The sequence below is a fragment of the Crocodylus siamensis genome, chromosome 12 (assembly GCF_052110815.1).
Source record: "Crocodylus siamensis isolate JL-2025a chromosome 12, ASM5211081v1, whole genome shotgun sequence".
Taxonomy (NCBI): Eukaryota; Metazoa; Chordata; order Crocodylia; family Crocodylidae; genus Crocodylus; species Crocodylus siamensis.
Window position 1 is genome coordinate 34427287 of NC_143406.1, and position 143475 is coordinate 34570761.

General features: G+C 44.7%; 2 protein-coding genes across 5 annotated transcripts; one reads left to right on the plus strand and one right to left on the minus strand.

The window, feature by feature from the left end:
* Positions 1–8117: 8117 nt before the first annotated feature.
* On the minus strand, positions 8118–53015 carry ABCC6 (ATP binding cassette subfamily C member 6). 4 transcript variants are annotated; one of them, XM_090023773.1, is made up of 32 exons: positions 52815–53015; positions 50684–52709; positions 47925–48098; positions 47194–47319; positions 45670–45807; positions 44365–44490; positions 43027–43088; positions 40985–41116; positions 40070–40282; positions 39097–39274; positions 38629–38790; positions 36346–36438; positions 35626–35829; positions 35082–35228; positions 33451–33538; positions 32755–32824; positions 31459–31585; positions 30612–30788; positions 29867–30034; positions 28414–28597; positions 27516–27579; positions 25800–25926; positions 24869–25076; positions 22393–22703; positions 20652–20851; positions 20145–20271; positions 18266–18367; positions 16132–16278; positions 14284–14442; positions 13854–14020; positions 11870–12064; positions 8118–11345 (listed from the first exon to the last, which is right to left on the minus strand). In XM_090023773.1, exons 2-32 carry the CDS (start codon positions 50813–50815, stop codon positions 11237–11239), a joined length of 4617 nt encoding a protein of 1538 aa, XP_089879899.1. In that variant the 5' UTR covers positions 50816–52709; positions 52815–53015; the 3' UTR covers positions 8118–11236. The 4 variants fall into 4 exon arrangements, with proteins under 4 accessions (XP_089879899.1, XP_089879898.1, XP_089879900.1 ...); XM_090023772.1 differs by having other exon boundaries at positions 50684–53015; XM_090023774.1 differs by lacking the exon at positions 52815–53015 and having other exon boundaries at positions 48192–50822.
* A 78-nt stretch (positions 53016–53093) lies between these two features.
* LOC149854892 (BOS complex subunit NOMO1) lies at positions 53094–90920 on the plus strand. Its single transcript, XM_090023777.1, has 31 exons — positions 53094–53298; positions 53815–53904; positions 55804–55849; positions 56675–56775; positions 56886–56992; positions 57173–57245; positions 57720–57872; positions 59733–59870; positions 61353–61442; positions 62080–62185; positions 62645–62795; positions 65996–66173; positions 66980–67121; positions 68119–68250; positions 69415–69551; positions 70812–70899; positions 71730–71793; positions 72798–72893; positions 76025–76234; positions 76520–76602; positions 78668–78827; positions 80016–80142; positions 80510–80623; positions 81988–82115; positions 83297–83438; positions 84346–84429; positions 86580–86690; positions 88149–88250; positions 88458–88577; positions 89627–89719; positions 90436–90920. The coding sequence occupies exons 1-31, from the start codon at positions 53116–53118 to the stop codon at positions 90565–90567; spliced, it is 3681 nt and encodes a 1226-aa protein (XP_089879903.1). The 5' UTR covers positions 53094–53115; the 3' UTR covers positions 90568–90920.
* The last annotated feature ends 52555 nt before the right edge of the window (positions 90921–143475 follow it).

Sequence of the window (143475 nt, forward strand, 5' to 3'; positions counted from 1 at the left end):
ATTACACACTAAAAATCAAACATCCACAGTAACACACTTTAATTTTATTTTTAAAAATATTATTTTTGTCCTGATTTGTGTGTTTGCATTGTGGGTATATAGAGGTGATTGCATAATAGCCCAAAATGAAGTCTTACTCCTGTATGTTGCAGGGGTGTGGATGTGTGCACGAAGGTGTGTGGGTGTGTGCATGTAGCAGGGAGTGGGACTCCCCCAACAGGCATGCGAGTGTGTGTGTGTGTGTGTGGGGGGGGGGGTGCATGTGGGAGGGGGTGTGGGGTTTGTGGAAGGTGTGCGTGGGTACGGCGTTTGTGGGGTATGTGATTGTGTAGGGGACGATGTGGTTGTGGGGTTTGCAGGGAAGGGTTTGTGGGAATGGTGAGCGTGTGCATGGGAGCCTCCTGCATGCGCCCCCCTGAGCCAGTTGCCCCTGACTCGCAACAGGCCAGAGCCTGCGCAGTCTGCGGCACCTCCCTGCCACTGGCTACAGCGCGCAGCCCCTGTACCCACTCCAGACTCACCCCGGTGGAAGCAGACCAGCTGGAACCTGCACTACAGCCCCAACCCGGCACATCCCACGCCTGCTCTGGACTTGTCTGTTCGTGCAAAACAGCAGCATTGGCAGCACCTGGTTGGGCAGAAACTGTTGCTGGGCATGGGGGAAAAGCAGCCCCTTACCCTTGCTGCCATCCAGCACTACCTGCTACAGCTGCTCTGTTGCTGCTGCCTGCCCCATGGAGCTCTGCTGCTGCTCTGGACTGCCCCGTGAGGCAGCAGTGACAGCACAGCGGAGCCACAGGGCAGCCCAGGTGCAGGCTCTGGGCAGCTGTAGCAGGAAATGCCGGGCAGTGGCAAGGGGGAGGGGCCACTTTTTCCCCCATGCCCAACAACAGTTTCTGCCTGGCCAGCACTGCTGCTGCCACTGTTTAGCATGAGCAAGCGAGTCCAGAGCAGGCGCACTGGGTCAGGGCTGGGGCATGGGGTTGGGGCCAGCAGCAGCACTAGATGGAAGAAGCTGCCTCCACCTGGGCTCCCTAGAAAGGCAGTCCAGGTGCACAGCCGCTCCAGCCCCGCTGCTTGCCCAGGGGGTGGCAGGACACCACGGCTGGACGGTACCTGGGCCAAGTGGGATCGAGGGACCTGCTGCAGGCTGGACAAAGCCCCTCCATGGGCCAGATCTGGCCTGCTTGCTGTATTTTGCCCACCCCTGAGTTACGCAGACAAATGAATATAAATACAGGCTTAGGCTTGTCCTCACCTAGACAACCTCCACTGCGAGGCCCCTCTGCAAGGAGGTAAGCACAGAAATCTATAGTTTTTGAAACTGCATGGCATTCGGCTCACAAAAGTTGTGGAGGGGCCTCCAGTCCAAAAAAGTTGAGAACCGTTGGTTTATACAATTGTGACTAGAGATGTGCAACACTGTAGGGGGAGTTGGCGCAAAGCTGTCAACTGCCTCATTAGCCAAGTATAGACATTTAGGGTTTCTTTGGCCACCTTACTGTCATCCTTAACCTGTGTTTTATGGGAGGTCTGACTAGCTGGTCATAATGATGATTTTTGGCTTCAGAGCCTGTGAATTTCCCTTTTTGAGTGAATTACAGGTCAGTGTCTTGGAAGGAGATGAAATAGGAGAGAGACTTATTACAGATAAGTAGCTTTTCTCTGCAGGTACTTAAACAACAACAAACAAACAAAAAAAAAAGTCCCAACTTTGGAGGCCATACAGCTCAGGGGATATCTCCATTGAAAAGCAATGGCTGAGGGGAATACTAACCATGAACCAGTGAATGAGCACCAAGTCACCCGATCCAACTCAAACTGTTAGTCCGCTGGGGCTACTGATGATATGGGCAAGCCCAAGCACATGCATTCACTTAACAGCAGAGCCTAGCAGGGCATGCAAGTGCAAATGACACTTGGCCTCTGCTGGTAGAGTAAACCCCGACAACCTGCACCGTCTAATAAAAGCAGAACTTACATGGATCAGGAATGCATCTACAATAGAAATAATTCAAGGGGCAAGGATGAGGGTAATATCCTCAGCCCTGTCACATTTGTTTTGGCACTTGCCTGAAAAATAAGAACATAAGTGCCATGCTAGGTCAGACCAATGGTCCATCTATCCCAGTATCCTGTCTCTGACAGTGGTAGGGGTGCCTGCTTTAGGGAGACTATATATGAGCAAGTATATCTAGAGCAGTCATACTCGCCCTGGCATCTACCCTCATTGGTTTACAGATGCCAGTGCATACACCCCCTGTCTATTCTGTTTGAATAGCTATTAATTGACCTATCATCCATGAATATCTAGTCCATTTTTTACCTGGCTGAACAATCTTGTTCTACAGCTTCCTGTGGTAAAGAGTCCCACAAGTTAACTATGTGCTTTCTAAAAAAAAAAAACAAAAAACCCCAAACCGAGAAGCAGTGGTCTCAAGGGAAACTTTGTGAGATACTAGGAAGCATTGGAACAGGTAAAGCATATTAGTAAAGCATTGGACCAGGTTACCCAGAGAGGTGGTGGAATCTCCATCCTTGGAGGTTTTTAAGACCTGGGTAGGCAAAGCTTTGCTTGGGATGATCTTGTTGGGGTGGACCTGTTTTGAGCAGGGCTGACTAGATGATCTCCTGAGATCCTTCCTGACCCTAATTTTCTTTTAAAAATCTATTAAGTCTGTTAAATACAGCTCTAGGCAACTCCCTTCAGCATAAAAACTACTGTGCATATATGAGGAAATCAATCAACAGTTAATCTGTTCAGTTCCTTTTAAAACTAGCTGATCACTAGGGCTGTGCGAAACGGCACCATGCCGTTTTGACTTGCATTTTGGCAGAACAGCATTTCGTTTTGAATTTTGTTTCAATTCAAAACCGCTGATCCATTTTGTTTCAGTGAAACAGTTCTGCTGTTTTGACATTTTGTGTGCAGGCTATAATGGGGAAAAAACAGCCTATAACTTTGTCATTTATGGCCTGATTTACAGGAAGGGTAGCCCCTTGTGAGGGCATGAACCCTGCCAAATTTCAAGAAGATGGTTGTAGTTTCCACCAAACCCCTACATCTCAAGCTGTGGACAAGCAAAACTTGTGACACAGTGTGCATGTGTGTGTGAAGGTGCACCCTCACTCAACTGACACCAAGGCAGAAACCAGGGCAGTTCAACCAATGCTGCTTTCTATGCAGTTTTTCCATCCCTCCTCCAGAGCACTGGGATTGGAAGAGACCTCAGGAAAGGATCACAGTCACTGGCCAGTAGGCCTATGCAAGTCGGTATCGAGCTGATCCGGCTGCTTTGGATGACAGTGATCTGATCCATAGCTCTGGACTGGGTTTCTGCCTCAATCCGGCCGAAGCAGCTCCGAAGCCTCTGAGCCACCTTGGAGATCCGGCCATGGGGTATAGGGGGGGAATCAATGAAATACCGTATTTTTTCGGACCATAAGGCGCACTTTTCCCCCCCCAAAAGTGGGGGAAAAACGAGGGTGCGTCTTATGGTCCGAAGGTGTGTGTCCCGGGGAGACGGGGCGGAGCTTGCCCGCGGAGGCGGCGGAGCCCGAGCGGGACACCCGCCGCTTGTTTATGCCGTGTCCCGGGGAGACGGGGCGGAGCTTGCCCGCGGAGGCGGCGGAGCCCAAGTGGGACATCCGCCGCTTGTTTAGACCGGAAGCCGGCGCCCGTGCCGGTGGCCGGGAGCTGGCAATAAAAATGGCCGGCCGGAACAGACGGGGCAGGAGTCCGAAGGAGGGACTCACTGCCGCGGAGACTGAGGCTCCAGGAGGGGTGCGTCTTATGGTCCGAAAAATACGGTACCTATAACTTTGTTATATAACTTGGCAGGCTTCATCCCCTCTGCAGAGTCTACCACCCCTAAAAATTTCATCCAAGTCGGACAAAAAATAACAAAGTTATAGATATGTTATTGTTTCCCCATTATACCCTATGGCCAGATCTCCAAGGCGGCTCCAAAGCCCTTCGGGAAGCCTGACAAGGCAGAGCTTTGACCCGGATGTGCTGCTTTGGACCCCAAAGCGTCTAAAGCTTCTCTGGATCCAAAGCTCTGTCCGAAGCCTCTCACAGCCCTATTGGCTAGCTACACACTTGATATGAGAGCACGCCCCCCCCCTCCCCCCCCCCCGATTCCAGGGTCGGAGGGGACCTCAGAGGGCCATCTAGTCTGACCCCCTGCCCCTGGCAGGCAAGAAAAGGGTCACCAAACCTAGGATCGTGTGATCCCAGCCAGGTGCCTGCCCAGTCTCCTCTTGAAGACCCCCAAGGATGGGGCAAGCACCACCTCCTTTGGGAGCCCATTCCAGATCCTGGCAACCCTGACTGTGAAGAACCTTTTTCTAATGTCCGTCTAAACCTTCTCTCCAGTAGTTTATGGCCATTGTTCCCTGTTGTTCCAGGGGGTGCCCTGGTAAACAGATCATCACCTACTTCATGTTGCTCTCCCCTTATGAATTTGTACGCCACCACAAGGTCCCCTCTTAGCCTTGTCTTGGAGAGTCTGAAGAGTTTAAGGTCCCTTAGCCTTTCCTTGTAGGGCCTTCCCTGCAGGCCTCCAATCAGACAAGTGGCTCTTCTTTGGACCCTCTCCAGGTTGTCCGCATCCTGCTTGAACTGCGACGTCCAGAACTGGACACAGTACTCCAGCCGCTGTCTGACCAGTGCCGCATAGAGAGGGAGAATCACTTCCATGGACCTGCTTGTGAAGCACCTACGGATACACAAGGTGCGATTGGCTCTGCCAACTGCTTCATAACAGGGTCCAGGACTCATGGTCATCCTGGAGTCAACAATGACTCCAAGATCTCTTTCTGCCTCAGTGGTGCTGAGGAGGTGGCCTCCACCCCTCCCCCACCTATAGCTATGATGGCAGTTCTTTCTCCCTAGATGCAGCACTTTGCACTTGTCCTTATTGAATTGCATCCTGTTGCTCTCTGCCCACTTCTCCAACCTGTCTAGGTCAGCTTGGATCTGGTTCTGCCTCTCCAGGGTGTTAGCTGCACCCTGTATTTTTGCGTCATCCGCGAATTTGAACAGGACTTCCCACCCCCTCCTCCAGATCACTGATGAAGATGTTGAATAGCACCAGCCCCAGAACTGAGCCCTGAGGGACTCCATTGCCCACATCTTTCCAGGTTGACACCAATCCATCCACTACCACCCTCTGAGTGCGACCCCTGAGCCAGTTTGCTACCCAGTCTACCGTGTAATCATCCGTGGCATACCCCTCAGTTTATTTATAAGGATGGTATGGGATACCGTGTCAAAGGCCTTCTTGAAGTCCAGATAGATAACATCCACTTCGACTCCTGCGTCTAAATGTTTGGTGGCCTTGTTGTAAAAAGAAACTAGGTTAGTCAGGCAGGACCTACCTGCTATAAACCCATGTTGGTTACTTCTCCGCATCACATTAGCCAGCAGGCTCCCACAGGTGTGTTCCTTGATAATTTTTCAAGGATTTTCCCAGGGGTAGTGGTAAGACTGATTGATCTGTAGTTCCCTGGATCCTCCTTCTCCCCTTAAAGATTGGGATGACACTGGCCCTCTTTCAATCCTCTGGGACCTGTCCCAAACACCATGAGTGCTCTTGCTAGTGGTTCAGCTATGACACTTGCTAATTCCTTACTTAAATTTCTGTTTTCCTGCAGGCAAGCCCAGTTTGAGCTTCAAAACTCGAAACATTTTGAAATTTTCAAAACATTTTAACTTGCCTTGTTTCATTTCGAGGCTGTTTCGAAGCTCTGTTTCATCTCGAAACAGCAAAATCAAACTCAAAATGAGTCGAAACAAAACTGCGGGCAAAATTTTGCACAGCCCTGCCTCTTGTTCAGAACCCCGGTCTCTGATCATGCAGACAGTTACTACCGTCTTGCTGCACCTGGATGAAATATGATATAAAGAGTTACTCTGGAAGAAGCTTATTAGTGCAGCGAGCAAAAATAAGCCATGTAAGTCAATCTTCTGGCACTGTCATAGACAATCAGTGCTGTCTCCTACTACACTATATTAAAGAAGTTCTGTTCCCCCCTTGTGCCTTGAGGATGTTTTCTCCTCTCCAGGTGGGAAATGGTAGTTCTCATTAGCATGTATTCCCATTATGTATATTCTGTCCACGTGCATTCATAGCACTGGAATGAAGTAGGTTGTTGCCCAGGAAAAATTATACCTTCTTCAGTGAGTTAGTCCATAAGGTGCTGCCCTGCCCTACCTTCTGCTTGACTTCAGACTAACGTGGCCAATTATTTCTCTCTAATTTACAGAGTAGTGTTAGAAGAGTTGAGTATATTTGTGACTCGGTAACCAAAACAGTGCTATTCCATAGAATAGGGGTGTCTTAAGATCCGGCCCATGCAGCCCTGTCACTGGCCCCTGCTGTCGTTGATCCATTTGACCCAGGCAGCACATGCTGAGCTGGTCCCATGCACTTCTTGTGGCACTTGCTATGGGATCTGTGCCACACGTTGGACTATGCTGCATGGTGCTTCTTCCCCCCTGTCGCAGGGCACTAAAGTGCCGTGCTCCTAGGGAAAGGTATAGGTGCCGGTTGCCAGGGTGACCGCAGTTTGGTCAGCTGACCAGAAAGGGGCAGGGCCTGGCCTGGCCTATATAAACAGCCTAGGTTGAGGCCAAGCAGGCAGTTCCCCACTAACATCCAAGGAAGAAGGAGCTCTGCTAGGGTAGGCAGCCTAGAGAAGCTTGATGGCCTGAACAGCTTCGGTTTGAGGACTGGGTGGAGAAAGCCCTGGTAAGGATTTGATTGATGATTAGCCAGGTGGCTTAGAGGTTTGCATTTAGCCAGGAGGCTTAATTCTGAGTTGAAGCCGATGGGCTCGCGTTAATGCTTTTGGTGGTTTGTTGTTACGCTGGAGAACCGGGTGAGGCTAATAGGGGTTGGAGGAGGCCTCACAGGGGCTCCACAGTGGTGTGGGGACCCTGGTGCCAGAAAGGGCACAGCATTTAGGGGTGCACTGACCCCAGCCCTGAGAAGGGGCACAGTGCATTGGGGCCAGGTAAGGTCAAGGCCACCTGAGCCCCACAGGAGTGATGGACCCGAGGAGGGGATTTAGGGGCCAGGTACGGCTACGGCCACCTGAGTCCCAAGTGCGGAGAAAGGCCCTAGGGCAGGCAAGAAGCCCCAGGGAGGGGATTTGGGGTCAGGCACGGCTATGGCCACCTGAGCCCGATTGTGAGGCAGGGCCCCAGTGCAGGCGGGATCGTGGGAGAGAGCCCTGGTGTGGGGGCGCAGCTGCAAAAGAGGCCAGAGAACATCCACGGGGAACACGGGCATCTGTGAGAAGAGAGACCAGGGAGTGCTTGTGAGGGCGCAAGCTAAACAGCCGCGAGAGAGGCCAGGGGAAGACGAGCCCAGGGAACCTGCGAAGGTGTGCATAACTGAGACGGGCCCAGAGGGCGTCCGTGAGGATGCAGGCTATAGCAAGGCAAGCAAGGGGCTGCCGTGAGGGCGCCTTGACTAGACAATGTCCGGGACATCTGTGAGGCTTGGGACATCAGGGGTGGTAGGAGCCACACATAGCCCTTAAGGCTTTAGTGCATGGAGACAGTTAAGATGGGGCACAGATTGGGATACATCCGGGGTACCATGTCCAAGGGGTTGAAAAGGCAGCCTCCCATAACACTAAAAGCAACAAAGACGTGGCAGGAGAGAACGAGGGTGCATTGACACCAACCTGGCACGGTAGGGGGCGCTAGGAGAGATCACGGCCGCTCCTAGGACCCCGCCCCGTGACACCCCCATTCCCCACTAGTCTGGAACCCGTGCTGTACACAGTGTCTGCTCTAGTCAGTCTGACCCACTGTCCCATACATTAGATCTGGCACAGGGCAGGGGGGACAGGTCTGTGGGCTTGATCTGGCCTGTAGACTGGCTCTGAACTGCTCATCTAGCCTGCAAGACCCCTGCCATAGAGGATCCATCATTCCCTTGCTGTCCTTTTCTCTGTTCCTCGCTTAGAATATTTTTGAATCTGAGTAAAGATACCTAAGGTGAAATAATCAACCCACCTTGTGCTACAGTTCTACCTGCTCTAACTCCACTGATATCAGTTGAAAATTTGCCTCATTATGATAAAGCCTGCTTATTGCATCATTTATTCTGTATCATTTTTATTAAACATTTTTCTTAACATTTCATATTTCTTCAAAGTAACTTAACAAAATCTCGTATCAACACAGAATTCTCCACATAAAACCTTGTTTGAATGGTGTCTTAGGGAAAGGGAATAGATGTTATTTTACCAGAGACTTACTCTTTTAAACTTCCCTTCCTGTTGTTTGTTTGTTTGTTTGTTTGCTAGTTTTAAAATCAAATTTTCAAACGAGTGACAGATCAGTGATTTTAAATCCCTTTGTATGCTCTGCTGGATCCAGGTTTCCAGTGAACCTATTTCAAATTACTCTTACTTTCTACAGGGAATGGGTTTTGGCATTTGATTGATGCTTATGATAGCTTCTTTAGTCCAGTGGTTCTCAGACTTTTGAACTCAAGGCACCCCTCCAGAACTTCTGTTTCAACAGCTAACTTGTGTTACAGTGCTTACTTTCTTGTAGGGAGGTGGGGCAGTCTGGGTTGGGGATCAGGCCTGGACACGACTGTGTGTGTGTTAATCTACTTAGCTAATTATCTTCTTGTACCTCAAGGTACCCATCAAAGGATATGCTGGCACCCTGGGATGTCCCAGCACTCTGGTGGAGAATCACTGCTTTAGTTACATTGGCTAGGTACAGATCATCATGCATTAAGAATGCAAAAACCACTCTAAAGCTGTAAATGAACTGATGTTCATGGCTCTTAGAACACTTGAAAAATGGTGGATTGTGCTCCTAAGGGCACCTATACACACGCTGGACATCTGCTTCGATGCATGTTAATTAGCACACATTGGAGCAGACTCAATCGAGTCTGCTGAATTATGCTAATTAGCACATTCCAGCAGCCTCCCCATCACGTATTCAGTGTCCCCACACTTCAAAATGGTAGCGGGGGGGCCACGAGGAAGGGGCCTGGGGTCTCCCTGTTCCCCAGCTCCTGCCAGGTGGCAAGGGAGGAGGGCTGAGGCTGGGGAGAGAGACTATTCCAGCAGTATCCTGGGAGTACCCGGAGCAGCTAATGTGGGCAGGGTCCCCCCTCCCCTCCCCTGCTGCTGAGCAGTAAACATCTGTTTTGTTTTATCACACTTTAATTTAGTGCTTTGAAGTAAAGGGTTTCTTGAATGTCTGTACTTAGCCATTATCAACTAGATCATAAAGTTGGTGACTTGATGAATGCAGTATTTTAGATTAATACAAGTGATGGACATAATTTTAAGAATTCAGTCTCTTTTGCAGCATGTCTTTACACATCTTGGGACCCAATGGTAGTTTTGTTTTGCTTCACTGTAGGACCTGGAAATCTCTCTGGTCTTTAGAAGCACACTTCTGTCTGACTTACAGGGTTGCAAACAAGTCATCTTTCTGTAACCTAAAGCAGTGGTTCTCAGCCTGGGATGCCTGAGATCCTTGGAAGTGTGCTGCAAGACGTGTGAGGAGATGAGGACGGGCTCAGGCTCTCCATTCCTGCTTGCCCCCTCCCTCTCCCCCCCATATGACAAGGAGATGAGCACTGTAATAAATTAATTAATATTTTAAATTGAGTGCTGCTCAATTTGCAAAAGTTCTGGGGGTGGGGGGGTACCACAAGTTTAATGAGGAGTGCCTGGAGTTTGAAACGGTTGAAAACCACTGCCCTAAAGTGTTTTATTTTGGCACAAACATTTACAATAGCAAGAGAAAGCCCTTGCTTGCACATTTCCTGCTGTTAACACCAAGCATGAGTAGCAGATGATAGATTTTGGGACTGTGACACATCCACTGGAAACTAGACTAACTAAGGTCATTTAAACACATGCTAGGTCAGCCACTGAACAGCCATCAGGTGATGGACAACAAACTACTGGTTGTTATTTTCCCGAGTTGGAAGGAGCCGCTTCCTAATCTGCATTCTCCTATTCCTCACAATATTATTTCCTGAAGAAACAGACATTGATATCTTTGAGCTGGAGAATCTGGGATAAAATTGGAATAATACAGCATCTTAACAACAATCACAGTAAATTTCATCTAAGTATCCCAGTGCTTTGTTTCCTGTCCCATTTTTTTTAAAATAATAATGTCTACAAACTGCATTGAAGACTGGGGTTTTCCTGTGCACAACAGCAGCAAGGCTCAGTCCCTGGTGTGAGGACCCTATGATCTAAAGAGACCAGACAAAGTGTGGAAGGGGAAAGAAGCATAGAAAAATGACTTGCCCACAATTAGATAGAAGCTGTTTAATTTTTAGGAATAAACCAAGGAGAGGAACCCTTTCAGTCTGGGGCTCTGCACAAGCACATACTAACTCTCTCATTGTATAAAATTTACTTTTCCAGCACTATCCAGCTGCCTGAAGTAGGCCAGCACCCACTGACCACGGCAAATTCTGTGCTCTGGGAAGTACCAAAGTCAGAATTTCAAGTAAGGTTTCATTTGTACTATTATTTTACAGAACACGTGTTAGCAGCACCTCACTGCAACGTAAACTGAACAACAGCTTGATTTCTTTGGCACTCAGGAATGTCTAAGACCTTCCCAGAGAAGTTGCCACTATTTGTAATACAATCTGAGTCAAATGCAAAGCACAATTATTTTGCTTCAAAAGCAATGACATGCGAGTGTGCATTTCTTCTTCTAACCCCAGAATTCATAGATTTTTATGGCTGGAAGGGACCTCAGTAGATCATCGAGTCAGACCCCCTGCCTTGGGCAGGAAAGAGTGCTGGGGTCAGCTGACCCCAGCCAGGTGTTTAAATTCCAATTGGCTCATCTGACTAACTGGGCATAAATGAATTATTAGTATTTAATTTTTGAAAACCAAGCCAATAAGGAAGTGGTGTGTGTGGCATAACTGTTCATTCCTTCCCAGAGAGAATGCCAAAACCTTTGGTAATAACATTCAATTGTGACCACAGTTTCATCTAGTGTAACGATGGAAAGTGTTCTGAGAATCAAAAAGCTGGATGTGTGTATATCTCTCATGTACAGTAAAATAGTTTCCCTTTAAGTATTTAGTGCATCGTGGCTCATGCAGATGAGATTTGATTAAGTACCAGATGTTTTACAACCAAACCAAAGTTACGTTATTTAAGAATAGATCAGTTCTTTTCAACAACAGATGCATGTTTTGGGTGATGATCAAACAAGGCCTGATTCTTCAACCAGTCTGTAGAATAGTCCCTTTTGAGCCATTAATTTCTCTGGTGTATCAAATTCAGCAATCTGACCATTTTCCAAGACTAAAATCCTGTGAATAATATTAAAACAGAAATTTGAGTATTGGAATGCAAAAGCAACACTAACTTAAGTAACCATTCTGAGCTACGATTATTAGATCTTGTTAGATCAGCTCCTGCCACTATTCCCCAACCAGGGAACAAGCCACAGGAGAGTAGGAGACATAACGAAATGTTCAACGATGATGCATAAGTTGGGTGGCCCCTTTGTGGCAATGTCCTGAGTACATATTTAAACAGAACTTTTGGCTTCCTATTTTTTAATTGTAGAGCAGCAAGTGATGTCTGAGAGGTTCCAGTGAGGAGACTCTCTGCAGCTTTAATTTACAGCAGTAGACAAAAGGGTGGGATAACGAATTAAATGACTTCAGTGGACCTAGACAGACCTCACTGTTTCTCAGCAGTTGATGCATCCATCACTGACAAAAAGAACCTGCTATTGTTTAAGAGAGCACTCCGGTGGGGTAAATGGAGCAGAGAGAGAGAGGGACAGACTTATGAAAATGACTGGACAAATCTGCAAGGGGAAGACTACCTGTTGCAGTCCAGGATGGTGTTCACACGATGAGCTATTGTCAACACTGTGCACTCTTTGAACTGAGTCCTTATCATTGATTGAATATGGAGGTCCATCTCTACATCCACTGATGCTGTAGCCTCATCTAGAACCAAGATTTTGGTTTTCCGTAACAGTGCCCTGGCCAGACAAAGAAGCTGCTTCTGACCAATGCTGAAAGCAAAAAGGTAGGATGGGGAATTGAGGAGCAGTAAATAGTGTTACTGGGGTTCAGAAAAAATAATCAATTTGAGAAGGTTCTGGCAGGCTCATGGCTCCCTTTCTCTGAGGAAGCAAGAGCCTGGAATTATTCAGAGTTGCGTTCCGTCTGAATTTTAGGAGATGAACAAGGAGCCATGCGTGCATGAAGCCTGTGATGCTGACAGCCTGGCAGATAATAGTTTGAGACCAACCAAAGCTGGGAACATTATTAACTTGTACTATGTCAGCATGTAGGAGCCTCAGTCATGGTCCAGGTGTCAACTGTGCTGGGCACTGCACAAGCTCAGAACAAGGCAGTTCTCCCCGGAGATCTTCTAGTCTAAGGGATGTCATAGCGCTGTTGCAGATTTCCCCTCGGGGCTCATAGTGGGACCAAGTTCCAGGGGTGGCAGTGATGTCCCCTGGTGGCTGTGTGGTTCCTGCTCTGGATTCCTGGGTACTGTCCCTTTCTTTGCTGCCTGCTACACTTAGATGTAACTAGTTGATGGGTAATAAGGGAGGCTGCCCTCAGGTCCTAGACTGAGCCCTTGTCCATCTAAGCCAGCAGGTCTTTCCCAGATCCTACTGGTCCCAATCCAGTCCTTCGCTGTACTGACTTGGTCCTCTTGCCCCATCCATGCCCCAGGGCATTAGTTGCCTTAAGGGTTAGTTTTGTGGCCTCTGACCTCCCTTACAGCCAGGCCTGTGTCTCACAGGTGTTATTGTTCCATCACTTCCCCTTGTTGGGGCCTTGGCCTTCTCAGCTTTTGCCCCTCTGCTCTCACCGGCTCCTTTTTCCTCAACCCACTGCACCAGATCTTAGCTTATTAGGTGCCAGCCCTTGTCTCTAATTTCTCAGTTTTGGGCCTCTGGTCTTGGTCTTGTCCCTCTAGGGTTGTGGGCCCCTGACCCTAGTTTCATCTGTTGCAGGCTCTTGTCTCCACCCTTTTTGGGCTCCCTGGCCCTGGCTCTTGCACTGTCAAGCTATGACCTCAGCTGGCTTAGGCTTCAACCCTAACCAGTTGCTGTCTATCAGCACCTCAAGCCTGGCCCCTTGTTGGGTTCAAAAGTCACATGCCCAACCACTAGGACCTCCATAACACCTCTAATAGGCCAAAACCACTGGTAAAACTCAAACAAAAAGCGTAAGACCTCTGGCTATAACTAAGATATCAAGACCTCTACTCATCATGGGTCCCAATTCTGTGCAAGCCCTCAGTTCCTGATTTGCTGATACCAGGCCTTAACCACAGCTAGCTTGCTACAGAGCTCTTCCTTCTCTGGCTGCCAGGACCAGACTGTCCACCCTGGCTCAAAGCCTGGGCTTATCTGCCTCCTAAGCCCTGCCCCTTCTGGTAGGGTGGTTCCCAGTCACCCACAGAGGTTTCCAGTTGGGGCCTGATGACTGGCTCCCAGGGCAACTCGTTTTTGCTGCTCTGGCTGTTTTAGCAATATCCTTGCTGCCCAGACAGGGCTCTGTCCTATTGTACTATTGCAGAGCTGCGAGTTCTGTAATAGGCACTCATAGCCTATAAGTCTGCCTGTTCTCCTGCAGCTCATAATGAGCAGCCTTCCCTACCTGAGGATCTCCCTGCTGCTGTTACTCCTTAAAGTAACAGGACTGTATCTTTTGGATTTTACTAAACCACATTTGCTTCTGTTTTATAGCATTCTTCCTTATTTGGACAATCTTGCCAACTGCATCACCCCCTCACCCACCGACCAGGGCTGTGCTGTCTTTTTCTGATGGCAGTGAAGGTACCTCAGGTTTTCCCCTTGTTCAGAGCACTCGTAGTTCAGTTGATCGGGCAGATTCAGTACAAAGTTCTTAAGCTGAGTCAGTTCCAAAGCTGTCCAGATGTCTGCATCACAGTATGTGTTTAAGGGATCGAGGTTCATTCTTAGAGAGCCAGAAAACAAAATTGGATCCTAAACATAAAAACAATAAAAAATCCTGAAATTAATACAGACCTCTTAAACTGGTGCCACTGCAGGTTTTTACCTACTGTAGGACCAATGGAGTGAAAATCTCTGGCTAGCGTAGTGTGCAAAGTAAGACTAGCTGGTCATAAGGCTGACTTCTCCCCTTCATATCTGTGGCTAGCCTTCTCACAGAGAACCTTCCTTCCTACCTGTCCCACATACTAGCACCCCATGCGATGGATAAGCACTTTAAGAAATTAATGTCATACCTGGGGAATAATTGTTATTTTGGTTCTAAGGTCATGGAGACCTATGTGAGCAATATTTATTCCATCAATTGAGATTTCTCCTTCAGCAGCTTCCACTAATCTCAATAGTCCCACTGCAAGAGTTGATTTCCCAGCTCCTGTTCTTCCAGCTATGCCAATCTATAAAATATAATGAAAGTAGATTATTCACTTTATACTTGGATTTTGATTCTTGACCAAATGATGGCTGAATTATATGACCATGGAACTGCCATGTAGAAAGAGACCTATTGGTTAATTTTGCTGTGTGCAGGTTGGACAATAACGAATATTAGAAGGTTTGAAGAAATGCACAACTTGGGTCTATGCCGTGAATGGTGCTGTCATCCTGTTTCCCTATTTGATGTGGAGACAGACTACTTGTGACTTTCCTTTGCATTTAAAAAAAAAAATCATTTCTCTGTTACAACTTAGTTTTTCTTCATCTGCTCCTGTCCTTGGGCCTCTTGGAAACCTGTTCTGTGTTCTTCAAATGACAAGGAAGTTGAGGTCAGATGGTAGAGGAAACCTTTTGACTTTTCTATGGGAGTCTATGTCAAGGACAGGACTACAGGCAGTCCTCAGACTTATGATACAACTGGTTCCTGAAAACCAGATCTTAAGTCTAAATGTTGTAACTTGGAACCAATTTCCCCATAGGAACAATGTTATAAATGGGCGATTTGGTTCCTTTGCAATGCACAATACAGCTGTGTCCAGCTGGTAAGTCTGTTGTGGTAGAAGGGAAGGCGGGAGGGAAGAGGTGTCGGGGGTGGGCGGGGGGCAGATCAAAGCCCCTGCAGTGGAGGGGCTGGGTTAGGAACAAGGACTGCCCAGCCGGGGCAGGGGGGCACAGGATGAAGGTGCAACATGTCTTGGGGGAGGAGGGGGAGGGCCACTCCTGCCGCTGCACGCTGCTGGTCATCTGGCAGCTCCTGTCACTCATCCGGGAGGGCGGGGAGGGTTGTCATGTGCCCCCAGATCTGTGCTGCATCGTGCTGAGCTCTGAGCATGGGCTATGGGGGGGCTGTGGTGAATTTTTAGGTGGCTGCAGCCCTCTCATAGCCCCCGCTTTGCCACCTGCCTTGCTGGGGTGGGGCAGGCAAGGGACAGCCGCAGCTTGTCTGAGGGGCATGGGGAGGAGGGGCAACTCCCACCACTGCGTGTTGCTGGTCCGGTCTTGCGCCCACCCCTGCCGGCTGGGTGAGTGGCAGCAAGGCATAGCCCCCACTCTGTCCCGCAGCACCCGTGCAGACCACAGCTTGGTGCAGCCCCAGCCCGACCTACACTGTGCAGATCCGGGGGTACATGCCCCCTGCCTTTGACACCTTCCCAGATGAGTGGCAGGAGCCACCCTGCCCCCCTCCCCTTGTCCCCTAGATGAGCCGTGCCTTTGTCCCATGCCTGCCCACCCCAGCTGGGCAGCGTTTGCCCCAGCCCCTGCCCCAATCCCCCCTTCACTGCAGGGGCCTTAATCTGCCCCCACCCCTCCCCTCCCCCTTCCCCTTCCACCACACAACAGACTTATCAGCTGGACACAGCTGTATCAAGTGTCGGAAACTTAAAACCCGCCTTGGCACCTCCAAACATGGTGTCAGTTTATAAAGGTCGTTAAGTGCCATTTATCATTACTTGAAAAGGTGTAAGTTGAGGACTTCTTGTACATCTGTTATAAGCTTGGGAAGGCCTTAATGGTGTGTGTATGTGTTTAATGTTGCTTTTGTACCTTCAGCCTATTAACTCAGTGAGGCAGGGATCACATTTTCTGTCTACCCATTATAAAGTACTAGTTACACTTTTAGCATTTAAGAAACAAATGACATTTCTCACCTTCTCTTGCCCCCTTATTGTTATCGTGATATTCTTCAGTGCTAACTCTAAGTTTGGCCTGTACTGTAAACTGTAATTCCTAAATTCAATTCTTCCTTCAGTGGGCCAAGCCTGACTTTGAGACTTGGCTTCCTGAGTCCAGGGGGCCTATGTAGAAAGGAAACAAATGACATCTTGTTCAGCAGTCAGTACATCAGCAGGTAACATGGCTGTATGCAATATGGAAGAATACTCAAAGCATGGGTTCACATTTTTTTTCTGGAACTCTGCAATTTCTTTCCTGTCCGAGCCCCCAAGGTCTAGAACAGTCTGCCATCGGAGGTCGTTCAAGCACCTACATTGAACACCTTCAAGAGTAAACTGGATGCTTATCTTGCTGGGATCCTATGACCCCAGCTGACTTCCTGCCCTTTGGGCAGGGGGCTGGACTCGATGATCTCCCGAGGTCCCTTCCAGCCCTGATGTCTATGAAATCTATGAAATCTGTCTTTTTGGAGATGGCATTCTTCATAATAAAATTATTAAACCTAACCTTAGTTACTTTATACAGCAAGTCAGACAAATTCTTATCCTCAGTCTCAGCTAAGAAAATAGTTTGACAGACAGATGTATATTTTTGACTGATCTAATTATATTTGGTTGTATAGGTCTCTGCAAACATGTCTTTTGTGAAAGGCATATTTTCAGGTTATCGAGTTGTAAACAGTAGGGTTAACTAACAGAGAATTTTTAGGCTGATACCGATGGCCAATTTTTAACAAGCCATATCAGCCGATACTTATCTGATTTGTTGATATGCAGTCAGGCAGCTCAGAGAGCAGCTGGTAAGTCTGTTGTGGGGGAAGGGGCAAGGAGGGAGGGAAGGGGCATGGGCAGAGCAGATTGAGGCACTAGTGGTGAGGGAGGGAGTGGGGTTTGAGTGTGGGATTAAACTGCAAGAGGCTCATTGGGGGGTGGGGAGGGGGGATGGCTCCTGCCACTTCTCGCACCCCGGGGGAGGCCTGGTGGGCATGTGTCTCCCGGATCTGCATGTGGGGTGAGGGTGGGCTGCTGCTGTGGGCTGGGGCTGGAGCAGTGCTAGGCCCTTCCCGGAAGGTGCTGGGCTGCACTTGGGGTGAGAGGCAGCAGTGCTGGGAGGGGACTACAGGGGCATGCAGCCACCCCAAAATTCACCATAGCTGCCCCCCCCCGCCGCCCCACATCACTGCTGCACGCCCCAAGTGCAGCCCAGCCCAACTCTCCTGCCGTGAAAACCCTGACTGACCTCAGCCCCAGTCTGCAGTGGCAGCCTGCCCTTGCTCCGTGTGCAGATCTGGGGGCACATGCCTCACATGGCCTCCAGGAGTGTGCGCAGTGACAGGAGCCGTCCCCTCTCCCTGCACCCCCAGATGAGCTGCTCATGGCTCCGTTCCAACCCAGTTGGGCTGGGGTTGAGGCAGGTGCTGCACAACTCCCTCCCTTACCACAGGGGCCTCAATCTGCCCCCCTGTACCCTTTCCCTTACAACAGACTTACCAGCCGGACCTGGCTGCTCTCCACTCTGCTGGCTGTGCTCCTAACTGTCTGTGTGCTGCGCTGTGGCTGCATGCGTGCATGGGGTATTTAGCAGTGGCATTATCAACCACATCAGCCAAAACAGCTGAATGCCAGTCAATTTTCCTTAAATCAGTGCCAATCTGATATGGGACCGGTATGGCACCTCTAGTAAACACTGATATGATTAATGTGAAGAGGTACATAATTACTTACTGATGCAAATACAAAGGATTAAGTTGAGATTCTCAGCCATTAAAAAAGGTCAGCAATTAGCATAGCCCTGCATCCATGATGTCCCAATTAATGCAGTTTCCGAGTATGGAGAAAACTTGCAGGTCTTTCCATAGAACTTAACAAATGATACTTTGAAATGGCAGCTATTATTTACGTTATTTAAGGAAATAGCCTGAACAGAGGTTATAAATCATGCCTGCATAGTTTAATAAACAACAAATGCTGCCAGTTCTTAAAAGTAATGGCACTGGGCCCTTTGGAAGAAAGACACTGGGTGTTTATCCATTTAGAAAAGAAATATATTGCCAGTCTGCTTTGGGAAGAAGTCCAGTTCAAATGATGAGAACAATATCTGGTTAGCTACCTCTTTAGGAGTTGTTGAATACTCTTTCACTCTCTCCACCGAAACAACATTGTTTTCTATTTCTGTCCAGGAGCGCACCATCCAGTTCAAAATGCCAGTTATCTAGCAAGAGAGAAAGGAGCTTGAGAAAACAGAAATTAAATGTAGACTGACCAGGTTCTTGTGAAGTTGCTAACAGGGCTGTGCAAAATTTCACCACCAGTTTTGTTTTGACGCTGTTTTGACTCGTTTTGAGCTCAAAACAGCAAAATCAAAACAAAACAGATCTTCAAAACAGCCTCAAAATGAAGCGAGGCAAGTGGAAACATTTAAAATTTTTTTAATGTTTCGAGTTTCGAAGCTCAAGCTGAGCTTGCCTGCAGGGAAACAGAAACTAAAGTTAAGGGGGGGGGGGGGGGGCGGGGGGAGTGCTCTCATTGACTGTGTAGCTGGCCAGTGACTGTCACACTTCCCTGAGGTCTCTTCCAATCCCAGTGCTCTGGGGGAGGGATGGAAAAACTGCAGAAAAGGCAGCATTGTTTGAACCGCCCTGCTTTCTGCTTTGGTGTCAGTTGAGTGAGGGCGCACCTTAACACACACTCAGTGTCACCCACCCATGTCACGAGTTTTGCCTGTCAGCAGCTAGGGTGCAGGGGCCCAGAACCCAGTACCGATCTCCTTGACAGCTGGCAGGCTTTGTGGCCTCAGCAGGGCCTGGCAAGCCTGCAGTTTTCACCCTGCTGCACCTTAACACACACACACAGTATCACCCATGTCACGAGTTTTGCTTGTCTGCAGCTTGAGGTGCAGTTTCCCCCAAGCCCCTACGCCTATCTCCTTGAAACAAGGTGGGGTTCATGCTCTCAGAAGGGGCTACCATTCCTGCAAGTTTCATCCAAATCAGGCCAGAAATGACAAAATTATAGGTTATTTCGAGCTTCCCCATTATAGCCTATGGGCAAAAAGTCAAAACAGCATCAAAACAGCAAAACTTTTTCAACAAAACGGAACAGCAGTTTTGAATTGAAATGAAATTTGAAATGAAACGCTGTTCTGTTGAAACTCAAGTCGAAACATAATGGTGCCGTTTCGTACAGCCCCAGTAGCTAGCCCTTGCTACTTTGTAGGATGCAGCTTAGTACATGCACATTTTTCTGGCTGGCTGGTTGCCAGGGTGTTCATGATCTTGTTTTGTGATATCTGGCCTTGTTTTTTGTGGATCAACATTTGATTTGTTCACCTGCAGCTCCTCAGTGCTAATACAGTGTGTTAGATTTTCTGTTCTAAGCAACCTACATGTTTCTTGCAGTGATCTGATGGGGACAGTACTTTGCCTGTTAAATGTTCCTTCAGTTTCTACCTATTTTCAAACCCAGTAGTAGCAGGATAGTTACTGCGGGACCCTCCAGGTGTATGCATTAGACTTGTTTTCTGTAACGGTAGTGCACACAAGTGTTGCACTTTATAAGCTGTAATTGCACAGTTTGCAAACATAAGCTTTTTACAAAATAGAATTTGGAACAAATTCTATTGAATTCAGTTTAATTTTAAATAGAAAGAAAGCAGCTGGTATTTTGGGAGAAAAAAAACTTACTCCCCTTCACTACTGCAATTCATGTGTTGCACAACTGTGCTAGTACATGACAACCTGACATTTGTCCAGAAGCTGTTAACATCTGGGAAGCTGGCTTAGTTTCATAACTTCATAACTGTCCAAGCTGAGAGAAATGTCAAAGATTCTTTAAAATACTTCCATCTGGAATGCCCTGTGGGCTGATCCTCAGATGAGCAGATGCTGCAGGATCTGGATCCCTGGGGCATTATCCATGATGAACATAAATGACTGACAACCTGAGACTCCTGTTAGATGGCAAAACCATACACTGCTGTTCTGAGTTACCTGAAGAGCATATGAAATGGAAAAGGCAGCAATCCCCGGAGTAAGTTGTTTTTTGTTGATCACAGCAAAAAGGGCTGCAAACAATACAATGCTGTTGCCTAGAAACTCCAGGTTTGCAGCCAGCCACCTACAAGCAAAGCAGAGATTTAGCTAATTTTTGCTGAGATTCTTATTTCCTCCCCATTTCTCTTATCACTGGCAAGTGCTCTTTAAAATGCTTCTGGGGACAGAGAGCTCTAAAGTCATGGCCACTTGGTTGACTGTTACTTTTCATCAACAGTGAAATGCCATCAGGTACTTGCAGCAAAAGTATTCTGTGTTCTGTCTGGGGACCGCGGCTGTGTGCTCAGAAGCTCTGTACCACTGATCTTTAGGTGGAGGCAGACTCTGGACTTGTTACTCTGATATTGGCAGCAGCAAGGTATAGCAGCTCTTCCCTTAAGCACTGCTTATGTGAAGCTTCATGTGAATGGCAGGATCCTATCCCCTATATTTGCAGCTTCCTACCTGTCAGCGACCACCCCAGGGAAACACATTCTCTGGTTCTCATCCACTCGGAAATCGTTCTGGGAAATAAACCTCTGTTGCGCCTTGTAAGCACGGATCACACCACTTCCTTGGAACGTCTCTGAAATGTGGGAGTAAATGGGCGAGCGGCTAGCAGCCTCCAGACGCCTCAGCTGGCAGGAGGTGGCGACGTAGAAATTCTGGGAAAAATGGAATGGAAGGGGCAAGTGATCTGGTGAGAACGTATCACTCGCCCACTCATCAGGCTCGTATCCAGAAAACCTAGGATGGGCCCAATGTGCAGCAAAACCCAGTGACCCAGCAGTATAAAAACTAATGTGCAGACCAAATGTGTTTAAACCTACGAGGTGAAATATGGCATCAAAGACGTTCCTGAAGGAGCACAGCACGTAGCCTGGGGAACGAGGGAGGAGGAAATGTATGTGAGGTAGCTGTAAGGACCTAAAGTCTTGTCTACCTTACAGTAGCCTCCCCAGGTTGTTCAAAGGTTGATTAATAGGGTAATTGAGTGGTGTAGATGGAAATACAATGCCCTTCTATTGCATCTGTCCCATTCACTGCTACTTATGTTAGATGTCTTGTTTCCCTACCCTATTTACTCATAGTAAACCACACTGATCATAGGTTTGGTCTATACAAGAAAGCCTCTGCCTACTAAACTAGAGTGTGATTTCACTGCATGCAGAGTGCTGCATTAGCTTTCTGTGTGGACACATAAACCAAGTCCACATAGGGTGTTAGTGTGGCATAGTGTAAATTTGCACTGTAGCTTACCAAGCACTGGGCAGCTGGTGTAGACAAGCTCTGTATCACGAGGTATCAAATAAAGACATTTCAAATGTAGCATCTTTTGTAACTTGTCTGTCACTGTTTTCAGAATGGGAGGGGGGAAAGGGAGCAGAGGGAGTTCAGTCTGGGGGTTTTTCAGTCCCCTACCCCCACTGAGGTGGGTGGGTGTATTGGAGCCACCCAGGAAGTGGGGGGAAGCTCCAATTCATCCACCCCACCCTTCAGCACCAGCTGGGGAGTCCCAAAAAGGAGCTCCCTTTGCTACCTTCCCCCCTCCCATTCTGAAACCTGGACATTGTAATGGGAACCTGGCTGCAGGCTCCTAGGGGGCAGGTAGATTTCCCCCCCGAGCCAACAGTGAACTTCGGTTTGGTCTGGGGTAAGGTTCGTAACTAAGAACCTTTGCAGAAAACATTCGGAGTTACAGCTGGGAGCTGCACCTGGGGCTTCTCAGTCTCATTCTGGCAAAATGTCTGACCCACCAAAAAGCCAGACTGGAAGATCTGGGTGCAGTGAAAAGCATATGCCTTTTTGGTATAGGCTGCTAGGAAACCAAGGCGGGGAAATTGCTTCTGATTTTAGCTGCATTTCATTTATGCTGGGGAAATACAGGAGTACTCCTCCATATTGGACTCCTGCCAAAACACCACGAATACATAAGACTTGTCATGAGGCTTGTGGGATGAAGAGTTTGGGTTCTGTGCAAACCATTGATCTTGGTGGGTTTAGTCACTGGTGGTTTTGGTTCAGGTATGAAATCAGATGCAAAAACCCATTTCTCTGGATTTCTCAGAAAGGTCTGGTTCATGTTAATCTAAAGACGGGAGTTGGTTCCTGCAGGAAGGGACAAGAGTGGTTCTTATACCACCCACAATGCTCAAGTCCTCCTAATCTTTCCAACCGAAAACTAAACATCAGGACAAAATCTTACTTGGAACGCAGCATACAGCACTGTCAATGGCACGATTGCCACCACCGCTATTGGCGTGGCCAATACAATCACAATGTAGATCTCCAACAAGTTGAACAAGAACCCCAGCAAGGACTTAAGCTTATCTGGGATAACAGAATCAATAGCATCCATTTCTTTGGAGAAGCGGTTCAGCAAGTTTCCAATGGATGTCTGCTCAAAGAACATCATTGGGGATCTAGCAATGTTTTCCAGTAACTGCCGAAAAAGCTTGCGGGATGCTATTGTCCCTCCTAGCAGGACAGCTGCTGTGGACCCAAACTTGCCAATGGCTGTAACAAAAAAGGGAAGTAAAGTGCAAGAGAAATCAAGAGTTCAGGTTGGGCAAGTCACTGTAATTCAAAGTCAAGGTTATTTAAACCCTCCCCATGAATTTAATACTAGCAAAAGGAACTGGCCTATTTATAAGCATTATTGTAGCATCTTAAAAGCCTTAGTCATAGACTAGGACCCTATTGTGCAAGACACTACACAAACACAGCATAGGAAGATGGCCCTTGTCCTAAGGGGTTTACTATCTAAGAGCGAGTTTCTCTAAGTGTAACGGAGCAGTTCATTCATTGTCACCCACCAGACAGCCTTCCTCCCCAAAGAGAGAAGCCCTGCTTTCTTCAGTGAACACGCACTGAACTGGGATGACTGACTCTTCTGAGTAGAGTAAACCCCACAAGTTCCAACTGAGGCCCCCTCTACACATTATACTTAAGGCATGATTAACCAGGTAATCGCATCTTAAGTTGTGACACAGCTACACGTTCAACCAATTAATGGCGTGATAAAATAAGCTACAAAGTTATTCCACAAAAAATGTGTAATAATTTTAAAGCTTGTTCTAATCATACTATTAATTGAATGTGTGGCCAGACCCTGTGACTGGCAGCCCCATCAACTGAGGGGCTCCCAACCACAGGGGAGCACCACCTGCTGCCAGCCCTGCAGCTGACAAGGCTCACAGTGGTGGCAGCGCTGGCTGTGGGGCTTGCAGAGGAAAAAATGCTGCCGCTCCTGCATGAATGACTGGTGCCTTCTGAGACTGGCTGGGGGAGGGAAAGGGGACAATCTGTAAGCGGCAGTGTTGGCAGCGAGCAGGGACTGCTCGCAGACGCTGGTGGCAGTGTTGGCGGTGACCAATCTCAAGGTGGGCACGTGCCCCCCCCAATGTGTTACCTATGCTCCCTTGTGAGATGCCTTGGCTGTGGGGGCAACACAGGGGAATGCTGCTGCCACTGCCAACCTCCTGTGCTGAGGGGCTCAAGCTGTGGCAGCGTTCCCCTGTGCTGCTCTGTAGCTGACACTGCATTAGCTTGCAGCAGCAGCAGCAAAGACAGCACTGGTGCTCCTGCAAGCTTCTGGAGGTGTGGGGCTTGTGGTGGCAGCAGCGTGCCCCTGTGCTTCCCCCGCTGCGAGCCCCGCAGCCCACATCTGTCACAGGGCTCACAACAGGGACAGTGCAGGAAACACTGCCCCCCCCCCGGTGAGCCTCGTTAACTGTGGAGCTCACAGCTGCGGGAGTTGGTGCAGGGGGAGCCTGGGATCGTGAGGAGGAGGGGCGGGCGACGCCCGCCGCAGCTGGGGCGATCCACAGGAAGGGCCCGGCTCGCGTCCAGAGATAAGGTGCAATGGGATCTAATATGTGATCCCACAATTGCACCTCCTGCCATGCATGTGTGGCACGGCACAAAACACAATTGTGTGGCTTGCACAGTAGATACCACTCTGCCTTTACCTGCACATGTAGAGGGGGCCTGAGAGGTCTAGAGTCACTGTCACGGCAGGAACGACTAACAGTTTCCATTCTAACCTCTATTTTCACTTAGTTTAAAACTGTCAACACTTGGGCTGAAATTTTGGACTTTTTTTCAGCCATTTTTGTTTATGAGAAAGGGATAACCAGTATCTAATTGCATTTAACTGTCACACCTTTTAATTTTTACATGCAAAAGTTGTATGATCATAGATGGTATTTGATTTGTAAGAAGTGGCATATTGATTTAAGGTGTGACTTAATGGAAGGGAAAATGGGAACCAGATAGGGTAACGAGGGGACAAAGGAGGAAATGAGGAGAACAGGGGGCTGAGGAACAGGGAGGCTGAGAAAGTTGCAACAGTCCCAACCTGAGACTTTTTCATGGGCACCAGATCCTATAGTTTTAACCACGGAGGTGAAGAACGGAGCCATTTCCCACTGTTTTTGGTTGCAATCCACACTATGTTAAAGATGTGGTGTGCACACACAAGCAAGCCAAAGTGTTGGGCAGCAATACTGGGAATATTGCTCAGATCCCATACAAATCAGTACTGGGCAAACTGGGTTCTGTGCCAAGACTTCTGGTTTCCAAGAGCCCTTGAGACAAACTTCCCCTAAGAAATATGACTATTTGTAAGCTGGGAAAATGTCCTGAAAGAGAAAGGCGGGAAGGTGACCAGGTCAACAAACCTTGAACGACTCCAAGAACGCCGAACACGCCAACTCGCAGCTCTGTGTGCTTTTGCGTTCCATTGTTAACAGGGTCATCTGCCCACTTGCTGAGCCAGTAACCCCGACAAAACGACGCAGTTTGCTGACATGTAAACAATAGGATGATGTACAAACAGACGGGGGAGCCCACTGCCTTCAGGTAGTCCAAATAAATGGAAGTATTAACCTAGAGTGAAGCAATCAAGAGAGAAGGGGAGGGAGGTGGGGGAAAGCAAGGGCCAGGCTTGTTAAGCTGTTTGCTTTTAAGTGAGGCAGTGATGTATCATGGTGTACATGTTCTGTTATGCATCAGCTGCCTTGGCAGCCCCAATGATATTCACTTTTACTGCAGAATGAATACATTGCAGTACTGTTAAACCAATTCAGGGCATCCAGGCAACTTGCAAGTGCCTGCTGAGTCCACATTGGCATCGTTTTCAGTAATGTTTATTCTCACTGGTGATAACTTACAAGCACCCTATTAACTGCTCACCAGTGGAAGCTAACTTGCCATAAATAACAACTTTAGAGATGTATCTCTTGGGCAAGAGAAGCCTTCTGAAATCCTTGTGCTTCCCTCTGTGACTCAGAACTCCTATTTGCCTCTGTTCTTTGCTACTGGGTTTATAATGTCACCCCTCACTCTTCCTTTCCTTCCCACGTCTCTACTGTCTGCCATTCTGCAATCATAGCCACTTCTATACAGTGTCTGGACTCCACTTGTGAAATCCTCCTTTTTTGCCTGGGTTAACAAATCCCTGACTTCCACAAGACCTGCTTCCCCAGACCAGCTCTTTTGAATGTGCTTCTCTTGAGCAAAACGAGAAGACTAATACTACTCTTATTTTTAAGCTCATCTCCCATGCTCATTGTATGTGTCATTAATCTTAAGAGGACATGCTGCAGTTACCCTGCCATGCTGAGTTTTCTCCCCTTCGATTAGTCTTCCCACATCTTTGGAAGCTGCAGTAGGTGCACGGTCTTGTCTTATGGCTCTGTAGCTGCTTCTCTCTGTAGAAGCCTTGAGTGACCTGTCACTGTAGAGAAACACAACACTGTAGCCAACACTATAAGGTTTTTAAGTCTGAGGTTGTAGGAGTTAGGCTTTGGAGGGGGGTGGTTAACATTTGTTAGTATGCAGTCAGTGCGTAAGTCCAGGAATCAAAATCTATCCTGCCCAGATGAGGCTAGTACTGAATGCACGTCCTGAGCCTCCCATACCTGGCTAATATGAAAGCATTTTGGTCCCAGTCCATTTCCTAGGGTCAGGGTCTTAGTATCGCTCAGACTGGCAGTGGTCACAAAACAGCAGGGAGGCCAAGGATTAAATGGACCGGAGGCTAGAATCCTCTCTCACCCATGGAGGTAGCACCTCTAGATACAATGTGGGGCACACTGTAGATGTAGAAGCTTTCACTGCTGCTGTGGGTCTTGTAATTTCTCTAGGGCTAATCCAGAGGACTTCAGTCTCTAGTGATCTCAGTGTCCCTTTCCATGACCAATGTGGGGGGGGTCTCTCTCAATCATGCCTTGTGCTACTTTGCTAAGGACTCATGACATTGATCAATCAAACAGTTAAGCAGACAGGACTGGCAACTTCTTATGGGAGTATGACAAGTCTCCTGTTTGATCTGCCTGTCATTACTTTGACTGACAGTCTGTTACAGCTTCAGTCAAAAATGCCAACTCTTCCTTTACCCTGCTGTCTGTCATCCTTTCCTCTCTGCCCTGCAGTGATTGCTTACCTCTCTGTAACAGCTATTGAATGAATGGTGATTTAAATGCAAAAAAGGAGGGGTCTTTTAAAATGTTTGTATTATAGACTGATAGATTGTTAGGGGCTGGAAGGGATCTTGTAGATCATCGGGTACAGTCCCCCTGCACTAGGCAGGAAAAGATAACTGGGGTCAAGTGACACCACTGAGGTGACTGTCCAGTCTTTTGAAGATGTCCGGGGTAGGTGACTGCACCACCACTGGAGGGATTCCATTCCAGTTTGGTCACCCTGACTGTGAAGGAGTTTTTCCTGGAATTGAGCCTGAAGCGGCCTTCCAGGAGTTTGTATCCATCGCTCCTGGTTTTCCCTGGGGTGCCCTGGTGAACGGCTGGTCACCAAGTTCTTGATGTACTCTCCTGATATAGCAGTAAGCTGCTACCACGTCCTCTCTCAGCCTTCTCTTCTGTAGGCTGAAGAGGCCCAAGTCCTTCAGCCTCTCCTCGGATGGCTTGTCTTGCAAGTCCCTGATCATACAGGTGGCTCGTCTCTGGACCCTCAAGTTTTCCCATGTCCTTGTGGAAGTGCGGTGCCCAGAACTGGATGCAGTATTCCAAGTATCAGAGTACTTCGTGTCTGATCAAGCAAGATGCTGCTCACAAAAGCTTATGACTCTCTGATTTAGTTAGTCTGTAAGGTTTCTACCTGAAGTCGGAAAAAAAACAATGGCTTCTCATGATGCATGGTGCAAACACCATCACATGTTCAGAGACAAGGAGAACCCTGCATATGTCCTGTCCCTGCCCTTGCCCTATTTGCATCCAGCCTGATTGCAAACCTACTGGATTCAATGGCTTGCCTAGGCTTTGGAGCAGACCCTTGCTTCGGTGTTGAAGACAAGCTTAGTTTTACCTGAAGGGTTCTTCTGGGTGCGTAGCATTTCTGGGAATGACAGCATTGTCAGCATTTCCTGCAGCTGTGGGACAAATGTATTTTAATAACTCGCAGTCTCCTTTTGTCCTGTTTTAGCCTCTGAGAGTTCAGCAGCACAACAAAGATTCACTTCAAGGGACTTTTTATAAAGGGAAGTGTATATTTGTCTGATTTTTCTCCAGAGAGCTGCAGCAATGGCACATGTGGGGGGTAAGGTATATTAATAGTTAGCGATTCCAATATGAAGGCATTAGTCACACATCTTGCATAACTGGCCCTACATTATTGGGTGATGAGTAGGTTAATTTGCTGACAGCATATGATTTTTTCCTTACTAAATAAACAGTGCTCTATCACAATGCAGCTCAGGATTAGATCACATGGGGAAAATGCTTCATATTTCAGTAATGGAACAAAGCTAATGCTTGTTCAAAGGGCACCTATACATGTGCTCTGGGATGTGGGGAGTGTTTTAATTAGAGTGGCTCTCAGGAACTGCAAAAATGCCCACAGCATCTCATGTATTCAGTGTCCCACATTTCAAAATAGTGGTGGGGGTGCTTTAACTAAAGTTTGTTTGATGACCTTTAGTTAAAGTGCCCCTGCTGCCACTTTGAAATGTGGGAACAATAAATATATGAGACTGCAGCACGCTGGAGCATTCTGATTAGACTGCCCCACCAGACTCCAATGTGGTCTAATCAAAATGTGCTTGACAACATGTAGAAGTGCCCAAATGTTCTGTTCCATTTCACTCTTCCCCACTGTGAACAGTAGTGGATCTCCATTGAGGCAATAATACGCTAAACATAAAAGCAGTGTACTATAAGGAGCAAATGATTCAGCAAGGTGCAAATTATTTGCATGTGTGGATTACCTGGTAAATCATAGGCCTCTTCCTCTTGCGCGCTGCTGTATGAATAAAGGAAGTCGGCAAAAACCCCATTTTTCTGTAACAGTTCTTGGTAGCAACCCATTTCTGAGATCTCGCCATCCACCAGCACAACAATATTGTCGACATAAGGCAAGATGCTGATTGTGTGAGTCACCAGAATACGAGTCTGTTTAAAGAGAGTTCAGTTAAATAACCAGCCTTTGGTGCGACTACTTCTCTTAACCTTCTGCTCTCGCTGAAAGGACTGCACAAGTGAATGCATGTGGCCAGTTCAGGGTCAGCAGTGTTATTAAACAAGGTACTTCTGTGATGTTTATTACTGTGGGATCTGAGAGACCTATGGCACTCCTATGAAGTAAAGTATTGTTTGTCAACATTTTATAGGGGGAAAAATGGATGTCACAGAGGCTAAATGACTTGTTTATGATCCCTTGTGAGTTGTAGGTCACTTGAGAAAAGGCTAGAAGAGCTTGGCTTGCTCAACTTACCAAAGCAGGGACAAGAGGGGATGTCAGGTGGAAACAGCAGGGAGGGAGGAGAGCCCTTACGTTAAAGTAAGGGTGTCAAACTCACTCTGGGTCCCAGGCTGGATCTGGACTGACAGGCTTTTCCTGGGCCAGATCCATGGAGCCAGCAGCAGCTGTGGTGAATCTAGGTCCAGGGCCAGGAGCGCAGGTCTAGAGGTATGTGACAGTGCAGGCGAGGGAGTGGGCAGCGGTATGGGGGTGTGTGAATGGGCAGCAGGGTGGGTCCAAGGGTGGATAACGGCACAGATTTGGGTGTGGGTGGTGATGTGGGTGTGGGATTGGGAAGCAGCACAGATCCAGGGGCAGGCATTGCGGGTAGGGGTATGTGGCACTGCAAGCAATGGTGCATGGATCCAGGGGCATGCGGTAGTGCAAGTAGGGGAGCGAGCAGAGCACTGATCTAGGGGTGGGTAGCAGCAATGAAAGCAAGGAAGGCCTGTATCTGCACGGACCTTGCTTACCCCCTGCCACCATTGGCAATGTTTATCGGGGTAAAAAGACCCTGAATTCTGCAGCAGACCATGCTCCAGTGGCCTGCCAGACTATGGACAGTCTAGATGGAATAGATCTGCAGGCCAGATCCAGCCATACAGTAGGTTGTATGTTTGACAACCCTGAGCTAAAGGACAGTGTTGGTCAAAAGCAAAAAGGCTGAAAATTAAAAGGAAGAGTAAGGTCCTAGAACAGCTCCCAGATAGGAGTGTGTGTGTTGTGGGAATAAACCTAGCTTGTTTGAAGATGAAGCTTGATCAGCTTATGAAAGAAATTATAATACATGGCCCCCTGTGAGAATTCCTACCCCATGCAGGCACTGAAGGATTGTGGATGGCTCAAGCCAATTTTTGCATCCTCTGTCAGAAAAACTGATAGTAGGCTGCCACTCTGCAGACAGCAACTTATCTACATACCTTCTCCTTCAGTAAGCCATTAGGTCCAATGACCTGCTCAAAAATATGCTGTCCAACTTGGGCATCCACAGCTGAAAGAGGGTCATCCAGTAGGTAAATAGCTGCCTTCTGGTACACTGCTCGAGCAAGCCCCACCCTCTGTTTCTGACCTCCAGATATATTTATTCCCTGTTGAGATATAAAGATGCTTACTCAGATGCTACTGTACATTTGCTACCCACTTTCACTGCCTTATGCTGAGGTTTAATGACACTATACACATTTGGTTCCTAAAATTTCCCACAGTGCTGTTTTCTCTTGCACCCCTCAAACAGCTCTCAGAACTCTGAAGGCAGAGTCTGAACCACCCTTGTTCAGTCCCTACTCTGCTGCTGTGCAGAGGCTTTAAAAGTAGGGATGTGAATATTGTTTAGTTATATGGGTTAAACGATTAAGCCCATAACACAGCAGCTTCTGGGGGGCTTCTGATTCCTGCTGGGGCATTGTGTACCTTCCCTGCCAGACTGCGCCTGCCCCGAATCAAAAGATAACCAGTAAGCTAACCACTTATCACTGCACTTATCAGTTTAGGTTGCCTCCACTTTCAGATGCCCAACCAGAGACCCCCTTTTAATTAGGGCCTGATGTTCAGAAAGCCCTGAGCATCTGCCCACAGCAAAACAGGTCCCTTTAAGTGCCTCAGTCTAGGGAGCAAAAACTACCAGTCGTGCAGGGAAATCTTTTAGAGCATATAATGTTGAGAAACCTTTTCTCCTATTTCACTTCTGCTTCCTGCAGGGAAGGTTTCCAGGTCTGGGTGCAGCGCACAAGCATGTATCACTCGGTTATACCAACTGTCGTCCATCTCTTTTCCAAACAGGATATTGTCTTCCACTGAAGCATTCTGTATCCAAGCTTGCTGGGGGACATAAGCCACTGTGCCCTGGGATATGGCAATGGGAGAGTCTCACTAATGAGCTTTATCTTTTTCATAAGCTTTTCTCAAAGGAAGGAAGAATGTTTTAGATGGCAGAAATCTTGCTTTTTAAGCCCTGTTCCCCCCCCCAGCTGCCTTGCTGCAGTTTGGTGTAAAAAAACCCCTAAAATGAGGCCCCAAAGGATAATCTGAGCAAGTAACTTCTATAGTCAAACCACAGTGCACTAGGATGAAAAGAGCACTAAGCATGGGTACCAGAAGCAATTAGCTGGTGCAGCACAAAGCTCATGGGACCCAAACCCCTGAAGGCACTTCTCGTGCATGACAGTCTGTAGTGTGTACTCTGAGAGGGCTTTCACCTACTCAGCACTTTCCAAGGTAAAAGAAATGTCGTCATGCTTATTTTGAAGATGAGGAAATTGAGGCATGGGAGTGTGTGAAGTGATCTGCCCAGTGTGTTTCAGCATAGTAATAGCTGATTTAGGAGCCCAATTATAGTCCTCACACGCCCTGTGCAATGGCCCAGGATGCCCCTGTGAGATATATGCAGCCAAGGCACCAAAGTGTGCTTTTTGGTGGGTTTTTATCAAAAGGCAGTGATTACATATGAAACTTGGTCAACACAGCACGTTTGCTTATGTCCTGATCAAGAGCAAACACTCAGGGAAAGCTCTACCTTCACAGATACGTGGCCTTCCAACTTCTGCAACTCCCCAAGTAATGTTGCCAGCAGAGAAGACTTTCCAGCTCCCACCTGGCCCACCACAGCAAGCAGGTTGCCTTCCAGCACAGATAAATTTATCCTGTCAAAACACAGCACTGTAGCTCCCGAGGTCACTGCTATCAGAGCTGCGGAGATGGAATGGTTGCAGAGAAAACTAACAAGACCTTGGCTCATGTCCCTTCTGGAGAAAGAAAATGTTTGCCTCCCCTTGTCCCATAAAACTTCAGCTACACAGGACAGGCAAACCACCTCTGGTTGCACTGCTGACTTTCCAGCACCTCAAAACCTATCCCTTCAAAGTTGTCCGCGACCAAGAAGCTGGCAGGCATCACTCTGCCCTATTGCTTATTATGTAGAGATGGGGCACTGATATACATGCTCTGGAGTGGGGGTGTTTTAATTAGAGAGGCTCTGGGGAGCTGCTGTAATTAAAATGCCCACAGCATCTCATGTATTCAGCGTCCTGTATTCCAAAATGGCAGAGGAGGTGCTTTAACTAAAGTTGATTTGAGCTTTAGTTAAAGTGCTCCTGCCACCATTTTGAAATGTGGGGATGCCGATGACACGAGACACTGTAGCACGCTTGATTAATTAAGTATGCTGTCACGCGTTCTAACTAGGATGTGTCAAAGCCTGTGTAAAAGTGCCCGTGGAGTCTAGCCAGATCCAGATCCCACTTAAAGGTTCTCTGAAACTCAATTTCTGTAAAATAGGTTAAACCAAAGTGCTGGATATGAACACCCTTGATCTTGAGCACAATCAGTATCAGGTTCAGATTTGTGACAAAAACCCTATCAGCTTATGCCTTTCTTTCACTGCTCTAAGCAAAGTTCTTGTTGCATTTGTAATACTCTCCACTTCTGGAACCGGCAGGCCTTGTGAGGTAAGTGTTACAGAATAAAATGGGCTACACTGTAAAGTCAAATGCATATCACAGTTCCAATATTTAAGTGTAGCTGCCTTAAGTTACCCAAGGTATATATCTGGACAAGTAAATACCAGCTTGATGTACCTCACTGCCCACCCAATACCCAAATATAGAAGTGGGCATCCTAGTAGTATTGTACCCACATTCAGACACAGCACATGCATGCTATACGTCCTGCTTTCTGCCTCAGTTTGTAAATTGTTCAGAACAATTTGAGAAAGCAAACTCCTCCAGACTATTTTGTACCGGGTTCACTTGCCGGGCCTGTCTGTCAGCCCTTCTCACAACCTATGGAAAGAAGTATTCAAAAAAAATTATACCTTTTCAGGCAAGGGAAATGTTCTTTGCTCCAGCGGAAGGTTCCATTCCTTATGATGATACATTTCTTGACTAAAATAGAGAAACACAAAAGGCATACATGCTTTTAGCAAGAGCTACATTCATGCACCTGATTAAAGACCTGGTGCAATGATTGATTGCAGTAAACCACTGATGTTCTCCATGTCTTAATAAAAGGGGAATAAATGCCATTTTAACACAGTCTTTCCAGGGTGTGCCCACATTCAAATGCTGATATATTAACAACTGGATTGGAATCACCTACCCATCAGATAGAGTAATTTTTGGTTATACCTAGATCTGACCCAATATCTTTAAGGGGAGCTTTTGTGGGTTATGTTCTCAGCTTGTTCATGGTGCTACTTTTACTTGTTGAGGATATGACCTTTTGATTCCTTTGCCCATACTTGAGTTATTCAGAGATCCTTAGAAGCTGCATTATCATCTTTAAAGACGCTTTTAATGTTACAGTCACTGAATCTTCTCCACCCTCTTCTTAAAGCCCCTCCCACCAGTTAAGATTTTCTTTGTGTATCTTGACATTTGCTGTCAAATCACAGCAAATGATTATAGCTGTAACAAAAAACTAATAAAACTAGTGACCGTAATGGGAATCCAAATTCCACATGGTCTGTTCTCCCCCTGCTATGTGCCCATTCACAATAATGGAAACTTACAGCTATCCAACAGATTTGTGTTCATGTTGTCTGAATCCAGCTCTTCCAAACTAAGAAATGCAGCTAAACGGTTTAAGGAAACCTTGGCCTGAAACATAAACAGATGCTGAACTGTAAAGGAAGATAAAGTGAATACCGAGCTCTGATTGTTTATTTCTATAATTGGGCTTTTGCCATTTATATGGAAAATTAATTTTATGAAAGAGGAAGAACAGAGCGGTGTTGGTTTCCCTCCAACTCAGCAGCCCAACCCAGCTTTCCCTGTCTCTTCTTTCTCCAAAAGAGTGCCCATTCTGGCCAGACATTTGAATGTGACATGTTTCCAGAATCTTTTTTTACTAATGGTGCCTGCTTCATAGGACTATTCAGAAACAAGGGAACCAAGGGCAGATGCTTCCCAGTTTAAGAACAGTGGGGATTTGAACTTGACCCATTGGCTGTCTAGTCCTAGTGCCATTTTATTAGTTGTGACATCCTATTTATCTAGCTAGGATAGGAAGCCCTAGAGCTGTCTCTGATCTTATATGTTTGTGGTGTTTTAGGGGTGTAAATACCATATTTACTTGAGTCTAAGACAAGGGTTTTCCCCCTAGGCAGGATGGGGGAAAAGGTCCCTCAGCTTAGATTTCTGTGCCAAGTAGAAGCGGGGGCGGGGGGCCAGGAAGGGAGGTAGTTATAGCTCTGCCAGGCCCTGAGCCTGGGTCGGGACCAGAGCCAGACCCACAACAGCCTCCTGCCCTCCACCTTGCTTGCCTTCAGCAACTTCTACACTGCTCTCCCCCTCCCCCTCCCTCCCTTTTACTGTCAGGCACAGCTGGGCTTGGGTTGGATTCCCTGCACAGAGTACAGGGAAACTCTGTCTGCTGCCCAGTCAATCAGCAGTACTGCTGCTGCTGCTGGCCTGGCAAGGCCTGAGCTTCCGTCTGCTCCATGACTTTGAGAAGAATTAAAGCCCAAGCAGTGTCTGACAGTAAGAGGAAGGGGACGAGGCAGAGACAGTAGGAAAGAGGGGCAGAAAGAGTGGGGGAGGGGGCAAGGGGCAAAGACTGTGGGAAACTGGGGGAGCTGAGGGGGGGGGTACAGGTAGCAGGGAAGAGCAGGAAGGCTGCAGGGAGAAGTGGGGGCAGAGGGCAAGGGGGTTCCTGACTGGCCTCCAGCCACCTGACCCCCCCAGTACTGCTCCCCCTGCTGTAGTGGGGGAGGAGGGTTAAGACAACCCTCCAATAATTAGAGCCTATACCTGGAAAAGTATAACAATTTTATAAATATTCCATATATAGATTAATTATTGGGGGGTCATCTTAAATTCAGGGTTGTCTTAGATTCAAATAAATATAGTATCAGGAATATTACTTTACACTGAATGGTGACATCCCAAACTTATTGCAAAGCTGCTGTGTAAAACCACTTCATTACTCTAAGGAGTACTGATGATACACGGGTTCATGCATCTGAGTGACTGTAAGACATCCATGCTCCATTGTCACCCAATGACATTTAACTACCTGATCCAATAATATGAAGCTCCATAAAAAAAAATCCCCATTTTTACCATATAGTGATGACATTCACAGAAACAACATGGCCAAGTCAATGAGAACGAGCCAATGAGAATATGGTCTGAAACTAACCTGCACAAGAGCATTGATGGAAAATGGCAGGAAGGAGTGGGCAGTATTGAGAATGTTGATCAGCGTCAAGGACACAAAAGCTTTCTGGGCATCAAGGACGTGGGTCTCATCCACCAAGGTGTAGACTGCAAACATGACCAGTGCAATCTGAAATGGAGCAAAGGGACAGCACACCACTGACTCCAGCATGCACAGGGGAGAGGGCTCAAATAACGTCTCTCTCCCAGGGCTCTGAAGCCTGCACTATGGAACCCAGGAGAAGACACAACCATTCTACATTGTCTATTGGCGAGGGTCTCAGAAACTGTTGATGGCACAGAGAGTTTGATGATGTGCCACTTATAAGGATTGTTCCAGCACTGCCACCATGGTGAGGTGATAGAAATATGCATGTCTGGGCAGTGAGACCGACACGTCATTTATTTAAATCTTGATTCTGCAGGGAACTCCTTGTGGGTGCAAAGTTCACTGCAGTCTCTGTGGAGGATGGAGTCTGCCTGTAGAAATAACAGTGAATGCTTATGAAAGAGGCCTAACTGCTCACCAGGAAAGTAGATGAGTAGAAGGAAGACAAAGACACCGCAAACAGAAGCTGAGACCTTTTTAAGGCTTGTAATTCTTGCTTCCGGATACCAAGCACTTTCTCCATAAAGGCTTTCTCCCAGGCATACAGTTTGATGACTTTGATGTCGCTGAAAATAGCATTGGTGAGTTTTGCTCTGTCATCCTTATGCTGCATCTGCTCCTCCTGAAATGGACCACATGAATGTACTATGAATGAGTTTATGAGCACCATTTTGATCCTGTCTGTGATTCTGAAGGATCCCCTGGCAGTTAAATTCAACTCCCTTTGCTTAGTAGGTCTCCCAGGCTGATATTTGCTTTTCCACTTTTAAATAGTTTAATTTTTAATAGCAGAAGAGAATATTAGCATTTGGTTCTCAGTACCTGGAAAAAACAATCATATTGGAGAGTGCTTGTCTGAAATCTGAAACAATAGTAATTTCATAGCCTTTGGATCCAGGACCCTAACAGTAACGACCGGTATATATAACTAACATTGAGCTGTCATGTGAAGTCCTATATCAGTAGTACAATGCAATACACCCCCGTTGCACAACATACCTATTTGTAATTGCCTGCCTTGGTTTCATGGAGTATCCTTGGGCTCTGTGGGATCCTTTCCTGAGTGAGGATGGCAGAATTTAACCTACAAAGCTACAAAGCAGTGACAGAATTTTGCATTTTTGGAAGCAAAAGATACCTGAAACTGGCTCCTTTTCTTGGTAATTGCAAAATTCAGAGGCAAAAGAAGAAAAAATACAGCAACTGCAGTCAAGGCAGATGGTCCCAGGAGCTGTCAGGAGAGAAGAGGTGAGATTTCCATCATCACATAAGAAGTATTTTTAGAGGTTATGCTTTTCCAGGCTACTCTGTTTACTGCCTGTCTTCTCGCTTGAGACTTGGGTCCAAAACAGTGATGCTTAATAAGGGTACTGGTCCACTATAGGGTGTCGCCAGGTGTGAGGAGATAAGCAGATATGTGCAAGCTTAGCTTGTCCCTCCTGGCCATTACCCAGGTCCTCTGCCTGGCCTCTCAACAAGGAGGTAAGCACTAATAAGTAAGTTCCTTTTTAAGAAATGGGGTGCTGTTCAAGTCACAAAAGTTACGGAGGGGTGCCTTGAGTGTAATGAGGGATCCCCTTAGTTTAAAAATGTTGAAAAACAAGGGCCTAAAACCCTAAACCTCTCCTCCAATTTCATCTTTGACTATTTGATTGAAGAACAGCCAATTTCTCCTTCAGCCCTCTGTGAGAGTTGTGGATTGATCACTAACCATATCCTACTGTGCTGGTGTGCTGTGAAGTGCCTAGGAACTCATTTTGTAAAAGCAGAGCCTCCTCTCAAGTGCACTGGTGCCAGCCCTTGAAGCTAATGAGTTAGCAAGAGGTGATTTTGATTTTCATAGATTGTCTCATGCCTCTGAATGTTTGTTTCCCTTTTAGGAGCAGTCATGTCTATGAGAGATCCCAGGACATGTCTGAGATCCCACCAGTCCTCTTTGTTGCTAAGTATTTCCTCTCAACAGTTTTTTAATTTATTGAATGGGGCCATCTCGTGGCTGGCTTTGGCAAGACACACAAGTCAATGTTAAATAAGACCCTGCATAAATAACCAGGCCTGACTGAATTTAAATCAGCTACTGATTTGGAACAGTCATATTTTAATACAGTAGTTGTGGTGTTTCTGGGAATCTGGGTCAATATTGTCTTAACTGTCAACTTCAATGAGCTTGGTTCTCAGCTAGTTTGCAGTGGCTGTTCACTTTGCTAGAGAGGCCAGTACTTAAATAACAACTGCAGAGCAGAGCTGAGTAGGGATATGTTGGCAGAGTTAATCCAGTGTGTAACCACATCATAGATTTCATAGACAACAGGTCATGCTTGGCTCTAGCTGATTATACCTAGTCTCTTATCTAGTCTTTTATCTCAAGTCAGCCTACCAGTTACTCTGATTAACCACCACAGACCTGCAGGACTCTCAACAGATACCTTCAACCACTCCTGGCAACAGCATCTCTGGCATGATATTGATGCTCATCATAATAGATGCTGGTTGTTAATTTAATTTTTAGTACAGTAGTTTCCTTTCCTCCTGGGGCAACTGAGCTAGCAGATAGGGGTATAGCAAACCCCAGTTTGTAAAGCTACCTGGGTTCTTACAAACATGATTGACCCATTCTACAAGGCAGATTACTTCATCTAGCATGCAGCCAAATAGGCTGAAACACTAGGGCTTTATCCTGCCAATATAAAGTACAAGCCTCATTGAATTAGGACCAGAAATTACCTTCTTAGGTTTTCTAACTCATCTCCCTCAATCACTAATTTGGGATCATCCCTCTCCAATCATTGACACCTATCCCATTGATTTTGTCCAGTAAGATCCTTTTGAACATCTCTCCTAACACTACCTCAAAAACCTGTCTCCTCTTTCATCAAAATTGTTCCCAGGCTCCCTGATTTCAGGGTAATCTACCTGTAGGATGAAATGTAGGCAATTACTCCCTGTTATGCTTTAAGACTGTACAGAGTAACTTCTGGTAAATACCAGAATCCTGAGAATCAGAGCTGCAAATGTTTTTGGTACCAATTTCAAAGGGGGAGATATTTTGCTTTAGAAGGGAACAACTACAGAAAAATAGCTTTACCAGCAAACTAAGAATGGACATAGCTTACTGTCTTCAGTTAGAAGAACACACTGAACAGTGGAGTCAACACATTTAGCCAAGGCAAAATTTTGGGAATGGAAGGATGAAGTCAAGCAAAGCATCCAAGTAAGGACAAAGTACAACAATGAAAAAAAAACCCTAAGTGTGTGGAGAAGTACTTATTTTTCTTATAATAAAAGCATGTGTGTCCTTTCTATCACAGTGCTAAGAGACGGAAGGGAACTTCAGGTACTGCTGTACTATAAGGACCCCAGACTGACTCCTGATGACTTTTCCTTGCCCATGATACCATAAACAGAAGTGGATAGGTTTTACCTGCCACAGGAAGACAAAGCAGATCATAATCCGAATGGGAGCAAGCCAGATCCCATTAAAATAGATGATGAGATCCATTAACTTTTGGACATCGACAGACACCAGATTGACAATTTCTCCTACTGTTGTTGCTTTCCTTGCTGCATTTGACATGACTAAGATCTATGGGGGGAAAAGAGAGAGGCCAAATGGAACTTTTGTTTGAAAAATAAAATGACTGCGTTCCAAGTCAGCTTTAAAGGAAAGAAGGATCAGGCTCACAGTGACTAGGATTTGACATCATTGTAATAATGTGCGAATGAACAGAGATCTATTTGAACGTCATTCTTGCAATGTAAGCAGACACAGCAAACTAAGTATATCTCTTTAATATCAACAGACTAATGGTTATTAATAATGAATACAATCAACATGAACATCACTAGTGGGTGGTCACAAGAAAACCACAAGGAAAGTGGCTGGACTTACCTTTCTGTACACCAGGCCTGTAACTGCAGTCTTCAGCCTTACTCCTATTACAAGACACGTATACATGTACCATTGTTCAAACAGAGTCTGGAGGCAAGCTAAGAAGAACATTAATCCTGCATAGAAATAACCCTTCCAGTTAGGGGATTCTTGGTCTTTCATGAATTCCAGAAAAAGGCTGCAAGAGAACAATAAGTTGGCTGAAAACTTGACTCCCTCTCCAAGTTCTTGGCTGAAGTTATTTGCCAGATTTGATTAAAATTCAGAGTTTTGGTATCCCAAAACGGCATTTTTCAGCAAAGCTATTACTTGTATAAAAATATTAACTGAACTGTAGTCTATAGTTTGCATGTAGTATTGCAAACTCTTGCTATTTTGTCCCAAGGGTTATATTCAGTATTTCCTAAAGCTCTTTGCTCATGGAATCATGCAACTAATTAAGAGCCTTAGCTCTGCTTTAAAGAACATAAAAGAAATTTATAGGGGAAAAAACATGATCTATGTGAACCCTGAAGGCCAAGTTCCAGAAATAGCACCTTCCTATTAAAAAATACTCTTATGATTTTTAAGTCAGTTTCCTAAATTCTAGGTCTCTGAATAATGATTTGTCAAGGCTTACATCCTCCAATACTGCAATACATTAGGTCTTGCCCACATTAGTACTGACAAGAAGTCACTGCCATCCAACTGATGTTTGGCAGCCTGTGAAATGCTACGACATTTTGTGATATGTCAGCAACTGCTATCCAGTTTCTAACAATTTTCAGAAGTTGGTGATGCAGTGTGAAATATCCCCACAGGGACTGAATGGTAAAGCTGGCATTGCTTTAGCCAGGACCACATCTTGCTCGATCAAGCTAGTAAAGATTTAGCAATCCAAAGAGATTTCAACCTAGGTCCTTTCTTCAGCTCAAAAAAATCATTAGCATTTGTGTGTGCTCTTCTGGAAGATCATTGCAAAATGTTCACATACCTGAATATTTTTGGGACTGAGAACAAGAAGACATCACAAATGACCAAGCTGAGGGTACCAAAAAGGAAATAGGTTCCGAACATGCTCCATAACGCTTTCAGCAGGGACTTGCTCTGACAGTCTTCTGGCTGTAACAGAACCTGCGTCTCTCTGGCTTCTGTCAAATCAGCCTCCCTTTGCTGATCCTTTTCAAATGTAATTGACCCTGTTTTTCTAAAGAAACATAAGGAGAATGGTTGCAATCTGGAGAGATGCTGACGTGTTGATTTTAAGTGTTCAACATTATAAATATCCCATGTTGGAAATGGGACCTCTCCAAGGGACCTGAATAAGAGACAACTCATTCTTTTGATTTTGTAGTAGTCCTAAAAAGCCTTAGTTGTGGTTCAGGAGACACTTCTACAAGTTATTGTACAAACACCCAGCAAAAAGATGATGCCTCCTCTAAAGAGCTTCAGTTTTGTATACCTTGTCATTCAAGGATATTCCCCAGAAGATTTCAAATGTTGAGCCTAAATGGCAAAGGAGCTGATTCTTCTGCAGCAGGAAAAGCTCCAGGGAAGGGAAGTTCTCCAGAATATTCATTGCACTGTCCAGCCCCTCCCCACAGCTGAATGACAAAAGGACTCCATAGGACCGAATCCTTTGGCCATTCTCTTCTGCAGATAGTAGCCCTGCCAGCGTGTTCCCAAGCTCTCTGCAGCCAGCCTGAGAGACTCTTTCCCTACAGCACACAGTCCTTACGTGGGCTGAGGCCTGAGGTCCAGGATTCAGACTATCCGAGGCAGTCTCACAACTGGTCTCAAATGTTGTTCTGCTGTAGTGTTTTAGTCCCTGTTATTCCAAACACTCTACTACTCCCACATCATCTGGATGAGATGAGAGACATTGCCACCCTCCGAAGGAGGCACTTACTGCCTGGCTCTGCCACAATACATCTTCCATTCTCTTTCAAGCTGGGAGACAATTTCCTCAGATGAGTTTTCTTTCATTAGCGACCATAGGTCTTCCGCTTCTAATGGCTGCTGATAGCCTTTCCAGAGTAGCCTGCAGAGCACACAAAGAGCTGCTAACACACAAGCATACAGGGATTTGCTGTCTATGTAAAACTTTCCAAGCTGATGGGGATTAAACTAGTCCCATATATTGGCCTAGGAGCTTGCCTACCTGAAAGTTTACTCAGAAATAGCTAAATTCACACACATTCCTGAATAATGGTCAGTATTTAGGTCTAATTCTCAGCTCCATTTTTGAGCCTGGAGGTGGGACTGAAAAGTGGAGACAAATGTGGCATTTAAGTCAACATGTAGGCGTTAAAATACATTAACACTGTGTGTGGACTAAAGTTAGTTCCAGGTCAGACATCCACATGTGCATTACTGTGCAGTAACTAATCAGGTGTAAATATGATACCTGCATGGTACAGGTATGAAATTTATGCTCAAGTCAGCATAAGTTGCCATATTTGCTACGCAGTATGGGTATACATGTGTAGATGTGTGCCCGTACTGCGCAGTATTTTCGGTTACTGTGCAGTAAATGTGCACGTGTAGACACCCCACCTCATATCTAACCTAAACTTCCTTTGTTACAATTTGAGACCCTTGCTCCTTGTTCTGTCATCTGCTGTCACTGAGAACAGTCTTGCCCCACCCACTTTGGAGCCACCTTCCAGGTAGTTGAAGGCTGTTTTTAAATCCTCTCTCAGTCTTCTCTTCTCCAGACTAAATAATCCCAGTTCCCTCAGTCTCTCCTCAGAAGTCATGTGCCACTAACCATTTTCATTGCCCTCTGCTAGACTCTCTCCAATTTGTTTATACCTTTTCTGTAGTGGAGGGCCCAAAACTGGACACAATGCTCCAGATGTGGCCTCAGCAATGCCAAATAGAGGGGAATAATCACTTCCCTCGATCTGCTGGCAACACTCATACTAATGCAGCCCAGCATACTGTTAGCCTACTTCACAAGAAGGGCACACTACTGGCTAATTTTCAGCTTACTGTCCACTGTAACCCCCAGGTTCTGTTCTGCAGAGCTGCTGCTTAGCCAGTCAGCCCCCAGCCTGTACCAGTGCATGGACTGTTCTGTCCTAAGTGCAGGGCTTTGCACTTGTCCTTATTGTACCTCGTGAGATTTCTTTTGGCCCAGTCCTTCAATTTGTTTAGGTCCCTCAGAATCTTAGCCTTACGCTTCAGCATATCTACTACTCCCCACAGCTTGGTGCATCTGCAAACTTGCTGAGGGTGCACTGTATCACATCTTCTCGATCACTGATGAAGATATTGAACGAAACTGGCCCCAGGACTGATCCACTTGATACCAGCTGCCAACAAGACATTGAGCCATTGAATCCTACTACCCTTTGAGCCTGATAATTCAGCCAGTTTTCTAACCACCTTACCTAACCTATACTTCCATAGCTTGCTTCCAAGAATGTTGTGAAACCATGTCAAAAGCCTTGCTGAAGTCAAGGTATATCACATCTTCTTGTCTCCCCACATCCACAGAGCCAGTCATCTCATCACAGAAGGCAATCAGGTTGGTCAGAGAGGACTTGCCTTTGGTGAATCCACGCTGACTGCTCCTAATCACATTTTTCTCCTCCAAGTACTTAGAAATGGATTCCTTGAGGACCTGCTCCATAATTTTTCTAGGAACTGAGGTGAGGCTGACTAGTCTGTAGTTCCCTGGATCATCCTTCTTCCCTTTCTTAAGGATGGGCACTATATTTGCCCTTTTCCATGGACATGGGACTCCTCTAGTGTTGATTTAACCTTAATTGAGCTGCATAGCCTTACTCTAGCTGGGAGTAACACATAAAAAATTGACTCATTGTTCGAGTGGAATGAACCTTGGTCCTATCAGCTTTGTCATTTTTCTCTATACCTCCTCCCTTAGGTAGCGTGAGCTTATCTGGTATTTTAGAGTTAGGTTTGTCATCCCATGTGTTTCCTTACCCAGAGAACCACCAGTAAGTGATTCTGGAAACAAACGAGGCACTGGCTTCTGGACATGGATTCTGAGAGAGAAGAAACAGATAGTTTTCACAGATAGAAATGTTTAGGTACTACATATATACAGTCCTCTGCTCTTTGCCTCTTTAAAAGCCAACATGCAACTTGAATATATTAAGGCAGTAAGAACAGGACTAAGGTAAGCAATAGTACTTCACTACTGTATATTCCACTCACATGCATATCAGATAACTGCACAATTTATTAAATTGCATAACATAATACTATCCCCAATCTGTTGCCTATATTGCCAATTATGTGCACATGCTGCTGAAGTGCCTAACATCTTTCAGCTCCACACACTGTAACTACCCTTGCTCTGCTCCAGAAACAGTGAAGGGGAAATACCTGTCAAAGGACTGCTATTAGAAACCTTGAAAACGCTGGAAGGTAGTCAGTTTGAGGGCTCCTAATACCATAGCACCAGGTATGGTTACATTAAGTTCATATAAGCGCATAAGCCAGGTAAATGCACAGCCTTTTTTTTGTTCTGAAGCTATGCATTTGAACAAAGTACATTCATCAAACCTGAGCACTTATACTCTACTTAAAATAGTAGAGTATACTGTTTTCCATATTATGACTTGCAAGCTTTTATTTCCTTCAGAAGTGTGCTTTGACTTGTTCATCAAAGAAAAAGTAGAGCTCCCATGATTATACTGAAGAGGGGTTCAATGATAGAGCTGGGTGAAAGACGTAGTTAGCCAAGTTAGCCTGAAGTCAAGGAAAAGGTAGGGTAGGTGTGCACTTGACAGACTAGCTAAATCAGAGTTGCACAGAGTAAGCTTTCATAAGCAGTGGGACTACTTGATCACAGGTTAGGAGAGCCATAGAAACTGTCATTACCACCATGCATCAATATCTATGAAAATAAAGGTAAGGGGTGTGGGTGGAACTAGGTCACCAGGTTTTGAGGATGTACATGTAAAGCATCACTACCCCACATACACCACTGGCAGACACACATTGCTGTAGCAATGGTTCAGTGCTCAGCCTGGTCATTTGTTGATATCATCTTGCGTAGGATAAAGTGGAAAAATGTCAAATATACACTCAGATCTCAAGACCAACTTTTCTAGGATTGCCCTACTGTATTTAGATCCTGAGGGCTACATTTTCCCTATTGGTGGCTCCACCTACATCTCTCTTTATCTCCTGGTTTTACTGAGCAGGGCAGTGTAAATAATAGAATGTTCCTCAGTGCCCATCCCTCAGGGCTGATACTGGTTTTAGACAAAGGTAAAAGGACTGATGCATTTTTAAAAAGCTGATTGTACTTACGGAATTGCTGACAATTTTGGAGAAGAAGGGAGGCTGATCTGTAAAGAAGGAGATCACCAATTCTACTAGCACCAAGGTAGAATAGGTGTAAGAAGTGATGTGATGGAAGGGGTCCTCCAGGAAGCCCTGAAACCAGAAGATTGTTCAGGAGAAGTAAAACACTTCATGTAAAATCATGTAAAGAGAGATGGGTTCATATGGTGCCTGAGCCCCAAACTCTGAGTGCTGGTGTGAGTGTGTCACATTTTCTGCACTCGTCTCCAATAATGCTTTATACAAATACCTCAATTATTAGAATAATTATAATTATTAGTAATAATAATAACTCTTGCAACTAGAAAAGGACAAAACACTAAGGAACACAAAAGACAGGCTGAGCATAATGGTAATTTGTGGTAAGGGTTTCAGCATGGAGTTTTCAAAGCAGCTCAAGAAAGTTAGATCCCAAATCCTAATGAAATTCCCATGGACTACTTTGAAAATTGAAGCTTGAGACTTTGACTAGACAGATTTCTGTAAATGTTCGTAGCTGTATAATTTAAACTAAAGGAGGGGTCAAGTATAAAAACCTTTAGACTTATACTTTTGACCATGTCCACTCAAATTGTACCTCTTTAATGATACCAGCATGGTTAAATCAACATAATTTGCCCAGTGTGGACACAGATCAGAATAAATATGCATCTATTGGTATTGTTATACTAGTGAAATAAGTATAAGACCCCACTTGTGGGATGCTTGTCAGTTTGGGGACTGTGCAATAGGCAAAGTATGAAAGAATATCTCAACATTTCATGTAACAAAGTGACTGAATGATTAACGTAGGGGTGATAAAAACAATGGGCCTAGAATCTGTGATAGGTGCACAATCAGTCAATTCAACACCTCCACAGGCTGTGTCTACATTAGTGACTACAGTAGTATTACTATGCTGGTAATTACTAACATTCCTACTTGCACATTTATATTGGTACAAAATTGGTGAGTAGGCAATGTCTTGGCAAGAGCACTGCAATTCAAGTAGCCATTTTGCTTATATATGTGTGGTGAATGTAACGGTCAGAAAACCTGGAGACTGAAGAAGTCCTCTGTTAGCCTACAGGTCAGTTGAAACGTTTATTTTCAGCTGCCAGACTAATGGCTCCCCCTACTCCCACTACTTCAGAGTGACTCTCTTGAGTGGATTTTCATCTACTACCTTGTTTGGGTCTGGACTGAGACAGAAAATGAGGGGACTGCGTGGAGCTATATTGTTATCAAGAAGCTTCATCCCTTTGCGTATTAAATCAACAAAGTTGTACTTACCAATTTCATGGCATGTTGAATTTTCAAATTAACAGTCACAATACTAGACAGGAATGACAGTAGCCAATAAATCAACAAGACGCCTGATGACTGGACACCCTTCTGTCTTTCAAGCTGGGTAAGAAACACTGCAAGCATCTGAAGGCAAGAGAGAAAAGATGCATGCGTCTAGAAACTCTACTGGAAACGCAAACTACAGCAAAACTCATCAGTTTGTTGTCAGCTTGTATCAGAACAGTTTAGTAGACTGTTGGCTGACATACTATTGCTGTAATGGTCAAACTAAATGTTACCATATATAGTTGTATGAAATGGAAAATCAAATCCTTTCTTCCCAGTGGTCTAGGGTCACTGTCCATTCACAGCTACAGGCTAAGGGCTGCCTTAGTCTCTACCATATCTGCTTCCATATCATGTTCAATCAGTAAGGTTACAGTCGTAGTGGCCACACTATGTCCCAGTCCTGATGTTGCAACTTCATCTGGTACTGTAGGTGAAGCCTCCTAGAGCAGTGTTTCTCAACCTGTGGGTTGTGACCCAAAAGTGGGTTGCAAGAATATATGAAAGGGGTGTGAATAAACTTTAAAAAATGGGTCAACAAACTTTAAAAATGGATTCTTCTTTAAAGGAGAAAAACATGGGTCTGGGAGAAGTGGGAGGGGGGTGATCAGGCACATGCACATGACAGCCAGGCAGCGTGAAGAGCTGCTCCCACAGCTCCCTGCAGGTACGTCTATGAGGGGTGGGGAGGACACAGATGATGCGTCAGGGGGCCAGGGTAGGGGGGCACATGCGACACTGCCCGCCACCCCCACCTCCTCTCTGGGGTAGAGCTGTGGCCTGAGGGGAGTAACAGCTGCGCCATGGTGGCAGGGTAAAGCTGTGGCCCAGCGTGCAAGTGGCTAGCAGCGGGAGGTGAGGTCAGTGCAGTCCATCCCCATCCATTACTTCTCATGCTGCTGGTAGTGTGGCTGGTATGGGTGTTCCAGCGGCAGCAGCATCAATGGGTCTTGCCACCCGCTCCATCCTCCCATGCTGAGTCCTGCCCACTGGACCACGGAGGCAGCTCCTGTGCATGCTGATCCAGCCAGGCTGCAGCCCTGTGCCCACTGTTGGTGCACAAATCTGGGGCAGCACATGCCCCACATGGCCCTCCCACTCCACGTACCCACGCCTGGTCCCCACACCGGGAGGCTGAAGCCGGAGGGTGGGGACAGTTGGTAGGGAGTGAGGGGCTGTAGGTTGGGAGTGAGGGGAACTGGCAGGTCCAGGGGGTTGTTTTCTACTTAAACTAGTTACTGGGTCAGGACTGGCCACCAGTGTTTACAAATAGGTCCTACTACAAAAAAGGTTGAGAACCACTGTCCTAGAGCACAGCATTTTGCTTGTATCACCCCTTCCCTATAAAACCACACCAGCCTTGCTGTCTACTGGGTCTTTTGCACCCACAGATATTAAAAGGAGAATTGGGCTGAGGTGAGATTTAACCAAAATAATGAAATGTAAGCAACAAGTAGAAATTACCATTGTGATCCCCAGCACTGCTGGACTAATGAAGAAGGCTGGAGCCCTCAGTGTTCCTTGGTTTATTTCCCACAGAGTGAAGAACAGATTAGAAAAACACAGTAACATCAGTATGAATCCAAGCACCTAGGCAGGGGAAGCAAACATATTAGAGTGTAAAAGAATGGAGTGATTGGGCATATTTAATAACAGCATGAGCAGAGAGAGGTAGTTGGCTGTTTTAGTCTGATGTCAGGCAGAAGGCTGGGTGGAGCCACCTTACGGATACATCTCTGATTCAGTTAGTCTGTAAAGTGCATCTCTATCCTGCCTTCTAATAACACCATGTACTGTAAGATATCTGAGGATTACAGACAGATTTAGGATTCAGGGTATAATTGGAAACAGTCTGGGATTGAGGGTTAGGTCCGATGGAGAGTGTCAAAAGGACTGTTATGCCTTTCAGGCCCCGACCTGAAATCCTTACTTGCTCCTGGACTCTGATATGAGTTTTGCTGATAAATTAGTGAGTAAAAGCTACGCATGTTTCTCTGGACCTACCACTTCGGTGGAAGATCTGCCAGAAGAAAAAGAGATGTAACGTGCATAGTCATAAGCTAGTAAACAGCAGGCAAGAGAAGGATGTGGAGAGTCATAGGAGATGATCAAGAAAGTTTTAACTACCTGGAAGAATCAAACTCTTTATTACAGTTGCAATAAAACTAGCATCACTCCTCCACTCCTATCATTACCATTTTAGCTTTGAAGAGGTGTGACATCCTGATGTATCCTTTCTTGTGGTGCTTCAGATATAAGTAATAGAATGGAAAAACGACCCAAAGAAAGGCACAGGGGATCCAGGCAACGACCGTATCCTGAAAGCACTGGGGAAAGTGCAGATCTATAAACCATGTCTGGTTCCAGTCCTACCACAACACAAAGAAGGAATGGATTAGCACAGCAAATGCATACAGGCTTGGCTCTGGTCTACAGACAAATGTAGAGGCAATGGGCCATACCATCAGTTGTTGTAAGTTGGCTCCATTGAGAGCTATACATATTTATACCATGGGAGTAGCTGACCATAAGCATGTAAAATGTAAAGGGGATTCTGGCAATGAAGGTGAAATATGGCATGGCTAAGGAGGTGGAGGAGAGAAAAATTAGAAATGAAAGAGGTGAGAAAAGAGACTATAAAGGAAAAGTGAGGCAAGTTATTTAAAAAGTAGAAGGACAGATTTTGGCAAAGATGTATTAAGAAACTAGATGGAGGGAAAAGAGAGGCTAGGATCAAAAATTATTTAAAGATTGTGGGTAAGGGAGACAGGAGAGATAGTGGGAGGAAATATCAAAAGGGCCAGTAATATTCAGAATATGGGCACCACTTGTTATCTTTTCTCCAACCACCTTTATCATCTCCTGGACTACATTTTATAAAAACCCACAATCAGACCATTGGATGTAATGCATTAGCATATGAGATGACAGTACAATTGTTTTTTCTACATCTGTGATAGAAAACTCAAATAAATATGCAGATTAAATAACAGAATTTTTTTCCTTCCTGGGCAATCTATGGGGGAAACCCACCGCTAAGCATGTGGGGATGTGTCTGAGAACAGTGTGTGATGCATGTATTAACTAAATAACTGCAGTGCTGTTTGCATACTTTACTGGGCAACCCTTTGGTGCTTTCTTATGTGGACCCAGATGCTTGTGCCGATCTGAGGCCAGGAGGTGGGAAAGAGGACATTACGTGGAATAAGATGACCAAAATTTAGATTCTGGCTTTAGCCCCCCAACCCAAAGATGGATTTAGGATCCCAATTACAGTAGCTTTTCCTAAAAGCAGAGCTGATGGGACTGTCTGGATATTTTTGGTTACTGCTTTTTGGAAGGGAATAGAAGGTAGAGGAGCAAGGTGAGGCTGGCTCCAGGCTGGTGCTCCAGTGACTGAAAGGTTGAATTTTGCTGCTTCACATACAGAGGCAGGCATGAGTGGGATCAGGCATCTTGTCTGTTGTTTATGGTCAGTGGATTTGCTTCCTCTGTCAATTCCTAAGTCCTTAGCAGTCTCAGGCTTCAGTCCTGCACTGTGATGTGCCTAGCTGGAGTGCTGCACCTGCACCGAGCCTGCTGTTTAAATGGGATTCTGTGCTGGCACAGATCAGAAACCAGGACCGGGACTTTGTGACGGGCAGCCTCCTGCACTTAGTGGCCTTGGGCTCGGACAAGACCTGTGCTAAGGTCACAGAGATCACTGTGTACACAGGTACAGAATCATGATGACGCATATTAATTCATTGGTTTTAGCTACATGAAAGTAGAGGCTCTCTCTCTGTTAGCAGCCTTGTAAGAGTGGTATTAGCGTTCAAATAAATTTAGGTGGCTATTTGGTCCTGATATGGGCCTTGCTAATCAGCGTGCTGATCAAAGACAAAGCTAAAACAGAAGCAATTGCTGGCTGGCAAAAGGAAGTGGGTGATGGCTCACTAATGACTATGATTTTATCTTTCTTGAGCAAGGAAACCATAATGCTATAGCTTGCATTCACCCATTAATCTCAGCGTTTATAAATGAATTTCTATGAGGAATACACACCAGCTTATGGAAGATATGAGAAACCTGAAAGAACACTTGTATCCTTCCAGCATGGGATTTGGATAAAGTGTTGGTCTTGTTTAATCCCACCAGCAAAAAGCATTTGGCCCATCATGTATTCTGAGTGCGAATTCTGTCTCACTGAAGCAGACTGCACTTGCTCTTTGACCCCAGTAGCCATGATTTCAAGCATGACAGTTTGATCCTGCTTTTCATTACCATGAGGGCATTTTTTCCCTCTTAGCTAGAACGACTCCCTGCACTGGCACGTGGTGCTGTTTGGCAGCATCCCGTTCCCTGCCACCCGGTACTGCTATGCCAGGGACTGGCCTGGGACAGGGCCCCTGACATTTGCAGTGCCCCGGTGCGCTGTTGTGTCTGGGCGGACAGCAATTTTACAGAGTTTGGACCATGGATTATGCAGGCTGGTTTGGATAGGGTTGAACCTGCCTCTGGCAGGGGGCTGAGCTAGGTGACCTCCGGAGTCCCTTCCAGCCCTGCTTCTCTAGGATTGCTACGACTGGAGCCTCTCTGCTAGAATACTCTGTGTGCACCCCATATATATATATATATATATATACACATTTGACCCAGAGAGCATGAAACCCTGTGGGATGTTACGGGCACCAGCCCGGCGGCCTGCGAGAGGCTCTGCTCTGCCTGGACTCCAGCCCCGGAGCCCAGCACGGGACAAGGCCTCTTGGGAAAGGGGCTGCGTGCGTCCGCGAAAGACCAAAGGTCTTCTACGGCCCGGCCTGGCTCGCCCTTGCCGCGGGGCCCTCTGCGGTGCGAGGGCAGGGCGGCCTCCTCAGCAGCGGGACGTGAAGCTGCCGCCAGCTGCAGGGGCAGAGGAGAGACCCCCCCCGCGACCCCGGGGCTGCTGCGGCCGGGGAAGGCGGCGCTCACTCACCCGGGGCCCGGCGGAGCCGCACAGCCAGCCGCCCCCCGCCATGGCGCCGCCCGGGCAATGTGCAGCGCCGGCCCCGCCCCGCCCCCGCCGGCGCCGCGGACCGACCCGGGAGCGGAAAGCCGAGCGGCGCATCGGCTGGCGAGTAGAAGCAGAGCAGCAGATGGGCCAGTAAGCAAGAAACCGAGCAGGAGATCGGGGAGAGAGAGGAAAGCGCAGGGCAGGAGAGAGCGCGGGAACAGAAAGCGGAGCAGCAGACGGGGCAGTAAGCAGAAGTGGAGCTGGAGATCAGGCAAGGAGAGGAGGTGGAGCCGCGGAGTGAGTGGGGGCAGAAGGCAGAGCAGCGGGTAGGGCAGAGAACAGAAATTGGGCAGGGAGCAGAAAGCTGAGCAGGAAAAGGACCAGAAAGCAGAGCAGCAGATCGAGCAGGGAAGGGGATCATCTGAGTGGCAGCGGAGAGGGTGTGGGGCTAATTTGTAGCCTGCCTGCCCCACTTAGGAGGCGCAGTCTTAGGGGTCAGAGCCTGAGAGCGGAGCCCCAGCGAGGGGTCCCCTCAGCTTCCAGTCCCTGCAAGTCAGCGTCTCTTGCCCACGTCTTCAGAGCTCCCGGCCGCGCCTCAGCTGGCAGATTTCTTTAGGCCAAATCCAAAACCTTCTGCCCCCCTCCCTGCAAAGTGTCTGCTTCACTGTGCCCCCCATGGCGGGCAAACGCTGGCTCTGCTACCGAGTATCAGGAAACTGCCTGGCTGGAAAAGGACTCTTGCAGGCTGGCCCTGCTGGTGGGGGGTGGCAGGGTTAGGGAGAGCCCTGGAAACAAGCAGTTTCAAATGCCTGTGACTGCCCCGGCCCAGTGGTGACAGGTGGGCGGTGGGGGCTGGCAGGAGGCCCAAGTCAGGCGGGTCTGGGGAGAGGACAGCACTGCAGCTGCCCAAGCACTGGGGGGAGTGGGAGAGACCCAGTCAAAAGACACCCCTGAGCTGGTGCTAATCTTCAGAAAGCCTGTTTGAGGCAGGGGCAAATCACTGGGGTTACCCTGGTGCACTTGCACCCCCCTTGATTCCTAGGCCCCCCCAAATTTACCTCCCACTGCCTGGCAGTAGCAGCTGCCTTTTTAGTTGGGCAGCACTGAGGAAGTCCATTGGCTTCGAGGCTCGTTGTCATCTACCTGATTCCTCCTGAACTCTTCATGCCAGGGTGGGTGTTAAGGATCCTCTTTTCTTTTTCATGGTCTTGATGTCCCCCACCCATTGCAGCCAGCCCGTCCTGCCATCCTGCAGCCTGTGCCTGCTCCTGGTCAGGTAGCTCCTGTGTCACAGCCCTGCCCGTTGCTTTTCGGTCCATCCAACGAAGCGCTTATTTGTTTTTCCTTCCATCTTTAGGACAACAACCCGCCCAGCCCCTGGCAGCTGAGCAAAGCTTCTAGTTTCTAGTGAAATTGGAGAAAAACGTGAGGTGCATTGCCCAGGAGGAGGCGCCTCCTCTCGCACCCCTCTCCCAGATCCTAAGGCTGCCTGCCGTTCGGTGCTGGGCCTGTAGGCAGTGAAGCCACGTTTTAAATATGGAACGATTGTATCAGAAGCTCAAAATCATCGTATTTACTGCAAGAACTATTGTACACAGAAAAAATATGCAAACAAGTATGGAAATAACTTATTTACTTTACGTGGCTCTCTGTAACTAGCCAGTGAGTGAGAAGTGGGTCACAAAAGATGACTAGAAAATGTAGATACAGAGAACATTCACAAATATATGAAGACATATATTTTTAACAACAACAAAATCTTTGAGGTCGGCAGCCATAAGAAAATTACCAAAAAAAACACCCTTTATTTTTTAGGCCAGCAACCATAAGAAAGTGCTGACAGCAGACTCCAAAATCAGTTCAGACTCCCCGAGAGCGGCACGCGCTGCATCAACTCCCTGCCGCAAAACATGGGGGCATTTTGAACGCGGGCTCCTGGCAGAGCCGATGTCCTCCACTGCAGCAATTGGATTTTTGCAAAATCTACATGCTTAGCGGTGGGTTTCCCCTGTAGATTGCCCAGCAAGGAAAAACAAAATTCTTGTTATTTAATCTGCATACTTATATGAATTTTCAATCCCAGATGTAGAAAAAAACCCCATTGTATTGTCACCTCATATGCTAATTTGGGCAATTAAAGCCTTTTTTGCAAAAAAAAAAAGACAAAAAGAAAATCTAGTTGCTCTAATCGAAGACATCTCCTCTGTTAGGAGTCCTGGTTGCAGTTGCCTTTCCAGCCTGGTGCTTTCTGAGCACTTCTCCTCCTCCGCAGCCCACACAGCGCAGCGGCGGGAAGCCGCCTCCGACTTCTGAACTGCCGGCGCGCGGGCGGGGCTGGATGCGGCGGGGCAGGGGGCGGGGCCTGGCCGGCCGCGGGCGGTGCTGGGTGGTGGCTGACGCTGCGCGGGCCGGGCATGGCGGCGGCGGCGGCGCGGAGCCGGGCCTGGGTGCGGGGCCGGGGCCGGGGTTGGGGCTGGGCGGCGGCGGCGCTGTGGTGCGCGCTGTGCTGGGCGCTGGCGCGCGGCTCCGAGGACATCGTCGTGGGCTGCGGCGGCTTCGTCAAGTCCGACGTGGAGATCAACTACTCGCTCATCGAGGTGCGAGGGGGAGGGAGGGCTTGGATGGGCCCCGCTGGGTGTCGGGGAGGACAGGGCTCCGAGCCTGAGTCCGGCAAAAAGCTCCCGGGTTTGGGCGCAAGAGGCCTGGTGGATGGAGGTCATCGGGTAATTTGCCAGTTTAAAGTGAATGCATCAAACAAGCACTAAGACATTTCAGGCGAGTGCCCGTTGAATTCCGGTTGAAGCGTTAGCCTTCCCGATAGGGGGCGAGTGCTCGGTTGGGACCTCCCCACCATCTGCCCCTGCCCCAAATAGAGGGTTTCTGAAGATTAGCACCGGCTGGGGGGGTCTTCCAGCCACTGCGCGTCCTTGGGATGCTTGCCTCCGGTGCCACCTTGCAAACATTGTCCTTACAAGGCCTGGCTTGGTCCCCCTGCTCTCCACTCCACCCTGCACGGTGGATGTCCAGATCTGCTGAGAGCGCGGCCTGTTTCAGACTCGGTCACCCGGGAGCGGTTAATGAGATGGCTTCTCCTCTTGTTTTCTCTCTCGTAGATTAAGTTATATACGAAGCACGGGACTCTGAAATACCAAACAGACTGTGCCCCCAACAATGGCTACTTCATGATTCCCCTGTACGACAAGGTAAGGAGCTGCGCGCTGTGGGAATGTCCGCAGGACGCTACCGTGATCGACTGCTTACCATTTGGTCCTGTTTGCCGAGTGAAGTCTGATTTGAACGCAGCATATCAAGGAGGACAGAGTAATTGCACACATTCATACAGACTGGGAAACAGCTCTGGCTAGCAGAGAAGGACCTGGGGCTGACAGTAGACCATAAGCTGAATATGAGCCCACAGTGTGCTCTTGTTACAGAAAAAGCCAACATCGTCCTGGGTCGTATTAAGAGGAGTGTCATTTGCAAACCAAGGGAAGTGATTCTTCCACGCAGTTCAGCACTGGTGAGGCCTCCCTTGAAGTACTGTGTTCAGCTTTTGACCCCACACTTCAGAAAGGCCAGGGGCAGTTTGTGGTCAAAAGCAGAACACAGTATGCCAAGGGATGCCTCACCGGTGCTGAATTGCGTGGAAGAATCACTCCCCTTGGTTTGCAACTCTGCACAGGACAACAGAAATGATTAGGGGCTTGGGCAGCAAGATTTAGGATGAAAAGCTGAAAATCATTAGGGTTATTTAGTCTGGAGAAGAAAAGACCAAGACAGGGGGATCTGCAAAGTCTTCATGTATGTGAAGGGTGATTATAGAGAGAATGGAGATGGGTTTTTTGCTATGGCTGTAAGGGACAAGACTAAGAGCAATGGCCTCAAGCCCAAGCAGAGATTTAGGTTGGAGATTAGGAGGAGCTTTCTGACAGTGAGGGTAGTCGAGCATTGAGACAGGCGACCTAGAGAAGCTGTGGAATCTCCATGCCTCGACATTTTCAAGAGTAGGTTGGACAGACGCTTGGCTGGGATGGTTAGGGATGATCCTGCCTTGATCAGGGGGCTGAATTAGATGACCTTGTAAGGTCCCTTCCAGCCCTACTTTCCTATGATCCTATGAGCAGCGTTCCCTCCAAGCTGTGTGGCATGTGCGGGTGCGTCTGGCAGCGCGGTATGAGTGCGGCTGCGCATGCCACACAGCTTGGAGGCAACGCTGCCTATGATCAGTGCATCATGATTTGCTTCCAATCTAAACGGAGTTTAATTCTTCTTAGTCCTGGTGTTTTATTCCTTGCTACCATGTATTATAATTTGATGTGACTTGACTTTTGCCATATGAGTATTTATTTGTATCATAGTAATCACGAGACTGGACTTTGCTTTGGTTGGTAGCGTAGAAATACAGCTCAGGAAAATCCCTCTTGCAAAAAACGTAAAGGCTAAGTATGTGTAAATTGTAGTCATCTACTTACGACATGTAAAAGCATACTTGTTGTATAATAGCATACGTTGCATCATAGCGCAGTGGAGAGGAATGTAAATAAAGGGACTACTTGAACGGATTCCAGACAATATTTTAAAAAGTTGTCTTAAGTATAAAAAATAATGATGGAGCATAAAGCTAATGTCTCAGTGTTATGATGCTGATTTATACTGGGAAGACTGATTCTTAAATTGAAATAAAATGGGTATTAGCTTGAAATATTCTTGTTTTGTTTGCTTTCAATTGGTTAACTACTGAATTGCCAGAATGCCTCCATCAGGCCTCTTCCTCTGAGTCCCCTCTATAACCTGGAAGCTTTTTGCTTACCAATGCTTATGATGAGCTCTGTGTGGGTGGGATCTTAGCCCATGTGGAACCCCACAGATTTCCATGGGGCTGTCTTACAGCTCTTAGGGGTTAGATCACTGACGAAGTAGTCTACATCGAGAGAAGCAGTGGACTTACTATACTCAGGCACTCGGAGAACTTGGGGAAAACCTGCCTTGGCTTTTCAGTGTGTTCTTGTCTAGCCAAGCCATTGTATCTTTGTGCCCATTTTTTTCCTTTAAATTAGCAGATTCCATTTAAACCCAGGAATGTCTTTATTATCTTTTCCTAGGGGGATTTCATTCTTAAGATTGAACCTCCCCTAGGGTGGAGTTTTGGTAAGTACTCATTGTTCTTTGGCAAAACTGGCGTAGTACATGTGCTGCTCTTCCATTGCCTGCTTTGAAGAGGCTGTGATTTGTGGTTGGGGTGGAGAGGAGAAGAGAATGTCAGCTGAGTTTGGTATATTGACCAATATTAGTATGTCCTAGTCATGTTTTTTAATGTCGAAAACATGCTTTTTCCATGGCAAAAGCCATAATGGTAGCCCAGCGTGACCCAGACAAATTTGTGAACTGTAGGTTGAAGAATGACCATAGAAGATGGCATTGATGTTTTATTAGGTAAATTAATACATCCCATCTACCCCAGGATGGGAAAATGTGCCAAGCTATTTTACTTGTAGTTAGTTGAAGGAATAGAACGTGCTTGGTTGGGGAAGAAAAAAGCCCAGCAAGCTTGATTTTAATGTCTGAGAGGTGAACGTTTCCAAGACACAAATAGCTGACAAAATGAGGTGCGTCTTCCAGCCCTTCTTTAATCGGTACAAAGTTTTCTTACATCTTATGACTTTATTATTCGGCCGTCTGTTTCTAAGAACCCTGTATGAACTTAAATGGATGCAACATTTCAGTATGTGTAATGAATGAATAAAACTTAACATACCAAATATGAGATTCAGTTACCCATCCTTAAGAAATCCTCCTTACCTGTTCATCTTGGGGGAATAACCTCTTCTTTCGTGGCCTTGTCTTTTTAACCTGGCAAGTGTTGGAAAGCAGATGTTATACTTAGTAACTGATTCAGTTATAGCTGAAGTATTTTGTTACCAATATAATGATATCATTTAAATATACAGTGTATTAATATAATTTTTTTTCCAGAACCAACTAGCGTGGACATCCATGTGGATGGTATTAATGACATTTGCACAAAAGGAGGTGATATTAACTTTGTGTTTACTGGGTTTTCTGTGAATGGAAAGGTTAGGCTTCTTTTTATACTTTTTCTAGATGTGCAGTATTAACATGAGAGATGTTTCCAAGTGGTATTATACTGCTTCTCTGCGAGTTACCTTTTTATTCATTTTGCCAGGTTCTCAGCAAAGGACAAATTTTGGGTCCTGCTGGTGTCCAGGTTGTACTGAGAAATGCTGGCAGTGATGTAAACATACAAGCTACTGTGACCCAAGCCGGAGGAAAGTGAGCATCTGTTTGTTTTTAGTTTATTCAACATTAGTAGGTTAGAAAGGGAAATACAACGAGTCATTGGGGATTATTGTGAATGATGACTTCATTTTGGGTTACTCTTAAATATTTCATGGTTATGAAAAACATTAAGAATGTCCCTGAAGAAAAATAATTTTGTTTCCTGTTTTACAGGTTTGCTTTCTTTAAAGTGCTGCCTGGAGAATATGAAATTTTTGCCTCACATCCCATCTGGGTATTGAAAGAGGTTAGTGCTCATAAAGCAGAAGCGACTGGGAGGTGGTTTTATTCCCCCTGTGCAATATTCATTCCCGTTAATAGGAAGTGAGTATCACAGGACATGATTTAATGAATCAAGTTTAGGTCAAGTGGAAGTTCCAAAAATCTTTGAAAGATATGGTAACAAGTTGCATGCCTGGAGTGTGTGTGTCCTCTTGCTAGTCTCATGCATTCTGCCTTTTAATTGAGATAACACAGGTACTTCCTAGGGACTGCTGCCTATTCTTAAAGCCACTCTTAAAGCAATTACCTGCTGTTTTTTCAGAGGCATCCCCTGTTTCCTTCTCTTTTGAATAATCCATGCACTCTCTCCTGCTGATGTTCATAAAGGAGTTATAATGTAGTTCATTATATGGGTAATTGCATGGTTGTCTTGGGCCTTGATGATTATGAATGGGGGCCTGTTGTTCGGTTCTGAAACATGCCTACTTTTGTATTTCAGGCAAACACAATGGTGCGAGTGACCAATTCCAATGCCTATGCTGCTGCCCCTCTGATTGTGGCTGGCTACAATGTTTCAGGTTCTGTACGGAGTGATGGTGAACCCATGAAAGGAGTCATGTTCCTCCTCTTCTCCTCCTCAGTCACCAAAGAGGTAGTGATGGATTAGAGAGACTTCCTTAGTATCAGGGGTGTAAATGTAAAGGGTTTAACTGGGAGAGCACAGCAAAATCTTGCACTCAGTTCAGTGCTTATAAGGCAATGACTTGTGACCTCAAGTAGTTGATTTCAAAGTGTCAGAGGGTTCTTTTTGACAGCAAGGAGTAGAATGCTATTGATTTAATGAATATCAGAAACTCAACAGAGTATAGAGGGAGAGGGACACGTGGACTTCTGTTATCTGCTTAGCAGACCCAACAGCTTCTATTGCCTCTAGTGGTCTGTAGATGAAAAAGTTAATGGGAGCTATTGATGCTTTCTAGCCTAAGAGTATCTTCCATCTCAGCTCTGTTCATCATCTCTGAAGAAGCTGACAACATTGAAATGACTTGTTTCTCAAGCAGAAAGAATGGTTGGGAAGGAGAAGGGAGTTTGAGTAGAATAGACTATCTTGGCCTTGGGGGGAGATAGACTGCTCAGAACTTTAGGGAGAAGAGCAGATTGGGACACTGAGGGCCCTTGCCATAGAGAAAATTGGGGTGCATAGAGCACATGATGGATGGGAAAGTGGCCCATGAACCCAAGGATCTCCTGAAGCATCAGACACTGGTTTCTGTTGGGTTCAGGGTATCATGGCTGACAGACCAACTCTTTCTAGATAAATCTTAACTTTTGCTCTAGCATAGATCTAGGACCAGTAACCTTAATCTCAGAATCCTGGTGTCAGGTGTGGTGGACCACACAAAGCCCCGAAAGAAGGAAACTCCTAGACAGGGATCCACAGGGATATACAAAGCCTTTTCCCTGAGGGAAATGGAGGCACTCACAATACTTGGCATGATGAGGGGCTGGGGGTTGGAAAGAGTTCTTAGAATAGTAAGAAGTGGCACATGAGGAGCTTGTGGTAGAAAGGGGGTGCAGTGAGCTGGTCCTACTGAAGCTATCGAAATATGAGCATCCTCTTACTTGTTTCATGTCAAGAGCCTGATTGTACAAACCCTTGTCTCTGTGCTTGACTTTCTAGAGAGCCCGGCAGAGTTCCTTATGTGGGGAAAGGTCTGTCTGGGTATAAACGTTTTCAAAATTGAGGCCTAGATTTACAATATGCATATAACTGAGCAGGGGCATTTGATTGTCAGTCACAAGAAATGAGATGTTTTGTTAGATCTCAGTTTCGATAGGGCTTCAAAGGGTGAAGATTAAATCCCTGTATGATCTCAAAGATCACATTTTTCCAATTACCTTCCCTCTGTGCACAAAGCCCAGGTGTCAGCCCAAGGGATGACAATTCTTTATCAAGGTCCAAAAGACATGGGGGGGTTAGGGAGGAACTTTTGGCCCAATGCCATATAGCTGGGCATGCAAATGAGAACTTTTATCTCTAAGCATCAGACCCTGACTTCGTTTTGGATTAAGTCTCAGTAATTAAGTCTTACTTCTGTTGTAGCATGACTCTAGGAGCACTAACCTTAAGTTCTTCTTTTAAGTGCTTTTTGATCTTTAAAAATTGCCAATATCCAATGGCTGCCACACACTACTGGTTTATGAACATATGACCATTTGGGAGTCTCTGCTCTGGCTTGAAGTAACCCACTTCGGAGTGTAACAAATAATTACTGCGGAGGTGGCTAGTGCAACATTTGGATATCAGGGAAGCAATCAAGTTCAGTTTTCAAAATCTTGCTCCTTTAAACTTGCTTCCATGCAATTATTTTTACTGGGATTTATATATATAACATGAGCCTTGATTCCAAAGTCTCTCTTAACTCCTGGGAATTAGAAGGGGAAAAAAAACTTCGCCTTGGAGGAGAATGTTTAACATGAGAGAGAAGTAACACTGCTTCTCTCTGAATAGGATATTATGGGCTGCAACATTTCTCCCGTCGATGGGTTCCAAGTGAGAGATGAGTCTCTCTCCTACCTGTGCAATGTTATATCAAAGGAGGATGGATCTTTCACATTCCTCTCTTTACCAAGTGGAAAATACACTGTGGTAGGTACTTGCAAGGTTCATTGCTTGCTTGCACATGGACTACTTTTGAGTGTTTTGTTGTTCACATTCACAGTTTTATTGCTAAAGCAGTAATAGTGGTAGGTGTCTGCCCTAGATGGACTGGCTGGAAAAGAACTATGCCCAGTAAAATGTATGAGGCTGAGGTAAGTGGGCGAGGTAGGACTGTGTGGGGAGGTTTCTGAGTTGCTGTTTATTAGCAAATAAGTGTCTAACCAAATAACCAATCCTAGAATCCCACCTGAAGTTTGTTTTAGACTGGAAAGCTGCAGGTAGCTGTTCATGGGTTGTGCCTTCAAGATCTTCCCTCACTGTATCCCTCTTTTGTTCATTTACAGCATTAAGTAAATATTTACATTCAACCTGGGAAGTAAAGACTTTTTTTTTAGCCCATCTAATTAGATCTCTTGCTAGAGCTTTGAATACATTAGAGCAGGGCTGTCCTACTTCCAGGCATCTAGGAGCCACGTGCCACATAGGCCATGTACTCAAGGGCCACAGCCATGTGGGTGAGCTGCCTCCCCAGCTGACTCCTTAAGTGAGCTGCCCAGTGTCCCCTTTTGCCTTCCCCCACTGCTGTGTACAATCTCTCAGCTGCAGGTGCACCAGTGGGCAGTGCCCCCTCGGACCACCCTCCATCACAGGCAGCCTGGCTCCCCCTCAACCTACTGCGTGCGACCAGAAAGGGTGGGGGTGGGATGCAGATCTTCCTGTGCGTGTGGCATGCACAACTAGGAGAGTGAAGGAGCCAGGCTGTAGTGGAAACAGTCTGACTTCTTATGGCTGCTCAGATGGCACCTACTCCCCTCCTGGGCCACATGCACTGCCCACCTGGAGTGCTTGCAGGCTCTCTTCTTTGATATGCACAGAGCTCAGACAGTCCAGCCTGCTCCTTGCTGCTGTGGCAGGAGCAAATGAGGTAGAATGGAGGTCAGGAGGGAGAGTAGCTAACCCTTTGGGGGCCACATGAGGCCTGTGGATTGCCTCGTGGACAGCCCTGCACCAAAGTATTGCAGCTCTGTAATGCCTGGAAGTACTCCATGCATGCTTGCCTATAGCATTTTCCTGTGGTGCTCAGGCACTCATGGTGTTGTTGGGTTACTGTTGAGCAACAGCGTTGGTGTAAGGGAAATGCATATAATCCTCCCAGTGCAATCCAGAGCATTCCTGTGTGTTGATCAGTGAGGGTTTGGGCAATTCGTATCCCAAGTATTAAGCCCATTTCACAGATGGGTAAAACAAGATGAAATAGGTTGAGTGATTCAGTACTGCTATTATTCCTTCCCTCTGAGGTATATTTTCCAGCAAGCTTCTGACCCCTGGGAATCTTTTGCTTTAGAAACAAAACAGGTAGCAGCTCTGGGAATGTTGTGCAGCATATGTTTGTCAAAGGTTCAAGGTGAAACACAACACTTTGGTTATACACCAGCTACTTGGGAGTCAAAGAAATGCCTCTTCTTCCAGGTACCATTCTACAGGGGGGAGAGAATTACCTTTGACGTTGCTCCATCTAGATTGGACTTTGCTGTAGAGCATGACAGTTTACAAATTGAGGTAAGAAGTCATTGCAGGAATTTAAAGACAAACTTGTATGTGAATATATTCCTGTGAAAATGGAATTAATTGTACTGGAAGGCGGGCTTGAGAGGTAAAGATTTTCTTCATAATGAGGTCTAAGCTAATTCATAACCCCTGCTCAAGTAAATTCCACATTATGGGGAGTTTTGGGCATTGTGCTACTATGATGGTGGTGTGATGTTTTGATGTGTTAGGCAACTTTTACTAGAGAAAGGAAAAATAAGGGAAACAGCTTGCAGTTGCTTGGCTTTTCCTGGGCTTGTAAATGGACAGTGACCTCCTTGGTTATGTAGATTGTTTGGGAGCTGTCTTTATGCTTTGTAGAACCTTGAGTAAAATGGTGTCATGGTCCCAGACTGAAGGTGTTTGTGTTGAAATAGTACAAATGAATTGAGAGTTTCCCTGGCTCCTATAGCTACTGAGACAGACTGCCTCAATTTTTACCTGAAATTACCAAGCCAAGTGTGTTGGATGTAAAAAGATTAATGGAAATTTCCCTTATAAATTTTCATCAAAAGTATTTCTTGCTGCACGCCACGCCACACCACTGTTGTGCAGCCCAGTGCTTTCACAAGTTGGATACTAACGATCTGTTTCCTCCCACCAACCACAGCCTGTTTTCCACGTAATGGGCTTCTCTGTCACGGGCAGAGTGTTGAATGGCCCTGAAGGAGAAGGAGTTGCTGATGCTACAGTAACCCTGAACAATCAAATTAAAGGTAAGCAGTAATTTTTTATTTTTTTGTTTTTGGTGTTGTGGGAAAGTCTAAAGCAAGACTGAAATATAGAAATAGGGCTTGAGCCTGAACTAATGGCTCATGGGAATAAGCTGCTTTCACTGGGGTTTATTTGGCAAGTTCAAGAGGCTTTCAAGTCATTGGATTAAATTTCCATTTCCAGTCTGTCTAGATGAGAACAAAAGAGTGGAAGTGTTCCATTGTTTTGCTTTACAAAGCTTTGTCATAATTTCTTTCAGAAACTTACTAAACCAAGGATGGTGCTGTAAGACACAGAACCAAAAGTTACTCTGGAAAGAAACCATTAGTGGTGTCCTGCTACGCCATGTTAGTCAAAAGTAGCCTGGAACTTTGGGTGGTTTCTAAAATTTCATTGACCTTGGCAGTGATATGTGCTTAACACACTCTTGTTTTTTTCACTATCATCTCTGTTTGTTGTAGTAAAAACAAAGGCTGATGGCTCTTTCCGCCTTGAGAACATAACGACAGGCACATACACCATTCACGCCCAGAAGGAGCACCTCTTCTTCGACACCGTTACGGTGAAAATTGCACCAAACACCCCTCAGCTAGCAGACATTATAGCAACAGGGTAAGTGCCCTTTTATGAGGAGAAGGGGAACTGTTTCAAAGTATTAATGGGTAGGTTTAGATTTCCAGAGTTATAAGTGCATGTTATCTGTAGCACAAGAAACAGGGCTCCTCAACAATTCTGCACTTAGACTTACACACTTGGGTGCCAGGAATCAAATGTCACTTGTGGAATTCAAGGAAGATAGGACAATGTGCAGTGATAGGGTTTACTTATCCAACTGAGTTCTCCCAATATTTTGCCTGAGAATAGTGTTTTAACGTAGGCCCTTTTGCAGGTGGAGAATCTCTAGACTCTGGAGCACACAAGTGGTAAATGATGTGGCTCTGGTTACACAAGAGCTCAGAAAAGAGCAGAGGCATCCAGTAGGTAGTCCTGTGCTTCATATGTGACCATTAGGCCTGTGGAAAGTGGCAAGTATTCAATTTGGATTCAGCTGATTTAGAGGGACAGTGATTTGAATCACTGTCCCGATTTGGATCTGAAGATTTGGGGGCAATTTGGAGATCTGGCCATAGACTAAACAGGCAGCAGTCCTTGAGGATGCCAGACACTGCTGCCTTCAGCTGGTAAATCTGCTGTGGTGGCCGGAGGGGGGAGGGAAGGGGTATGGGGGGGGACAGATCAATGCCCCCACAGCGAGGGAAGGTCTGGGGGTGGGGCTGGGACAAGCTGCCCAGCTAGGTCATGGGGTAGGGCGCAGGACTTGGGGAGGGGAGCTCCCACCATTGCCCACCACTGGTCCGGGAATGCATGGGAGCGGGCGTGTGCCCCTGGATCTGCATGGGGCAGGCTGGGCCAGGCTGCGCTCCAGATGGGCAACAAAAAGCTCTGGGAGCGGATGCTGTGCCCTCCCGCCGCTCGCTCAGCCTCCCTGTGTGTCCCAGACAAGCTATGGCTTTGCCCCAGCTGGGCAAGCAGCGGCAGGGCATGGGGGCAGGCGTGCACACCTAGATTGGAGCGAGGCTGGCAGCAGGTGCTATGGGGAATTTTAGGGTGGCTGCAGCCCTCCTATAGTCTCCACTCCATTGCACTCTGCGGAGCGAGCAGAACCAGGGCTGCGCTCCAGACGGCGGGTGGACCTAGCTGCCCAGGGTGCAGCCCTGCGTCCACCCACACCACAGAGCACAGCTCAGCAGTGGGCTGCTGGGGCTAGCCTCCCAGAGTGCAGCCTGGCCCAGCGTACCCCACACAGATCTAGGGGCACATGCCCACTTCCATGCTCTCTTGAACTGATGGCGCACGGCGGCGTGCAGTGGCAGGAGCCCTCTTCCCCAAGTCCTGCACCTCCCCGCCCTGGCTGGGCAGCTTGTCCCAGCCGCAGCCCCAGTCTCTCCCTTGTTATGGGGGCATTGATCTGCACCCCACCCCCAACGCCCCTTCCCTCTGCCCACCACAACAGACTTACCAGCTGGAGGCAGCTGTGTCCAGCGTAGTCAAGGACTGCTGCCTGTTTAGTTTATGGCTGAATATCGGAATTGGTGCTGAACCTTTTTCAAATTGATTCAGAGCTTTTAATGGGTCTCCCGATTTGATTCAGATTCGGAGATTCAGCTGCTGAATCGGGCCGAATCTCCTCCCAGTCGAGTTGGCTAATGAAGCTTTGCACAGCTCTAGTGACCATCCTTTATTTTCATGATGGTTCAATCACATAAAAGTACAGCACGGTGCAGAACTCCTGTGATGTGGCTGGGTTTTTTTGGTTTTTTTTACTTCTGCTCTACTTTCAAGGTCAGACTTGTATACTAAAGCTCTAGACATGTAACAGTTGTATCAATATCAGAGCATAGTGATATGATGCAGCTCTTTTGTCTGCATGATTCTGTAGTGATACAAGGAAACCCTTCCAACTTTAACTTAGCTTCATTCAGCCTCAGAGTTAGGGCAATTGAGCTAATTTGTATCTTTACAGAATTGTGCACATATAACAGGGCTGTGTGAAGCTTTGGTTACTGATTTGATTCAGTGGAGATCTGGCAACTGAATCTCCAAATCAGAATCAAATCAGGAGATCCTTTAATCTCTCCGAATTGAATTGGAACCCTCTGAATCAATTCAGAGAGATTTGATGATTCAGGTATAGACACAGCTTTAAATGTTTTTTTTCCTACCTCTAGGTACCAGGCAGCTTGTGAATGCTGAGATGCTGAGGCGGATGGAGTGTCCCACGGGAGCATGGGGGTGGTCCCCAGTGTACTTGGTGGTGGCGATTGGTGCCTCCTGGGTCTGGGAGGGCACCAGGACCCAGAAGGGTCTGCTGCTGAGCATGTGGGGGGGCCCCCCTGTGCTTTCATGGGATGTTCCATCTGCTCTACCATCTCAGCATTCATGAGCCGTGGCTGGTACCTCAAGGTATCTAGAAAAAATATTTAAAGCTGTGTCTATGGTCAAATTGCTGATTCTCCAAATCAGCATTGAATCTTCAGATTTGGATTTGGCCAAATCAAATTTGGGACAGTGATCTGAATCAACAAATCGAATCAGTCTCCCAAATCGGGCCAAATCCTAATTGAATACGGCCTACTTTGCACACCCCCTAATAAGTTATAGGAGAACTGCTAACGTGCTCCAGAGGAGCTCTACCTTTTCTTTAATGCAGTTAAAATGATACCTTTGTCCGCACCCCAGAAACTTTTATTCAGAATACTTTGTCTGATGTATCGATATCCATTTTGGAAATGTGGGCATAAGAATTCTCACAGTAAGAGGCACAGTATAAGCCTAGCAAGATAAAGACAAGAGATGCTCTCCACAAGAGCTTATCCTTACAAGGTTGTGGTTGTGTTCTGTAGAAGACAAGAATACTTCAACCCTTGCCTGGCAAACCTTCTTTTACTTGTCAAACAAGAAGCAGTACTGTGCAGGAGAACAGGAGCAGGGGACATGCCAGCTGGACCAAAATTAGACTGGATTTGTGTAGCTGTAGATAAGTGCTTTCTCAGAAAACAGCAAAGTCTGGCTGTTAAGTGGCCAGTGAGGAGGGGGGAAGGGAGTTGATTACTCTGCAACGTGTGTTAATGCTACTAGATTTGCTTGTGATTATCTTTGTGGTTTTTTTGAAGAACAGCACTAAGAGAGACTTCACTCAGTATGTTAGGATTTCAACTTTAGTGAGTTTTAACTGGATTTGGATGTAAATATCTTCCAGGCACTTTGTCAAGTTTACATGCCTGGACTCACTGGGAGTGATTGTTTTGCAGATTCAGTGTGTGTGGTCAGATTACTGTAACTCGCTTTCCTGACGCAATCAAACAGATTAATAAATACAAGGTTACCATGGTATCTCAAGAGAAGGACAAAGCGTCATTAGTTACAACAGAGACTGACCCTCACGGAGCCTTTTGTTTTAAGGCAAAATCGGGTACATACAATATCCAGGTGAGAGGACGGTTCAGTTTCTTGTCTTCCAGTAAATTTCCTAAACACACTCTAAAACTATGTCACTTTTAAAGATGCTAAAATATTCTCCTATAATGTGATCTTTTCTCATTTTCCCAATTCCCTTTCACTCCTTTATACAAAACAAACAATGACTTATTTACCTGTCTAATGAAGCTGACATTGCAGCTCTCCTTCCTGTTACACCAGCCAAAAAGGAGGCGGTCAGTGTTTATAGGGTAAATGCTTTAATCTGAGTCTCTGTTGTTTTGGAAACTTCCCTGCCATTGTGTCTTGCCTCATTAAGTTGCCATATGAATAAAACTTGACATATAACTGACTGCAGCCTGGGTTACAAGAGAAAGCAAAGCCTGGTGTTTGCTGCTTTTTCTCATAGCCATGTCCCTGTGGAGGATGGGCCATACTGGGAGAAGACCAGGAAATGTACTGTAATGAAGTCTCCTGCCACATTCCTAGGTACAGACTGCTCAGGCCCCCAGAGTTGATGCTTCCCAAAGTGTTGCCCTTATCAGTTACCAGCTCTGGGGTTGCTGGGTCATTTACACTGGACTGTAAAGAAGATTCTTGGAGCAGAAGCAGGGATTCTGGGTGCACACCATGTGAATGAATGGAGTTATGTTTTTGGCAGGACATAGATAACTGTGAAAATGCAAATGCATTAAGGAGAGAGATGTGTTTTAGTGATGATTGATTTTAAAACCTGGTAAATGAATTGTGTTCAGTAATTACTGTACCCAGACTACTGCAGTTAAATGAAAGCCTTTGGTGATGTGATATACCCACAGGTAATTGTTCCAGAGGCTGAAGCCAGGGCAGGACTGGCTTTGAAACCCAAAACATTTGCAGTTACCGTTGCAGACAGGCCAGTGATGGATGTGACATTTTCTCAGTTTCTGGCATCAGTTTCAGGCAAAGTCTCTTGTTTGGGTAAGAAAAGAGAGAAGTTAAATTGTCTGTGTCTGTTCAGTGTAGACTCTTGGCACCAGATCAAGACATGCATTTTTGAAATCATAGCTTGCTACCTATCTGCACAGGACTCAACCAAGTAAATAAGTTCTTATTGTGTACTTGTACTTCCCCACTGTGAAGGCCTTGCAATTTAATAAGACACTTCTTTGTTGAGGGTTGTGTGCCTTATAGCAAACACTATGTATATTATTGTTTGCTAGATCAGGTTTTTAGGATGCAACCTTTTCAGAACAAAGGCTGTCTTTATCTGTGTGCAAGATGGTACTCAACATGCACTGAACATGTTGCCAACAGATAACTAAAATGCTCCAATCACCTGCTTTAGCTCCATTAACAGGTGGTTTACCTCTTTAATGGGAATATTTGTTGCCGTCTGGTTCTGGGTTATTACCTTGAATATGGAAAACACCAGACTGTTAATTAAGTTGCACGTGCTTAAGTGTTTGTAACGTAAGTGCAGAAGCTGTTAATAGGAAGGTGGGAGTGCACTTGGTATATCCCTTTTCCTTGGGGATATATAAACTTGGTGGGGTCTGAAGTTTCCATGCTTCCTAAATTCCTACTAGTTTCACGAGAGGATGATTGAGGTCAGAAATCCTAGGTAGTCATGCTCTTAAATTATTCCCTGTGAGTCTTCCACAGAGCTGAGCCTTCTGCCTTGCTAGCATTTCCCAAGTCTGGCAGTCTGCAAAGATGATGTGTTCAGGAATCTAATCTGGGCTTCTCCATTTGTCAGCTGCTAGAAGATGCCAGGGTGTCTGTTGGCTAATGAGCTAAAACTGCTAAAAAATATAGCAAAGCTCTTGTAAACAGATACTTAACAAATAACCGCCTTAAATGATTGACATCCTCTTGTCCTAGGGCACAGGGAGTGTGACAGGCAGTTTTGCTGAAGTTCTCCTTGTAGGGCAGGAGCCCACTGTAATTCCATTGTTTTTCCTATGTGTTCTCACAGATGCTTGCGGTGATCTGATGATGACTCTGCAGTCAGTGATGCGCCAGGGAGAGAAGCGCAGCCTTCAGCTCTCTGGAAAGACAGACTCAGTGGTCTTTACTTTTGAAAATGTACTACCTGGCAAATACAAAAGTAGGCATCATAGAAGCTTTGCACTGAACTTGTGACATTCAAGAGTAGCTGAAAAAATTACATATGTCCTTTGTACTCAGCCATGAAATCAGTCTTTGGTCAAAAGCCCTGTAGACTTCAGGGGTTACATATGCAGGTCCAGTTAATCATAATCATATTGTACAGTGAAATTCCCCTGACTTAAATGGAACTGTAGCAAAATGGGTAAAGGGACAGACGCTGATTCAAGTTCTCAACCTTTTTTAGACTCAAGGCACCCTCAGAAAATGCTGGTGCTTAGTTTTCACTTGTTTTCTGACTAAGGAAAAATTATAGAGCAATTTTCTGTTGCAGAGATCTCAAAATGCCCACAACAGGTCAGAATGTTTTTGACCCTGTGGATTCCTGTTTGAAATCCTGAATCATATTTGCACACCTAACAGGGCTAACACTGCATGGCACCCTTGAAAGGATTTTAAGGAATCTGTGGCACCCTGATTGAGAACGTTCATCCTAATTCCCTCACCTGCCATTGCACCAATTCCTGCCTTAATAGATCGGCTCCTTTTATGAGAGTTAAGATGCTTTAGAACTTCTTGTTCTCCAGCAGTGAGGACACAAGTGCTTTGGAGCCCTTTCAAAAGGGAAGCAGCTGGTACAATTGTGTATGAACACGCTGAGAAAGATTCAACTGTAGCAGACCCAATCCAGCTCTACACTCCTTCGTCCAGGGTTACAGTTAGAGTAGTTTTCCTGTATTTGAATTGTACTCTGCTCATTCACACACAGCAATTAGAACATGCTAGCTGCTACCCTTTTGAAATGTTTTCCTTTTGAAGTTGCTGCAAGTGTTCGTACACAAGGAAGTGGGGAAAGGGGGCACACATAGATTGCCTTTTTAAACCAGGTGCCCCACATGGCAGTGATCCTTAAGTCATGATCCTTCTAGGTATCTTTGGCAAAGTTGGTCCTGATGAGGTCAACCTGCAGGAACAGCTAGGAGAAAGTGTATATGGATTTGTGGTGATATTGCACTGCTGCACGACCAAACTTGTCATATCTGTTTCTTCAGGGTTAAATTTGCATAACTGGAGTGGGAAGGGTTTATGGGAACAGCCAGTTTTATGAAACTTCAGTGCAGGAAGGACATTGCTTGTTCATCACTTTGTGGTGCTTGTTTTTTAGTAAGTATTGTACATGAAGACTGGTGCTGGAAGAATAAATCTTTGGAACTGGAAGTTATGGAGGAAGATGTCTCTGGGATCGAATTCAGGCAGACTGGGTATATGCTGCGGTGCTCTCTTTCCCATGCAATTACACTGGTATGTATGTAACACACTCCCTTTTTTCGTACAGGCACATGCATGCAGATGATGTTTGCACAGTTTGGAACTTCTTTTGTTGTTTCTTAGTGGGGGAGAACTTTCAAACACATTTGGGAAGCAAAAGGAAATTATGAGTAGCCCCAAAAATGTTAAGAAAACACATTCTTTCGCATGCACTGTGATGAGTAAAAATAGAATATAGAATATCTTTGGGTGACAGCTTGAAAAGGATGTTTACTGCCCAAAGGGTGTGAGAGCTGTCTTTTGAAGGTTTTTCTGTGGTATTGTAGCATCCAAGCACCTTTCAAGTATTGACTTAATTTCCCTGGTAGCTGTGTAAAACACAGAATTATTGTTTTCCTAGTTTTATATATGAGCTAAGGCACAGAAAGAGTAAGGGAATCTCCTGTGCTCATGCCACAAAAAGCTTTTGGCAGAACCAAGAGAAGTATGTTTCTATGGCCAGTCTTTATCCTTACCCACCAAGCCATCCTTCTGTGTTTGTGAACAGGAAATTTTCAGTTGTCTGCATGCCAGTCAGAAGCATGACTGCAGATCATGTACATGTGCTTTAGCTAACTTTAAGCTAGGTAGTTTGAACACCCCAGAACATACTGTGGTTTGCAAAACCTATTCAGTTATTTATAGACTAGTGGTTAGAGCACCTCCCTGAAAGAGAAAAACCTGGATTCAAAAGCCTGCTCTGAGTCGGGCAGAATGTTGATTTGAACTGGGGTTTCCCACCTCTGTGGATGGTGCCTTAAACACAAAGGGCATTTATACACATATTTTTTTGTCTTATGACGCACCAGAGATCCACTGCTTTGGAGGAGATTCGATTAATCGAGTCTGCTCCTCGCGTGAGCTGGTGTGCCGTGTGCAGTTGTATAGGTGGCAAAATGTGCATCAACGTGCAGAAAATGGCAGTGGTACATGTTTGAACTAAAGCACCTTCTATGTATTTTAGTTCAAAAGTGCATGACTGCCGTTTTCTCAGCACTGATGTGCATTTCGGTTTTTATACAACTGCAAACATTGTAGCACTGGGTGCTTTTATGTGTAAAAATGCCCAAAGGTGTTGAGGTCTAAAGATCTTTGAGACTGGCCTCACAGGGTTTATACAGGGCCTAGAAGTCTTTGGTTGGAACTTGCTGTGAAAGTATAGAAAATTAATTAGAACTTCCTGAATAAATACTTTTGACCTTTGGTTGGGTGGATACTTGCCAATAATATATTGTGTTGGGGTCTCTTGTTCAGGAATTTTATCAGGATGGAAATGGACCAGAGAATGTTGGCGTTTATAACTTATCCAAAGGTGTTAACAGATTCTGTCTTTCAAAGCCAGGTAACTTATTTCAAATGTTTATTTTAAACAAAGTATTGCAGTTTCTGAAATTTGAGGACTGATTACTGTAGGACATTGGTAGACTTCTGAAGCTTAGCATTCTATTTGACAAGTTAACAGAAATATTTTCTTCCTAACCAAAGTGAATGTAGAAAACCCTCTTCCATTTGGAACAAAGATATTGATTCTGATCCACTCTCCACATGCTAAAATATATTTTGATCATACCTAGATACTTCCAAATAATATCTCATTTGCAGATACTGGAAGTTTCATTACCATCTGGGCTTCATTCTGGGTACCTTTGAAACAGAAAGCACCAGCAGCTTGTCAGAGCCAAGAGAAAGGGTTTTCAAAAATGTGTTGTTTTTTAAAAAATGTCTACATGTCCCAGATCTCCTGTGTGTGGGATGTGGAGTATGAATATTCAAGCTTAATTCTGTTTCAGTTTTGATCTCTGCTTACCTTAAGTCACCTGTACTATATCTCTTACAGTGATTCTGTAACTGTTTAGAGATCTAGTCACTTCAACAGGTTGTCACTAATTTTGTTTAGTCGTGTCTACACAACTTATTGTTATCACAATAGTATGAGATTTCCCACTTGCCCATCTTAGTGTTTTGCATTAGTATATTTTTGAGAAAATCCTGGCAAGTACCTGTAGTAGTTTGTTGCAGAACTGAGCTAAAATAATTTTCAAGCGTCTGATTTCAGGGCTATAGTAATAAATAAAGCACTGTGATTCATTTCTATATATAAGTTATACTGTTGTAAGCTGGGTTTTCTGTCTTTAGAATTCAGTACTTCTTTCTTTAACCTAACGTCTTCAGGTGTTTATGAAGTGACCCCACGTTCCTGTCATCGATTTGAGCATGAGTACTACACTTATGATACGTAAGCAAATATAACACCCAAAGCATTTGATCTTGTAACTGCCATAACAGATGCTTTCTTCAGATGAGGCTGGTTTTTTTAACTATTGGATGAAGTGAGCTTTATCTTACAAAAGTTTGTGCTATATATAATATATATATATATATAGCATAATACGTGTGTGTATATACATACACACGCACGTGTGCGTGTGCTCACGTATGGTGCAAACTTGACTTCAGACCAACGTGGCTGACTTTTATTTAAACCCATCAGGAACGACATGTTGGCTGTGATTCATTTTAACCACTAGGGGGAGTCCTTATCACAGCAATGTGGAAAGGAACTGCTTTTGCTTTAGCTGCCTCTGTAAAAGCAAATAAACAATCAAATTATTTTAATCCTAGAGTTTTAAAAACGTTTTACCATTTTAAATTGATCTTTTTGATACTTTTATTTCTCCTTATATTGAATTTTTCTTTGTAACAAATACCGAAATGGTTTCGATATGGAGCACTGATCACTTGATATCATGTTTGAGAAGAGCAGTTGAATTGTGTAACTAGTTGTAGTGTTGTGACTACATTCCAGCTGTGGTAGTTACCTTCTGCTTATACCTGGTACTTTAGCTGAATAAGGTATTTGCCCTAAACAGCTGTTGTGTGGTGCTCAGATTCCTGAGTTGATTGTACTTCTTTGGTGGGTGGAGTAGTTCATTATCGGTTTATTCCTGTAGTACCCAGGGCCAAGCCTCTGTTAAATAGAAACCTAACGGGAGATTGTGCCTGGTTCAGAGAATAACTAGTCAAACTAGACAAGCCAGTTGCTGGGAAGGAGAGTGGAGGCACAGACACAGGAAATGACTTGTCAGTTTGCTCTATGACCTTGGTTATGCCACCTCCATAACTGGTATGTCATAGTTTTAAGGTAAATAGAATAGTCCGGGGAAAACTCACTAAATGAGATTTCTTCTTTTCTTCTTCAGAAGGAAATATGTAGTTCCTTTCTTTTCTTTTGGCTTACAGGTCCTCTCCCAGTATCCTGACCCTGACTGCAATTCGGCACCATGTCCTTGGGACAATAACAACAGATAAACTGATGGATGTGACTGTTACCATTAAGTAAGAACAAAGAAACTTCGGAGTTGTTAAAAATGATATCCTATTCATAAAGTTTTATTTGAGTTTGTAATATTGAAGCCAGCACAGCTGTGGCACAAGTGTTCCTGGTTTTTAGTTCCAGCAATTTTGAGTCACAGGCTGTCCTTAGGATTTTGTGTGGATGGATAAGTGGTTCGTGAGTGTTATTTTATGCATTATCTCTCTCTCTCTCTCTATTCAGCTGTTCCATATATATTTGTGAGAGTGTTACAAAAAACACAGTTAAGATGTTCCAAGAGATGATAACTGTTAGTGAACTGGGTTTTAATTTCTCTAGAATTCATCTGAACTTTTTAGTCTGTTTTGGATACCTTTGTTTTGGGATCTGTTTTTTCTCTTAGCACTTCAAGAAGAGAGACCTGTTTTCTGCTTTAGACCATTGTTATTGGCATGAAGAAGCTATAAAAAGGAAACCATGTAGAATGATTACATGCTAATGCGCCAGGTTATATTAGCTGAAAATGCAGGTTGCAGGGGGATTTGTGAACAGTTTTAATTGTTTGAGGTGTCAAGTGAGGCTGGGAGATGCTGACTTGATGAGATCTTTACTAGAGCTCTGCTGATGCTCATGTATTCTAACCAGCTTTCTCAGACTTTCATAAAATATTATAAACCTCTTAGCAAAGTAAAAATCCCTGAAGGAAATTCAACCTCTAGCCTAGTGAACCTGCAGCAACTGGTAATACGGTAAAGTAACACAGAGATAGTAAAGAACTGATAGCTTTTTCCCCCAGTGCCGTTTAGCAGCTAGAACTGGAGGCCCAATACCAGGCCGTGCTCTGTTGGCAGCTGATGGTCAACAGACTGTGTTCAGCCTACTTCTTGTTTTTTGGCTATTTTGTGAAAAGCAAGAACACATCCTGGACGCCTCAAATGGGATTGAGTTCTTGGGGTAAAAACGTGTGTATATATAACACTAGCCATTTAATGAGAATATGATTAGAAAATATCCATAATATTTCTAGATTCCAAGCAAGTACATAATAGCATGTCATGGGATTCGCCTGTAGACCGCAATTAATCAGTTTACAATTCCTGATAAAATAGATGGCACAGCCCTCCGTGTATGTGGGTCAAAACTAGAGTGTGAGTAGGGTATGTGATCTCTGCTTGCACCCTTTCCCCCTCGAATGGCCTAGTGTAGGAAGATCCATTGCACTCCTTGGTATAGCTATTATGGGGAAAATGTGAAAACTTGTCATATTTCTCAGGATCAACTTTTTGATGTGTAGATCAGGGCTGGCCTGTCCTATCCTGCAAAACCTGTGGCTGCAGGGGGCCCCACAGCCAAGGGGCCCCCAGCATTGGACCACTTGCCATACTTCACTCCACTGCTGCTGCTGCTGCCAGCTTCTTCGTGTCGGGGGCCCCAAAACCTTCTTGCAGGGGACCCTAAAAAATTGTGGGCCTGGTGTAGATGACCTGGCTATTAAAGAGAAACGAGATACAGTACAAAGGATGATCAATGACCATAGATATAAACAAAATAATAGTGCAGAGTGGAAGGAAGTTGTTACGGTATGGCCAGAGTGCGGGAATACCTGTTACGTTCCTCTAGACAATTTTTGCATCCAAGCTATTGAGAAGTAGAGTGTAGATAAATATGCAGGACTATTATAACATCTGTTTTTTATATCGAGGTAAGACCTGTGTACTTCCTAAGGAAGAAAGACAGCTCAGTACCTAGAAAAAAGCCTTGAAGTAAACTTTTGGTTGGTATGGCTGAACTGTTTTTGAACAAGATGTAATAGGGACTTGAGGAAATTATATGGAGGATTAAATACAATGAAATTGCAATGACTTCTGTGAGCAGAGAATATTGCTAGGATGATGGAAAAGAAGACATCAGCTGAGCATCTTTTAGAAAGACCATTCTCATGGGCTTTGACCTTGTGGCTTTGACCAAGGCAAAAATGGGAAAAAAAGACTGAACCCAGTTATAAGCGCTTTAAATATGAATGACCAAGAGTGGCAAAGAGGTGGAGGATGGGGGAATTGTGAAGAATGGCCACAGATCTTGATTTTATAGGATCAAGGAAAAACAGTAGTACTTGTACTTCAAGGTTGGTTCAATTTTGCTTTCCCTGAGGCAGGCCCTGTCATTTTTTGGAAGTCTCTAAAGTTCTGTTATCATCTAATAACATGTATTATTTCAGATTCAAGTACTTTCAGGCAGGGGTGTCAAACTCACCTGGGACCTAACACTAGAGCCGGACTACAGGGTTCCTTCTGGGTTGGATTGAGATTGGGGCATGGGGGCAGCTGCTGTGGCCGCCCAGGGATCTGAGGGAGGGGGTCTGGGTGAACAATAACGAACGTCCAGATAATAATGAACCAAACCTGCTGCCAGCAGCTGTGGCCAGCAGGGCAAAGGGTCCTGAATTCTGTAGGAGGCCTTGCCCCTCAACATTTCATTGTCCATCAGGCCAGCTAGAGAAGCTCTCTGGCCTGCAGGTCATATGCTTTACACCTTGCTCTAAGGACGAGGGGGGTGTACTGTCCCCCCTCATTGTCTAAATAGAAACATTTCCATTGGTGTTAAGTTATGCAGAATTGTTTCAGTCTAGTTTTGAGACAACAGCTTAGTTAATATTGTTTTTCTGTATGTGGTTCTGTTCTGTAGAAGTTACCATCCTTCAGCATTGATACTCTGCCCCCTTTATATTGCTTGTGTACTGTTAGCAATGCACATGCTGCACTTTTCAGGTTTTTAGAGGTTTCCTAGTACAGGAAAAATAAAGATGATCTCTCACATGCTTAGATTCAGTCTGTGTAACTGAACTTACTGTGTTCAGGTAGTCTTAAATTTTGAATAACCAGGCAGTTTTCCTCTGGGAGAATTTGTACAGCTTTCTGTTCTCTTTGAATGTTGCTTTCTAGCAGTAGTTGGCAGATAGGGATGAGTAAAGAGATTTCTGCCTTTGCTTTAGTTTTATTTGCACTTGGAGGAGGTAGTAGCATTAAAGGAGGATGGTTAAAGAAAGTGAGGGGGCTAAAATTTCCTGCAGTCTGAAATAGGAGAGAGGAGATACAATGAGGATGTAGCTTCTGTTCCAAAGAGAGAACATTTTGTCTTCCTCTTATGTTTTCAGATCATCGATTGACAGCGAACCTGCCTTAGTCTTAGGGCCCCTGAAATCTCTGCAAGAGGTGCGTCGGGAGCAGCAGCTGGCAGAGATTGAGGCTCGCAGACAGGAAAGAGAGAGGAAGGGGCAAGAGGAGGAAGGAACAAAGCCACCCGTGCAAGAAATGGTGGATGAACTCCGCGGGCCATTTGCATATGAATTTTCATACTGGGCAAGGTACTATAATATATTCGGCACAGTAGTACAGCGCAGTTCTCATGGGGCTATTGTCTATCATTGTCTTAGGTCCCCGCCACTGTGGGGTACTGCCATTTGGAGGGAATAGGTCAGTTGTTCAAATTCCTTTGGTGAATCTCAGTGACTGCAGCCTAAAAATGCATAACATGAATGTCTCAGCTTACTCCTAGGTCCTGTGCTGCCCTCCACCTCTCTGGATGTTCACACTGGTGAGAATGCAGTGCTGCAAGAGACCTGCTAATTACAATTCTGCTTATTTTGTAGGTCTGGAGAAAAAATCACTGTGACACCTTCATCAAAGGAGCTGCTTTTCTATCCACCCTCTGTGGAAACAGTTGTCAGTGGAGGTAAAAACATAATATATAGCAAAAAAAAAGAAGACACAGTGCAGTTTTATACAGGCAAACATTATCCCCACATATCAAATTATAAGATGCTTTTCAAAGGAAGTTGTGACATTATGTATCCAGTTTCAGCTGCATTCCAGTTTGCATGGGCTAATTTCCCTTTTTGAAAATGGAAAGCACTTGAGCTACAGGAGTGTAAAGAAATATAAATCTATGCTTCACCAGATGTACATCATTCAGTCCAATTGTATTCTGGGTAAAAATGAGGATTCCTACATGCTATAGTAATATTCAGGATGATGATAACCTGAGAAAAGAAACTTCCTGCCTAGTAAGGATATCCAAGCAATATCTTTCCTTTCACTTGGCTCTTGAGGAAGGAAATGAAAGGGACTCTGACTTTGGTCATAATTAGTTCTGTTGGTTGTCCGGTGCAGAGATTTTAAGTTTCTCCATTTGTGGTTTCCTTATCCTCTCAGGCTAGGGACAGGCATTCAAAAAGCTTGAGCCTAAATTGATTCAATCTTTGCAGGTTAGTTTAACTTGGCTAGAGTGAACCAGTTTGTAACTGTAAAGACATCCCCTCTGGACTGAGGAAATGCAGACACATGTCTGCGGTGGCTCAAGCTAGAACCCAGGGGGTTATAGAGCAGCCCTCTCTTCCCTTCCCTTTCATGGTGCTGAGCTGAGGGGCGGCATGGTGTGGCCCCAGCAGGATGCTCTGATTAGGGAAGTGTTCACTCCCCCCTCGCTGCTTCTGACCAGTGAGGGTGCCAGCAGGGAGTTAGTTACACAGCAGGGAGTTACACAGGGAGTAACAGAGCATTTATCAGCCCATCAAGAAAACAAAAGCCTCTTTCATTAGTTCAAGCTCTTCTTAAACAGCTTTTTCCAAGGAAGGAATGGAGGGCTGTTAACAGCTGACCTGTTGATTAGCTCCAAAAAGCCCTAAGCAGACGGTGTCCTGTTTGTCTTACACAGACTCCTCTCAGCATTAGCTAGCAAACCACATGCTGATTACCATCAGTGATATGGGAGAGGGGAGGGGGGAATCCCTGCTTAAGCAGCGGGGCATGGGGAAGCCAGGCAGATGCTGTTGTGCCTGCCTGCTCTGCTGGAGCTCCAGCAAGGGAGCAGAGAGCCTTGCTCAGGGCTGCAAAGCATCTAGGATGCTGGGGGACTCTGGTTTAAGTTAAACCAGGAAGAGGTCTGGCACAGACATTGCATAAACCAGTTTGAGTCAAATCAGTTAAGTCTGATGCTACATTCAACTGGGTTTATCTCAGATTGGTTTCAGCCATTTTCACTGATTTATGTGCACTGAACATCTGTTCTGTTACAGGTTTAAACCAGTTTCTGATCACTTAAACCAGCTTATGTGTAATATCTGTCCCTAGCCTCAAAGTTCAGCTGGTGAATGGAAACTTTTGTCACCAATGATTTTTGTTAAATAATTGTAATAAATAATAATAGATTGCAATAACTGCATTAGACATATTTATCAAACAAAGACATTTATTTTAGAATATCAGTTGTACCTACAGTCAGTATTGATGCAGTTGCACATTCTTAGTGTTTGTCCTATTTGCCTTAGGTTTGTGAAATTTGCAACCTCTTGGAAAGTATTTTGTGTTTTTGTACCCACAGAATGTTCAAATACTGCACAAGATAGTACTTTTGGTTCTTGCACACCAGTAAATTTAACTTTTTACTGGTAACATTATCATTAATGTGGCTTGGTCTTCCCTCAAAAGTTCTTGCTAATGTGTGAACTACTAGTGTCACTATGGGAAGTGTTACCGTGGCTTTTGGATTCAGATTTAAACTTGACCAGTACACAGTGGTTTATGTACAAATGAATGCCCCAAGTAATCTAGCAAACCCAAGACATCAGTGTTGGGTTTGTGCTTCTAGTTTTGAAGTGCAGTTAATTGATTTTAGCATGATCTGTGCTGGTAGGTTTTATGGTCAAATGTGGGACTATTATGATCATCTAGGGTAATGTTACTGAGCTGTTCTTGAGGGTATTTTTAACCTTTGTTTTTTCCCCCTTTGTCACACTAAGAAAGCTGCCCTGGGAAGCTGATAGCGATCCATGGAAAAGCAGGTTTATTTCTGGAAGGACAGATTCATCCTGAATTGGAGGGTGTTGAGATTATCATTGGTGTAAAGGGAGCGACTTCACCACTTATCACAGTTTTTACTGATGACAAAGGCTCCTACAGGTAAATAGGATACTTGTTTTCTTTAGGGGGGGGCACCGATAGAGATTTTGGGGGCTGATACTGATAGCTGCATTTTAAAGAGGCATATCAGCCGATACTGATCTGACTTCTGATACAGCTGCATGCAGCTGGTAAGTCTGTTGTGGTGGAAGGGGAGTGGGGAGGGGAAGGAATGTGGGGGGCAGATCAATGCCCCCATGATGAGGTGGGGCTGGGCCTGGGGTAGGCACTGCCTGGGAAGTACAGGGCATGGGACGGAGCTGTGGCTCATCCAGGGGGGCGTGGGGAGGGGAACAACGCTCTGTGCACCCTGGGAACACATGGGGAGGGGTCATGTGCCCCTGGGATCTACGTGGTGCGGGGCAGGCTGTGGGTTGGGGCGGGCTCTTCCTGGGTGGGGGACAGAGGGGAGCTGTCCTGGGCTGTGTTGCGCTGGGGTTGGTGGCAGCAGCACTGGGAGGAGGGGTTACTGGGGGGGCTATAGAAAAATTTGCAATGGCTGCAGCCCCTCACCCGTAGCCCCTCTCCTAGCGCTGCTGCCACCCACCCTGAGTGCAGTGCAGCCTAGTCCCCACTTCCCCCCCTGCCAGGAAGAGCCCAGTGTGGCCCACAGCTGTAGTTCGCTCTGCCGCACCCTGCACCAATCCGGGGGCACTTCCCCCCCAGTGCCCTCCCAGGGTGCATGCAGCAGCAGGAACCACTACCTCTCCCTGCGATCCCCGGACAAGCCGTGACTCCATCCTGCACCTCGCCCCAGTTTGGCAGCACGTAGTCCAGCCCCTGCCCTGCTCTCTCCCTCACCGTGGGGGGGTGTTGATCTGCCCCCCCACACGCCTTCCCTCCCCCCCTCTCCATCCACCACAACAGACTTAACAGCTGCATACAGCTCTCCAAGCTGCTGGGCTGTTTTCCTTGCTATCTGTGTGCTGCACTGCGGTGGCACGCATGCACAGGCTTTTATCAGATTATTTATGGCCACTTCAGGCCAATTTCTGATGTAGTCAATTTTCTTTATATTGGTGCCGATCCAATGTTGGACTGATGTATCGGTATACCTCTAGTTTTCCTTTTTTGGGTACCCTCATTTAAGTCTTGTTGTGACTATAAATTTGACATGTGTTCATTATTAGTATTGTTTTTGGCAGAGCTTGTCTTTTAAGATTCATTCTTCTTCCCTTTTATTTGAAGTGTTGGACCACTCCATAGTGACTTGGAATATACTGTTACAGCACAGAAAGAAGGGTATGTCTTGACTGCAGTGGAGGGAACAGTTGGGGACTTCAAAGCTTTTGCTCTTGCTGGAGTGACTTTTGAGGTAATGTTCTTCACACTTCATCTTTCTTGAGGGGAAAATGTGCAGCAGAAGCCTCCACATCAAAACCCCTAAACATACCCATATTACCGACGTAGAGAAGATTGTGTGATCTGGGCGGATTTAGCCATTGCATGATTTTGGTGTTTTTTAATGCCAAATGCAGCAGTTTTTTTCCTGTTTTATAATGAAGGTGTTAGACTCTGTCCTGCAAATATTGGTATTGCTTTTTGGTAAGTTAGGCCTTTTCTCCATTGTCTCTTTACCTATAAAAATGTCCTGGTGTCAGTATCTCACAGTAAATAACAAGTATTTCACAGTATCTCACAGCAATGCTACTATTAACTGATTGCTGCTTTTTAAAAAATAGATTAAATCTGAAGAAGACCAGCCTCTTGCAGGGGTTCTCCTGTCCCTTAGTGGAGGTGTGTTCCGTTCCAATCTCCTGACACAGGACAATGGCATGCTGACCTTTTCCAACCTGGTAAGGTGCCTGATTTTGCCCCTACTGTGAATATGCTTATACATGCCCCTTGCCCTCACAGTTGAGATGTTAGCAATGCTCCTGAGCTTGGCAAGCCCACATTCTCATTCCATTTAACCAGCCATGATAGAAGTGTGTGTCTCAGAAGTGGCAAGCCACAGTTCTCTGTCCATATTTCACTAAGTGAAATAGGTGAAAACTAATTAAAAAAAAAAAAGGACTCCTTGATTATGGCTTGAATCTTCCACACCAAGCTGGCAGACTGGTCTGGTCCATGGTTAGGGACCACTGGAATTTGTTCTGGAAGTATGCTGTGCAGCAGCTCCTTTCATCTTGGAGTTTCCCCTGCATGCCCCTCTGCCTCTGATTGGCAGAGGGACTCCATTGGCCTTGCCAGTTGCTCCTAGTGGCTGGGAGGCAGAAACTGCGGTTTTAAATATGCTGCAATTTTTGCTTCCTGGCTGGTCGGCAACAAGAAGCGGGGCCGCTGGGGCCCCTCTGCCAGTTAGTAATGGGAGACAAAAACAACAGCATATTTAAAACTGTGTTTTCCACCTCACCTGATCAGCAGCTGGGGCACACATAGGAGCAACTCCAAGGATAAAGCACCTGCTGTGCAGTGTACTTGTGCGAATTCCAGCGGTCCCTATCCATGGTGTCAGCACACGACATGTAAATATGAAGCTATAAAATTGGTCTCATAACCTTTGAGACTTTGGGGAAGGAATTCAACACATAAGAGGATCATTCACCTGTTAGTGTACACAGCTGGCCCGCGTTTCCTTGCACATGTGGCTCTGCTTTTCTGGTTGCTACTTGTCAGTTACACTTCGTAAATAATGTCTATACACATGTGGGGGGGAGGGGGCATTTTAATTAGAGCAGTTCCTGGAGAGCCACTCTAATTAAAATGCTTCAGTGTCATGTGTTTTAAGCTCCTACGCATTTAAAAATGGCCACGAGACACTTTAACTAAAGCTCATTGGACAAGCTTTAGTTAAAGCCCCCCAGCGGCCATTTCTAAACCCACAGGGGCTTATACATGTGATGCTTCGGCAATGCTAGAGCATTCTAATTAGAACGTGTTGGAGTATGTGTATGGGCGCAATGACTTTGACCAGAGTTCCCCTGTCCATTGTGCCTCATGCTGTTTTCCAGTACATCTGTGTTTTATGGTGCCAATAACCCCGTTTTTCAAAGTGCTAATATTAGGTGGACTAATGCAGCATGTGATTTGGGGTCTGGGGAGAACCTTAGCCTAGAAAGCATGGAGTTTTTTGGGAAATGCAGTCTATAGGAGGCAAGTGGCTTGTTCTGAGTACATTAATGGCAGTAAACTGGAATTGCATGATGCTTTTCTGTAGAGTCCAGGGCAGTATTACTTTAAACCGATGATGAAAGAATTCCGCTTTGAGCCATCTTCACAAATGATTGAAGTGCAGGAGGGACAGAATCTGAAAATCAGGATAACAGGTTACAGGACAGCTTATAGGTAAGTAGAGTTGATATATCATGCTGCATTACTGAATGAAAACTGCCCCACTGTCTGCTTGGACAGGTGCTAAACCAAAGTTTTCCATTGGTGTACCTTTATACAGGTTGTTTGTACGAGCTTTTGAAGGCAGAACTTAACTTTTTTATGCTGAACTTTATAGATGGTTATTTTCCAGTGTATTTGAAGATGATGTTTTATGACAGAATACACATAAGATAAAACATTGCTCCGAAAGATTTTTGGGACACTTTATGCTACTGTCACAAAGTCTGCACCATAGCCAGTGGGAAAGGGAAGGATTGCATGTGGAACACTTTCTTTAAAAAATTGGCATCTTTCTGTTGGCTATAAAAGCAAAGTGTCTCTTTAAATGTTTGCAGTAAAGCACTTGTCTGAAGTAACTGATAGGCCTGTGCGAATAAGGAAGTATTCTATTCGGATTTGGCCCATTCGGGGGACAGTAATTTGATTCGGAGATTCAGGTCACTGTTCCAAATTGATACGGCCAACCCGGCTTCAGAAGATTGGGTGCTGATTCGGTGATTTGGCCGTAGACTATAATGGGGAATCACTGAAATACCTATAAATTTGTCATTTTTTGGCAGATTTGGATGAAAACAGCAGGGAGGGTAGCCTGCCAAGTTTCAAGGAGAAAAGTGCAGGGGTTTCTGGGAAACTGCACCTCAAACTGCTGAAAGCAAAACTCATGTGACTTGTGTGTGTTAAGGCAGATTTGGATGGAAACAGCAGGAATGGTAGCCCTCCTGGTACCAGTTAGATCTCTGCCCACCCACCTGTTTCTGGGCCAGTTGCCCACCCCTCTTTTGCTCAGTCTGAAACAGCTCACAAAAGGGGAAGAAAAGCTGCAGACAGAGGCTTATGTGCTGTTTCTATGTCCCTCCCCCAGAGCACTGTGTTTGGAAGGGGACTTGGGGAAAGATCACAGTCACTGGCCAGCTACAAATGTCAGTCTTTCCCCCCTGCTTTCCCTCCCTTGTCTCAGTTTTGGTTCCTCTGAAAGACTGACTTCCGAATCTTTTTCCAGATTGATTCGGAGGGGTTTTCTGGTGCTTTGGATTTGGTGATTCGGCCTCTGAATCAGGCTGAATCTTCTCTGAATGGTATCGGCGACTGAAGCTTCACGCCCCTAGTAATTGATCCAAATTTTCTGCCTCTAGCTGTTATGGCACAGTTTCTTCTTTAAATGGGGAACCTGAACAAGGAGTTTCAGTGGAAGCTGTGGGACAGAAAGACTGTAGTATGTATGGAGAAGACACAATAACGGATGAAGAGGGTAAATTCAGGCTGCGTGGACTTTTGGTAAGGAGTATCACAGTGGTATATTTGCTTTCATGTTATTGAGTGCCTATACACAAGTGTGGAGCACACTTGATTAATTGAGACTGCTGGAGTGTGGCAATTGCTGCACTCCAACAGCCTCCTGTGTGTTGTGCATCAGCTTCCCCATGCTTAAAAATGGTGGTGGGGGTGCTTGAACTTTAGTTCAGGTGCCTCCGCCGCCATTTTTAAGTGTGGGGATGCTGATACAGGAGACACAGCGGTGCTTTAATTAGAGCAGCTCTCGGCGGTGCTCTAACTAAAACACCTGCTCCCTCACCCCTGAAGCACGTATAGAAGTGCCCATTGTGTTTAGTTTTTCTGCTGATGAGATGCAGCCTGTAGTTAGTTACAGATTCCTGTGCTCTCGTTCTGTTGCTAGATCAGACTCCCTCTGCAGAAGGAGACACTGTAGTGTAGTAGTAGTTAATTCTACTAAAAGACTAAAAGTCTTTAGTAGACTCTTCCATAGGCATCTATGGAATTTCATTGACATGGTATGGAGGTCTCCCATACTTGGATGTAATAACGGCGAATCAATATGTAATATACCTATATGGAGTCAATATATAGTACTAGAGAGGAATGTGGCCTAGGCAAAGAGAAGTTTCGGGAATACTAGTTTTCAGCATGAAACTGTTACTGTAGTAGTATCTATTTTTTTAATAGGCTATCAGGCATATTTTATATATGGAGTAGCATGTTTCTAAAAGAAGTGGAGTGGAAGTAGATATTTTGGACCGGCATGTCTGAGGTCAGCTTACTTAGTCATAAACCAAGCTTTAGTTTTCTGTGTTCATTTGAAAACCTCTTGAGTATCTGAATGCTTTTAATAACAATGTATTATTTCTCACTGACAGGATTTTTTTTCTCTAAATTTTGTTTTTAGCCTGGCTGTGTGTATCATGTCCAACTCAAAGCTGAAGGCAATGATCATATTGAAAGAGCCTTGCCCCAGAATCGTGCAATTGAGGTAAAGTCTCCTTATAGCAACCTTTAAACTTTGCATGGGCAAGTGCTGCCTTCTAATACTGGGGGGGGCACCAGTAGCCGATCACTGACCAGGGGTGGGGGTCCCCCAGCGGGCAATTGCTGCCACCAGCAGAAGTGCTGGTGGCAAAACCAAAAATGCCAGCAGCAAACTCAGAAGTGCCGCTGGCGCTTCTTGTGGGGGCTGGAAGCGGGTGCATGGCCAATCTCAGGGGGTGCCCCCTACATGTTCCGAATGAAATTTTGCCTGTTTATCTTGAGTCTGTCTGGGTGTTTTATATACCCTCCCCATTCTTGGTATTGGGATCAGCCTAAACTAAGTGCCTAAGACAGAGAAGTAATATATAGCACATTATTTTCATTATTACGTGCAACAAAGCATTAGCTAGCAACTCCAGATGATTTAATTTTTCAGCTTGCACAATTATTTAAATTACTTATTGGTGTCTCTGCTGAATCACATGTGGTAGGTATCTTTTCTTCTTGCTCCAAAACCTGAAGTCTTGGTGCAGGTAAAATTACTGTTCAGATCAGTGAATCTTTACTAAAATATAGTAAAAACCTCCTGAATTTAAAACTCAAATGTTGTAAATAACCTTCCATCATTTGAGATTCAGATGCACAGCCTCTCACTTTTCTCTTGACATCCAGCAAAGGTTAATTGGCCCGCCATTAGTCATCTAGAAACAAGTCCTGCCCAGGGTGCCCTCTGCTGCAGTAAAGGGAAGGTGCAGAATTCGTTAAGCAATGCAAGTTTCCTTTCTAATAGTGCCTGCACTTGCAGGGGAGGAAAGAGCCCACACACATTGCAGAAAACAGATCAGTCTGTGTGCTGTACGTGATAGCCTGTTTATGCTAATGTGTACCAGTCTCATCTGAACTAGCCTGCCAGCTGGTGAAATTCATGTCCAGGTTTAAAACACAGAATTTGAAACTCTTCTAGATTAGACTTACGGTAGCCAGTTTGGGGACCTGTTCCCTTTATCCCTCTTTGATACCCCAAACTTTTTCACAGCATCTGTTCTCATCACAGCTCAACTTTTAATGCTGCTTAAAAGAGACTTTTTTCTTTCACTGATCAGAATTTGGGGGTTAAAAAAGCAAATATTGTATTTACTTGATTCTAAGATGAGGCTTCCCCCATTTAACATATGGGGGAAAGCCCTTCATCTCAGCATTGAGTACAAGGGCAGTGGGAGAGGGGCAGGCAGCTGTTGTGGCTTGGGCTCCAGCCCTACCCAGGATCAGATCTGTTATTGCAGTGAATAATAGCTGCTCCCACTCTCCACTGTTTCTACTCTCTGCCTTCTCCCCCCTACAGCCAGTTCCACCCCCATATGCAGCCTCTACTCCCCTACCTGCCCCTCTCCTTGTCCCCCTTACCCTTGCTCCATGCCAGCAGGCTCTGTATATGGCTTGGGACACTGAGCATGGTCCCGACTCAGTGCCATAACAGCGGTGTGCAGCCCACTTGGCTGTTGTGGGGCCAGCCTGGGGGTGTGCTCAGTAGCCCAGGCTACAGTGGGGGATGGAGCCTCTGGTGTGGAGCAGAGGCTGGGGGCATGGAGGAGGAAGCAGGGAGCAGAAGTTGGAGCTGAAAAGGCTTGAAGGAAGAATCATGTCAGACGACTTTCACCCCCCCCCCCCCCCCAGAGCAGTTTCTAGTTTCAAGTTTTGGTGGCAAACTACTCTGCCTTCTAGCATCATAATAAATGCCTGATGCACAAGCACAGGTGAAATCTGTCTTAGTACAGCTCTGGTGCAATTAAGAGCCCTGCTTCAAAATAAATATGTGGTTTTGGTAGTTCTAATATTTATTCATGCCGGCTAATATTTAATCTAATGTTTATATATAGATATTTATCTAATCTAACCTTACATTTATCTAATCTAATATTTATAATTTAAATCTTGGTAGTGAACTATCCAGTATTTACAAATCAGTTTTCTGCTTACACTGGAGAGAAAAAAAACAACTGACTACAAAGGTTTCAACATTTCACATGGCTCTTACTGTAGGAAAACCAGTAGTTTGGGTTTTTTTGTTGTTTTTTTTAAATTCACAGGGATATCTGTGTTCTTGTTGCCTTTTCTTTCTAGCAATATAACCATACTTGTGTTTGTACATTGTAGGTTGGGGATAGAGACATCGATGATGTGAATATTATAGCATTTCGACAGATTAACCAATTTGATTTAAGTGGAAATGTGATCACTTCTGCAGAGTATCTCTCTACCTTATGTGTAAGTTCACCCCTTTCATACTTTTCTCAGTTCCAGGATAATTGTGTCTTGAGCCACTGGAATTTGGACTGTCGCTAGAGCCTACATCTTAGTCATACTACTAGTGACTTTCTAAAAAAAATCAGTTTGAGTTACAGGTGATGTTTCAGTATTCTTCCTGTCCTTGTTCAGAAATAAGGAGAAACTCTCTCTCTCAAGTTGGCTTGCTGGCTCTCTGAGCTAGTGGGGCCTGTTTTCTCCATGGGAGATTCAAGCTTTGTAGAGAAAGCAAAGCAGTAGAATTGAAGCTACATCCTGAAATAACTTGGGCTGATTTTTGGGGGGGAGTTGAGCAGTGATTGTGTTGCAAGTGCCCCCAAAAAATCAGGGCAGGTTGTTTTAGTGCACAAGTATGGAGTTGCTGCCAAAAGTGCTGTGTTTGCAAGTTTGATGATGTTGCTTTGTTTGCAGTGTTAATGGCAGCAAGGCAAATATTTAAGTTAAGGCCTAGAATTAAAAATAGGTTTGTAAAAACCAGTCTCGTCCTCTCCTCCCACCACTTTCTTGCCAAGACCTTTGTGCCAGCTCATTAGGTTTTTTTTAGGAGATGCTGAAAGCACCAAAGCAAAACAAGTATGAAAGGAAAAATGTCATGTTACAGAGTACTGTTCTCAGCTTTTTAGGGGAATTTAGTACTTACTAAAATTTAGTCCAGGTGAATAAGGAAAGAAAATTGATTGTGTTTTAGCATGTAATACATTTACATGGCTTCAAACCCACATGTTTCCATATTACCTGCAGTCTTATAATATTTTTAATTCTTGTGCTCACTCTGTGGATGTGCCCTTTGGTCACTCTGGTCTTTCATGCAAAGATTTTTATCATAGACATAAGTGAGAGGTTTTGCAACCTTCACTTTAGCTCCCTGTGGCTGCATAAACTGACAGATGAACTGGCAGTCTCTGCTCTGAGCTCTGGTTGGAGCTGAATTCTCAGACATACAGAGCAGAATTGATGAGAATTAGCTGCACAGTAACTGCAAGGACTGGACCTGGCTCTGCCAGCTGTTTGAACAGTGGACTGGGTAGTAGTTATTTTTTATAAGCACAACAATTCATTAAATTGGCACAGAGAAATAGAAGCCACTGTAAAGCTTCTAGTATGTTTCTTGAGAGAGAAATCTGAGGTCCTAGTAGAAGAGTTTTTACAAACTGTGAGATCTGACATTGCAAGTTACCAGGGGCTTTGGGACTGTTTAAAGTTCTCTGAAAAGCCATTGTGAGCCTTTAAAATTTCAGAGTGTGACAGTCCAGGTGTTACAAATTGCCTGGCTGGCTATGACATTTTTTTTTGAAAATCTGTGCACTGGGTTTAGAAGTGTGTATTTTTTTTTTCTCTCAAGAAATGGGATCTCTGAAATGTGTGTCATGTTGGATTTGTACATCTTTGTTTTGTGCTTCCCCCTTTTACATCTCACAGGTGAAGCTTTACAAAAGTGAAAACCTTGACAATCCAACTCATACGGTCTCCTTAGGCCAGTCCCTCTTCTTTCATTTCCCACCATTGCTCCGGGATGGAGAGGTATGACAGCAGCTTTGTTCCGTTTAGTTCTCTGTCTCTTGTATTATTTCATGAGCGTTTGTTGTACTGAACTGATCTGTCTGTGTGCAGGACTGACCATTGTCTTAGCAGGTTTTATTAAATTGGTATTGTTTAAGTCCTTCTTTCTGTGTCCAAGACTGGTATGTCCTGCTGTAGCTGGTAACTGATTGTATTTTTTATATACAGAATTATGTGGTGTTCTTGGATTCCACACTGTCCAAGTCCCAGTATGATTATACCCTACCTCAAGTTTCTTTCACTGCCACTGGTTACCACAAGCACATCACTCTGGTCTTCAGTCCAACTGTAAGTATCAGATATACACTTTGTTTTTAAATTTCAGCTTGAGGTGTTAGATTTGTTATTGTAGCTTGCTTGTTTTCCTGCGGACTCCATTTAACTTCCGTTTTTGTACAATGAAAAAGCTTCTTGGGACAAATTGAAGTTAAACGAAAGTCATACCATTGGGCTATAATAGCATCGGTGAGTGATTTAAAAACCTGTCTTACCTGGGTATGTGGGATAAGTGGAGGAAAAGAATAGTAGTCATGGTAACTATAATTGGTAGAGATCTGGTAGTGACCGAAACCCATTATATTTGCAATCGAAGGAAACGGTTGCTTTAGTAATTCCATGATGACTTCCTCAGCTATGTAAGGGCTGTTAGTTACAAGCAACAAAGCTGGGAAGTTCCTTGGTTAGTGTTAGTTCAGTCTTAACCTTTACCAAGGTTATCGGGTAAGCTGGGGAGATTCTTCAGACTACCTCATGGAGAAAACTTCCACCACTCCCTTGAGAGAGGTTTTATCTTTTAAGACTATTCTTCCTCAGCAAAGAGTTGAACGGTGCAACCAGTTTAGCAAAGCTTTCTATACAGCATTTTAATGAAATGTTTTGTTTCTGGCTCAGTGCACATTCGGACCCCAATGAAACATGAGGGAAACATGGAATGGCAGCTATGGATGAAGGATACAGGATATGCCTGGATGCTTTTGTGTTAGTGTAGTTGCTGTAATCGCTGGGCTTGGGAAGTTTTAGGCAGTGTGTGTCAGGTAAATCAAAATGTGTCCTGTTGATGGTAAAGTGGTCAAAAGGTCCCTAGTGCTTGGCTTTAGGTATTAGCTTTAGAAACAAGCTAACAACAAAAAATTAGTGAGTGAGCTAAACAGAACAAAGGCTTCTTGCAGACTTGAGGACATAGGCATAGGAGTTAGTCAGGTAGAAAGGGCTGATGGTGTCCTGGACTGTTTTGTTGGATAATTGTTTTTTTAGTCATTTTAGTCATTTAAGTTGAGAGGCATAATGGTTAAACAGCAGAAAATATTCTTAAAACCCCTGGCTATTGTTGCTTACAGAGAAAGATGCCTGAACAAGATATAGCCCAAGGATCCTATATCGCATTGCCGCTGACATTGCTCCTGCTGTTAGCTGGGTACAACCATGATAAGGTAACAAGCCTACCGTTTTACTGCTCCAGTACAGTGTTAGTGCAGTTGGGGTTTGTTGTTGGGGATATCTAGTTATGTTATGTTCAACAGCATAGGCTACGTTTCTATCAGTAGAAGAAACCATGATTTCAAATGTCTTGAAGCAACCTGTATGTTTAAAATGCCAAGTGCTAAAATGACTTCCTGTACTGCTGCTTTAATTTTGTTCTGCTTGTGGAAAAAGCAATGTGAACTCAGAGAGCGAAATCTAGCAATACAAGTCCTGTCCTTTATGCAAGTTGTTGTATTTCCTTTATGATGACCAAACCACAGTTTGAGGATTGGACTCTTAAGTCATCTCAAGACCCTTCAGTGAGCTGTGGTAGAGATCATCCTCGAATCGAGGGATTGCCAACGATAATGATGGTGACCAAAATGTCACCTCCTTGATATCTTAACTCTACCTCCTGGAAGGTGTTTTTCTTGCTGGAATGCAAAGTAGGCAACAGTTATTTTATTTAAACTTGAGCAGAAGAGCTTCTCTGGAGAGTGGAGTTCTGAGTTCCTCCTGTCTTGAAATTTATCTCTGGCCCAGGCCTTTAAGGCATGCAAGTTATTCAAGAAGTCCAGTTTTTTTGGACAGGTGGACACTGCTTGCCTGAGAATTTCTAAGGAGTGTTAGCATTCCAAGCTCACCTGCCATTGTAACTGTATTCTGCTTCCCCTTTCTTCCCCAGGTTATTCCCTTGCTGTTGCAGCTGACAAGTCGACTGCAAGGAGTACGAGCATTGGGACAGACAGGTTCTGACGCAAGTGGCCCTGAGGATGCAAAGAGACAAACAAAAAAACAGAAGATGAGACGGACGTGAGGTGAAAGGAACAATTGCCCAAAGTGACACTTTTGTCCAGCTGGAGCCCAAGGAGGTTTAGAAACAAGGCCACTAGACTGCAGTTTTGATGTGGACTTTACAATTTTATTGTTGCTTTGTGAGCCCTTTGTCAGAGGATCTCAGTTGTGGTTGTACATTTTCTATGGTCTGCAGATTGCCTTGTTTTAAAATAATTAATTGAATGCCTGTGTTGTCACTCTGAGTGTATCTTCAGCACTGAAGACCTCTTTTGTGTTGGAACAGCCTCCCAACAGGAGAACAAAATGACAAATTCATCTTCATGAATCATTAATGGAGCCAGTTCTAATAAAATGTGTCTGATTTCCCTTTTAGTCTTTATATTTGAGAATTTTTTCTTTATCTTTCCAACCATCCACTTAAGTGAGTCAGCCTTTAGGAGGTTCTGTAAAATCAATATGTGTTTTTTAAATGTGAAGTTAATGTGGAGAATTACATCACTGGTGTGTAAATAGTTCAAAAACTCAATTTAAGTGTACCTGTCATTTGCACATCAGTTAAATCAATGCTGATCCAGTGAGTAAATTATCTTTAGCTAAAGGCCAAATATTTGCCAGACAAAAATGAAGACAGTCCTGACTTGATGAGCTTATGTTAGTGTTTAATGTCAGGTATAAACCCATGTTTCTGCTGGGCGAGTCATGTAAATCTCAAGGTAGTATACATAATCCAAACTCTGTGGATCTCCAGTTATCATGCAGTGGGTGCATCTAGTTGTATCTTTCTTCTTGAAGTTAAATGCATCATCTGCAATACGCACAAAGCTTAGGAACCTGGCTGAGTGACTTTATGGTTCCTTTTTTCAATATAAAAGAATTTAAACTGCTTGGAAATCTCAGACAAATGCAGTTCTGGTAAATGAGACTACAATTAAAAGTCCTCTTTCTTAGTGAATGTCTCCTCTGCTTCTTGTTTGAAGTAGACAGTTGGGCATATACAGTTTAAATGTTAACTGGGTTTTTTATTGACAAATAGTATAAAGGTTAAGAGAGCTTTTGAGAGATGCATGTAAATGTCTATGAATTCTGCACAGACCTTGGTGTGGCCAGTAAGTGGCAATATTATTCTTTGAAGGACCCGGAATAAAGTTTAGTTGCATTGAACACCTAAGCTCAAAAAAAAATTGCCATTGTTAGAGAGAGATTTGGATAGTAAAGACTCTGCAATTTTTGTTAATACTTTTATTGTCCGTTGGGATAAGTTATTGAAGTTCAGTACACCTAGTGAGTGCTCTCCTTCACCTAATGCTATTGCAGCACAAGAAAGATCTTTGAAAGCACCTTCATCAAGACCATAATAACAACAAAGTATGTTGGACCGGCAGTGATTGGACTCTGAATAGAAGATGTGTTTGTAGTAAATTGTTATGCTCCATTTACTGACTTCTTAATGCATATTGCCAAGATGAATTATAAAGGGAGAAGCCGAATAGTTTTTCTTAATCTGTACTAAAATTAAAGGTTCTCTTGTTTACAGTTTTATTTTAGGGCAGCAAATGTTGACAGATAGCAGGGCTGGGGAGGATGCAAGCGACATTTTAAGACTCGGGTAGGGGGGGTGTTCAAATGTTCTAACTCTTGTGTCTTGGAATTTACTGATGGTTTTTTAAATACTGGAACTAGCAGTCATAAACCAACTTTCATTACTTGAAAAGGTGAAGTTCTTCTCTAAATGAGAGAAGCAGTCCTTCATGGTAGTATCCGCCAAAATAAGAAATCTTGTCCTTAAGCCTTTTGTAGGCTACTCCATGAGGATGCTAAGATACTGTGGGCTCTGTGACTATAGAGCACAGGGTCCTACTGGTGAACTTCTTCAGGAGATTTGAGCCATGGTTATTTTATCCGTATGTTCATCTGCTCATTTTTCATTATGTAAAAATGTCCAGATAATCTGGACACTGCTAACTTTCTTTTATTTGAGGGAATGCCTCTGCCTCCACTGATTGGTGAAGAGAATAGCATAGGAGGGAAACCTCTGGATTGAAAATACCAGACTCAATTGAAAGTATAGCAGCAGATCCCAGGAGGTTGTTTTTAACTCTGCATCCTTATATCTTCACCCAGGGGTCTCAAAGCTGAATGCTCTTACTGCTGTGCTGTGACTAGTCTTTGTGGACTGGATTTCAAAACTTCTTGGAGAAAGGAATTTTTCCCAATTGACTAAAATACCCTCTCTCCTTTTTGCCATCCACCAGTGCCATCCACTAGCCCCAGATGAAATATTTATTCTAACAGACCTTGCTGACAGTAGTCAGGTTTGCAGAAAGTCAGGGTGTCTTGAAAATGCAGTAGGTGGGGGGAAAAAAACATGGTAAGTGCAAAGAAGTGAGATGATTTCAGAAACATGCCTGAAGCACTAGAACAAGGAAATCAAGCACCTAAAGTCAGTTGCAGTCAGAAACCTGGCAAACAATTTACAACAGATCCAAAGAGAAACCTTTGAAGTTGCTTGGGAATTGGCTTTTGCCCCTTTACTTATTAACACCATGTGCCCTCTGCCTTTGGTATGCTTTTTGATGCCAACTGAGGATATGGCAATGCTTTATGAAGATTCATTCCTTAAGTGCTGAAATTATTACTTCAGTTTAGGAGCATACATTGCACCTTACGTGCTTGGAAGAAAACCTTTAAAAATAGAGATCTAGCTAGGTCTGTCTCTTTTAAGTGCTCTCTCTAAATGCAATCAATAAGATTCCTGGGTTGGATTGGACTCTTCAATATCTCCCATTAAAAATGCTGCCACTGCTTATAGGTACCTCTAAGCCCCCAAGTGGATGACAGCTGTGTCAACTGACCTGTAACACAGACACATTAATTAAAAAAGATAATTCCTAATGGCAATTGCCTGCTCCAAGCATGGACTCCAGCCTTAATCTGCAGTAGGATGCACAAACACTTTGGAAAAACCCTCCCATGCCTAACTTCAAAGAATTGTATCTGTTTGAATGGGAATATAATATACAGGCTTGAAAATTTTATTTTTCCTCCCTCTTCCTGGAGGTATCTTTAACAAAATGAACTTAAAATTATCACTGCAATGTCTTTAATTCATTTTACATGACATAATGAATACAACATGGAAAAAATGTAGGAGGAACATCTTGCTGGAAGAAAATTCCGATCTTAATCTTTCTAATCTTTTTCTTGGATGCCTGACAATCAAAGAGCAGTTAATTTTTTCCACTGTCGTGGTTCAAATGTGACAAATTCCCGAGTCCAGTTGCAAATGGAAATTGGATAGTCTTGAGCTCGGGGAGGCCTTTCATTTTGTTTCTTCCATGCTTTTTATTTTTAAATGCCACTGAATGTTGTTTGTTTTGCTACTAAAAATGTGGCATATGCATTTATGATTATATTGTTTAAAGATGAAATGGATCATTAATATTGAATGTTTACAATCTATTTCTGTCAGAGGATTCTGCTTAATTCCTAACAGGCCCTCTATATTAGATGGACGACAGATCAAATCATAATCAGAAAACAAATTATTTAGCAATTTTAGAAACAATGTTGCTAAGTAACAACAATGTAATTATCATTCACCAAACAAGCAAGGAAATGAATAGTTAAAGATGTCAAGTCTTACGGTGTTCGGGAAATGAGCTTTCTCTTCAAGCATTTAGAGAGGCAAATTTCTTAATAGTCCAGCAACCCTGCCTCTGGTTCATGGATAGGTGGGTATTTTTAATATGTTGCTTTTGAGTGGGATGTAAATGCCGAAATCTTTTTGAGTTCCCACTACTGGAAGATAAAGACAGTTTATTTTGACAATGCAATTTTTTGGGTATTGTGCTCTGTACCTGCTCTCTGAACATTGTCTCTAGATTGGGAGAAAAAATATGATTGAATTCATGCAGATGGATTTGAACTGAAATATTGGATAAAATGCAAGCTTTACTCGCAATGTATTTCAGGGGAGAGCTCTACTGCCTGCCGTGCACAGCAAAGAGCCAAGAGGAAGTTACCAAACTACATGGAGCTTCCCCAGACAGCTGTCTTGATACAGGATGTGTGGCACAACCTCAGGTCTACCCAGGCAGTAACGAGGGGTTTTTATAATCGTTTTTTGTTGCCAAAGTGAGAGCAAAGTCAGAAATGTGAAGCTGAAGTCCCTGGTTGCTGGGAAAGCAAGGTGTGATGTGCTTGATATGACAGGACAGGCAGCACTGCTTGGTCCTTGAGTATTTTCAGCTCTCTCCATAAAGATGACCTTCTTACGTGAAGAGGAGGTAGGAGGGTTTGCTGACCTAATGCTGTAGACCAGGGGTGTCAAACTCATCCTGCCCTGTAGGCTGGAAAAGTGCCATGGGCTGGTCTATGGGCTGTGCTGGATCTACAGACCAGCCCTGTATTCCAGACCCAGAATCCCGGGGCAGTTGCCGCATGCGGCATGGCTTTGGAGTGGCAAGCAGCTGCTTAGAGTGGTTGCTCGGGGCTGCAAGCTGGAAACGGGCACCCCGCGTGGTGCATGGGTTCATCCGATTTGCACCACATGTTGCCTGTATCTCACTCTGATGAGACTCATGGGCAGCACCGGGGGGGGATGATACGGCCCTGGGGACTGGATCCAGTCTGTAAGCTGTACGCTTGACGCCCCTGCTGTAGATGGATCCCTCACCTAGTCCTCTCCACTCATCTAAGACGAACTTCTGAATCCTGCTGTACTTCTCTCTCATTACAGGGGTCACGTGCTCTGGATGTTCTATGTTCAGCTAAGAAAACTGGGTAAATTAATGCTTCAGTCTGCTGAATGCTAGATTTATTACGACAGAGGTTAGGTGACAAGGCACGTCTGAAAATCTTGCCAGGTGTTTTTAAGAAATCTGCCTGTGACAGCCCAAATCACAGAGCAAACCTGCAGCAGAACAGGCAACTGAACCCAAGTGGTTGACTCCTAGCCCCTCACCTTCCCTCTGAGCTCTCCTTCCTCGGCCAGTTCAGGAGTGTTCCCTGTGGGGTGTTTGTATTCTTTCATCCTCAAAAGTAATTTGAACTGGGCTTAATAGGGGGAGTGGATACAACATGAAATAATCTCAATACAATCGGCAGAACCAGCAAAGTTTGGAGATAGGTATTTCTTTTCCCTTCCCCCCGCCCCCAAAGACGTGTACCAATTCGCACAAAATAGCTGGAATGGTTTCCTGCTACGTTTAAGGCTCCAGCTTTTCTGACCTTGTATTGGCCATTTACTAGTCTAGGGAATATCCTATTTGCAGAGCTTATTTTTGGTGATTGGTCAGTAGCACATGATTTTTCTTTCTAAAAAAATAATGATGATTTAAATGTTCTTACGCCTTTTGCATCTGAGACAGGCCTATGCCTATCTGCCTGCCTTTCCTGTTTAAATCTGCTGTACAGTAGCTGTGTACTACTTAGCTTTCTCTGCTCCTTATTACTGTAAACTGCAACATTCCCCTCCCCACCCCAAAAAAGGGTAAAAAGGGTTTCTGAGCATTCTGCATCATCTACCCAGTCTGCTCCACTTTCTTATCTATTATACCTTTGGCCATTGCTTTCTGCCTGTATCTGATATGGTTGTTGGCTAATTCCACTGACTTCCTTCAGCATTTTTTACTCTGATTTTATTGGAGTCTACATGAGTATAGTACTTTCCTTCTTTTCTTTAAATGTCTCTCATGTCTGCCTTCCAGCCTCCCCCAACTGGTATGTGGCTTTTAAGTTTTGGTACCTTGTTTCAGTAGACATTGTCTCAAGCATTTTTGATGGTTCATATTTTATATTGCCTTTATAGCCCAGGACCTGATTACTTTAAAGCCAGTGATATATTTGGATAAAATGCTAAACACTCACCTGACATTATTGGATTTATCATTTCTAGAAGCTCAGTAAACAGGGCAAGATAAACCTGTTTTTTATTGCCTGCAGAAGCAGATGTGTGGACTCTTTCCTTAATTCTTATTCTTGTCAATACTAGCGTAATTAAATCCCTGTCACAAATACCCTCGGTTCGTTGCAGGTCTCTTATCGCAAGTCAGTCTAGCCACTTTGATTTTTAAAAATGTGGGGTTTTGTTTTTCTTTTATAACTAGAAGTAATGAACCCCCTCCCCACAAATAGTTCTAATATAGGAGTGGGAGAAAATCACAGAAGTTTGATAAAGCAGTCTCTTATCCTAATTTTTTCTTTTGTTTGTTGGTTGTGCACTCACTGTATTGTGCAAAATTTAGCCAATCCTAGGCTTTCATTTTAAAGGACGCTACATGGCACTCTGCAGTGTGATTCCAGGGGTGAATCCTCTTGCCCAGTATGGGAAATATTAACAGGGGTTTGTACAGGGACAAGGGTTTATTTCTGCACATTTCCTTGCAGGGTTCGGTCAGATATTCCTTTATGCATTGATGACATTATGTGACAAAATGTAAACAGACAGCCAATTCCACAGCCAGACTAGAACAGCAACCCTGTTGCTAAGTGAAACGGGACAATTTATATGCACACCGTGGCATTCAGCTCTCTAATCCCATTGGCCAAGCTAAGAGCCTCCACTCCCCACTGTTAGGAATTGGGAATGTAGCACTTAATTCTTTTCATATCTAGATGTCTGAATCTTATCTCCCGAAATTGGCATCTCATTTGCATTTCTTTCTACTTGTACAAACAAGCTGAGATCTCTCATCATTTTGAGTTAACGTGTTTGTTCTTTTTCTGATGTCCTTTGTTATCTTTCCACCAAATAGTCCACAATCCCCCAATTGGCAAAACAGATTCTCTGTACAGAGCAGCAGGTAGTTACTGCTGCCACATGCACCACGTTTCCCTCCTGCTTGCATTTGTACTGTATTATTTCTGTTCTACCTGCAGCCTTTTGCTTTAATTTGCCCCTCGCTGGATCACCCTCTCCCTTATCACATTGTATGTAGCCCTGGCCGCCTTTCACTGTGCCTGAGTTGTTGAACACTTTTTGTTTCTGATAAGAACCGAGTGGTTGAGTGGACAAGAAACCCTCTAAGTAACATGACTATTAATCTATCAAAAGGGGGACATGAGTGTGCTGTCACCAAGGTAGTGAAGTGTACAAAAATAGTCACTAAGAGTGGAAGGCTTCGTTCCCTGAAAGAAATGATTCCTACCGATGTTCAGAGATGGTCACTGATTCTGGGTATAATCATTTTTTATTGAATGTGTATTGCTTGGTAAGGCACTGAGTTAGCAAGGTACAGAATCATTTTCAATTGATAGTGAGTTAATTATTCAGTTCCATTCACAAAGTGGCTGTTATCTTGAAGCCCATTTTACTAATGGGAAAACTGAGGTAAAGATGCATATCCAAGGTGTCAGCCCAAAAAACAGTAGTGGAGTAAAAAATGTGGCTTCCTTCTGATGTGATTTCCAATCTCCTGACTTCTGATTTTTTTTTCCATACAGTTGGCACAGTGACACATCTCAGAACTAGGGACAGGACACCTATAAATCACCTATACATCAAGTGGTGAGTGCCATATGGTAACAGAAGCCTAATACTTAGCACAGCATGAAAAATCTCCCTAACAGTCCTTGAAGCCCAGCTATCCTTCCTGCTCATCCTTTCAGCCTCATCATGAACCAGTAAGACTTATTTTTTTAGTGGTTTCTCCCTCCCATAGGATAGACAAAAGGTAGAAAAGAAGATAATGCTAGAGATGTGACATCTGATCCTCCTCACTGAAAATCCCCTTGATGTCAATGATAGCAGGTCTGGGATTCTAAACTCAGGTTATTTGTGCAGTATCTCCAGATTGTGAAAGTCCTGATCCAGTAAAGTATTTAAACAACAGTTTTTAATGTGTGCAACAGTGTATTGCTAGCTTAGGGCTCCATCTACGTGTAGGTCAACAGGATGTCAGGGCAAGGCAGTCAGCACAATGTCTTCAGCACTTCAAGGGCATGGACAATTCCTCTGCCATAGAGAATGCACACACTTGAGCTTGATCATACAGTGCGTTTATGCTAGTGTAAACAAGGATCAGACACATGGGGCTCCTGTACATGTCCAGGGAGGCTGTTCCAATGCATTGTAATTACACTGGAGCGTGATAATTACTAGGGCTGTGTGATGTGTGAAGCTTCAGGTGCTGATTTGATTCGGTGGCTGAATCTCCTAATTCAAATTGAATTGAGAGAACCAATAAAAAAGTCTGAATCGATTCAAAGCTCTCTGAATCTTTGGAAATTGGGGAGGAGGTTCTTCTCAGCCAGACTGGCTAACCTGCTTGACCGTGCTTTAAACTGAGCCTGCTGGGGGATGGGGAGACTACTGCCACAGCAAGTCCACTGGGCAACTTTTGCAAATCCAGCAGGCTAAGGGACGCAAGGGAACCCAGCCTTACCCCAACCCTGGAATGATACGTAGGGAAGACTAGGGCCTCCACTGGGACACTTAGGTGCCTGTATACCAATGCCAGGAGCTTGGGGAACAAACAGGAGGAACTGGTCCTCCTGCTAAACAAGAATGACTACAATCTCATAGGGATAACGGAGACCTGATGGGACTCCACCTATGATTGGACCACAGGTATAGATAGCTATACCTTGTACAAGAGAGATCATTTGGACAAAAGGGGCGGGGGAAGGGAGGGTAGCACTCTATGTCAAGGAAAGCTACGCATCCCTGCAAGCCGACATTGGCATCCAGGGTGGATGACTGGAGACTCTCTGGGTAAAAATTCATGGTGAACATGGCACAGGGGACACAATGGTAGGAGTCTACTACAGATCTACTAATCAGGATCAAGAGCTCGACCAGGAATTTGCCAAGGAACTGGCTGAGGCTGCATGCTCCTGGTGCATGGTTGTCATGGGAGATGTCAACTACCAAGACATCTCATGGGAAGAGCACTTGGCCAAATCCAAACAGTTGCAAAGCGTCCTCGTGTGCATGGATGAGCTCTATCTCACTCAAGAAGTCTATGGACTGACAGGAGGCAAAGCACTGCTCAACTTGGTACTGGAAATGGGGGATGACTTGATCAATGACCTAACAATCGAAGCGAAGCTGGGAGACAGCTACTGTAAGCTGATCATGTTTGCTATCCACCGTAAAGCTGGCAAGTCAGTTAGCAATGCAGAAGTCCTTGACTTCAGGAAAGCTGACTTTGACAAGATCAGGAGGCTTGTTGGCGAGGCCCTAAGGGACCATGATCCAAAGGGAAGAGGAGTTCAGGACGGGTGGTTGCTCCTCACGGGAGCAATCCTGAAAGCACAAGCAATGTCTATCCCATCTTGGAAAGGCAGCAAAAGGGCACAGTAGCCCCCTTGGCTCTGCAGGGAACTTGTGGACCTCTTGCATGTCAAAAGAAATACCTGTAAAGGATGAAAGACTGGAACCACCTCAAAGGAGGAGTGTTCTGCACTGGTCCAGACCTGTAGGGAGTGAACCAGGAAAGCTAAGGCTGCGACTGAACTCCAACTGGCTACACGTATCAAAGACAATAAAAAGTCCTTTTTTAGGTATATGGGGAGCTGAAGAAAAACCAAGGGTAACATTGGACCCCTGCTAAACCATATGGGACAGCTGACAACTGATGCCCAGGAAAAAGCCAACCTGCTTAATGGGTATTTTGCATTGGTTTTTCACCAGCCCCAAGGGACATCCAGGGTGAGGGAGAATTGTTACCCTTCATCAATGTAGACCATGTGAAGAAACACCACGAGAGGCTGGACACCTTCAAGTCAGCTGGCCCAGACAGTTTACATCCCAGGGTACTTAAGGAGCTGGCAAGCATCATAGCTCAGCCAGTGGCACGGATGTTCGAGAACTCATGGCACTCAGGTGAAGTGCCCAAAGATTGGAAGAAGTCCAATGTGGTGCCTATCTTCGAGAAAGGGAGGAAAGTAGATCCAGGGAACTACAAGCACATCAGCCTGACCTCTATCCCAGGGAAGATCTTGGAAAAAATTATCAAAGAGACCATTCTTGCCTGACCAATCTCATTTCCTTCTATGACCAGGTGACATATCACCAGGATAAGGGAGAAGAGATTGTCGCCATATATTTTGATTTTAAAAAGCCTTTGATATGATGTGCCATGATCATCTCATGGAAAAATTGGCCAGCTGTGGCCTCAGCTGCATCACAGTCCGATGGCTGGGGAATTGGCTCCAAGGTCAGACTCAGAGAGTAGTAGTCAATACAAGTAAATCAGCGTGGTGTGCCATGACCAGTGGGGTCCCCCAAGGCTCCATCCCTGGGCCTATGCTCTTTAACATCTTTATTAATGATGTGGACATTGGTATCAGAAGTGGACTGGCCAAGATCGCCGATGACACCAAACTTTGGGGTAAAGTGTCCACACCTGAGGACAGGATAGGGACCCAGGCTGACCTAGACAGGCTCAGAAAATGGGCAGACGAAAACCTGATGGTGTTCAACACTGAAAAATGCACGGTTCTCCACCTTGCAGAAAAAATAACCCTCAGCATGCTTATAGGCTCGGCAGTGCTATACTTGCTAGCAGCAAGGCCGAAAGGAACTTGGGGATCATGACTGACCACAAGATGAATATGAGCCACCAGTGCAATGTTGCAGCTGATAAAGCAAACCAAACTCTGTCTTGTATCCATAGATGCTTCTCAAGCAAATCCCAGGAAGTCATCCTCCCACTGTACTCAGCCTTGGTGAGGCCACAGCTAGAGTACTGCATCCAATTCTGGGCTCCACAATTTAAAAAGGATATGGAGAAGCTTGAGAGAGTCCAGAAGAGTGCCACGCGCATGATCAGCGGGAAGGAGAACAGGCCTTATAATGAGAGGCTGAGAGCCATGGGACTCTTCAGCCTGGAAAAATGCAGGCTCAGTGGGGACCTGGTGGCTGCCTATAAATATATAAGGGGTGTATATCAGGATCTGGGGGAATACCTGTTCACCAGAGCACCCAAAGGGATGACAAGGTCAAACAGTTACAAACTCCTCCAGGACCATTTCAGGCTGGACATAAGGAAGAACTTCTTTACTGTCCGAGTCCCCGAGGCCTGGAACAGAATGGCACCAGAGGTGGTGCAAGCACCTACTCTGGACTCCTTTAAGAGACATTTGAAGATTTATCTTGCTGGGATTGTTTGACCACAGATGACTTCCTGCCCCTGGGGCAGGGGGCTGCACTCAATGATCTTCTGAGGTGCCTTCCAGCCCTAATGTCTATGAAATGGATGATTTGGGCAGTCCCCACCTGCTGCAGCAGGAAGCTGGAGCCAGACTCCAAGCTGGTAAGTCAGGGCCTGGAAGCGGGGGCTGGAGAAGGGGGAGGGGACCATGGGGGGACCCCTGCCAGACCCCCACCAGGCCCCATCCCCTGCCTGCTCCCCAGCCTCCTCGACTCCCACTCACCAGGTGCTGCTGGGTGGAGGAGGGGGGCAATCCCCACTGCCCCCCCCACCCCATGATACCTTAAAAGGGTTTTGTTCAATGAGCTTTAGTTAAAGCGCCCCCACCACCGTTTTTCAGCATGGGGACGTTCAAACATGTGACACTACAGGCACTTTAATTAAAGTGTGTCCTCCCACCCAACCTCCCAGAGCACATGTATAAATGCCCGTGATGTACAACCCTAAACCAGTCTAATATAGTGGATCTGTTATAGAATTGGGACATGTTAGGTATTAAACTACACCCCTTTCAGTCACACTATTTAGTTGTAAGTGTTGTGTTCTCAGAGCTACCTTAGAGTAGCTGTTTGCTATATGCAAACAGGTCCACTGCTTGTCCCCCTTCCACCTACAGATGAGCTACTATTATTGTACCTGCTGCGAGCAGCTACCCTGGAATAGCTGGTCATCTGCCTGCTTTAGATCCTGTGGTAATTTACCCAACTGACGTAAATTACACTGGAGAAAATATGGTGCATCCAGGCCCTTGATGAAGTCCAATTTTTCTACAAACTCAAGCTGGCCTGTCCAATCAGGAGGTCTTCCCCTTTGTTCTCTGTCTTCATCCATGTAAGCACCAGGCAAATAAATGGAGAGGGGAAGCGGTATAGAAGTTAGAAGGTAGAAAGGACAGAAATATACTTGGTTATTAGCTTTTAATTCCTTATTGTATCATGCAACATTTTTCTTCTCCATCATACTAATTAGCAACAAATTCCATCCATAAAGCAATGCCTGAGCTTATTGCTAGGTCACTGAGTACATGTTTTTTTTCTGGTAGTAAGTGCTGTCTGTGATTATTGTGTTAATTTTTCTAAAGGAAATGATATCCCTGCTTTGGTTTATAGCAGCATGTCAAGTTCTGTCCCAAGTCAAACTTCCTCCAGGTCTTTTGTTAGTCCTGGGAGGGACAGAGGGGTTAATACAATGTCAAAGCAATTTAAAAAATGCAATTCTAGTTTAACTAAACTATAACGGTTTAATCTTACTGCGTAATGCAGGGAATAGGAAGGGTGCATTGCTTATGTCTTAAAAGGTATTGACTGTGGTCTGGTCTTGTATCCTGGGTTTGTGCCTGGGCTTTGTTTAAGATGCAGTTATATATCAGTCATTCTTTACACTTCAGCTACTCGTGAGCCCTCAGCTCCAGACACTGTAGAACCTTTCAGTAATGGTTGCTTCAGTATTAGGAATTACGATTCAGTGTTTAACTGTATTTGTTCATTTGTGCCTGTCACCACGTGCTCCAAAGTGATTTGGCTACCACCAGATGAAGACTATGGGGCTCAGAGAGGGGAGGGACAGTCTCATAGTCATCTGACCTGGGTAGACCAGAAGACTCTTATACTAATTAGGTTTTGATGATAGGTGTTGCTCCCAGGAGACAGCAGCTGAAATGAGGAGGGTCTGCCAAAATTCAAATGAACAGCCACTAGAACATGATGTTGCTGTTGTGCCTATCCTAAACCATCACCTTAAGAGGCTGTGAAAAACATTGGCTGCCTGTAAAGTATCGCTTTCCAAAGGCCTATGGACAGGTATAGAGCAGGGGGAAGAGGGTTAAGGAACTGCAGCAGGACTGGTCACCATGTAGGGAAAGTGTAGCAAGACCAAGAGGAGCAGGAAATCCACGCTTATGTTCATGGGATCCTAGTGACGGTTTTTCCCTCGTGGTAGGTGTGATCCACTATCCTGTGCTGACCAACCCGCCACACCAGTGGACAAATCTGGTGCTAGGCTGTACTTCCTGCCACACTACGTGTTGTACACTCAAGAATGTAGTCACTCCATTTGTAACTACAATTCCTGGCAGACTGCTACTGCTGTCCATTAGCCAGCTCTGGAACCAGGTTCATTTTGTTGTTTAGCCATTGGGGATTCACTCTGAACTGCAAACTTCCTTAGCCTTCCTATAGTCCTGCATACACTTCAACAGAAGCCTCTCTCTCCATCTCTATATCTTGTATTTTTCTTCAGGCTTGGATCTGCTTCTGTCTCTTAACAAGCAAGACGCCTGCTGCTGGTTCTGACCATTAAAATCTAGAACTGCATCTGAAATCATTCTTTGCTTAACAAAGCTCATTAAGTAAATTAGAAATCCTTGTGTCAGATTAATTTTATTAGTTATAATATATTCTCCAATAATTAGATTAAGTGTCAAAATCCAAGTTCTACATCCAGTAAATTAAAATGGTTTCTCATATTATACACACCCTCACAATCATCCACATCATTTACCCTAAAGCTTCATTTTTTATGGAATGGGTTGTGAAAAGGTTATCTGTTAAATATCTTGGACATAATCACAAATCCAGTTGTGCTGGCGGGAGTGGGGGGGATCCCACCTGTGCTTTTCAAGAAAGGAACTAAGATCAACATTTATCATTAGATAAATACCACAGTAATGACAAAGCATTAACTATTATAAATGATGACTTGGAAGAAAACAGCTTATGATTTATTACTATCTGATGAAGAAGTGAAGATGGAACAAAGGAGTAAAACTAACATGGTTTGGAGTTCAGCTCCATAAAAATGGTGACGAGGGAAGTCTCTCAAATAATAAATATTTGGAGATGTGAAGAGCACCTGTGTACTAGGGCTGTATGAGGCTTTGGACTGTGGTTGCTATATGGAGAAGTTTTGGACACTTTGGCATCCTAAGCAGCATGTCCAGATGGAAGCACTGGCTTTGTTAGGCTTTCCGAAGCGGTTTGGAAAAGCTCCAGAGCCGCCTTGGCGATCTGGTCTTAGGGTATAATAGGGAATCAATGAAATATCTATTACTTTGTTGTTTTTTGTCTGATTTTGAGGAATCTTGCAGGGATGGTAACCTCTGCTGAGTGCATGAAGTCTGCCAAGTTTCAAGATCAGTGCAGGAGTTCGGGGGGAACTGCACTCCAAATTCTTGAAAGGCAAACTCATGTTACATGTATGTGTTACACCACAGGGGGTGAAAACTGCAGGGGTGGTAACCCCTGCAGAGGCCATGAAACCTGCCAGGTTTCAAGAAGGTAGTTGCAGGGGTTTGGGGGGAACTGCAAGGATTAGGTGTTAATCCTTGATAATTAACTCATTAACACCTTATTAACACATACAAAGCCACAGACTAAAGAGAGGAAATAATCAATCCAGACAATCAACTGCTCCAAGACAGAGACAGTCAGTTCCACAAGCATCCATGTCATGAGTTTTGCCTGTCAGCAGCAGTGAGAGGTGCAGGGCCCACGGGCCCATCACATTTTCATGGATGGGGGGCCCCAGAACCCCCCTGCACCGATTTCCTTGACAGCTGGCAGACTCCATGGCTGCAGCAGGGGCTAGCAGGCCTGCAGCTTTCACCCTGCTGTGCCTTAACACACAAGTGTTACCCATGTCATGAGTTTTGCTTGCCCACAGCTTGAAGTGCAGTTCCCCCTAACCCCCTGCACCGATCTCCTTGAAACTTGGCAATTTTTGTGGCCTAAGCAGGGGCTACCACCCTTGCAGTTTTTACACCCCTGTGGTATAACACATACACGTGACATGAGTTTTGCTTTCCAGAATTTGGGGTGCAGTTCCTTCTTAAAACTTGGAAGACTTCATGCCCTCAGCAGAGGCTATGATTTCTGCAGGTTTCATCCAAATCAGACAAAAACCAACAAAGTTACAGATATTTAACTGATTCCCCATTATACGCTATGGGAAAGCTTTGGAGTCGCTTCGGCTGGATCGAAGTGGGAACCCCGTCCAGAGCTCCGGATCAGATTGCTGGCATCCAGAGTGGCCAGATCTGTAGCTGGATTGAATAGCTGCCTACTTGCACAGGCCTACTGTGTATCTCACTGGCTTCTCTGGGAGTCATAGGTTTCCAGAAAATCTGTTCCAGTCACATAAGAAAAATCACTTCCCACTTAATCACCTAGAAATTTGCCCCCAGCACCCATTTCATAGGTCCTAGTAAAAAACAATCTACTGTTAAATAAGAAGGTGCTATATATGCAGGTGCTCTGAGACTTCTGTGCCTTAGTGCATTTACTCTTCATGATATCTGGCATCTTAACACACAAAGAGAGCATACTTGGCAGCTCACTTTCCTAAAATAGCAGCTTAAATATTTTCCTTCTCATTAGGCACACACCCCTTCTAGTTGCTTTGGCTTGGTTTCATCCTTTGCATCACCAGGAAAGAATAGCAGCAGATGCATGTTCAGCAGATGTGTTTTCTCTTTTTCCTCAGGGTCTTCTCGTATCTCTAGCTTGGGGGATGTTTGTTAGTTTTTGGTTTCTTCTAATTTCCTTCTGTTTAAAAGAATGAAGCATAATAGGAAAGGCCATCTGTACCTCTCAGATGAAGATTATTTCATTTGCAGAAAACTTAATAGAATTCTGAAGCATAAAATCTATTTTTCATGTTAGGGGATGGTCTGACATTTCTGTTTAAAAATCCAAGTAGAAAATAGCATACTGGTAAGACACTTGCCTACCCAGAGACTACATTTATTCCTTTTCTTGCCATTTGTAAAACTAACCTTGAAAATGACAGCTTTAGTGATTAAAGACTGAAAAGAGAGAGGCCTTTTCAGTGACCAATGGGCTCTCCAGCAGATGTTAATATATTCTGTGTTTGGAAAGGTTACCTCCACTTATACTTAGATGAAAATATTTCCTGGCTTTATAGCATGGAATCACAACTTTTGTTCTACATAAGCTAACTCCTTGGGTCAATACCTGCTTAAAATAAGAGCTGGTTTTTGGATTAGAGTTAGAGCTGATCTAAAATTTTATAACTGAATGTCTTCAGCTGGAAAATGCTATTTTGATAAAAATCAGAACTTTGCACTTTTATTTCTAATAAATATTGAAAATAATATTTAAATAATTCTATTAAAATTTTAAAAGCTTGAAATAAGCACTTTGATATAGTTAAAATGGAGCATTTTAATTTTTGGTTCAAAACAACAATATCAATAAAAAAGTATATCTTGGATTGATCTAAAACAATTTTTTTTGAAAATTCCCTTTCATAGGAAATGTAACGTTTTTATTTTAATAGAAATTCAGAAGAAAAATAATAAAAAATGTCAGCTGTTCATGGGGCAGAAATTCTGAGGTTCAACCACCCCAATTAGATTAGATAAGACAGAACAGTTAGCAAAGGGCAAAAAGGCATTTATCAGACCCTCATCGTTTTGAAAGGCAGTGGCAAATGGACAGAAACTCACCTGGATATAGGATGCATTTGAGACGCCTGGAACTCTTTGGAGGCAATACGTTCCCTTACATATGACATTGTCTACAACAAGTAACAAACCTTGCTTCCTGCTTTAGTGGAGAGTTAGTTATCTAGAGGGAAGTAATTAGGGAGGGGATGAGGGGAACAAGAGGAGCTTGGTAAGAGCCCAGGGAAAGCTTTGTTTCTGAAAGATTTAACAGAAGGTTCAAATTTGACATGTTCTATTTGAAACATTCATTGATTCATAGATATTAGGGTTGGAAGGGACCTCAGTAAATCATTGAGTCCGACCCCCTGCCCTGGGCAGGAAAGAGCGCTGGGGTCGGGCGACCCCAGCCAGGTGCCTGTCTAGCCTCCTCTTAAAGACCCCCAAAGTAGGGGAGAGCACCACCTCTCTTGGAAACCCATTCCAGATTCTGGCAACTCTTACTGTAAAGAAGTTCCTCCTGATGTCCAACCTAAATCTGCCCTCCGTCAGTTTGTGGCCGTTGTTCCTAGTGACGCCAATGGGTGCCCTGGTAAATAGAGTATCCTCTATTCCTTGCTGCCCCCCCTTGATGAGTTTCACCTCGGTTTGATGGTAAACTAGACAGGTGCTGCTCTGAGTTGAATTTATTTGTTTCTTTTCTGACTTCAACACTCGGTCACAGTGGAGGGCTCTTTTATTGCTTAACATACAGCACCATTACAATACCCCATTGAACCTGTGCCCTTGAAATCAATAAACATTTATGCCAAGTGAGGACTGAAGGATTGAGCACATTAGGTACACTTCTTTCCCCTTAACTCATGGTTTTTTTCTCTTGCTGCCACTTCAGTGCTGTGTATAGATAATCAAAGTAGCTTAAACTTGGGTGCTGGTAGCAATCTAGTAGTGCCAGTGCTCAGCTCAAGGTCCAAAACCTAGCTGGGTAAATGTTAAGGTGGTGAGTCTGCAGAGCTCTATGCTGCCATGGCTACTAGAACTGGAGTCCGCTAGTTTAAAACTAGCTTGGGTATCTTCACACAGCACTGTGGTCATAACAGTATATAGAGATTCCCTCTGCTGGTGATACAGTATGTTCTAAAAGGGCTTGCATTTTAAATATCATCTGCATTTTTTGCATTAGGATTCAGTAGAAGTCACTGAAAAGTCCAACCTGTTGAAACAATGAGGATATTTACTCAGAAAAAGAAATGACGAGCCAGATAGATGTATACCAGCTGATAATGTGTGAAGTACCAGACAGGATCTATTTCAGACTGTACCAGCAGTCTTCTGAGCAATCAACACAGCATGTGTGCTACATAATATATTCATGGGATTATTTAACTTGCAGTAAATGTATTGTGATGTGGGGGAGAGCCTCCTGTTGCTCTATGTAATATTTTACTTGCAGCATAACTGGACTTGTGGGAATCCATGAAAGAGAAAAAAAAATCTCACCCCCAACAGTCTTCCCTGATTCCCAAATCAACAGTAAATTTGAGATTCAGTCTACATGTTCTAACTGAATGTCTCACGGGCTAACCAGTAGTCATATAAATGACTAGCAGTAACCAGTAGTCATATATATGAATGGAAGCAGTATTTCTTATGGCCTCTTCAAAATTTCCTCTGCAATATGCCAAATCATCTTGGGCAAATGCAAACGTATTTGCTAGCCCCCTGCTTTTTATTGTCTCACTTGCAGATTCTGATATCTTAAGTTACGCAACTGAAACTCTGCTCCTGTAGTATTTATTGCTTTCCATCATCTGGTTTCAAATGGCTTTACCTTATCACAGGGCAGGATTGGTCAAACATATTTCTACTCTAGATACTGGCCCTTTCAGGGATAAACTGGCCGTGTCTATATGAGACGCTACTGTGCAGTCATTACTGCACATTTATTTAGTACTTGTATAAACAAGTATTAAGTGAACGTGCAGTAACCCAGGCTACTGCTCAGAGCACTGACAAACAGCTTTTTTAAGATGCTGACTGTGCGGTAGCCTAATGCTACTATGCAGTAGTGTCATGTCATGGTTTTTGCCGTGTGACGCTACTGCACACTAGTATTGGGCTACTGTGTAGTCAGTGTCTTGGGTAGATGCGGCCAGTGCGTAGGGATGGTAGGTGGGGCGTGTGCTATGAATGGGAAGGGGCCAGGCTATAACAAGGCTGAACGGGACTCGGAATGAGTGCAGTAGCAAGGGAAACAGCCAAGGGAAGGCCTGGGCAGGGAAACCTGGTGGTGGAGACTGAGGAAGGGTTGGCATGAGGGACAGGGTAGGAGGCAGCATAGGGGAAGCTAAAGCAGTCTTTTGAATGCTGTGGCTATAATTAATTCTCTGGGCAGGGGCCTGAGTTATGGTAGTTGGCCCCAGGAGGGAAAGAAGCTTTCCTCATGTAGAGGCTGAATGACTGTTTAAAGACTAAAGCTAAGGGGAAAGGAATTCAGCCTAGCAGTAATCCTTGTGTTTTCTTTCTAGGCTTCCTTTTCTCCAAAAGAGGAGGACTTGGTTGGTGTGGCTGGAGGCTAAACTCAAGGCAAGTTGGATAAACTGAGGCCTAGATCCGCTGATGCTAGATGAGGTAAGCTGGCTCTTCAGTGCTCTAAGCTTATCAGAAGGGTTGCTAGTATAGGAGTACAGCAATTCTCTGTGCAAACAATGTAAAACACGTGGAGATTTCCCACAGAGACCTGGGAGCAGGGCTGGGATACAAGGAGACTTTATCCTTGTTCCCAGCATTATCATGATGTGATAATCACTTTGCCTTTCACCAATCAGTCTGGATTGCTTTATTTGTTTGAAAAAAAATAGGAAGCACTGGAGAATGTGTAGCACAGTTCCTGGGTTTGATTAGACTAATGAAACTTCATTGCAAGTAGTTCAGAAGAGTGCTCTTTATGTTGGCTTTAGAGAATGATCAGCCATTTTGAAACCTTAAATAACTTCATCTTATTCAAATGCCCCCCCTTTTGTTGAGTAGCTAGCTCATATACTGAGGACTCAGTTATTATGGGCTTGAATTTTATTTAGGAAAGTGAAAGCTTTGCTCTTTAAGTGATTCCAAAATGAAAATGTGCTGGCAAGTGAATTGCATCGTAGATTTTTTTGAGGGAGAGGGGTGAACTTTCTGGTATTTGTTTTCTGTTCCTGTCCTTTCTCAGCCTTGCTCTCTGCCTCTCCCTAGGAGAGGTGATGAGTGGATTATTTATTAAATAATAGGGGTGGAGAGTAACTGAAACTATTGTGGTATTTCATATTTCAAAATGTGCTATGGTGTGGTGAAGTAGTATTACCACAGATGTTGCCAACCTCAACCAGTGGTGATTAGCTCATGATGTCTATGGCTTTGCAAATAACTAATTCACATGCAATCCTATCAGTCAAGAGGGGACTTCTGACATGACCACTCTGGTGCTAGAGCAGAAGAGCTGTTAATAGGAGACAACATCAGCCAGAAAGCAAAGAAATAAATAAAACTACACTGGACTTGAGAGAAAGCATGATAGTTTAGGTTGACACCGAGTAGGATATGGAGCTTAAAACTTGATCTGCAAAAAGCCCCATAGTTGGTTTTAATGACCATGGAGTATAATTGGTGTTCTGCCTCATTTGAAAGCTGGCATTTCCTAAAGAATGGATCTAATAACACACGTGGTCACTTCCTCTTTGTGATCAAGAGGACTCGGCATGATGACTCCATGCATTTTCTCAAATGCTAGCTCAGCAAGACATGGCTCAGCTCATGCGCTCACTTAGCATTGCAACCCAGTGTATTTATAAGTTAGTCAAGTCCTTTGGAGTTGATCATTGTCAGGAAAAGTATGTCAAAATGTGCTGATGTTGGCAGCTGAAGCATCAGAACGCCTGTGCTATGCAGGTGCATTTAGTTGGGAAACACAGGAGGCGACGAGGGATATCTTGAATGCAGAAGATAGCAGCTCTCCTATATTCACTGGATAACAATCTACTCATATTTTTTATCTTTAAGATGGAAAACAGGAACAGGAGATAAGTGTAGGTGGGTTGGGGGAGAGAGAGGCACAGCCTGGAGGAGGCAACAAAGAGGCAGTTTTGCTCATGTAGCTGCAGTAACAGCTCTTTCAAGGAGTCTCAGCTGAGTTTTGCAAGCATAGAGTTCTCTCACATTGCCACCTGCCATGTGGTATATGAAAGAGTCAGCCTGAAGCTCCCCTATTGTGTATGCATGTCCTGGGAACTGGTCAAAGATTCTTCCAGATTTGTGCCTCTGTGAAAACACAAAAGGGACTTGTTCAAATCAAACCTCATAGAAGAGTAATTTCTACTCTCAAGTTGCTCCTGAGATCCAAATGCAGTAAACCTGAAACTACAGCAGTTTCAATATGAAGTCAATTATCTGTCTGTAGCAAATTAAAATTAGGCACATTCTCTAGTCTGGGAATTTATCCTAATAGAGAATGAAATTTGCTTCCTATCAAAGCACAGTTTGGCTCTCCTGGGTATAGGATCAACACTCTTCAGTTTTGGAGAAGAATTTATTTGACAACCACAGAAAAACCTTTCTGTAATTCAGCTTGGGAACTTTTTTTGAAGTGAGATGGCACAGGCCTAGCTAGTTTGAAAAAAAAAATTGTATGAAAGTGTAACCCCAGTGAATTTGATGGGGGAATTTCAACTATAGATGTAGAGGTTCACACAAATGTTGCACTTAATAATGAAGTCAGAGATTCTTATTTCTCTGTTTCTTCTTTGTGGAACCCAACAAGAATAGGAGCAGCTGAAATGGAGAGAGTAAGTGAAATCAGTGGACTTAAAATAGAGGTCCTAATGAACTACATGAACCTGTATGTGGTCAGAGTTTATTCCAATGGCTTTCAAATATAACTGCTTTATTTCTGGTTGGAAGACGGAAGCCGAGGAAACACCATGATGCAATGGCTGCAACAATAGACTGAAAAGTCAGATTTCAGTAGGTTTTTTTTTGTCTCTGTTTTTGCATTAATTGGATCTGGGACTTCTGGAAAAACATCTTGCTTCTTTGTGCTCTTTCCTTTCCCATTTCTTTGTCCATCCAATTTACCTTGTTAGGAACAGGATCTTTAACCAGCTCTGTCAGTGAAGTGGTTAGCACTGATACTTGATTTTCAGTTGGGTCTCTAGATGCTGTGTGTGTGTGTGTGTGTATGTACGTATGTGTATATATATGTGTGTGTAAGTGTGTGTATGTATGTATGTATGTATATATAAATAAAAAAAATAATTGTCACTATGTTGCCCCTTTGATGTACAGAAAGATTCAAATAAAAAGTGTGGAGAGAAGTCACCTAAAACAAGCTGATAAAAAACCTTGTGAACAGAGATTCCCTTCCTCCCTTAACTGCCTCTATTTATATTCCAGAAGGACAAAAATCCCTCATACCCTTCTGGAAATAATGCATGAACCACTGGAGGAGTGAATAGTTTCTACACGTGCTGTGTGGATCAAATTCTTTTGAGACTTATTATTCCTCGGCTCTGAAAAGTATAGCTTGTGTTTCCAACGGCTTTGACAGAATTTTCAGAAGTTGTCAGAATTTCTTTCCGTGCTATGATTGAGTCCAGAGGGAAGAACTTTGAATCCATAATGCAATAGGTAGTGCTTATTGAATTGGAGTGCTTGCTTCCGGATACTGCACCAATTATTTTACAACCCATAGGACCACTGATCTTGAGCCTGTCAATAAAAAGTACATCATAATGAACCCAATGGCACTGGATTCACCCTTTAATTTTTCAGTTTCTCCCCTTTTGGCAATTGGAGAGACAGACGAGGCACTGGAGGAAGACATGAAGGCTAAAGCATTAACGATGTTGGAAGAGGTGTGTTCTCCATTCTGGGAGAATGAGAGGTCTGGGGGCAAAAGCAGTGCAGAAGTAGCTTTGCATTGCTGCATCTACTGTGGACTGACTTCTGCCTTCAGATCAGTGGCTCTCAACTAGAGTGCTGCGAGACGGCCTGGTGGCGGGCAGGTAAAACCGCCCCACGCTCAGTCCTGCTGCATTTTTGCTCTCTGATGACCTTAAAGCAGACGGGACCGATTTGGGCTGTAGCCCTTTCCAGTCCAGCTCTCCCCATGCTCCTCCTGGAAACAAAAATGCTTGGAACAGCTTCACCACATGCTTCTTTTTGGAAGGAGTGTGGTGGGGGATGGGCTGGGAAGGGTGAAAGTGAGTACCAGCTCTGTTTGCCTCAGGCTCATCAGATAACCTGAATGCAGTCCTTCCTGGGCTGGCTGCACAGCAAATGCCTGGGGCAGTTTTAACTGGAGGCAGCGGCATCCATCTGAGAGCACTGAGGGAAGGTGAGGCAGCATCAGCAGTGGTTCTTGATGGGTGATACTGCCACATCCATAGGGGTGGGAGGGTGGCCTGACTTTGAAGAGGTTGAAAACCACTTTTTAGACACACCGTGAACACCACTTTTGCCTCACTCTAGCACTCATTTTGGTACAGATATACCCAGGTGGTTTGAAACTAGCTGGCGTGGGTATTGCTAGCAATTGTAACAAAGGGCTTAAGGTATGCTATAAAACATATCCAAGACACTGGGTAAATAGTCAGCCAGCTATTCGGCTACTTCCTAGGCTGTTACAGCTGTAGTGCAAGCAATACGCGTGCTGGCTTGGATATGCCTGCAGCTGCTGCACTGTTGCCTTTGCTCCAGGGGGAGGTCTCTTGCTGGGCTGAACTGAATCTCCACCTGTTCTTTCTTTTCATGCCCTATGTCTCCTCTGGTGTGGGACGTGAGTAAGCTTACTGTTGTGCAGTTGCCAGTGTGGTCCCCATAACAACTACAGAGCTAGAAAGAGGACCTTCTTATGAATGCGGTGTCCAAGGGACAATCTAGCTGGCTAATGTAGAAAACACTTCCAAGCCAATGACCCCATCTCCTTTGCGCCCACCCTGCAACCCTCGTGCCTCTAGGCTTCTGCTTTAACAGATTCAAAGCCTGCTTGTTTTCGGCTTTTGTTTCATATTTTTTCATCTGAATATGTGCTGTACTCAAGTGCTTTGCTGAATAGGAGTGGGCTTAAGCATTGAAATTCCTTCGAGTTTTATGCCCAAGTGGGGGGCCTTAGACTTCTTTTCCTGTCTTTTGTCTGCTGATTAATCTTTCCCCTGGAGTATAATTTTTAGCCTGTCTTCCTTTAACTAGAATAAATGGATTCATATCTATTTTTCTGTTCTCATCGTATTCTCTGGTGTAGTCTGCAAGTCAGCATTAGCCTTATACAATATGTGTGGATGTGTGTGCTTTTTTTTTTTAAACAAAAAACCCAAAGCTACACAACATAAAGGAAAACCTGAACGGAGTGTGAAATGTTCCTAGCAAGAATAGAAACAGATGTAAAAGTGACAAAAATCCCCTCCTAAATTGTGCGACAAACAAATGAAAATCCACCCACCCATTAAGTGCTACAGCTCTGTGTGATATTTCACACGTTTGCTATGTATGTGAGATGACTGTGTCACAGATGCTCTTGTCTTACAGCAAATCCACTGTAGAGAATCTAAGCTTTACTCGTCCTTCTGTTCCCATCCCGAGAGGGAGACACAACCCAGTGTGGTTCTCTTTAAGTAGAGGACTCTGATTTGGGTGTCACATTCCACCTGAATTTCAGTCTCAAAGCTGAAAAGGAAGGGAGACAAGGGTATGAAGGTACAAATGCTAGCATCAATTCCTTGGGAAACATAATGTCATTAAAGTGAACTTGGGATAAATTACATCTACTTCATCTAGTAGTATAAGGAGCCAATAAACAAATATACCCAAGTGTCCAACCCAGCTACGGGATTGTGGCTCCTTATTTTGAATTGCTGTAGTTATTTGAACGTAGAAAGGAAAGCTGGAAAAAGAAAATGGTATAAAGGCTGGCTAAACAATGGTAATAGGTCACTACCATGGTAGCTTGCATTGCAACCTTCTCTGCCCCTAAACCCCTAGTGGCTTCCTCTTATACAAGGGCTGTATCCCAACACTTGCTGTGTGGCCGGTGGTGGAGTGCTCAGTCACAGAAACCCCCAGGTTAGGTTACAAAAAGTGCTGAGCAACTCCTAGACCTGTTGGCAGGGAACTCCAAGGATGGGTCAAATGGAGGAAACAGCTGTGCACAGGGTGGACTTTGCTTGGGAGTCGCACTGTCACTACATAGTCATTTAGTGCTTGTTTATTAGGGCTGTGCAAAGCTTTGGTCCCTGATTCGATTTGGCGGAGATTCGGCCTGATTTGCTGGCCGAATCTCCAAATCTGAATCAAATCAGAGGACCCTTTAATCTCTCTGAATCAAATCGGCACCCTCCAAATTGATTAGGAGAGATTTGGAAAGATTTGGAGGTTTGGACATAGACACAGCTTTAAATGTTTTTTCTACATACCTCTAGATAGCAGGCAGCTCATGAATGCTGTGACGGTGGGGCACATGGAGTGTTCCACAGAAGCGTGACCCAGAAGTGGACCAGAAGCACTTCCAGGTCCATGAGGGAGTGTGCAGGGGGGCCCCCTGGCTCAGCGACTGGTGCCTCCTGGGTCTGGCACCAGGAGGGTGCCAGAGGGTCCCTCCAGCATGCTCTCTGGTGGATCCAGAAGTGGACCGGAAGTACTTCTGGTCCACTTCCAGGTTCACTGCCGAGCACATGGAGGGCCCCCCTGCACTCCTGTGGGACGTTCCATGTACCCCAGCATCTCAGCATTCATGAGCTGCACTGGTATTTTGAGGTATGTCACAAAAATATTTAAAGCTGTGTCGGTGTCTGAATCGCTGATTCTCTGAATCAGCATCGAATCTTTGGATTCAGCCGAATTGAATCAGGAACAGTGATCTGAATCAACAAATCAAATCACTGTCCCTGATTCGTGCCGAATCCAAATCTGAATTGAATAGGGCCCACTTCGCACACTCCTATTGTTTATACAATACATTTAATACTATATACTAATACAAGTACTAAATAACTGTGCAGTAACCGGAGTTACTGTGCAGTTATGCCGAGGAATGACTTTTTCATGATGCTGACTGTTCATTACAACATGCCACTACATCCTGCCACGTGATGCTACTGCACAGTAGTGCACAGAAAATCCAGGAAGATTTTGGAGAGTGCTGGACACAACTTCCTGATGCAAGTGTGGGAGAGGCCAACTAGGGGCCATGCTTTTCTTGACGTGATGCTTAAAAACAGGGAAGAATTGGTGGGGAATGTAGTAGTGGGTGGCAACTTGGGCAGCAGCGACCATGAAATGATTGAGTTCAGAATCTTGAGGGAAGGAAGGATGGAGAGCAGCAGAGTAAGGACCCTGAACTTCAGAAAAGCAGACTTCAACTTGCTCAGGGAAAGGGTGGGCAGGATCCCCTGGGTGGCTGGTCTGAGGGGGGACGGAGTCCAGGAGAGCTGGTTGTATTTTAAAGAAATCTTACTGAGGGCAGAGGAGCTGACCATCCTGATGTGCAGGAAGACTAGCACATATGGCAGAAGACCAGCTTGGCTCAGCACATTTTTCAGTAAGCTAAAACACAAAAAGGAAGCTTACATGAAGTGGGAATTTGGACAAATAACGAAGGACAAGTATAAGAATATTTCTTGGGCATAGAGGGAAATTAGGAAGGCCAAAGCATATTTGGAGTTGCAGCTAGCAAAGAACATGGGTAACGAGAAAGGTTTCTACAAGTGTTAGCCACAAGAAGATGATCACGGAAACTGTGGGTCCCTTACTGAATGATGGAGGTATCTTAGTAACAGATGATGCAGAAAAGGCTGAAGTACTCAATGCCTTTTTCACCTCAGTCTTCACAGGGAAGGTCAGGTCTCAGACTACTGCATCTGGCAGCATAGTTTGGGGAGGAGGTGAGCAGCCAACTGTGGCAAAAGAACAGATTAGGGACTTTTTAGAAAAAAAATTGGACATGTACAAGTCCATGGGGCTGCTTGTGATGCACCCAAGGCTGCTGAGGCAGTTGGCCGAAGTGATTGCAGAGCTGCTGACCATTATCTTTGAAAGCTCATGGTGATTGGGGGAGGCCCTGGACAATTGGAGAAATATACTGCCCATCTTTAAGAAAGGGAAGAAGGAGGTTCTGTGGAACTACAGACTGGGGGGGGGGGGACACATGACTTCTGAGGAGAGGCTGAGGAAGCTGGGTTTATTTAGTCTGTAGGAGAGAAGATTGGGTGGGGTGGGGGGAAGAAGATTTAATAGCAGCTTTCAACTACATGAAGGGTGCTTCCAAAGAGGATGGAGTTAGACTGTTGTTAGTGGTGGCAGGTGACAGAACAAGGAGCAATGGTCTCAAGTTGCAGCCAGGGAAGTTTAGGTTAGATATTAGGAAAAACATTCTCACCAGGAGGGTAGTAAAGTACTGGAACAGAGAAGTTGTAAAATCTCCATCTCTGAAGGTTTTTAAGACATGGGTAGACAAAGCCTTGGCTGGGATTATATAGTTGGGGATGGTCTTCTTTGAGCAGAGGGTTGACCTAGAATGACATCCTGAGGTCCCTTCCAACCCTAGTTTTCTATGATTTTACATATGAAGAAAAACAGTTTGCATGAATCCCAGAAAATCAGAAATGGAATTTTTCATAGCTCCTTTTGTTAATTGAGTAGCATTTTTCTCCTCCACATCTTTCCTTGGCCAAGGCTGGGTCATGCTGATGGAATGGTGTATGGTGTTCTTGGACTTGAAAGTTTAAGCAGTTACACATCTGCCATAAAAAAGCTTATATTATAATGCAACTGTAGCTCTCCTCTGTTGCCTTTTATCAACTCAATGGGCATGTCCAGATGAGCTTGCATGTGCCTCTTGCCCCATCTCAAACCCCTTTGAGACAGGGCTACAGGCATGTGCAGGAACGAAAAAATGTTATCCCGGTGTCTAAAAATAAGAAGTTAAAAAAAGCGGGGCAGGGCACAGTCCTAGACAGTGCCTGAGGCAACCGGAGGCTTGGTCCTGCACAGAGACTGCCAGAGCATCTCTGTGGTTGGCCCCTCGCCTGCTGAAACAACATGCTTCTGCACCACGGCTCCAGTGCCAGTAAGGGGTCGAGGGGGGGCTAGAGGAGGGGGAATGGGACTATGGGGGAGACCCCCACCGGCCCCACCCATTCCTCCAGCCCTCCCATCCCATCCCTGCCCTGCCCAACCCTACTCCCCGCCTGGCCCCCTCAAGGCCCCTGATCCCAGCGGTGCCTTGTCCCATCCCCCCAGCCTCCCGAGACCCGCCCTGATCCCTGCCCCCCCCAGCTTCTCTAAAGTAAAAAACAAATCACCGCCCCCCTGCAAACCAGCACTTATCAGCAGTCCAACTACCATCAGAGTCACTGGGGCGTCGCCTGCACAGCATGGGGCAGAGGTACAGCCCCTGCTGCCCTGTGCTGTCTGGTGGGACTCTGCCAGGAGCCCCTGGAGCCCCCCCCCAGCCCCTGCTTTAGGGTAAGTAGCGGCTTTTTTTTATGTTTATTCATGTTTTTTAAAGTGATGGTGCCTGGGATTGGGGGTGGCAGCCATGGGGCCCTGTGGGTGCAAGTGGGGAATGGGGCTGGGTGGGGCAGCCATTGTGGGGTCTGGGGGGGGTGGGGCTGGGGGGGCAGTCATGGAGGGGCTGCAGCAGCTGGTGGGGGATGGGGCCAGGTGGGGCAGTAATTGGGGGTTGGGGTGGGGCATGTGGGGCCAAAGCCCCTGTTGGGGGGCCGTAGCCCCTGTGGGAGGGCAGCAAAATATATATTCAGCTATTCATGAATTCATGAAACATGTATTTAAAGTTCACTTTATTATTATGATGGAGACACTGGTAGGCTTCCACATTGCTTTAACATTGTAGATATATCAATAAAACATTGCCCAACTGATCGCTGTCTCTGTCTCACTCTCTTTCTCTCTTTATAGTGGTTTTTTGTCTTACTTGTGGAGGAACATGGATTTTGGGGTGTTTTACTGAGTGACTTTGGGATTTTTTAACAGGGATTTTTCAGTTTTCCAATAGGGAACACCAGAATTCCTGCTAGGGAGGCCAGTGGCAGAACCCCTCCTGCTCAGAGCTGGCACCTTGGACCCAACTGGCTGCGGCTGACCTCCTGGTTAAATGGGGCCAGGAGGACATGATTTGACAGTTCAAAGCAGGCCACCACACCTGGAACATCTTCTGGGTGATAGTTATCCAGATGGCTGGGCAGGGGACACACATGGCAGTACAGCCACACAGAAGCCAACCCTGCAGCCATAGCCCACTGGCAGCTGGTCTAGAGGGCTGTGCAATCCCCATCTGGGTCTGGCAGGTGGCAGCAGATCACAGCCAGGCAGCGGCCCCCACTGCCAGACTGCTGCAGTGGGTAAAGGGTGCAGGGAACTCTCAGGGGTACTTCAGCAGTTCATCTGGCACAAGGGGTAGTGTCCCCAGGTACCAGTTGGCTGGACCACAGAAGCTCCTGAAAGTGAGTAGCCCTGAGCTACTTGCCAGGGCAGCATTTTGTATGGATGGGGCCAGGACAGGGCAGCTTTTTATACTGCTGGGGACAGCACAGGTGCTGGCCCTGGGCTCTAGCTCTCCCTGGCTGCAGATCCAGGAGGAGCCAGGCAGGGTTATTTTGCCCCAAGTGGCACAATTTGCTCCATAACAAAGTACATGTCTGAGTACGTGCGCTGAGGCAAAAAGCTCAAAATTTGCACCACTTCTATTTGAGCTGCTGCAAGTACATGTGCTTGCATGTGTGGACACACCCTGTGGGGTTAAAGTGTTTTTTCTGTTTTTCATCCTTTCGAAGTCTTCTGCTTCTAGGCTTTTATGGTGAAATAAAAGGAATGGTTAGTAGATCTGCTTACTTTGGACTGGAGCGGGTATTAGGTCAGTGATAAATTTGCTTGCCCATAAAGAGTAATTGGAAACCTAATACCTGATTTGTTTAATGGGAAGATGGGAGGACAGTAAATCTTGAAACGGGATCTTAATGACTACAAGAGGGCAGTAATTAATGATCTAATCTAAAGGAAATGGAAGGTTGTGCAATCCAAAAGATATATGCTGTGTAAACTACCCGGGTTCTTAGGACTGCACAATTTCAAGCTTAGAAATGTAGATGCATCTTGAAAACTCCAATACTGTGCAGATGTCTATGGAGCTAAGAGTAAAACTGCCATCTGGTGAAGCAGAAAGGCAGGGCAAGATTGAGAGCTGCATGTTTTTCCACGTCGGAGGAAAACCTCTCTAAGTAGTTAGATCTCTGCAAGGTAGCTGAGAAAGTAAAAGTCTCTTTCTAACAAGGTAGATTCACTGGGTCCTGAAACAGCAGGTAGACCTCGCCTTTTACAGTTTTGCCTGGGATTGGGGCTATTAGATCTATGTAAGTGCAGGTTCTTTACCTGCACTGTTGCCTTCCTTACCACTTTCTGAGGAGTGACAGGTAGACCCTTTTTGCAGTGCATTGGAGATGTGTGATCACTGTATACTTTGCACTGCTCCAGGTTTTAGAAAACCATCTTCCTCTTTCTCCACTGCTATGGTGGAAATGATGAACAGAAAGACCATCAGCTTTATCATCTCAGCATGGGACCTCATTGAATAAGTAGTTCTGACTTGGGCTGTTACTAGCATGGGACATGCAGGTACTAGAGTAGTTCCTTTTGAGTCACAACTGGAGATGCCCATTATGTGCAGAGAGATGTGTTAGTCTGAAGTCAAGTAGAAGGCAGGGTAGATTTGCACCTGACAGACCTGACATAAGTGCTCATTATGTGCCTATAGTTACCAAATACCTTATGGAGTATCTTGGCATAAGTATAAAAATGATCCCCTGATCTCCTGCTTAAATGACATTCAGTTTAGGTAAAGAATTCCTGCAATTTCTGTTGGGTGTGCTGTTTTTCTTTGTTTTGTGCCTTTGTGTACAAAGGTTATTTTCTATCCTTGGGGGACAAGATATAAATTTAAGAAATAAAGATGCCAGCCTGCATACAGATAGCAGGCAATGAGATCTTCTCAAACTTCATAGTTTCATAGTTAGTAGGGTCAGAAGGGACCTCAGCAGATCATCAAGTCCAACCCCCTGCCATGGCAGGAAAAAAAGCTGGGGTCAAATGACACCAGCAAGGTGATTGTCAAGCCTTGTCTTAAAGACCCCCAGGGTAGGAGCCAGCACCACTTTGCTTGGAAGTTGGTTCCAGATCCTAGCTGCCCTGACAGTGAAGTCGCGCCTCCTGATGTCTAATTTGAATTTACCCTCTGCCAGCTTTTGACCACTATTTCTAGTCACTTCTGGTAGTGCTCGAGGGAACAGGGACTCCCTCAATGCCTGCTGGTCCCCTCTGACTAGTTTGTAACAGGCCACTAGATCCCCCCTCAGCCTTGTCTTATGGAGGCTGAACAGGTTCAGGTCCTGTAGCCTGCCCTCGTAGGGCCTGCCCTGCTGCCCCCTGATCATGCGAGTGGCCTCCTCTGGACCCTCTCCATGCTGTCCACATCCCTCTTGAAGTGCGGTGCCCAGAACTGGACGCAGTGCTCCAGCTGCGGCCTGACCGGTGCCGCATAGAGGGGGAGGATCACCTCCCTGGACCTGCTCGAGATGCATCTGTGGATGCATGGCAAGGTGCAGTTGGTCTTCCTGACTGCGACCCCGCACTGCCGGCCCATGTTCATCTTGGAGTCAATGAGGACTCCAAGATCCTTTTCTGCCTCTGCACTGACGAGAAGGGAGTTCCCCAGCCCATAGGTATGGTGCCGGTTCTTCCTCCCCAGCATCACCTTGCACTTGTCAGTGCTGAATCCCATCCTGTTCTCATCCGCCCACCCCTGTAAACTGTCTAGGTCCGATTGTAGCCTATTCTTTCTTTCTAGCATGCCCACATCCCCCCACATCTTAGTATCATCAGCAAATTTGAACAGGGTGCTTTTTACTCCCTTGTCCAAGTCACTGATGAAGATGTTGAACAGTGTGGGCCTGAGAACCGAGCCCTGTTTTTATTCTACTGGTGTATGTTATTTCACCATATCTATTTTTTATGAGTAAATATTGTATTCTGTTTTAGTTTTGTTTAAATTGGCACAATGTATGACTTTGAATTGGCACAATGTATTGCTTTCTTTTACCAATAACCATGAATTATAGTGTTGTTGTTATATATACATTATTGCCAATTTTGTTGTATTGTTTTAGTTAAAGCTGTAAATAAAGTGCTATTGGGTTGGGTATTAGGTGGTAGAAGTCATCCCTCTTTACAGCTTGTATCAATTGATTAAGCATCTGGGAACTACTCAAAGGGAGGTGTTACAGGCTGTCCTCAACTTACAACATTTTGAGTTACAATGTTTTGCACTTACAACATTGATAAATTGACACCCTGTTTCAACTTTCTAATGTCAGTTTTGACTTTACAACGCTTGATCCCATGTGATGTCACGCCAGCGAACAAGTTTGCTGCATCGCCCATCTCCCTGGAGAACATCTGTCCAAACTTCCTTGGACACTTGCTTTAAGAAAGCACACAAGACTACAGAAAAACCTTTAGCCAAGACTCCTGAGAAGACTCCAGCCAAGAACCCTTCAAAAAGTCCAGCAAAGTCACCTCAAAGAAGTCCTTTGATTGCTATTTACAATATGGATACATTAATGTAGCTATATTACTCATCTATAATTGATCAAATACAAAATTCTGGAGTATTTTTGGTGAAAATAGGGTATCGGGCCTTGGTCCAGGAACCAATCCCCCATTTATAACATTGTTTCTTATGAGAAAATTGGTTCTGAGTTACAATGTTTTGACTTAAGTGGTTTTCAGGAACCTAAGTCTGAGGACTGCCTGTATATGGATGTGATTATGCTGAAGTACTAAAATAAAGGACAGTAAAATGCTGGCTAGGGAAAGGGAGTTTTCAGAACCTTTCTTATGCCCTTTACTCTGTGATGAAGAAAACTGACAGACATTTGCAGGCTTTTTAAATGCATGCTAACAGAAGAATGAGGCAGGATTCGTGGAGCCATATAGCAGTGGGAAAAGTTTTGCCAAGTTGTACTGATAGTCATGGGGTGGAGGGCACATTGAAAGCATGTCCTGCAAAGGCCGAGCTTAGCCCCTGATAGCTAAGCACAAGGCTGTTTTGGATGTTCTCTCTTTGTTTCCCAGACTGCAGCTTGTCTCTTATCATATAGTTGTGATGACAGTTTATTCCTTGCACTGGAGATGTCTGAGGGGCTTGCCACTTCCTATGGGCAAATTTGGACTTGTTACTGTTTGCAAAGTGGTTTTTTTGGAGATAAAATGCCATTACATACCAGCTTGTCTTATCCTTACACACCAGCAAGGCAAGCAATCACAAAATCAAGCAATGACCATGTTGGTTTGGTGCATACAGTCTCCATTCTACCCACTGATCCATTACATTAGTCTTCAGTTCCAGTATTAATGCAAACATCATCTTTTTTCATGTAAAGTATTTCACTGAACACAGAAATACATGAACACAGAGGGGTGTTACTGAATTGCTATGCCCAGGCTTAAGGTTCTGAAATGAACACAGCTAACTCTTCTTGCATAGTATCAAAAGCACGCCCAACCTTAGCAGGGCATAGAGCTGACATTGTTGGGACATGTCTGTTTCTGTAACCAAGAGGATAAAGGCTAATGTTAGATCCATCTACCTTTGGCTCCCCAGCCAAAATGACCAAGTACCCATTTATGGCTGGACTGATTGAGGGCAGCCTTTGACCTTAATCTGGGCAGGGAAGAAATGGGAATGGAAGGAGCTTGGGCATTGGACATTACTTTCACTTGCCAGACTCAATACCTAGACTTATAGAGGGGAATGACCTGTCTAGCATTAACTCAGGAGAGAGCGGGGAGTGAGTCCCAGCTTGTTCTTTGGTCTTCTTTGGAAGTGATACAACTATAACTACACTGGAGTTTGTTGGGGTAGGATAGTCACGCTAGCCCTCGACAATTGTCTGCGTGTTTCAGTTCAGTTTCCTGCACTTGTTCATTTGGGTGCTAACAATATTTGTAACAGGCAAAATCTTTTGGCAAGTGACTGAATCTCACCTTCCAAGCAGCTAAACTTCTGGGGGAAGTTACCTTCCAAGGCAGAGTCTGCTTGAGCCTGGAAGATGTAAATAGCAGAAGCAGTTTAATACGGGACAACAGAAAGGTAGGCTCAAGTAAACTCTTTGAAGTCCTCTGGTAGACAAAATGGCTGTTTGGTGCAAGGTGGGGATTCTTTGTGAGCAAATCTATTATTCTGTCATGTATTAAGAAAACATAGTTGACTTTACACTGCCCTGTATTTGCAGAAAGATTTGTTTGTTTGCTTTCCTGCCTTATAAATTCTTAGAGGAAGTGTCAGCAAGCATAGCACATAAGGGACACGTGGCAGAGTTTGCAAAGCAAGTCTGAGATTGGCAGGAATTATCTCTAAGCGGCAATCTCTCCCTGGCAAAATAAAATGCAAGTATTACAGATAGTTTAGCAAAGCCCTTACCTTTTTGGAGCAGTCTTGCCAATCAGTAACAACAACTATGTGCGGTAACAGAAATCTGGCTTTTCTAGGAACCTGATGACTCTGGCACTGAATAGGGCCAGCTACGGTTATTAAAAAATATGCTGAAGTAGCACCATGAAGTAGTCATGAAAGGTCTCAGAAAGCATGGGGATAACTTGTCCCAGTACTACTGTCATTCTTATAGCATGGTAGGAACTTAAATATCCTGGTGTTCTGGAAAGAGCACAGAAACAATTGTGCACTTATGTTTGGTGCTTTCAAAGAGAATTTGCTGCATATACGAGGTTTGATGCCTGGAGGAGCAAACTTCCAAGACATTGAGCTCTGATGGACCTGCCTAGAATGGATCATCAATATGGCTCATGCCTCATTCCTTGATTAGTAGTGCTTTGGAGCTGTGGTCTAACCACAGGGAAGTTAAAAGGAGAGGTTTTTAGCATTAAACTGTTTCAAATTCTTTGCACATTGTCTTCAATAAAATAGCTTGGGTGGATTTGGCATAACTGCTTTAGAAATGGAAGGCTAAAGTTCTAATGCTGCAAAGACCATTACTCATGTAAGTACTATCATAAACTGCTCCAATGGGGCTAGGCACGTGCAGAAAGTGAAGCATGTGCTTATAGCTTTGACTAAACACAAAATTTGCTGCTTTAAATTTGCCAGTATAGTTAACGCAGGAAAGTTATCCCCCATTATACGGGGGATAATTATTTAAATGAAAGGAACTGCACACCTATTCAACATGTTGATATAGAAACTGTAGGTCAGCTTAGGTCTCTGTGGAAATGAAGCCAAAACAGTTCTGCCTGGTTGCTGGCGCCAGTAAAACCCCAACATGCGTGCAGTGGTTTCATTATCAATATAGATTAAGCAAAGTGAAACCCCCAACTGTTCCCTCACTGCTGGCTGAAATCTAGCCATCGCAATGACCACCTAGTACTGGAACTGAAAAGAATCAGAAGAACAAAGTTTTCCCTTTTTTAAAATTGGTTGACTTTATGAATGTGGAAGCACTCTGAGAAAAATTGGTCTCATCCTCTTGGTGACTTTCACTAGCTGAATTGCAATATAGTTGAAACAATTGCTACCAGGTTAGGTGTAGACATTCAAAAGCCAACAGCTGAATCAATTGAAATTACAAAGTTTTGTGTAAGCGGTGTAGTTTAGCTCAGTAGCAAATAATGCACTTTTGGTGATGGTGGGAGGTGAGGCAAATCTTAGACTGGGTTCTGCCATTTTTAAACCAGTATATGTAGGCTGAAATTCTGTTCTGTTGTACGTATAGACTGGTTTCCAATCATTTGTACCAGTAAAAGTGTAATGTCTGTACCTGGCCTTAAAGCCCAGGTAAACGGAATTAAGACTGTACATAAACAGGTGGTTCCAGGAAGTAAGATCTACCTAAATTGGGGGCCTGTGCATGGGCACAGGTGCTGCAAAATGAACTCATAGTCAGAGAAATCCATTTGATTCTGTTCCTGAGGCGAGCTGGACAGACGCTCTCTCTTATGCCTGAAGCTTATGGATCTTTGAAGTCTGCCATGGGTGATGATGATCCCTCTCATATGTGGCAGCTGTCAGATCCACAACACATGGATCTAATATTGTATTCTGTTTAGTGTTTTAAGAAAGTGAAATGCACTGAAGAGATACTGGTATAGTGCCTAGCCCTGGACAGTGCAAAGGTGTCATATAAAGTCTGCAGAACCTGGAAGTTTAGCATATGAATCTTTCCTGTCCAACAGGTCACGATTGATGTGGCAGAATGCTTGCTTACGGAGAAGCTTATCCTTCTGTGACTGAAATGTTTCCAGATCAAACTCTTGCATCTGAAATCTCTCGCTCCTTTAAGAACTCTGGGTAATTGTACTTGTGAAATGAAGCCACGTGTGAGGCTCAGCCCAGTGCATTAATATGTGGCCATCTTTTCTTAAAATGACTCTTTTACTTCTGTGACTATAATATGAGCATCAAAGCATTGTTACATCATCATCCATTGGTAAATATAAGGGATGTTAACTATTGGTTTGACCTATTGCAACTAATAATACTGATAGTCTTTGTTACCAGAAATTATAATTATTTTGGGAAAGTTCCTTTTAGAAGGAAGTAATTTTATTTCTACTGAAAAGGGTCCAAGATAAATTAGGCTACAGGAAACTAACTTCAAGTGAAGCCTCTAATGCAAATCCACAAATGAAAGAAGGCTAACCTTCCATCTGGACTTCTGGGTTGACTAAAGTATCATCTGATTATGAGACAGTGAGTGTTGTCCCTGAATTGCTCTGCCCAGGCACAAGGTTCTGAGATGCAGAGCATGATTTTCCAAAGGGGCTAGAAAGGTCCAGTGGGAGCTGAACACCAAACTCCCTTGGGACCAGCTGGATTATCTCCACTTCAAATAGTTTTGGTCAGTTCCTTGGTGTTTGATAACATGTTTTCCATTATTTAAGATTTGCATGATGGAACAAATTAATTCTTATAGGCAAGATGAAAACAGTGATTATATCCAAGATGTGGTTGTGGAATGCTCTAAGTTTGATATACTGTAACATATGAGCCCTTTGACATTGAATTTTGTTTTCTGAATGACATATACTCCCCTCTGCAGCCCATAGAAGGATGGATGGAAAGCTTCACTGAGTGCTTTATCGGCCAGCTGACATTCTCTGAATGGTGGCTGATAATAACGTGATGACCTTGTGGTGAGGATAACACAGAGAGAAAGGCAGCAAAGAGAAAGAGAAAAGTAGCAAAGAGGGTAATTTACACTTGCAAGGACAAGGACAAAATATACAAATCATATTAGAGATGGAGAAATCCTCAGGCTTATGATGACAGTGTGTTTGTCGTACATGATGTTATCACAAGATACTGTAGGTAGTTTATCTTGCAGTCTAATGCACAGACTAGGCATACCAGTTTAAAAAACAATTCTGAAGAGCTTTAGGGAATTACTTTTGCCATGTGTTTAGTTCTTCTCATGACCTAAGATAACAGTGAAGACTACAGTGAATGTACTACATGTACAATCTACAGGCAACTGGTGCTTCAAGTAATTTGTGCTTTCATTATTGATGCACAAGCAGGATTAAATTATAGTACAGAAATGCAGTAGTGGTGATAAGTAAGGCCAGATTTGTAGCTGGCTGTGGCAGTGCACCTTTGGGTGCTTGCCCCTTCAAGGGCTGAGGCAGGCAGCCAGAAGGTGTCTGATGAGGGTGGCCATTTTGAAACATAGGCTAGCCAGGCAGGGCCAGCAGTTGGCTGCTTGTAGCTGAGGGAGCAGCACCATCCAGCTCCCTTATGGCATGGAACATCCTGGAGGTAAGGGCAGGAGCTAGGGGGATGGCTTGGACATTCCTGGTCCTGTTCATGACCTAAAACTGCTCCCTGCCAGGGTAGGGAGACCTGGTGGGACTGACTGTGGTGGGGCAGTCTCAACTAAATGCCAGGACTGCTAACTTCCCTGGTACCAGGACTGCTAACCTCCTCAACCCCAGCCCCTACCATCTGGTGGGTAATTGTGAAAACTGTGGGAGTAGTGGGGCCAGGTGTGCCTATTGGTAGGTACCTGAGCCCAGCAGGGACAAAGGGTCGCAGAGGCCCCAGAGGGTATAGTGTTGTTGGGAAAAGTTATGGTGAAGGCCTACTTAGAGTAGGGTGCAATAAGAGGTACCTGAAAGACTGAGCATGTGGGGGTGCCGAGTAGGGCTGCTCGAGTGGATTGAAGGTTGGTACATAGGCCAACCCCAAGTGTGTGTTGGTGAAATTAGTTGCCCAGTTAGGGGCTTGGGGTAGATGCAGCCCAGTGTTGGTTTAAAGCTATGCCATGTAGAGTTGGGGACCTTGCAGGAACTGAAGTTGCTGCATGGTGGTACCAGTGAGAGAATAGCTAAGCCTGAAAGCCCACGAGGGGTGGCTCAAGAGGAGCTAGGGCAGTGGAGTGTGGCCTGGGATGGGTGGTATGCAAGAGGCCCCTGTGAGAGCGGGCAGAGTGTAAGAGGCCCCCTGTGAGGTGGGGGTGGGATGAGTGTGAGAGTGAACGGAGCCCAATTATGGACTGCATTTGCTCCGGCCTCAGGCCAGGGGAAGTAATCAGAATCTGTATGCCTTCTGGGAGGCATGAGCCCTGGTGTAGGGAAGGTTGGAGCAGTGGATAGCACCCCCTGGCATTGAGACAAGGAATGGGCAGCCTTGCACTAAATAAATCAAGTTAACAATCAAGTCATAGCAGGCAAGTTAGGGCAGGCTGCTGTAGGCAGGTGTGTGGGGCATTTTTGGATCCGGCCTTGAATTTGTCCCCTGTCATACTGGCATAAACTGGTGTAGCTGCATTGACGTTAGTGGAGAAATACCAGTTTATACCAACTGAGAATCTGAATGGTGGTCTTTGGTTTGTGTCAAGGTATGCAAGTTCTTCTCTGCTAATGATCTTAAAGGACCAGCAGAGTGTCAATGTAGGGCACCATGTTGAACAAAAATATGTCAATAATTCTGCAAGTTCTGTGGCAGTGGGCCTTATACTGAAAACAGACTACAGCGTTGACCAAGCCAGGATTTTACTCTAGCGTTACAAAGATCACAAGCCAGTATGATGCCTCTGCTTCATTCGGGACTCTAAAAAGTGTGTAAGTTGAAAGATGCTTATGTACTCATCTTCAAGTATGCATGGAGCCCTTTTCATTGTTAGTGAGAGTTACTCATTAAATGCATTAGGAGAGTATTTTCCTTCTGATCCAGGAATTGTTTCCTGTTAATCTGAAGGTGGAATAGAGAAATGAAATGAGGCTAATTTTTAAGCTTTACGTAACATTACAGTAATGGAAAACCCTTATTAAAATTTTGTCTGTGCAGAAAAAGTGATAGTTTTCATCTTTCTAAATGGCAGACTTTTCAATACCTCAATGAAAAATACACCATTTCTAAAAGTAATACTTCTAATTTTTCTGTTTATTATATGTATGAGACTATTTGCAAAAGAATATTTATTAATAGTCTTGATTATTTTAAAGCTGGAATTTGCTGAATTGCATCATGCAGCTGGTATAACACTAGTAATTAACAGGCATGACCCTTTGTATTTTTTTTAAAGCTCATATTGTTAATATTCACAATGTAATTTCCCTTGTTACCTTTTTCCGTGACAAATGTTTGTTATCACAAATATTGTAAAGTATGTAAGAGAAGAGTTACAAGAATTGGATTCTATTCTCAAGTGTGTCTTTACCATAGTCTTCTTGAATATATCAGTTACCTTATATGTAAGAGGCCCTGTACTCAGTTGTTATTGCCTGCTCAAATTACCTCATCTGAAGAGGATTAATTGTATTTTGAGGACACTGAAGCTGGAGCAGGGAGGTGTGAAGTTCCTGTCTCCATCAGAGCACAACACCACAACTCCTTCAATGAGATGAGGACTTCTTTTATGACTTATTTTTAAAACTGTAGTTATTGATGGTTACTGCATTGCTTAGTAGTGGCACAAACCTCAAGGACAATCTTGTAAATGGACCTGAGCAAACCTTGTCCTGTTTTTTTCTTGGAGGATCTGTTTTAATGGTTCCCAACTTTTTCTGGCAAGTGAGCAAGAAGAGTAAACAAGCAATGTGCTGAGGATTGAGTTTTGCTTTCCCTGTCAACCTCGGTGTTAACTTTTCTTGTGGCAATGAGCAATATTGAAGGGTTTCACTGGCACAATATTGCATGCAAGCCAAAGTAAGGGAATGAATGATCTACAGCAAAAGCTCTGTTATCCGGCACCCATGTGGAATGGGGGGTGCTGCATAACCAAATATGCTGGTTACTGGTTACCTGAGAGGCTCGAACAGGTGTCTTTGCCTGTTTGGGCCTCTACCCCTCCTGCCGCGTACGGTATGCCACCATGCCTCACTGGCATCAGTGTGCTGGGGGACAGGGAGCGGGGGGGGGGGGGGGTCCCACGAAGGCCGCTTTGCCCTGGGCCATGCTCCAAAGTTGGCCAAAGTGGGATTCAGTGAAACCAGAAGTAGGACTTTTGAACAGGATGTCAATTCTGTATTTTAAACAGGATGTCAATTCCAGGACTTAATTTGGGTGCAGTCTAATGAAGAAGATACAGTATTGTTTGCATTCTTGCCATTAAATCTGAACAGCATGGGTGCGCCAAGATTTAGTAAGAGATTCTATGAAGCAGTGATATTGCGGAGAGAAAGTTAATGTTCCTCAGAAAATAAGGATGTTCATGTCCCAAGCAACTGGAGGACTGTTGATTCTGGTCAGTTACCAAGTAGACATGATGAGCAAATGTAATTTCTATGTGTTTTCTTACCAGTGTTAAAACCTTTTGCAAAACTTAGATCAAAGGGATTGAGCTTTTTGTTCTGAAGAAAGCATAACTGATAAGAGTTGGAATGAAGTTCTTGAAAGCTGGGTTAGATCTATTAGGTTGGTGGCTCACAAAGAAAGAGAGAATGTTTGATTCATAGCTGCACAGGTAAGTCCCAAACGGAGGTGGGAGTAACAAGAAGTGTTAAATATATACGTTCCTGCTTCATTTCTGGAGAATTGTTAAACTATTGACACCTGCATGGTTGTAGAGCCAGATCCTCAGCTGAGGTAAATCAGAATATCTCCCAAGAATTACAGGAGCTGAGAATTTTGTTCCCTAGTTTTTTGCTGAGCTAACTGTATGGGGCATCTACAGCAGACTCAGGAGGATTGATAGGTATGCTTATAAGTGCTGCATATTCTTTCTGACAGCTTGGTTATAATTTAAGCTGAATAGCTAATAAAGAAAGTCTCCGTATTGCTGAGTATTATTAAAGATGTTGCATATCTGAACAGCTGTGAAGAATTAGTAACGGTAAAAACAAATTATAGGTAAAATCTAAAGGGAGTTTATATATTGCTTCTACAACGTTGATATTAGGGTAAAATAAAACCCCAAAGACATATCAATAAAATATATTAATGATGTCTGGCAGTAGGTAGTAATTTAAATAAAATTAGCCTAACAACCTTAAAATATCAAATAATAAACATCTTCATACACTAGAGGCTCATTTCACATAATTCAGAAATAATATTAGGCACTCTGTATAATCACACAGCTTCAATGTACAATGAATAGACCCTTGTGAAAACCAGGAAAATGTATTTGCTGTTTGTTCTATTGAATTGTAGATGAAAGATATTGGAGTGTATCTTTTGACTGTTGTCTATCACATCTTGCATTTGTTGTCTTTAACTGTAAATTTTATTGAGCAAGAGTGTGAAACAAAGAAAAGTGCATTTTAACACATTTATTCAGCATACTATGTGAGAAAGTGGAAACTGAAACATTACCTGAGTGATTTAGTATAGTTTGTCTTCCTTCTCAAAGGCCTTATCTGGAGCCAGGGCCTAAATTATGTTCCCAAGTGTTTTGTGCCCCTAGTTCCTATGGGATTCCTGGGTCTGGGACAATTCACATGATGGACAAATTTGGAGATGGTTTATTCTCTGTGGCTGCAGGCGACAGGAGAAGGAGCAATGGACATAAATTGCAGAAGGGGAAATTTAAGTTGTGCAATACCCACACACACGCACTGGATTGTATATTTGTGTATGTGTGTTGATATGGGCAAGATGGCCTCTGTTGTTCTGGCCGTGTGCTTATCACATGGCGAGCTGGGGCCTGTATGTGGGGAAAATATGTAAAAGCATCTGGCCCCATTGGCCAGAGGAAGCAGGGGATCCTGTGGAAAGATTGGTTGGGAGAAAGACTGAAATGTGACCCTCTCTGATTGGTCAAGGCTTGGGTAATGTCACACCGGGTATATAAGAACCACTAACTACAGTTCTCTCTCTCTTTTTTTCCTCTGGGGGCTGCTGAGAGCTGCACACATACACTGAGAGCCAGAAAAACTGCTCCCCATGGAGGGGTCTCCCCCCCATTCTTTGTTGGAGAGGCAAGCAAACACTATTTGAAGGGAAAGCCTCAGGTAGAGGGACAGAAAATCTGTTTTAGAGTCTGAGACTCCTATTCCCTCCCTCTTTCTTTTTTTTTCCTTAAGTGGGTTAACATCATGAGGGTGTTAATCACTGGAGCAAGCTGCCCAGACATGGGTCCTGGCAGTTACTGGCTATACTGGATTTAAGTGGGATTAACATCATGGGGGTGTTAATCATAAAAATTAAGGGCTGGAAGGGAGCTCAGAGCAGGAATGAAAGACAGGTGTAGTTGCACTGGTGTGGGGAGCCCTGGATCTGCCCCTGGTTCAAGGAAATGGCAAAAAATGTGTTGCGTTATAACACATCTAACAATCTCTCACTATAAGGTACAGAAATCCATAAGTGAAATCACTGAGGCTTACAGTCATTTTCAGGGCATGAAAGCACTTCTGCAGTTGAGCATAAATTTTAATTTTAAATACTTGTGTTCTTGACGCTTCAATATCACTACACCTTCGAGGTATGAAAGGCCTGTAAAGCCTGTGGTGAGGGGAAAATAGAAACTAACACTGTTGGAAAGTCCCTGCGGAGAGTGTAGTTGCAATGGGGGTATAGTAATAACAGAACAAATTGAGTATTTACATAATTCAGCTCTAACAAAATTTGCACTTCATTAATAAATGAAGATACAGGAAGAATGCTTTTGTGATTAAGAGACTGGACTGGACTAGTTCAATTCCCACTTCTATCAAAGCTTTACTATATGACCTGAGAAAGTCATTTAATCTCTCTAAGCCTCAGTTCCTCATCTGTAAAATAGGAAGTGCTTTTATTTTATTTTTTTTATCTCTTTTCTTGTTTTTGGCTCATTTAGATAGTAAGCTCTTCATAGCTGGGGCTATCTCTGTGTCTGACAATGCTGGAACAAGGGGCTCTGATCTCTGTAACTGGATTTATAAAAGCAGCTGTTTTTATACTAATAATAATTTTGCATTTGCATTCCCCTTCCTTTCTCATGAAGTTATAAATATTCCTGGAAGGTGCAAAGGAGGTGACTGAGTTTTCCATGCGATGTTGTGTTCCCAGCCTCATCTCAGCCACATTGTGAAGAATGTGAAATTTGGAGAATATTACTTACTAAAACCACTCTGATTGTGAAAGAATGATGTGCCTTGTGTGTGAGAGGAGCAAAACATCCCTGGTTTGTTGGTACCAACCTGGGAAGTCAGAAAAAAAGATCAAATAATAAAGCAGTATTGCTGCTGTTAATAGCATACATGCAGGAGACAAGGGTATGATTTCATTTTCTAGTTTTCCCTCGCTCTGGGATGCTAAGCTCTTAGGCTGGCTATATCAGTCTTTAAAAAACCCAAGCAATACTCAAGCCATCATACTAGCTTCAGAGTCATCCCACTGATGATAACACAGGCATAAAATGGTTGCCACTATTTCAGTGGCTGTGATCATGTCTAGCACTCTACACAGATTCTAAACAATGTTTTATTTAGAAATCTAAGTCCTGGTTGCATTCACTGCTTCAGGGACGGGTGATTATTTCAGGTGGAGGGCCACTTACTGAGTTTTGGCAAGCCATCAAGGGCCACATGACAGGCAGCCAGGGACAGATAAATATTCATTTTCTAAATTTTTTAGGGGCCCTGCAGGCCAGATAGAATGGCCTGGCGGGCTACATTTTGCCCACCCCTGCACTGCTTCTTCCCATTGTTACTGTCCTTGATGCTGTTGGTGGTTTCAGGGAGTCAGTTGCTCAGATACCTCACTTAACATTTAACAAAGCAATAAGGCTAGCAGTCCTGTTCACTCCATGTCCTGACTTTGGTTCCTGTAATGCAGACCTTGTGAGACTCAAGTGTTGGATGTTTGTAGATTTCTTTGATGAACCCAAGAGAGTCACCAGTGAGGTGGGTAGACGAAGCTTTAATTTGTTACTTCCCATTCTATTTATTGTTTCTGTGATTATTTTTGTAAATACCAATTTGTGACAGGCCCCTGCCTTACTCCATGCTGCAGCCCAGGTAGCCAGGCTGCAACTAAAACAGCTGGCACCATGTGGCTGGAGACTGAGCTGCTGGTTGGCCCAAAGCCTGAAGGTTGCAGGCTCAAAATAGGCCCATCAGCCAGAGAGGTGAGGGGATACATTTGGGCACCACAAATAGAGCCAGATGCTTGCCTTACTGCTGGAAATAGCTTGGTACTTCTCTTGCCAGCTGCTATGCTCAGGAGAGTACTGTAACCACAACTGAGGAGGAAGTGGCTGGGAAGGACTCTGGCGCATCCCTGATGGCCAGCTGAGCTCCCTGGGTCTGCAAGGCCTGGGTGAAGAGGGGCACACTCCCTCACCCCTGGAGCCTGTGCAACCAAAGGAAATGATAGCCTACAGACTCCACCAAAAAGGGGCTCAGCGTGGAGGTGGGCCCTCTTGTCACCATTGCCAGAGAACTGCTTGGGAGCTCATGGGTCAGGTGGGGCTGGGAGGGCTGGGCACTGGACTGGGGTGGACCCCTGCAGGGAGCCCAACAGAACCTGCACACCCCACTGGGGCAACAGCAGACCCAAAGCATGTCAACTGGGGACTGGTGGGATACTGGGTCCCATATGAGGGCTGTGTGAGATGCCACAGGACTGTGGCATGCCTGGCCCAGTTGCTGGAAGGGAAGGAACTCCAAAAGAAAGCTGGCTCAGCACCAAATTGATTCAGCCCCATGGGGGGTAATGCAGGGAGCACTTATCCCCTCATGCTCAGGAGTGAGCTGCTCAGCACAGAAGCACGGTTGCCCTGGCAGCTGCCCAAACTGGGCTCTTTTTTGGTTGAGCTTCTTGTTTTGTGTTGTCATTTTTGGCAAGTCAAACAATAGCAGTGAGTACCCTGTGGCGCCTATTTCGAAGACCTTGCCACTAAAGAAGGAAACTGTGGCTGGGCCAGGGCATTGCCAGAAACTATTGGGACACCTGAGTGGAAAGGGGTAGGGTGTAGGGGAGGAGGAACCTCACAGAAGATGTGCTAAGAGTCACCCCTAGACATCAAAGAAACCATTGAGCTCCACCTCTAGAGGTGCATTAGCAACAAGTCATGGTGGGTAATTAGGTCCAGGTGCAATGCGAAGCAGTAGGGTATGCTGCTGTTCAGCAGACGTGGGTCTGTCGCACTTTTTCTACCCTCTACCTTCTCTGTTAGCAACTTGGCAATACCATAAACAGGTAGAAATGGGCCTGACCCCAAACAGTTTAAATTCCTGATGTTGGGGACTTGAATCTGAATCCCAAATTCCTCAATGTGTGTTGTGTTTGGGTTCAATGTTCAGATTTCCCCCCCTCAAAGACATGTGTTCGAGCTATGAACCTGGATCTGTTTCTAGAGTTTATGGATAGGATTCACTTTACAAAACACTATTTTGAGTGAAATCTTTACTCTATTGAAGTCGGTAGCAAAACTTTCACTGACTCAGTGTGGCCAGGATTTCCCCCAGTGCATGTACTTTTCCTCACAGCCATCACAAGGATGTCCCGTTGTCGTCGCCTTGGACAGAATGTTAAGCGGGAGCCCATAGGCAGAGGTGCAGACAGGCAGAGAGTGGGACAGCAAGCGCTTGCTGCCTCATGCAGAGGTGCTGCAGTTTTGGTGGTAGCCTGGGCTGCTGCTGCATCAATGCAAGCTCCCCCAATACGGCAGTGGCATGGGGTCCCTGGTGCCCTGCTCCCTTCTCCCCATCAAGTTATGCTGCTGCCTTCATGTTTGCATGTGAAGTCACATAGTCCTCCAGAGCTGCTACCTTACCTGACTACGTGTTAACAGATTTAGTGAGAGATACAGAAAATGCTGTTTCACAGGTTACTGCTGGCACTTAAGAGTTTTGCCTTTTAGGAAGCAATTGGATTCACTCAGCACAGAATAAAACCACTTTCAAATGGATTAGCTCATTGTATTTGTCTGTCTCCAACAGTTATAGGTTACCCTGGTAGTAGTTTCTGCAGTGGATTAAAATGAGAACTGCGAATGCAGAAGAGGAGGACTGTTAAGAAATATAATTAGCATTATTGAAAATAGAATGTGTTCCTGTGAGGTGCGGGTGTGGATGGAACGCATGAGTTCCACTTACATTGGCTGTGCAATAAGTTTTTAATAACTGCAGGGAAATTGTGATAGAGAGAGAATGACTGGAACAGAGAAATATTTGAGTAGTCTTTATTTAGAGCAGTTTTAAAAAGGGTTCAGAGTAGTGGGTTCTGTGTGAAGGCGAGCTCTGAAATATAGTCATAAAGTTATCAAAGAATAGTTACAAACTCTCTTAACTCACATTCAGATTAAATAACATGTCCTAGTAATGTTGGCTATTTGAAAATGTGACACTTTAAGATGCTAGTTTAAATTTAATCTGAACATTGGACACCTGATCTTTATTATTTGATCACTTTTTCCAGCTGACAATTAAAATCCTTACCTTAAATTAAGAAAGATATTTGCAATTATCTAAGAAAAGCTTCTGTCAAAAACCTGGTCCTCAAAAGGAATTTGAATACCACTAAGGTAGTTTGCTCTAAGCCTAATGGATACTGTAGATGCTAGCATTCATACATGAAACAGCATAGTCATGACTTATTCATTAGCCTTCTGTTAGCATGATGATATTAAACTTTTGTCCGGTTCCTGTAATGCATAGTATTTTGGCCATCATATTTTTTTAAAAGTGAGATTATGTGCAACCCCCCATCTCCCCTCATTCGGAATTACGAAGACATTTATCAAATGTACACACTCTGGAAGAGAACAGATGCCCTTAGTTCTTCCTTTATCCTGAGATCAAGTTGTATTCTTCCTGGTTCCTGCCCCTCCCTGATAAATATAAATACCTATGGCAAATGTGTGCAGATGAACATCAAATTTGCTCCCTTTCAGCTGTGTTAGTTATGCAGCTCTAGCAGGACTGAAATTTTGTGACTTGTCATTGTCACTAAAATAAGCAGAAAACTGACTACATTTGGATACAGGGTCTGTCTGAGCTGGGAGAAACATTTTGCTGTGCTACTTTGCTTACTGAAGAGTGCATATTTGGGGTCAGCTTGAATGATGTGCAACTTCACATTGAATCTGTTGAAATGTTTTGGCTGAAAAAATGTTTTAGATTTTCATTTTGGAAAGACATTTCATTTTACAATGATCTACTTTTATTTTTTTTTAAAAGGGTCCCTATAATGTCTTGTTTGACCCTCCCAACAATTTTTTTCTTTTTTTATTCTGTCAGTGAGCTGAAAAAAGCAATTATTTGCACAACTCTCCTCTTGAGTAATGTGAGATTTTTAACAATTGCTTTTCTGACCATAAATGCACTTTAATTTTATTCCATCTCTAGGAGCGTTTTTCCCCCCAGCTTTTTATTTACAGCTACATGGACAAGATAAGGTTTCTGCTCATCCAAAGTGTGACAGGTTGGCATTAACTTGTCCATAATTCATACATTTGCTACAGAAAAGGCTTTGTGTTCAGGACGATATATAAGCAGCCTGTATCTCTAAGGGCCTTTCAGCAATAAAACAAAATCCTTCATTTTGCTTTAATAATAATAACATAATTAAATCCAACCCTTGATGCCATTTCAATGATCTGTTTTCCAAGAACTAGCTCTCAGGTCTGGATTACTTAAAGAATCTTAGCTTCTGTGGAAGGAGGAAATGAGAGGCTGTATTGTTGTTATGCCATATCCCTGCTTTTTAGCTTGGTGCCATCTTGCTCATTCAAGGTTATTACACAACTTTACAGGGTCTGGTGTTAGCTTACATGTGGGCAATTCACCTTTTTAAAGTGAATTGGTAGCTCATGAACAATATTCTAAATAACTGCAGTGGATATGAGTTTTACCACCTCAAGAAGTGACTATCTTTTGGGAACATTGTGATGAACTTTCTCTCTCTCCTTGCCACTCTGATGTCTGAACTTTGATGTGAGATGCTCATGCCTACAGTTGAGAAGGGAATTTAATCTGATTCAGTCTATATCTGGGTGCCTGCAGAGGCAGATTTGAACAGAGAGTGTATTGTTTCGTCTAATAATCCAAGCACCAAAAGATTAGACTTAGATCTTGCTTTCAATATGCACCACCAAAAATTGATGCTCTTTGATCAGTCTCAGTTTTGTAAACTTCCTTGCTGTTTGTTGTCTCATATTTACTTGTAATAAACCACTCTATAGGCCCTAAAATGGTTTCTAGGGTTCAGAGTTCATGTTGTGTGCATTAAAAAGAAGATTGCTAATCCAAACCAAACTGAACTCACTCTGGGCTGGAAAGCAGGCATGGGACATGATATGAAGCCTGAGTGATCAGCTTTTGAGTAATCCAGGGCCCAAAATCCAGGGCCCAGTCCTGGATACTTGACAGAGCCAAGTCCTTTTGTGCCAAGACCTCTGGAACTGGGAGCAGGCTAGACCAATAGTGCTCGATCTGTTAGTTCCCACAAGCCAGATGAGTGACATGGGGCTGGTCCACTGGTTTGGATCCTGCTTGCAGAGCTGGTCCACACGTGTGACATGGCACACGAGCACTGGACCCAGCCACAGATGTGACTTAGTATGCCAGCGCAGCTTCCTCTGCTGGATCCAGTTGAAGAAGGTGCAGTCTGATACATGGGGCCATGTCATCTGGCTTGTGGGGGATAGGTCTAGACATATGGCCACAGACTAGATGACATGGCTCAGCAAGCCATAGGTTGAGTGGCCCTGGGTTAGACCATTTCCAGTTCAATTCATAGAGTTATAAAAGTAGGGGCGGAAGGGACCTTGTAGTTCATCAGGTCTGACCCCCTGCCCTGGGCAGGAGAGAAAAACCAGGCTCAAATGACCCCAGCCAGGTAGACGTCAAGCCTCCTCTTAAAAGACCCCCAGGGTAGGAGGCATCACCACTTACCTTGGAAGTTGGTTCTAGATCCTAGCTGCCCTGACTGTGAAGTAGTGCCTTCGGATGTCTAGTGTAAACCTACTCTCTAACAACTTGTGGCCGTTATTTCTTGTTACCCCAGGGGGCACTAGGAGGAACAAGGTCTCTCCCAAACCCTGCTGGTCCCCCGAGTGAGTTCATAGATGGCCACCAGGTCCCCCCTCAGCCTTCTCTTGTGAAGGCTGAACAGGTTAAGGTCCTGTAGCCTCTCTACGTAGGGTCTGCCCAGCTGTCCCCGGATCATGTGGGTGGCCCTCCTCTGGACCCTCTCAAGTAGGGCCAAGGAGGTGATCCTCCCCCTGTACACAACACTGGTCAGACCACAGCTGGAGTACTGCATCCAGTTCTGTGCGCCCCACTTCAGGAGAGATGTGGACACCATGGAGAGGGTCCAGAGGAGGGCCACCCACATGATCTGGGGACAACAGGGCAGACCCTACAATGAGAAACTGCGGGACCTGAACCTGTTCAGCCTTCACAAGAGAAGGCTGATGGGGGACCTGGTGACCGTCTATAAACTCAGTAGGGGGGACCAGAAGGGTTTGGGAGAGACCTTGTTACCCCTAGCGCCCCCTGGCATAACAAGGAATAATGGCCACGAGTTGTTAGAGAGTAGGTTTACACTAGATGTCCGAAGGCACTACTTCACAGTCAGGGCGGCTAGGATCTGGAACCAACTTCCAAGGGAAGTGGTGATGGCCCCTACTGTGGGGGTCTTTAAGAGGAGGCTTGATGCCCACCTTGCTGGAGTCACTTGAGCCCAGTTTTTCTCCTGCCCAGGCAGGGGGTCGGACTTGAAGATCTACAAGGTCCCTTCCAACCCGACTTCTATGATTCTATGATATTACCAGAAATCAATTGCATCCGTGACTGCCAAACCAACAGCTGTGATGTAGAACAGTATATCCCACAAATACAGCTTGCCCCCTCTGAATGGTCTCATTATTCTCCCTTCCAGGCACAAAGCCTGATCATCTCCTTTCTAATGAAATGATGGATACAGGTCAAAGAAAAAATACTGTTCTGCTGGGAGGTCTTGGTATTTGTCAGCAAATGTGTCTTGTCTGCAGACAATCATGGACCTTGCTGAAGCTGTTGGAAGAGGAAAGCAGTGAGAAAGACCAGGGGCTGCAGCCCAGCTGCCTGTGGTAAGAAAGCAATTGCAGGCCTGGTAGGAGGCCTGGGCTAGCTGATGAGGATAATTGGTTGGCTCAGGGGAAGTTAAACTCCCAGGGAATAGAGCTATGGAGAGAGGGAAGGGTTTGAGGCTGGAGCAGTGAGCTCTCTCTGTGTCTGGGAAAAGACCACAGGGTTTGATTTAATCCTTTATGTTTTGTACCTGATGTTTCTAGACTTATATTTTATACTTTGTTGTTTTGTGTGGGGGCAAATTTGCCCAGGGAAGTTAAGATTGTGGTGTGTTACCTGACACCCTGTTACAGTGGGCTTGCAAGTATTTAACTTCTATTATTTACTTCTAATAGAGACAAGCTCCAGGGCTCTCAGGTATTTGCTAACTACTTACAAAAGAAGACCGAGAATATCTTTAGTCAGGAAAAAAGGTGAGACTATAATTTTGTAAGAGACTTTAGGAACATCTTTAAGCTAAAATACTCTCAGGGATTTAAAATTAATGTAACGGTTCCTTAAAGATCTCTGTCTTGACATTCTAAGAAGCTGAGCCCATCCTCCCCACCCCTAACTTGACTAGGAACCATGGATGCTGGGCACCTCTGAAAATCTAGCTATCAGAATAGTTTTTCTTCTCTGAAGTTTCTTCTAATAGCTCATTCAGGCAGTCAGGTTTTTACATTATCATAATGAATGCAAATGAGCCCATTGAGGGATAGATGGAGGGCAAACTTCATTAGTCATTCATTAAAACTTTATATGTGCTTCTTACAGAATGATGCTAACACTATCGACAGATATCACAGTACAAGTGTCCACTGGAGAAGCAGGAAACGTGGGAACCTGGTGAATAGTTGAGGAATAAGAACATGGCAGTGCTGTGCTTGAATATTTTATTACAAGGTGGCATCTGGAATAGAAAAGAGACTGCCCAAAAGAACAAACTGAATAACTGGAATCTTGTGGAATGGCCACTATGGATCGAGAGAGATGGGTTAGAGCTAAATTTTACTGACTTTCAGGAATGTTTGGATCCAGGGGTTTGATCTGTGGTGACTTCTATCAATTAAGAAGGCTAAATTATTCATAAGAAGAATGTAATTAGCATTGGTAAGTACCATAATAAAGAAAAGAATAAGAGGATTTGCAGTCCTGAAGGTACTTTAAAGAAGGGATTTTTTTAACCTTGCTATGCATCTTTGACATGGTGTTGCTCTTTGGGTTATTTAGTTTCATCTTCAGCGCAAGTGGTTTTTACAGTGAGAGGTGGGACTAAGAGTTCTCTTTTCTATAAATTGCTTCAAGGATTTATGCAAACTACTGAATTTTTAGATGTAAGTTAATAAAGTGCTCTGAGATTTGTTCAAACCAGTGCTATAGAAATGTACAAGCATTAGTAACGATGGTGCTTCCCTTCAGTGAGCTTGGCATAGTTTCTCTCCCTGTGTTACCAATGAGCGCAATAAATCAAACATGGATGTCAGCTGGAACAGCTCTTCCAGCTTTTCCTCCATTGAGCCCTCCGAGGGTCATCTTCAACATGGGTGGTCTGTCATGCAAAATTTAACATAGACACTGGGTTGCATTACTTTTTCCCTAGAAATGCTACTGGCTCCTAAGTGATCACAGGCATGACTGACCCTACACCTTTTCATGCACGCATCCACAGCCATGGGTGAGGAGCCCCAGCCCCCTGCTCTTGTAGAAATGTGGACATCTGTTGAAGACAGGCCCTGTCTGCCTTGGGACCTTGAGACAAACATCCCAGATTCCAGAAAGTGACAAATTTTCTGAAGCGTCCCTACAAAAATTATTGAGGAGACAGAGACGCCCTTTAAATCTATCATATTCTTATTCTTTTTAATAGCTTTTATTCTGTGTTGACCCTGATTCTGCCCTGGGATTTTCGAAAGCAGATGGGTGATACTTAATTCATTGACAGTTTGTGTTGGTACAGACCCCTTTGATCCAAACACGGAGCTCATGAATGTTAAAATCATTTTTCTGTTTGTTCTAGTGATCCCACTAATAGCTATAGGAAACTTGTCAAGTATCTTGTTTGATCTTTGTCCTTGAAGTTCATGTTCTTTCAATATTTACAACAGAGAAATTAAATGTCACTTGTTTTTCCCTGTGTTGTTAAGTTTTTAATTTTGTATATGTTGCTTGGCTGTTTTTCTTTTTATTAATCATCAGCCACATCAATTTTATCTATTAGTGTCTATAATGTATTCGTGGAGGTACTCCAGAATATCTTTAGCATGTCGTTATGAGCAATGAGAGTCCTCCCTTTTTATTGTCTCAAGATGGGAAATTCTTTTTTCTTTGCAGAACACTATCAGATCAAATTAATTATGGGCTTTCTGCGCTCCATTTCAATGAAATATATTATCGCCTGCTATCAGCATCTCTGTCAGAACAAAAGGGAGGGGAAGGCTTCCAGAGCCAAAGCAAAATCACTTTAGCTCTTGCTTGTCCTGGTTCTCATTGCAATATTTTTGTGCGCTTGTAATTTATGTTAATTACACCATGGGCAAAACAAATGTATCTGCTGCTCTTGTGTGCAGAAAATTCTTGAAGTGCAATATTGCAGGAGTCCTATTAATTGAAAACTTTCTTCAGCAAAAAATAAATAGAGAAATTCCCCCAAGGATCTGCTGACCTTTTGAGTTAATTTATCTGTAGTAAAAGCAGAGAAAATTAGTGCTTATTACTGCTGCATCAGGATGTACCGCCTCAAATCCAGCTCTTCTCTAAATCACTAGCACAGTATGTTTAGTAGCACAGTCTGTATCTATCCTTTTAAGCAAGGATGTTGTATAAATAGATTCTGTAG

Bases quoted from the DNA above. Each gene is read 5' to 3' on its own strand.
- ABCC6 (XM_090023773.1), bottom strand. From the start codon at position 50,815: ATGCGCCGCTCGGCTTTCCGCTCCCGGGTCGGTCCGCGGCGCCGGCGG. The intron at 44,491-45,669 runs GTAAGTACAACT...TTCTGGTTTCAG, and splicing joins TTCAACATGCCATGAAATTG to GGCTTCCTGGAGGACCCCTT. The intron at 28,598-29,866 runs GTATGTAGATAA...CTCTTTAAACAG, and splicing joins ATGGCTTACTGAAGGAGAAG to ACTCGTATTCTGGTGACTCA.
- LOC149854892 (XM_090023777.1), top strand. From the start codon at position 53,116: ATGGCGGCGGCGGCGGCGCGGAGCCGGGCCTGGGTGCGGGGCCGGGGC. The intron at 62,796-65,995 runs GTAAGTGCCCTT...ATTGTTTTGCAG, and splicing joins GCAGACATTATAGCAACAGG to ATTCAGTGTGTGTGGTCAGA. The intron at 76,235-76,519 runs GTACTATAATAT...CTTATTTTGTAG, and splicing joins GAATTTTCATACTGGGCAAG to GTCTGGAGAAAAAATCACTG.